Here is a 107,705-nt window from a genome sequence, read left to right as displayed (position 1 = left end):
ACTGGAAGGAATGGCGGCCAAAGGAGGTGTTGGCTTTGGGGATGACCAGTGAGATATACCTGCTGGAGCGCATACTACGGGTGGGTGTTGCTATGGTGACCAATGAGCTAAGATAAGGCAGAGATTTTCCTAGCAGTGATTTATAGATGGCCTGGAGCCAGTGGGTTTGGCGACGAATATGTAGTGAGGACCAGCCAACAAGCGCGTACAGGTCACAGTGGTGGGTAGTATATGGGGCTTTGGTGACAAAACGGATGGCACTGTGATAGACTACATCCAATTTGCTGAGTAGAGTGTTGGAGGCTATTCTGTAAATGACATCGTCGAAGTCAAGGATCGGTAGGATAGTCAGTTTTACGAGGGCATGTTTGGCAGCATGAGTGAAGGAAGCTTTGTTGCGAAATAGGAAGCCGATTCTAGATTTAACTTTGGTTTGGAGATGCTTAATGTGAGTCTGGAAGGAGAGTTTACAGTCTAACCAGACACCTAGGTATTTGTAGTTGTCCACATACTCTAGGTCAGACCCCTCGAGAGTAGTGATTCTAGTCGGGTGGGCGGGTGCCAGCAGCGTTCGATTGAAGAGCATGCATTTAGTTTTACTAGTGTTTAAGAGCAGTTGGAGGCTACGGAATGTTCAGAGAACATTCTAAGAATGCTATTTAAAAACATATACATGCCGTTCACAGCATTAACAAAACACTCTCTATCCTCTATCTTTAGGTATATATATTTTTCTATACTAACACCTTGTAATAAAGCATTTGTAATGGATTAGTAAATCATTTACTCATAATTGTATATTACTCTGACATTTGTAAATGTTAGTAATCTAGTTATTCACACATAAACAACTTTTAAAGTATGTAATAATGATTCATAAGATAATTTATAAGATGTTTAATATAGGTCCTTATAAACCAACCGTGGTCTCATCTGAAGTGAGGTCTATTTATACTTTATTAACATATCTACAAAAAATATTGGCCGATCCACCACCCCCGCCTTTGGAGGACAAAAATAACTTTGTTTTTACAGCTTTTTTGTTGTTGTTACATGTACATTATATACACATTTTAAACATACATGGCACTTTTTTGCACAATAGTGATTTAGCAAAAATCTAGTTATTTGATATACATTACATCTAGATAGATAGTACTTAAACATATCCGGTATACATTATACAGTGGGGAAAAAAGTATTTAGTCAGCCACCAATTGTGCAAGTTCTCCCACTTAAAAAGATGAGAGAGGCCTGTAATTTTCATCATAGGTACACGTCAACTATGACAGACAAATTGAGCATTTTTTTTCCAGAAAATCACATTGTAGGATTTTTTATGAATTTATTTGCAAATTATGTTGGAAAATAAGTATTTGGTCACCTACAAACAAGCAAGATTTCTGGCTCTCACAGACCTGTAACTTCTTCTTTAAGAGGCTCCTCTGTCCTCCACTCGTTACCTGTATTAATGGCACCTGTTTGAACTTGTTATCAGTATAAAAGACACCTGTCCACAACCTCAAACAGTCACACTCCAAACTCCACTATGGCCAAGACCAAAGAGCTGTCAAAGGACACCAGAAACAAAATTGTAGACCTGCACCAGGCTGGGAAGACTGAATCTGCAATAGGTAAGCAGCTTGGTTTGAAGAAATCAACTGTGGAAGCAATTATTAGGAAATGGAAGACATACAAGACCACTGATAATCTCCCTCGATCTGGGGTTCCACGCAAGATCTCACCCCGTGGGGTCAAAATGATCACAAGAACGGTGAGCAAAAATCCCAGAACCACACGGGGGACCTAGTGAATGACCTGCAGAGAGCTGGGACCAAAGTAACAAAGCCTACCATCAGTAACACACTATGCCGCCAGGGACTCAAATCCTGCAGTGCCAGACGTGTCCCCCTGCTTAAGCCAGTACATGTCCAGGCCCGTCTGAAGTTTGCTAGAGTGCATTTGGATGATCCAGAAGAGGATTGGGAGAATGTCATATGGTCAGATGAAACCAAAATATAACTTTTTGGTAAAAACTCAACTCGTCATGTTTGGAGGACAAAGAATGCTGAGTTGCATCCAAAGAACACCATACCTACTGTGAAGCATGGGGGTGGAAACATCATGCTTTGGGGCTGTTTTTCTGCAAAGGGACCAGGACGACTGATCCGTGTAAAGGAAAGAATGAATGGGGCCATGTATCGTGAGATTTTGAGTGAAAACCTCCTTCCATCAGCAAGGGCATTGAAGATGAAACGTGGCTGGGTCATTCAGCATGGCAATGATCCCAAACACACCGCCCAGGCAACGAAGGAGTGGCTTCGTAAGAAGCATTTCAAGGTCCTGGAGTGGCCTAGCCAGTCTCCAGATCTCAACCCCATAGAAAATCTTTGGAGGGAGTTGAAAGTCTGTGTTGCCCAGCGACAGCCCCAAAACATCACTGCTCTAGAGGAGATCTGCATGGAGGAATGGGCCAAAATACCAGCAACAGTGTGTGAAAACCTTGTGAAGACTTACAGAAAACGTTTGACCTGTGTCATTGCCAACAAAGGGTATATAACAAAGTATTGAGAATCTTTTGTTATTGACCAAATTCTTATTTTCCACCATAATTTGCAAATAAATTCTTTAAAAATCCTACAATGTGATTTTCTGGAGAGAAAAAAATCTAATTTTGTCTGTCATAGTTGACGTGTACCTATGATGAAAATTACAGGCCTCTCTCATCTTTTTAAGTGGGAGAACTTGCACAATTGGTGGCTGACTAAATACTTTTTTCCCCCACTGTATATAGTGATTTCAGTCATAACTATAGATCATGAGCTTTTAATCACACCCTTCTCTATGCTCTATCTTGATGAGTGTGTTCAGGTGTGTTGGCCGTGCCCACTAATTGTTCACACCTGATCTTAATGAGTACTTGTCTCCTTTGAAATGGGGTCTGTTTGAATAGACTAAAATGAACAGCTTTGTATGAGTAAAACAAATATGGCATGCTAGCTCCATCCTGGTGGCACAGTGGACTAATTCCATGAAAACAGAAGATTATAGGTTTGAATCATACTGAGGCTGTGTCACAATAAAAAATAAATGTGTTTGCGTGATTAATGCCTAGGAAATGAATTTCCATGTGTCCTATATTTACATTTTAGTCATTTAGCAGACGCTCTTATCCAGAGCAACTTACAGTTAGTGAATACATATTTTTTTTTATACTGGCCCCCCGTGGGAATCGAACCCACAACCCTGGCGTTGCAAACGCCATGCTCTATCAACTGAGCTACATCCCTGCCGGCCATTCCCTCCCCTACCCTGGGCCAATTGTGCGCCGCCCATGAGTCTCCCGGTCGCGGCCGGCGGCGACAGAGCCTGGATTCGAACCAGGATCTCTAGTGGCACAGTTAGCACTGCGATGCAGTGCCTTAGACCACTGCGCCACTCAGGAGTACTATATGTGCTTGGAGTTCAAAAAAGTTAACCCAAAATAAGCTAGCAGTGTTATTAAAAATCTTATTGAAACATTCAGTGAACATTTTAAGGAAGTTATTCAAAAACCTCAAAATAACCTATCATTTCCATTCTCAGAGCATTAATAAAACCTTACAGGAAAACATTCAAGGAACCAGAGTAAAACATTCTCAGAACCTCCCTGCAACCTAAAAATAAACATTCCCAGAAGAGGCAAAATTTCAGTTTTACCGGTCAGGAAATTTGGCTTCATTCCCATAACCAATGTGAAACCAAAAACATCCGTTCCCACAACTTCCAAGGAACCAAATGTTCTAACTGGGTCTCGAAGGGAAGTCATTAAGGTGAGTGTCAGTGTAAATGCCAATATTTGTATGAATGTTTAGACAAGATATGTATCTAAATTAAGTGTAATGTGCTCTACCTGTCTAATGGAATTGATTTTAGAATTGTCAAAACTCAGCAGTTTGCCCTGGTGACTGAAAGGCTCAGACTGATAATTGCCATTCTGACAGGTCTTTTACAGATGGAACTTGACAAGATGCACACACAGACAGACAGAGAGAGGTGGTGGAAAGGGAGGGAAAGAGATACAATCTGTATTAGTAATAGTCTGCTGTTGTTCTAACATTTAGAGAAATCTCTCATCTCTAACCAAATGAATCTCATTTGGGCTCGGTAGCTCATAACACAATATACAGTAACTTGACCTATGTAGCACTGCATTTTTTATTTTATTTTTTTACATGTAATGATGTCTTTGATAATATAACATCAGTGAAATTAAATGGCAGATATGCAGGAAGGAAGGCTCAGACCAGATTTACTCTGCATGCAACCCAAATGTGCAACCCAAATGTTGTCATTGCGAAATATGTTTACTGTGGTTAACTACCATTGCTAGTCATTTTGAGTGGTGATTAACAACTAGGAGTTGTCATGGTGATGTAAGTGTTAGGAGGGGAAAGTGAATCTTCCCAAGGCAGTAGCAGCAGGTACTGAGAGGCGGTTCGTTGCTCATCTGCCAGGAGAAAGAGGATTCTCAAAGCTCTGCTATGAAAGCATCCTAAAGGCTTGGGTTGGTGTTGAATCTTTATGAGCTTGAAAACAAACAAGCTTTGAACAGTTTAATGAGAGAGAGAGAGAGAGAGAGAGAGAGAGAGAGAGAGAGAGAGAGAGAGAGAGAGAGAGAGAGGGAGAGGGAGAGAGCGAGAAAAGTGTTTGTTTGAGGCCCATAGGAGATAGGAGACCAATATTTTTTATCCACAACACATAAACATCTGCTTTGTTCTGCAGCTCTTCTAAAGAGTAAGCAAATGTCAAGGGAGATTATCATGCTTTGCCTTTTGCCATTAAGTGAATTGTGCAGCGAGTAAAATGACATTTACAAACTAATTGACCTGCAGGCATATTTATTTTAGCATTAAAAACTGTATTTATTATTTATGGACCCGCCACCTCAATAGTTTTGAGCTTAAAGTAACATAACTTTACACCAATTAATTAAGGAATAAACGACATATAGGCTCTCCAAATCTGTTTTAATATATTCCTAAATTTGATCATGTTATAATGAATCATACTTTTCTGGAAACCATGGAACATGGTTGTGCCAGCCCTGTTTATATTGCTGGGGAAATAAATAAATAAAATAAAATAAAATAAAAAGGGGGGTGATGGTAGCAATGACTAATTTCGTAGTCATCGTTTCAAGGAGTTAATGCTCTTATAATGTGGGATCCCAGGGCTTTCCATTATGAGCGCACTTGGCTATCTGCATTAATATCGGATACCTCACCTCGGTCAAGATAGTGGAGCACATCACAAAAGCCCGCAGTCATTCCACCCTGATTACACCTCATAATACCTATTTTTCATCGTTTCAAGGAGTTAATGCTATTATAATGCGGGATCCCAGGGCTTTCCATTATGAGCGCACTTGGCTATCTGCATTAATATCGGATACCTCACCTCGGTCAAGATAGTGGAGCACATCACAAAAGCCCGCAGTCATTCCACCCTGATTCCACCTCACAATACCTCTTTTTCATCTTTCTTTTTGCTTTACGGTATAGTTGACATTTGTTGATGTTCAAACCATCGGTACAAGGATAAAGAGTTGGGTGAGTAGCCTGCCGTCCGGTAACAATGTTTTATTGATTGCCTTTGTCAATAGGATCGAGTTTAAGTTTTTTGAAGAAGTAGGCTAACTCATTTATTGCAATATATTTTTTGTTGACTGTCAATAGATATGTTATTAACGTTGGCATGTATTGCATAGGCTACTTGTACGCTGGGCTGCATTGGAATAATAGGCTAAACAAATTAAATGTAGGATAGTCTAATTTTGGGGTAAAATTACATCCAATTATATTGAACACGGTTCCATTTATGAGAATCACAGTCAAGACCAAAATATCGAATATCTGCTCGACTTTTTCATTCTCTCATTCTTCTTATTTTGTACAGAATGAAAACGGTTCATTCTAGTGTCTACAGTTCATCATAAATATGTGCATTTTCATAAACTTTGTCGTTTTCAATACTGGTCTAATAGCATAATCATCGTTAGATATCTGCTGATTTTGCAGAGCCTGGATTGTGTAGTTCAAATGTGTACAATGACAGTATACTACAGTAGGCTAGTAATGATACCTGAAATAATGTGTTTTAATTGTTTATTGCATTGCACTTTACATTAACCTTGAAGAGCAGTAAGGAGAAACAGTTAATTGTTAGGCTGTGGCTTCTATGTCTTCCTTTCTTTCTTTCTTACTATCTTTATTTCTATGCAGAGGAAATGGTATGTTCTTAGAAATTGGGTATTTGTATTTCTTTGATGTATTTTTTCACACATACTGTATTAATTTGCTTCCTTCAGTTTTTCATTTCATAGAATTGAGCTAAAATAGTTATAGTCCAATAATGTATGTGAAAAACAAACAGTGTGACTACTGAGCATTAGAGCTATTGGTAAGAGACAGTGAATACGACCATTCTACTGCAATAATAATAATAATTTGGTGGGTGCTTATATTTGTCCTATTTGACACATGTGAATTGGAAGTGTGTTTTATTGCATATCCCAACTCCCCTCGAGCCACCCTCAGAGAGAGTGGGGTCACAGCCAGGGTCTGCTATGATCAACAGTGACCTTGGAGCAATTAGGGTTAAGTGCCTTGCTCAAGCACATATCAACATATTTCTCACCTTATTAGCTTGGGGATTCAAACTAGCAGCCTTTCAGTTACTGGCCCAATGCTCTAACCATTAGGCTACCTGCCACCCATGCCATGTGATAGCTGTTCAGCCCCATACTATGTGATGGCTGTTCATTAAAGCGTACCAGTAATTGTGATGTAATCTTGGACAGTATGGATGTTGCTTTAAGGGCAGTCATGACTGCAGTTATGTGGACACACTGTTTCAGGCTTATTGTAATGCTTGCCTTTAACCATCCATGACTTATCTCGACTGTCTGTGCAGCTTGCTAGACTCAAACAACCCCTGTTTTCCTGATTTTAGTATAATGTGTTTGCGGCTTGGGTTTGTGGTAATTTATTGAGGCATTTCAGGAGACCTGTGTACCTGAGTCTGGTATGCACCTCATTTCTAACATCCAGATGATGCCTACAAGGCACTAGGCTGAGGATAACTGAGCTTTCATGGGTGACGACGATGCAACTGTCATTGTTGATTATTCTGGAGAAATGAACTAACAAATATCATAACTTTGCCATGGGTTGTTTTTATTTTGTTCCACACACTTCAGTGGCTGATAATCAGATACAGTCTTAGCACCCTAGACTGCCCTCAAAGCAAATTAGCACTCTCTTATCCTGCTAGAACACTACGCATGTGATGTAACAGTCTTAGCACTCTATATTGCCCTTTTTAGCAAATGAGCACTCTCGTCCTGCTACAGATGTAGTATCTTAATTTGAGCCAGTTTCCTACACCAGTAAAATAATCCTGCAGCAACAGGACATTTAAATTATTTTGTGGATTGTAATTCATGGACATTTTTGTAGGGGTTGATACATTTTTCGTAAATACAAATCAAGTCTGGAATTTCAAAGTGGAAATTACAAACTTTAGAAGCTTTTTAAACCTCAAATACACAACAAGTTTTACATTTCCTGTGTTGCTGGACAGTTCTTCTGCGACAGGGTGATCAAATTAAGATTATACATCTGTAGGACACAAGCCAAGTGCTGTTGTGTGTTATAACCCACACTGTGAGTAATATGGCTGCACCATCCCAGTGTTAGCTCCAGCAGCACAGCATAGGCAGGAGCTGGTTAGAGGTGTGAATGTGGATGGCAGCTGACTGCACACAGGAGTCCACCAGGCTGCTTCAGCAGCTGCTCAGCCTGTGTGGAAAGGTCACGCTGTGGTTAATAATGTGACAGAGGAGATATCGAGGGAGGACAGTAGCGGACTAAGTAACACTTTATACCCATCACTACCCATTTGCGGTTTTTCCACCCATTGTTTCTACTCTCACCTACAGGGGTGAACTGGGACCAGAAATCAGCCCTGGCATTTCTAACACAACGGCCCATTTTTTTCTATGAGGCACCCATTATTAGCCAAATAATTATCACATTGCACAAAAAAAATACAAGTTAGACAGGCCCACTGGCCTAAAAATGGACCAGCCCATCTGGCATTTGCCCGAAATGCCACATGGCTAATCCGCCCCTGCTCACCTATTCTGCATGGTAGGTCTAATGGATGGGGTGCTGCAAAGTGCAAGAGAGGGGGTTTGGTTAGAATACATAAACCTTGACACTGATGGACATATAGTCTAAGAGCTACACTCAGATTAACTTCTAATGTCATCATCTCAGTCAAAGCTGCTTATCATAAACCAATATAAATCCACTAGGGCTGTTTCCCTCCACTTTTAGTATTCTACTCTGTTGTCAACGTCAGGTATTTTATCAAAACTATATTCCATAGATGATGTCCATGTACCAATTGCCATTGAGCAGCAGAGACAGTGGGCATGAAAGTTTGTTTTGAAACAGAGGAGAGACAGCCAGAAAGATTTATGTATGGCGGGAATGCAACAAAGTCAAGATTAATTATATGAAAGGATCTAGCACTGCATGTCAACAATCATATCCAATTTGATCTTCTATTCTTAGGCTACACAAATAAATTGAGACAAAGGGACAGATTTGCTAAGCATTTGCAGCAGGTGCAAAGTCTGCATCTTTTTGTCTTTCAACAGATAATTAAATTCAGGATGAAAGAACAAAAATGTAAAAGAAAGGTTAGAAGAAAGATTAAGGTTGTTATTATGACGGAACAGTTTTATGTTTTAGCTTTGTCTTTGGTCTTTTATCCCTTCCCACTGGGCACACACTGATTGAATCAACAAGGTTTTCACATCATTTCAATGAAATTATGTTGAACCAACGTGGAATAGACGTTGAATTGGCGTCTGTGACGAAAGCTTAGTAAATCTGGACAAAAATATACTTTTTCTAAATACTGTATATTTCGCATGGACTGGCATTATTTAACAGTGCATTCTGGCTATTATAAAAGACAAGAGCGAGTAAAACCAAAAGCAAGTAAATTGATGTGGCTTACAGTTGTCACAATGTGATGTATTGATTATCCCACATTGATTTACATGGACATGGGATAGAGATTGATGAAGTCAAGGATAAAAGCATTTCAAAGATAGTGTTTATAAAAGATTGTCACTGACATTGAAATACACTATACACTATATATACAAATGTATGTGGACACCCCTTCAAATTAGTGGATTCAGCTAGTTCAGCCATACCTGTTGCTGACAGGTGTATCAAGCACACAGCCATGCTATCTCCATAGACAAACATTGGCAGTAGAATGGCCTTACTGAAGAGCTCAGTGACTTTCAACGTGGCACCGTCATAGGATGCCACCTTTCCAACAAGTCAGTTTGTCCAATTTCTGCCCTGCTAGAGCTGCCCCGGTCAACTGTAAGTGCTGTTAATGTGAAGTGGAAATGTCTAGGAGCAACAATGGCTCTGCCACGAAGTGGTAGGCCACACAAGCTCACAGTGTGTAGCGTGTAAAAATAATCTGTCCTCGGTTGCAACACACTACCGAGTTCCAAACTGCCTCTGGAAGCAACGTCAGCACAAGAACTGTTCGTCGGGAGCTTCATGAAATGGGTTCCCATGGCTGAGCAGCCACACACAAGCCTAAGATCACCATGCGCAATGCCAAGCGTCGGCTAGAGTGGTGTAAAGCTCGCCACCATTGGACTTTGGAGCAGTGGAAACGCGTTCTCTGGAGTGATGAAACACGTTTCACCATCTGGCAGTCCGATGGATGAATCTGGGTTTGGCAGATGCCAGGAGAACACTACCTGCCCCAATGCATAGTGCCATCTGTAAAGTTTGGTGGAGGAGGAATAATGATCTGGGGCTGTTTTTCATGGTTCGGGCTAGGCCCCTTAGTTCCAGTGAAGGAAAATCTTAATGCCACAGCATACAATGACATTCTAAACGATTCTGTGCTTCCAACTTTGTGGCAACAGTTTGGGGAAGGCCCTTTCCTTATTCCGCATGACAATGCCCCCGTGCACAAAGCGAGGTCCATACAGAAATGGTTTGTCGAGATCGGTGTGGAAGAACTTGACTGGCCTGCACAGAGCCCTGACCTCAACCCCATCAAACACCTTTGGGATGAATTGGAACGCCGACTGTGAGCCAGGCCTAATTGCCCAACATCAGTGCCCAACCTCTCTAATGCTCTTGTGGCTGAATGGAAGCAATTCCCCACAGCAATGTTACAACATCAAGTGGAAAGCCTTCCCAGAAGAGTGGAGGCTGTTATAACAGCAAAGGGGGGACCAACTCCATATTAATGCCCATGATTTTGGAATGAGATGTTCGACGAGCATATCCACATACTTTTGGTCATATAGTGTATTGTGAACATATATGCTCAATACAAGGCCAATTACACATTGCCATCTACACTGAGTGTACAAAACATTAGAAACACCTGCTCTTTCCATGACAGAGACTGACCAGGTGATTCCAGGTGAACGCTATGATCCCTTATTGATGTCACTTGTTAAATCCATTTCAATCCATTTTTTTTTCAATGACCTGAAACAGCGTTTTCCTGCAATCTAGAGCCATAATCATTATGCTTAATTCTATTTCAAAAATATGTATATTTTTCTGCATATCTAAGCCTACCTCTTGATCTGTCTCTATCCTCCTGACTGGTGTTTCTTTTTTTAAAGAAATGAAATATGCTTCTCTGCATAGCTGCTAAAATCTGGGTAAAAGATTGAAAGGAATGTGAGTCTTATTCAGTACATTTAGTTATTGCTTGCTTTTCTACCAACCTTGCTAGCAGGCTTGCCAGCTAAGATAGACAAGCTAGCTACTCTAACTTGATTGATAGCCTGAAATGGCTTCTTGGTAGCTAATTATGAGGTTGGGAGATTGGGAACCTATCTGGGCTAATTAAAGCCAACTTCATAAAATTGCTGGGTGGCTAGTAGTATTACAGAGAAACAAAAACAAAAAATTAAACAAAATAATATTTTTCAAACAGGACAAATCTGAGGGGGCACGTGCCCCTGTGCCCCCTGTGGGCATGACGCCTCTGCACTCCATTGATCAGCCAGAGGAGAGGGCTTTCCAGAGACATGCTCTCGCTCCCATACAATGGCGATGGATAGGAGCCAGATAGGTCCTTTTGTACAGCTAATGATATTGAAACATGCTGCAGAATGCAAATTGTGGCTGTCTGAACATTTTTTAAAGATGCACTTGTCTGATGAGAGTTTATTTTGCATGAGATCTGTTGTGGAGGTTGGATGTCATACCAGCTTACACTTTGCCTTACTCGAGTAAAGCATCATTGTGGCTGTATCTCTTTTTTACAGGGGGAGTCACGCCACAGACACACAGTGACTACTGAACTCATCCACATCCAGACTGAGGCTGTTCCAACATTCAGAAGACTTGGACAGACTTGCCCTGGGTCTGGCCTGTGTTTTCACCTGTAATAACCCTCCTACCTCCTACCTCCTACCCTGGCAAGGGGTCTGGTCTAGAGCTCAAGCTTTAACAGTGAGGACATCATTCAGTATTCACTTCCAGTTGGATTGGACCAAACTAAAACCAAACTACTCAGATTGACACTTTTACAGATTGCATATGCTTCACTTCCTCTTCCCTCTATTCAACATTTCTTTATATGATACAGACTTGCACTTGTTCACTTTGGTCTAGCTATTGGGAAGATCAGAAAGAGAGGGACCCCAGAACCTATGCCTATGATCATGATCCTCAGTAACCAAGTACTACTCTGATAGGTCAGACTGTCAGAGTCGACTCCACACTCAATCAAATATATTTTAGGTCTCCAGCTGTATTATAACTTGTGGCTTAACATCAAGGACAATCTCAAGATGGAATATCTTTTGTTTGTTAAATAGCATTCCTCTGCATACACAATGTTTGTCTCTCTCAGTGTTTTAAACAAGCCCATGACGTTCTATTTTTTGATTAATCATAATTGCACATTAGATTAAGATATCATGAGTCAAATTATGCTTTGACATGACAGACTTAATGTGATCATTATTTTAATGGCTCTCAGGAAAGTGCTCTGATGTCCTTGTCTTCTCTCAGTGAACTTAACTGTCTGCAGTTTGTCTATCAGTCTACTGTTCAGTACAGGGCAGGACAGTGTATCAGTACTGTAAAGAGAACAGATGGTTCCTATAGCAGACAACATGAACATGACCCCAGAGCATCCAACACATAACTGCTCCAACTGCAGCCAGGCGTTTGTCCCAGAGCTCAATGTGGTCAAGGCCGTGGTACTGGGACTGATATTTGGGACAATTATTGTATGTGGGGTTTTTGGGAACATCCTGGTTATCTTGTCGGTGGTCTGTCATCGACACCTACGAACAGTCACACACTACTTCATCGTCAACCTAGCGGTGGCAGACCTCCTGCTGAGCTCCATCGTTCTGCCCTTCTCTGCCACCTTTGAGATCCTAGGGTACTGGGTGTTCGGACGCCCCTTCTGCAATGTGTGGGCAGCAGTGGACGTGCTGTGCTGCACAGCCTCCATCATGAGCCTGTGTGTGATCTCAGTGGACCGCTACATCGGAGTCAGCTACCCGCTGCGCTACCCAGCCATCGTGACAGAGCGCAGGGCACTGCTGGCCCTGGTTGGCCTGTGGGCTCTGTCTGTCACCATCTCCATTGGCCCTCTGTTTGGCTGGAAGGAGCCGGCGCCAGAAGACGAGTCTATCTGTAAGATCACAGAGGAGCCTGCCTACGCCATCTTCTCTGCTGTGGGCTCCTTCTACCTCCCGCTGGCCATCATACTGTCTATGTACTGCAGGGTGTATGTGGTGGCCCGCCAGGAGAGCCAGGGCCTGAGAGAGGGGCACAAAACAGACAAGTCAGATTCAGAGAGCGTAACGCTGAGGATCCACCGCGGCAACACAGCCGTGTCTGAGGACGAGGCCCTGCACAGCCGCACACACTTCGCCCTGTGTCTCCTGAAGTTCTCCCGAGAAAAGAAGGCTGCCAAGACCCTGGGCATTGTGGTTGGCTGCTTTGTGCTCTGCTGGCTGCCTTTCTTCCTGGTGCTGCCCATAGGTGAGTGTTAACCATTGTACCCATGCTCCTTACCTTGTAGGCTGTGCTCCACAGCTACCATGTCATGCTGTTAAAACCACCCCCTCTTGTATCTATACTTGGCAAAGGAACTTATAAGGTTTTGTAATTAAATTGCATTGCAGAGATGGCTGTTGGTGGGATGGAGGGTGAGGGGGGGGAGTGTTGGATGACTCCCAAAATAGATTTTCACAACAGTCTCTGGTGCCATATCATGCATGCCTTTCTCGTGTGATACGGTACCAACCATAGAAGCAGAACAACTTTATTTACATGTGTAATAAATAAGTTATTTTATGTTATGTAAGGTTGTTGGATGTGGATGATGTAAAAAAAATTCTCTGGCTATGTGCTATTCTTCCATTAATCAGTAATGGGCTACATCTGCAAAAATGTCCTTTCATTGATGACAAATTAAAACCATCTGAAATAACTACAATTTTGCATCAAAAGAGTTTACACATGCAAAATGTATATTTCCTCCCCATCCTGTTATTATTTTACCTTCCACACACGACTGCTTTGAAGTCTAATTTAACTACCAGACTATTATTTTATTAGTATATGAATATAACGTGGTATTTCATGTGGTATTTCATGAAATAGTTTCAGTAGCTTTTATTTCAGACCACACAAAATGTTCAAAGAAAAGTATAGTTGCCATAAGCGTTTTCTGATGTTAACACAAGCTTTGAATAGTTATTTTAAAATTAAACTGATTGATGAAAGTTTCAGATTAGCCAAAATTATCCTCACTATTTCATGTTTACATAACACTTGATTTTCAGGCAAGCCAAAATACCAGTCTAAAGAAATTATCCTACATTAGAGACTTGAACTACACGCACACATGCATGCACACACACACACACACACACACACACACACACACACACACACGTGTGCATCACAGGAGGCTGCTGAGGAGAGAACAGCTCATAATAATGGCTGGAACGGAGCGTATGGAAGGGCATCAAACACCTGGAAACCATGTGTTTGATGTATTTGATACCATTCCACTGATTCCGCTCCAGTCATTACCATGAGCCTGTTCTCCCCAATGAAGATACCACCAACCTCCTGTGGTGTGAACACACACACACACACACACACACACACACATTAAAGAGTGAGAGTGATAGAGAGCTACTGAGAGACCTAGAGTACGTTTGGAAAAAACAAAAATATAAACGCAACATGTAAAGTGTTGGTCCCATGTTTCATGAGCTGAAATAAAAGATCCCAGACATTTTCCATACGCACAAAAAGCTTATTTCTCTCAAATGTTGTGCACAAATTTGTTTTCATCCCTGTTAGTGAGCATTTCTCTTTTGCCAACATAATCAATCCATCCACCTGACAGGTGTGGCATATCAAGAAGCTGATTAAACAGCATGATCATTACACAGGTGCACCTTGTGCTGGGGACAATAAAAGGCCACTCTAAAATGTGCAGTTTTTTTCACACAACACAATGCCACAGATTTATCAGGTTTTGATGGAGCGTGCAATTGGCATGCTGACTGCAGGAAATGCCCACCAGAGCTGTTGCCAGAGAATTTAATGTTCATTTCTCTACCATAAACCGCCTCATTTTAGAGAATTTGGCAGTACCTCCAACCAGTCTCACAACCGCACTGGCGTTGTGTGGGTGAGCAGTATGCTGATGTGAACAGAGTGCCCCATGGTAGTGGTGGGGTTATGGTATGGGCAGGTATAAACTACGGACAACGAACACAATTGCAATTTGAATGCACAGAAATACCTTGACGAGATCCTGAAGTCCAGTGTGAGGCCCATTTTTTAAAAAGGTATCTGTGACCAACAAATGCATATCTCTATTCCCAGTCATGTGAAATCCTTAGATTAGGGCATAATTAATTTATTTCAATTGACTGATTTCCTCATATGAACTGTAACTCAGTAAATCTTAGAAATTGTTTAATGTTGTGTTTATATTTTTGTTCATTGACATTATTAATTAATTTCCAAGACACTCTTATCGATTAGTTATCCAGCCACAGCCTTAAGTGCTTGTCAAATTAATAGTTTGGATGTTATTTGAATTGGTTTTCAGAAGGCCACTGATGGGTTACAGTGGCTTGCGAAATTATTCACCCCCCTTGGCATTTTTCCTATTTTGTTGCCTTACAACCTGGAATTAAAATGGATTTGTTGGGGGGGGTTGTATCATTTGATTTACACAATATGCCTACCACTTTGAAGATGCAAAATATTTTTTCTTGTGAAACAAACAAGAAATAAGACAAAAAAACAGAACGAGCGTGCATAACATTTCACCCCCCCCCCCCAAAGTCAATACTTTGTAGAGCCACCTTTTGCAGTAATTACAGCTGCAAGTCTCTTTGGGTATGTCTCTATAAGCTTGGCACATCTAGCCACTGGGATTTTTGCCCATTCTTCAAGGCAAAACTGCTCCAGCTCCTTCAAGTTGGATGGGTTCCACTGGTGTACAGCAATCTTTAAGTCATACCACAGATTCTCAATTGGATTGAGGTGTGGGCTTTGACTAGGCCATTCCAAGACATTTAAATGTTTCCCCTTAAACCACTCAAGTGTTGCTTTAGCAGTATGCTTAGGATCATTGTCCTGCTGGAAGGTGAACCTCCGTCCCAGTCTCAAATCTCTGGAAGACTGAAACAGGTTTCCATCAAGAATTTCCCTGTATTTAACGCCATCCATCATTCCTTCAATTCTGACCAGTTTCCCAGTCCCTGCCGATGAAAAACATCCCCACAGCATGATGCTGCCACCACCATGCTTCACTGTGGGGATGGTGTTCTCGGGGTGATGAGAGGTGTTGGGTTTGCACCAGACATAGCGTTTTCCTTGATGGCCAAAAAGCTCAATTTTAGTCTCATCTGACCAGAGTACCTTCTTCCATATGTTTGGGGAGTCTCCCACATGCCTTTGCTTATTTTTTTCTTTAAGCAATGGCTTTTTTCTGGCCACTCTTCCGTAAAGCCCAGCTCTGTGGAGTGTACAGCTTAAAGTGGTGCTATGGACAGATACTCCAATCTCCGCTGTGGAGCTTTGCAGCTCCTTCAGGGTTATCTTTGGTCTCTTTGTTGCCTCTCTGATTAACGCCCTCCTTGCCTGGTCTGTGAGCTTTGGTGGGTGGCCCTCTCTTGGCAGGTTTGTTGTGGTGCCATATTCTTTCCATTTTTTAATAATGGATTTAATGGTGCTCTGTGGGATGTTCAAAGTTTCGGATATGTTTTTCTAACCCAACCCTGATCTGTACTTCTCCACAACTTTGTCCCTGACCTGTTTGGAGAGCTCCTTGGTCTTCATGGTGCCGCTTGCTTGGTGTTGCCCCTTGCTTAGTGGTGTTGCAGACTCTGGGGCCTTTCAGAACAGGTGTATATATACTGAGATCATGTGACACTTAGATTGCACACAGGTGGACTTTAATTAACTAATGATGTGACTTCTGAAGGTAATTGGTTGCACCAGATCTTATTTAGGGGCTTCATAGCAAAGGGGGTGAATAGATATGCACGCACCACTTTTCCGTTATTTATTTTTTCGAATATTTGTAATTTCACTTCACCAATTTGGACTATTTTGTGTATGTCCATTACATGAAATCCAAAATAAAAATCCATTTAAATTACAGGTTGTAATGCAACAAAATAGGAAAAACGCCAAGGGGGATGAATACTGTATAAACAAGAGAAAGGAGAATGGAATATATTTGAAAAGCCTAAAATTGAAAAATACGTTGAGATGAAGCCTCCCCATGTGTGTGTAAGGTTCTGTATTTATTTACTTTTGCAAGGCATGGGTGGGTAGTCCCCTTCTTTTCAATGTTTTTATAAATGTTTTTATAGTCCCTACCAGAGTGCCTCTGTCCCAGTCATCTTCTCAGTGTGATCAAAGAGCTGCTGTGGTAATGCTGCTGCTGAGAGCTGAGCACATGCTGCCGGACCTGTTAGCTGCTCATATTTCAATAACACACTTGAGCCCCCACTGAGCCAATAAGTCTTCCTGGCATTTGACAAGATAACAGTTTCTCTCTCTCTCTCTCTCTCTCTCTCTCTCTCTCTCTCTCTCTCTGCTTTTTTTTTTTCTCTCTCTCCCTTCTTCCCCACCTCTCTCTCTCCATGTCTCTGTCTCTCTCTCTCTCTCTCTCTCTCTCTCTCTCTCTCTCTCTTTCTCCCCAGGATTGTCATCTATTGCTCTTGCTTGCAACTCACTTATCACATAGAGGCATTCTCAACAATGTGACCACAGCAGGAAGGACAGATAAAGTCATCCCATCATTGCTTTTGTTGAAGGACAACCTCGGGTCCCCTTTGTGGTTGTTTTAGAGAACAATCTGGAGTTCAGCAAAAGCTCAAATGTCTACTACACTCACTGCTTGTTAGTTTCATAATTTTAGTATAGGATGAATGTGTGAAGGAAATACAAATCAAGTGTTGTTTTTTTTATCGGTCCAACTCCAGACTTCCTAAACCCTCAGGGTTCTGATTTATTATACGCTCTCATGCTCATAAATATAGCAATCGCAATAGAGAGCTGGGTCTTCTTGGTGGTTATTCTACTCCCTTACCATGGCTGGCTGCCCTTTCTAACAAAACCATGAAGGCATCAAGGACAACATGTCACAATGTTATCTATTATTATCCTGTTAAATATAATGATTTTCCATTTAAGATTGATTGTGTTAGAATGGGGATGGTTATTTTTGTTTGCTTTTTTTATTGGGACAGGCTTTATAAACTAACCCTTGTGGGGATTTGAGTGGGTCAAAAGGTTAAGGAGGGCTATCCCTGTCTTGGCAGTGTGCTTATTTTGAGACTGGTTTGTTCCTGTTTCTTCTTGACATTCCAGGAGCCGTTTCTGAAGGCATGACCAAGAGCTAAGCAACTGTTTACTCACATGTTCACAAGGGTAGTGGTATTTTGCACCCTTCCTGCTGGTGCTGTGGTTGTTAGTCAGTAGTTGCTATGGTGCCAGCCATGTATCTTTGATATTGTTATCTTAAATCATTATCAACAATATTAATTATATTTGGTGGTGGTGGTGGTAGTGATTCTGATAATGATCCCAGACATTTTCCATACACACAAAAAGCTTATTTCTCTCATTTGGCAAATCTGACCATAACTCTATCCTCCTGATTCCTGCTTATAAGCAAAAACTCAGTGACTCTGTTAATAAGGAAGTGGTCAGATGACGTAGATGCTAAGCTACAGGACTGTTTTGCTAGCACAGACTGGAATATGTTCCGGGATTCTTCCGATAGCATTGAGGAGTACACCACATCAGTCACTGGCTTCATCAATAAGTGCATATGACGTCATTCCCACAGTGACCATACGTACATACCCCAACCAGAAGCCATGGATTACAGGCAACATCCACACTGAGCTAAAGGGTAAAGCTGCCGCTTTCAATGAGCGGGACTAACCCGGATGCTTATAAGTAATCCCGCAATGCCCTCCGACGAACCATCAAACAGGCAAAGAGTCAATACAGGACTAAGATTGAATCGTACTACACCGGCTCCGACGCTCTACGGATTTGCAAGGGCTTGCAAACTATTACAGACTACAAAGGGAAGCAAATGCCCAGTGACACAAGCCTACCAAATGAGCTAAATCACTTCTATGCTCGCTTCGAGGCAAGCAACACTGAAGCATGCATGAGAGCATCAGCTGTTCCGGATGACTATGTGATCACTCTCTCCGTAGCCGATGTGAGTAAGACTTTTAAGCAGGTCAACATTCACAAGGCCTCAGGGCTAGACGGATTACCAGGACGTGTACTCCGAGCATGTGCTGACCAACTGGCAAGTGTCTTCACTGACATTTTCAACATGTCCCTGACTAAGACACTAAGATAACCTGTCAAATGACTACCGACCCGTAGCACTCACGTCTGTAGCCATGAAGTGCTTTGAAAGGCTGGACATGGCTCACATCAACACCATTATCCCAGAAACCCTAGACCCACTCCAATTTGCATACCGCCCCAACAGATCCACAGATTATGCAATCTCTATTGCACTCCACACTGCCCTTACCCACCTGGACAAGAGGAACACCTACGTGAGAATGCTATTCATTGACTACAGCTCAGCGTTCAACACCATAGTGCCCTCAAAGATCATCACTAAGCTAAGGACCCTGGGACTAAACACCTCCCTCTGCAACTGGATCCTGGACTTCCTGACGGGTCGCCCCCAGGTGGTAAGGGTAGGTAACAACACATCTGCCACACTGATCCTCAACAAGGGGCCCCCTCAGGGGTGCGTGCTCAGTCCCCTCCTGTACTCCTGTTCACCCATGATTGCATGGCCAGGCACGACTCCAACACCATCATTAAGTTTGCCGACAATACAACAGTGGGCCTGATCACTGACAACGATGAGACAGCCTATAGGGAGGAGGTCAGAGACATGGCTGTGTGGTGCCAGGATAACAACCTCTCACTCAACGTGATCAAGACAAAGGAGATGATTGTGGACTACAGGAAAAAAAAGAGGACTGATCACGTCCCTATTCTCATCGACGGGGCTGTAGTGGAACAGGTTGAGAGCTTCAAGTTCCTTGGTGTCCACATCACCAACAAACTATCATGGTCCAAACACACCAAGACAGTCGTGAAGAGGGCATGACAAAGCCTATTCCCCCTCAAGAGACTGAAAAGATTTGGCATGGGTCCTCAGATCCTCAAAAAGTTCTACAGCTGCACCATCGAGAGCATCCTGACTGGTTGCATCACCGGCTGGTATGGCAACTGCTCGGCCTCCGACCGCAAGGCACTACAGAGGGTAGTGTGTACGGCCCAGTACATCACTGGGGCCAAGCTTCCTGCCATCCAGGACCTCTATACCAGGTGGTGTCAGAGGAAGGCCCTAAAAATTGTCAAAGACTCCAGCCACCCTAGTCATAGACTGTTCTCTCTGCTACCGCACAGCAAGCGGTACCGGAGTGCCAAGTCTAGGTTCAAAAGGCTTCTTAACAGTTTCTACCCCCAAGCCATAAGACTACTGAACACCTAATCATGGCTACCCAAACTATTTGCATTGCCCCCCCACCCCCACCCCCTATTTTACGCTGCTGCTACTCTGCTTATTATCTATGCACAGTCACTTTAACTCTACCCACATGTACATATTACCTCAATTACCTCGACTAACCGGTGCCCCCGCACATTGACTCTGTACCGGTACCCCCTGTATATAGCCTCCCTACTGTTATTTTATTTTACTGCTGTTGTATTCGGCGCATGTGGCAAATAAAATTTGATTTGATTTGATCTACAGCACTATAGCAGTAGTATGTATCCTTGTCTTCCTGGATGTACAGTATGACAATGTCTCTCTTGGGAAGTAAGCACATATCTATTGGTCATCCATTATTTATTGCTCAATCTATCTTGTTTTCCTTTGCAATACATCACTATATACCCTTTGTTTGGTGCAGTAGAGGGAGAGAATGAGACCAGATGATTTGTTCAGCTTTCTTAAAAAAGTATGTTTTGCGTCACTGTCTTTTTATGGATTCAAGATTTTATAGACAAATGAGGCTACCTGAGTAATGACAATCTTAAATGTATGTAGTTCTGTCCTCGAGCTGTTCTTTGCCATTAATGTTCTGTATTATTTCATGTTTTATGTTTTGTGTGGACCCCAGGAAGAATAGCTGCTGTTATTGTAACAGCTAATGGGGATCCTAATAAAATACCAAATACCAATGAAGTTCCCCCTTAGGGGGTTTTAGGCTCCAAAATGTATGAATTCAGTCATAAGCAGAGTAATATAATTATTGTTGCTCGTTGCACAGTAGGAGTCATCTGAGATGTACTTGGCACGGAATCATATCACTCAAACTTGACCTCCTCTCTCTCCTCTCTTTCTCTCTCCCTCTCTATCCATCTCCACATCACTCTGTCATTTTTCAAAAGCCCCATTTAAACTGTCTCCGACAGCCTCTCCAATAAAGAATTTCACAAGACAGCTCGCCCCATCCTGCCTTTGAAGATAGATGCTCAATTTCAAGGCTATCCAAGACCTCAGCCATTTAATTATTTTAATGTGTCAAGCATTTGGTGTGAAAAGTCCAGTGGTGTAAAAAGTACCCAATTGTCATACTTGAGTAAAAGTAAAGATCCCATAACAGAAAATTACTCAAGTAAAAGTGAAAGTCACCTAGTAAAATACTACTTGAGTAAAAGTCTAAAATTATTTGATTTTAAATATACTTAAATATTAAATAGTAGATGCTATTTTTTAAAAGTATTAAAAGTAAAAGTATAAATCATTTCACATTCCTTATATTAAGAAAACCAGATGGCACAATTAAAGAGGCACACTCCAACACTCAGACATAATTTACAAACAAAGCATTTATGTAGGGCTGACCAGGGATGTTCTCTTGATAAGTGCGTGAATTGGACCATTTTCCTGTCCTGCTAAGCACTCTAAATGTAATACTTTTGGGTGTCAGGGAAAATGTACAGAGTAAAAAGTACATTATTTTCTTTAGGAATGTAGTGAAGTAAAAGTAAAAGTTGTCAAAAATATAAATAGTAAAGTGCCGATACCCCCAAAAATGACTTAAGTACTAGTAGTACTTTAAAATACTTTAAAGTATTTTTACTTAAGTACTTTACACAACTGGAAAGGTTAGCATGTAATGTGCATGTTAAACCATTTCCTCTACTGCACTATTAAGTGTGCAGCTCACACACTCTCACACTCTCTCCCATTAGTCCCTATAATCAGAAGCAGCAGGATTTAAGAAGGCAATTTTAATACAACTAATACCTTGATGTCAATACCTTGACATTGTTAGCTATAGAAATCTGATAAAACTATCAAGTGAACCCAAGCAGAAATAAATGTGTGATGACACTGTGTTTTTCTCAACACAGTCTTTGGTTCTTCTGTAGAGTGTGTACAAAGTATCTGCTTCTTTCACACGTGATCAACATTAACCCTGATTGGATTTAGATTTACTATGAATGTTATAAAGTATGTCACAAAATCTTTATGGAAATATGTTCCTCTATTTGTTTCTTCTTATATCATGTTGATATTGTGATTTACGTAGTCATATCATCAACAAAGACCCTGAAATAACAATCTGGGTTAAACACTTGTTGTTGTGCATTGTGTTGTGATAAAGAGGTCAAGTATGTTAATCAGTTTTCTTCCCTTTGTCTGTGTGTGTGTGTGTTTGTGTATGTGTGTGTGGCCTATTATAGGTTCCATATTCCCGGAATACAGACCTTCGGACACAGTTTTCAAGATCACCTTCTGGCTAGGCTACTTCAACAGCTGCATCAACCCTATCATCTACCCCTGTTCCAACCAGGAGTTTAAGAAGGCCTTCCAGAGTATTCTGGGAGTGCGCTGTCTGAGAGCCCAGCCCAGAGCCACTCATCACCTGGGTCCAGCCCAGCTTCAGGGTCATTCTCTCACTCTAAGACTAGAGGGCCGAGGGGACCCCTCCCGCCACAGCCCCTCCTCCTCCATAGCCCTGTCCCGCACACCCTCCTCTAGGGATGGCAGGGAGTGGAGGGTATTCTCTGGAAGCTCCGCGGCAGGGTCTGGGACAGCGGTAGAGACAGGACGGGCTAAAGTGGCCCAACTGTGCAGTAAGAATCTGCTGAAGACCTGCTGCTGCATCAGAGACAGGAGCCTCAGCAAGGGGCCCAGCCATCCCCAGCCCCCTCCACACGGGACCCTGCCCATCATTAAGATCCACCAGCTGTCTTCGAGTGAAAATGGAGAGGCTGTATAACCAGAGATAATGATGGAGTAAATGATTTGGATCGTCTCTGGTATGAATACTGTAGCTCCTTTACTCTTAAACCAAACGATGATCCACCCTCAAGGTCCAGCGCTATTAAAGGAAACTGAAGTGAATAGTGAATAAATGTCTATGCCCAGTGGAGTTTACAAGGATGGAATAATAATAATAGCTGGAGATGGTGGAAATATTTGAATATTCTGACTGCAGTTACACAATGCCAGTGGATTTGAATTAATGACTGAAGAAACGTTTTTGTACACTAAACCAAGGTTTTACCTTGAGATGTTTATACTTTTTAAGACTTGAACATGAATTCCCCCTGTGCACATTCTCTCGGGCAGTCTTTGCCACTCTTCACACTTTATTATTCAGTTTATTTAAATAGTAAAGAAGAACAGTCCAAATTACTATGCTAAAGTCCCTAAGAGCTAAATATTGCCCCCTCCCGGTTTTTCACAGGGAGATCCGTCATTTTACTGGGATCTACACTTTAGCTATGTCAATATATGTATTATTTATTCCAGATATTCCTGAGAAGATATTGTGGTTTGTGAAGGTATTTCCAAAGAAGGGCCAAATTGTTTGCTCCTTGTGTAATGTTTACAAGTTTTAATAGGTCAAGTCTGTACATAGGTTATTGATGGTAACCTCATATATTGTTCAAAATGATTACCTTTCTCCCAGTGTCTTACCATTTACCAAGCTCTTGTCCTGTTGTGAGAATAGTGTATATGACTGTGTCTACAGCAGGCAGGAACCCAGGAGGATACTGTCCTTCCATGTCACGTATTCCAATAAAATGAATGAGATATTCTCCTTTTTTTTGTTGCATTCTCAGTAATTTCATGAACACATGTTTCATAAACACGCATGGACAATAATACTTTGTACTCCAACATTCCCCTGATACCCCTTTCCTCTACCAGATAGAAGATGAACTTCTGCCTGTGGAATTCTGAGGGATCGTTTCATGGGTTTTGAACTCATAACTGCTCCCTAAACCTCTAAATCCACCATGAATCAGTAAGAAATGAGCTATTGTATATGCACTTACACGCACAAGCGCACACATATAAGTGATTGCATGGATATGCATTGGCCACAGTGTGGGCATAATAATCTTTGCATTGGCTTATCTGTGATTTACGTCAAGGCAAAACAAAGAGTAGTGAACAGGATATGGAGAGCAGATAGTATTGACTGACTTTCCTGAGGTTATTTTCTCTGGGGTGATACAACGTATCTCCAGCAAGTCCTGGTAGCCAAGTGGACAGGCTTTCCTGAGGGGAGTGGCCATAAATACTTGACATTGACTGACATGACTGTGCCCCTCTGTGAGTCATACTGTCTCAGTACTGACGTCATTGAGAGGTTATTGGCTCTGGTCATCAAACCACAGGTAGTATTGATGAGCGATCGGGAGTATGGTGGGGGGAGAGGAAGTGAATAAGAGAGCGAGTTAGAGAGAGACGGAGAGAGAGACAGCGATACAAGAGATACAAAGGGAAGTCCAATTCAATTAAACCTGCATTACTATTATTAAAAGCACACAGTAGCTTTTTTCAGATAATGTAATAACATCATAGAAAAAGTGTGGGTACTGTAAAAATGTACTACCAGAACCGAGTAGATACCCTTCCCAGGTAGATGCTTCCAGTTTCCTGTATAAGAAGTGTGTGGCTGCGTGAGCTGTAGTTATTAAAGAAAGATAAGTTAGTCATGCAGGTTTTTAAAAAGAACAACTGAGAAAGATACTGCATCTTTAAGTCTCTCCACGCTATACCCCCCTGCTGCTCTTTTTTAATGTTCTAATCTACAGTCTTTGAAATGCAACCCCTCTAATGAATTCCACTAATAGAGCTTTGGCTGAAAAGGGATCAGAGTGGAAAAATACAAGTATCCATCTTCTGTTGCAATGACGGACTTTGTTCTTGACTCAGCCCAATGTGACGTGCTGGTGACATATGAAGGCTAGACTTCCATAGAAATACGTCGATACAAAGTTTCCACAAGGGAAAAGATGCTATTCATTAATTTATTCTCAGAGAGAGACTCCGAGAGAGTGAGCGGAATGGGAACATAATAATAATAATAGCTCCCTAATAGTGACTGTCAAATTCTCACTGTTTTCTAGGAACACTTTTAGAAAAAAGGGTTCCAAAAGGGTTCTGCGGCTGTCCCCATAGGAGAACCCTTTTTGGTTCCAGGTAGAACCCTTTCCACAGAGGAAAGGGTTCTACATGGAACCAAAATGGGTTCTACCTGGAACCAAAAGAGGTTCTACAAAGGGTTCTCCTGTGGGGACAGCTGAACAACCATTTTTGGTTCTAGATAGCACGTTTTTTCTAAGAGTGAAGACACTGATGATGACTCAACATGCTCATGTAAAGGATTCCCCTGGAGCTTCTTCTAGAGTTTGTCTACACTGTTTGTTTTCAGAAGCTCTCATGAATAGGGGTGGATTGATCGACCCAATGCTCTCCCTTCTCCTCTCCACTATCAATTAGTGTGCCCTCACATAACTAGATTCAGTCATAATTGGACAACTGCTTGGATACCACTGCTGCAATGGGGCATGGTCCAGGAAAATCATGAAGCTTCTGGTGGACTAATTAGCCCATGTTGTTGCCAGGATTCAGTACCCCTGTCTTTCTCACCAATGTGCGTCTCTCATTGGAGATGAGCCTGGAGAAAGGGAGAAAGAGCCTACTCTGACCACACAAAGCGGACTGTCTCCACCTAGTGTACTTGCCTGTAGCCTACAATAAAAAAAAAATCTACATAATTTCTGCAACTCCAAGATCTCAGAGGTTATTAGCAAGTAAATGCACTGAGTGTACAAAATATTAGGAACACCTTGCTAATATTGAGTTGCACCCCCTTTTGCCCTCAGAACAGCCTCAATTCGTCGGGGCATTGAGTCTACAAGGTGTCGAAAGCGTTCCACAGGGATGCTGGCCCATGTTGACTCCAATGCTTCCCACAGTTGTGTCAAGTTGGCTGGATGTCCTTTGGGTGGTGGACCATTCTTGATACACATGGGAAACCCAGCAGCGTTGCAGTTCTTGACATACTCAAACCGGTGCGCCTGGCACCTACTACCATACCCCGTTCAAAGGCACTTCAATATTTTGTCCCCTTCATCTACGCTGATTGAAGTGGATTCAACAAGTGACATCAATAAGGGATCATAGCTTTCACCTGGATTCACCTAGTCAGTTTATGTCATGGAACGAGCAGGTGTTCCTAATGTTTTGTACACTCAGTGTATAATTCAAGTACATTAATTATCAGAAGAATGGTCAAGGTGCATAAAGATGGAGGAAATCAGATATGACGTCTTCGTTTGAACACTATCCATAGTCTTTTTAAACTCCGGCGTGCGACATGGTTCAATGTGCCTATAAATCAGCACAATCTACTTTTACGTATTTTTTTAATTGCCGCCGTCTTGGAGCTCAAATTGGGATCATGTATACTGTGTTAATGCCAATACAAAAAATTAGTAACGGAGAGCACTGTACAATACGGTGAACTTAGCAAATGAGGTGTTTGTGGTAAGTACATGGGGGTCGTCATCTTAATGCACCTTCACCATTCAAGACAAATCTCATGAACAGCAAACTACTACAGTGAACAACATTGACTATTCGCCTTTAGATTGAAAACAGTGATTTATACTTACTGGATTATATGTATCATTGAAAATACAATTGAAATATTAATCATTACAATTGGAACGAGATTCCTGACATTACTTTAATTTATACATATTTATTAATGTGTTTATTTACCGGTATGTATGTACAGTATTTTATGACTACCAAAACTAAAACAGTTTCTGCTAGCACAATAATTGTTATTAGAGATACACATCAATTTGTATAATTTTTTTAATGTTTAAAACCATTTAAGTCAACACTGATAGTATTCAATGCCGTCAGGAATAAGCATCCCAAAATCCCAAAACATACATGGTCAACAGTTTATCACTAGATGGGAGGGAGGGCAACGACAGTGCTAAAAGTCAGAAATAAAAAAACAAACACTATAGGAAACCTCCCCATCGGCAATTTCCGTACAACACATAGCTTGGCATAACAACCTATACCTGACAAGGCAAGGAGGAGGAAAGAATACAATGCTTGTACAGTATACAGAGAACTGGTCAGATTAATTAGGCGCCTACTGTAAATGTCCCTACTGTACCGTTCACACAGTGCCGAGTGAGTGGTTAATAAACATTGTTCATACTCTGATGCGTGGCACTAACAGTAAGGTCTAATGTGAATAGGTAAGAGGGTAAAGAGAGTGATGATGGAGCACCTGTTAAAAGTGGCTCCCATCGTCAACACTCACAGGGCTAAGAGGAGGTGCTATTCTAATGACTCCAACAATAAGGACAGGAGTCAAACCACATCATCAGTGTAAATAATGGATTTCATTAACATAGCTTTTTCCATTGGATCTCAAAGCACTACTTGTAGTAGCTTATTCACTGACAGTGCTTAACAGGTAATTTTCATAAATACATGGTTCTTAAAGTGTACTATCAATTAATACTTTATAGAATAGGCAGGCAAGTGATATTGAAAAAACAATAAAAACAAACATATCAAATACAAATCAACATTGCATTTCCACAGATTCACCTTTTGCACTTTAGTAGATAGAAAACGAAGACCTGTGTCATGTAATAGCTGACTCCGCTCCCCCCGTGAAGGAGTTTTCACAAATCTGGAATTGCTGTGGTTGAGTGGAAAAAGTAGGCACCACCATCTGCACATACACAGCATTGATTAAATAGCACCTGGTGCAGAGAGGTTGTTAGGGGCAACCTTCTATCCAGCATGGCTGTCAGTGTCATAACAAAATAAACAGCAGTGTGATTATAGGAAGCCTGGTGTCTTGGCGACCTTTAACTTTGGACAGTTCATGAAAAGAGAGAAGAAAAAAGATGAAATAAGAGGCAAAATGTCTCGTCAGTTTTTTGGGGGGGTGAAGGTTCTCCCTGCTGCCATGTACTGTGCATGCTTTGTGTCAAAGGTGTTCCGACTGAGGGGAGTGAGGAGATGAATGGTTTAACCCTCTCCTTTGTCTTCTATGCATTCCATCAGCAGACAAGCTAAGAGCTCAGAGATTACAGTAGTGTTTTAGCTCTAGACACGATTTAACATTTATAATATTAACAACAAAAACAATACAACAATACAAAAAGTGCAGCAATGAGTCAAAGGAAGATAGAAGTGAATTTGTTCAGTTGAAAGTTCTGTGGTAATACTGACCAGAAAGACAGGCTGTGGAAGGAAAATAACTAGAATTCACAGCTGTTTAAAATCATACAAATACTGCAAACTGACTTAGAGAGGTAAAAAGGTAATCCGAGTTCCTTCAACAACACTATTTTACAGCCTCAAAAATATACAAACATTTGTGAAACCTTCCATTCAACAATAAACAATGTACTATAGTTAAAAATGCCATGTGTCTTTGACAGTGATCTAATGCAATGCCTCACTTCTTGGAATCAGAAGTGATTCTTCTGGTCTAGTGTCAAACCAAGAATGCCCTTAAATAGTACACTGTTAGAAAAAAAGGTGCTATCTAGAACCTAAAAGGGTTATTTAGCTGGTCCCATAGGATAAGTATTTTTGGTTCCAAGTAGAACCCTTTCGGTTTTAGGTAGAACCTTTTTGGGTTCCATGTAGAACCCTATCCTCAGATGGTTCTACATGGAACCCAAAATGGTTCTACCTGGAACCAAAATGGGTTCTCCTATGGGGACAAACGAAGAATCCTTTTGGAAACCTTTTTTCTAAGAGTGTAGATACATCAAATGCCACAAGACAGCAATCCAGAGCTCCGCTTGTACAATTAAAAGCCAAAATGTAATCAAAGACTAAACTTAAACTTTGATTACATTTAGGCTTTTAATTGTACAAGAGGAGCTGTGGATTGCGGTCTTGTGGCATTTGATGTATCTAGGTGTGTACAAACCTTTGACTGGTACTGTATATACAGTGGGGAGAACAAGTATTTGATACACTGCTGATTTTGCAGGTTTTCCTACTTACAAAGCATGTAGAGGTCTGTAATTTTTATCATAGGTACACTTCAACTGTGAGAGACGGAATCGAAAACAAAAATCCAAAAAATCACATTGTATGATTTTTAAGTAATTAATTTGCATTTTATTGCATGACATAAGTATTTGATACATCAGAAAAGCAGAACTTAATATTTGGTACAGAAACCTTTGTTTGCAATTACAGAGATCATACGTTTCCTGTAGGCTTGACCAGGTTTGCACACACTGCAGCAGGGATTTTGTCCCACTCCTCCACACAGATCTTCTCCAGATCCTTCAGGTTTCGGGCTGTCGCTGGGCAATACGGACTTTCAGCTCCCTCCAAAGATGTTCTATTGGGTTCAGGTCTGGAGACTGGCTAGGCCACTCCTTAGTTGCCCTGGCTGTGTGTTTCGGGTCGTTGTCATGCTGGAAGACCCAGCTACGACCCATCTTCAATGCTCTTACTGAGGGAAGGAGGTTGTTGGCCAAGATCTCGCGATACATGGCCCCATCCATCCTCCCCCTCAATACGGTGCAGTCGTCCTGTCCCCTTTGCAGAAAAGCACCCCCAAAGAATGATGTTTCCACCTCCATGCTTCACGGTTGGGATGGTGTTCTTGGGGTTGTACTCATCCTTCTTCTTCCTCCAAACACGGCGAGTGGAGTTTAGACCAAAAAGCTCTATTTTTGTCTCATCAGACCACATGACCTTCTCCCATTCCTCCTCTGGATCATCCAGATGGTCATTGGCAAACTTCAGATGGGCCTGGACATGCGCTGGCTTGAGCAGGGGGACCTTGCGTGCGCTGCAGGATTTTAATCCATGACGGCGTAGTGTGTTACTAATGGTTTTCTTTGAGACTGTGGTCCCAGCTCTCTTCAGGTCATTCACCAGGTCCTGCCGTGTAGTTCTGGGCTGATCCCTCACCTTCCTCATGATCATTGATGCCCCACGAGGTGAGATCTTGCATGGAGCTCCAGACCGAGGGTGATTGACCGTCATCTTGAACTTCTTCCATTTTCTAATAATTGCGCCAACAGTTGTTGCCTTCTCACCAAGCTGCTTGCCTATTGTCCTGTAGCCCATCCCAGCCTTGTGCAGGTCTACAATTTTATCCCTGATGTCCTTACACAGCTCTCTGGTCTTGGCCATTGTGGAGAGGTTGGAGTCTGTTTGATTGAGTGTGTGGACAGGTGTCTTTTATACAGGTAACGAGTTCAAACAGGTGCAGTTAATACAGGTAATGAGTGGAGAACAGGAGGGCTTCTTAAAGAAAAACTAACAGGTCTGTGAGAGTCTGAATTCTTACTGGTTGGTAGGTGATCAAATACTTATGTCATGCAATAAAATGCAAATGAATTACTTAAAAATCATACAATGTGATTTTCTGGATTTTTGTTTTAGATTCCGTCTCTCACAGTTGAAGTGTACCTATGATAACAATTACAGACCTCTACATGCTTTGTAAGTAGGAAAACCTGCAAAATCGGCAGTGTATCAAATACTTGTTCTCCCCACTGTATATATATATATATTACCAGTCAAAAGTTTGGACACACCTACTCATTCAAGGGTTTTTCTTAATTTTTACTATTTTCTACATTGTAGAATAATAGTTAAGACATCAAAACTATGAAATAACACATATGGAATCATGTAGTAACCCAAAAAGTGTTAAACAAATCAAAATATATTATATATGAGATTCTTCCAAGTAGCCACCCTTTGCATTGATGACAGCGTTGCACACTCTTGGCATTCTCTCAACCAGCTTCATGAGGTAGTCACCTGGAATACATTTCAATTAACAGGTGTTCCTTGTTAAAAGTTAATTTGTGGAATTTATTTCCTTCTTAATGCGTTTGAGCCAATCAGTTGTGATGTGACAAGGTAGGGGTGGTATACAGAAGATAGCCCTATTTTGTAAAAGACCAAGTCCATATTATGGCAAGAACAGCTCAAATAAGCAAAGAGAAACGACAGTCCATCATTACTTTAAGACATGAAGGTCAGTCAATCCTGAACATTTCAAGAACTTTGAACGTTTCTTCAAGTGCAGTCGCAAAAACCATCAAGCGCTATGATGAAACTGCCTCTCATGAGGACTGCCACAGGAAAGCAAGATCCAGAGTTACCTCTGCTGCAGAGGATAAGTTCATTATAATATAATAATAATAATATGCCATTTAGCAGACGCTTTTATCCAAAGCGACTTACAGTCATGTGTGCATAAATTTTTACGTATGGGTGGTCCCGGGGATCGAACCCACTACCCTGGCGTTACAAGCGCCATGCTCTACCAATTGAGCTACAGAGGACCACCATTAGAGTTAGAGCCTCAGAAATTGCAGCCCAAATAAACGCTTCACAGAGTTCAAGTAACAGACTCATCTCAACAGCAACTGTTCAGAGCAGACTGCGTGAATCAGGCCTTCATGGTCGAATTGCTGCAAAGAAACCACTACTAAAGGACACCAATAAGAAGAAGAGATTTGCTTGGGCCAAGAAACACGAGCAATGGACATTAGACCGGTAGAAATCTGTCGTTTGGTCTGATGAGTCTAAATTTGAGATTTTTGGTTCCAACCTCCATGTCTTTGTGAGACACAAAGTAGGTGAACGGATGATCTCCGCATCTGTGGTTCCCACCGTTAAGCATGGAGGAGGAGGTGTGATGGTGTGGGGGTGCTTTGCTGGTGACACCGTCTGTGATTTTATTTAGAATTCAAGGCACACTTAACCAGCATGGCTACCAAAGCATTCTGCAGCGATATACGCCATGCCCATCTGGTTTGCGCTTAGTGGGACTATAATTTCTTTTTCAACTGGACAATGATGAAAAACACACCTCCAGGCTGTGTAAGGGCTATTTGACCAAGAAGGAGAGTGATGGAGTGCTGCATCAGATGACCTGGCCTCCACAATCACCCAACCTCAACCCAATTGAGATGGTTTGGGATGAGTTGGACCGCAGAGTGAAGGAAAAGCAGCCAACAAGTGCTCAGCATATGTGGGAACCCCTTCAAGACTGCTGGAAAAGCATTCCAGGTGAAGCTGGTTGAGAGAATGCCAAGAGTGTGCAAAGCTGTCATCAAGGCAAAGGGTGGCTACTTTAAAGAATCTAAAATCTAAAATATATTTTGATTTGTTTAACACTTTTTTGGTTACTACATGATTCCATATGTGTTATTTCATAGTTTTGATGTCTTCACTATTATTCTACAATGTAGAAAATAGTAAAAATAAAGAAAAACCCTTGAATGAATAGGTGTGTCCAAACTTTTGACTGGTACTGTATATATATATATATATATATATATATATATATATATATATACTGAGTTTACAATACATTAGGAACACCTGCTTTTTCCATGACATAGACTGACAAGGTGAATCCAGGTGAAAGCTGTGATCCCTTATCGATGTCACTTGTTAAATCCACTTCAATCAGTGTAGATGAAGGGGAGTAGACAGGTTAAAGAAGGAATTTTAAGCCTTCAGACAATTGAGACATGGATTGTTTATGTTTGCCATTCAGAGGGTGAATTGCCAAGACAAAATATTTAAGTGCCTTTGAACTGGGTATGGTAGTAAGTTCCAGGCACACTGGTTTGAGTGTGTCAAGAACTGCAACGCTAATGAGTTTTTCATGCTCAACAGTTTCCTGTGTGTATCAAGAATGGTCCACCACCAAAAGGACATCCAGCCAACTTGACACAACTGAGGGAAGCATTAGAGTCAACATGGGCCAGCATCCCTGTGGAACGCTTTTGACACCTTGTAGAGTCCATGCCCGATGAATTGAGGCTGTTCTGAGGGCAAAGGGGGATGCAACTCAATATTAGGAAGGTGTTCCTAATGTTTTGTACACTCAGTGTATATACAGCAAAACATCAAGAACTGTCTAAATTCACTTGACTCTTCCTTAAAAAAAATGAAAAGATTGCATATAGGTACAAAACAAAACATTGAGTGCCATCTTTTTTTTCCTCTTTGAATGAGGTGACAGAGCTGTTACGGATGGATGAAGATGGATGGAGTGTTTTTGACCAGGGTGCAGTTAAGTCAGTGAGACGGGACCACAATAGATGAAGCTCTGTTGGTTGTGATGGTTAGCCTGGGAGCTGAGGTGGATCCTCCTGCTCAGCTGACAGTAGAGCTTAACCCAGGCTGGTGATGTTGGACCTCCCACCAGGGGGCGCAGCAATGCGCTGGGTGTTGCGGCGAGGAATGTTATCATCAACTTGTGCACCTGGGCATGAGAGATACAGAGAAAAGAAAGTAAGTTACACTACATGACGAAAAGGATGTAGACACCTGCTCGTCGAACATCTCATTCCAAAATCATGGACATTAATATGGAGCTGGTCCCCTCTTTGCTGCTATAACAGCCTCCACTCTTCTGGGAAGGCTTTCCACTAGATGTTGGAACATTGCTGCGGGGACTTGCTTCCATTCAGCCACAAGAGCATTAGTGAGATCGGGCACTGATGTTGGGCAGTTAGGCCTAGCTCGCAGTCGGCGTTCCAATTCATCCCAAAGGTGTTCGATGAGGTTGAGGTCAGGGCTCTGTGCAGGCCAGTCAAGTTCTTCCACACCAATCTCAACAAACCATTTCTATATGGACCTCGCTTTGTGCACAGGGGCATTGTCATGCTGAAACGGGAAAGGGCCTTCCCCAAACTGTTGCCACAAAGTTGGAAGCACAGAATCATTTAGAATGTAATTGTATGCTGTAACATTAAAGGGCCTAGCCCGAACCATGAAAAACAGCCCCAGACCATTATTCCTCCTCCACCAAACTTTACAGTTGGCACTATGCATCGGGGCCCAAATTCATCCGTTGGACTGCCAGATGGTGAGGTGTGATTCATCACTCCAGAGAACGTGTTTCCACTGCTCCAGAGTCCAATGGCGGCGAGCTTTACACCATTCGGCAGTCCCGTTCTGTGAGCTTGTGTGGCCAACCACTTCGCGGGTGAACCGTTGTTGCTCCTATACGTTTCCACTTCACAATAACATCACTTACAGTTGACCAGTGCATCTCTAGCAGGGCAGAAATTTGACGAACTGACTTGTTGGAAAGGTGGCATCCTATGACGGTGCCACGTTGAAAGTCACTGAGCTCTTCAGTAAGGCCATTCTACTGCCAATGTTTGTCTATGGAGATAGCATGGCTGTGTGCTCGATACACCTGTCAGCAACAGGTACAGTTGAAGTCGGAAGTTTACATACACTTAGGTTGGAGTCATTAAAACTCGTTTTTCAACCACTCCACAAATTTCTTGTTAAAAAACTATAGTTTTGGCAAGTCGGTTAGGACATCTACTTTGTGCATGACACAAGTAATTTTTCCAACAATTGTTTACAGACAGATTATTTCACTTACAATTCACTGTATCACTATTCCAGTGGGTCAGAAGTTTACATACACTAAGTTGACTATGCTTTAAACAGCTTGGAAAATTCCAGAAAATGAATAATAATAATAATAATATGCCATTTAGCAGACGCTTTTATCCAAAGCGACTTACAGTCATGTGTGCATACATTTTTACGTATGGGTGGTCCAGGGGATCGAACCCAGTACCCTGGCGTTACAAGCACCATGCTCTATCAATTGAGCTACAGAGGAAGAAGCCAGGAAGAAGCCACTGCTCCAAAACCGCTATAAAAAAGCCAGGCTATGGTTTGCAACTGCACATGGGGACAAAGATCCTACTTTTTGGAGAAATGTCCTCTGGTCTGATGTAACAAAAATAGAACTGTTTGGCCATAATGACCATCATTAAGTTTGGAGGAAAAAGGGGGTACCTTGCAAGCCGAAGAACACCATCCCAACCGTGAAGCACGGGGGTGGCAGCATCATGCTGTGGGGGTGCTTTGCTGCAGGAGGGACCGGTGCACTTCACAAAATAGATGGCATCATGAGGAAGGAAAATTATGTGGATATATTGAAGCAACATCTCAAGACATCAGTCAGGAAGTTAAAGCTTAGTCGCAAATGGGTCTTCCAAATGGACAATGACCCCAAGCATACTTCCAAAGTTGTGGCAAAATGGCTTAAGGACAACAAAGTCAAGGTATTGACTTGTCATCTCCCGTCTGGATTACTGCAACTCGCTGTTGGCTGGGCTCCCTGCCTGTGCCATTAAACCCCTACAACTCATCCAGAATGCCGCAGCCCGTCTGGTGTTCAACCTTCCCAAGTTCTCTCACGTCACCCCGCTCCTCCGCACACTCCATTGGCTTCCAGTTAAAGCTTGCATCTGCTACAAGACCATGGTGCTTGCCTACGGAGCTGTGAGGGGAACGGCACCTCCGTACCTTCAGGCTCTGATCAGTCCCTACACCCAAACGAGGGCATTGCGTTCATCCACCTCTGGCCTGCTGGCCCCCCTACCTCTGCGGAAGCACAGTTCCCACTCAGCCCAGTCAAAACTGTTCGCTGCTCTGGCACCCCAATGGTGGAACAAGCTCCCTCACGACACCAGGACAGCGGAGTCACTGACCACCTTCCGGAGACACTTGAAACCCCACCTCTTTAAGGAATACCTGGGATAGGATAAAGTAATCATTCTACCCCCCCTTACCCCACCCCCACAAATAAAAAAATAAATAAAAAAACATATTGTAAAGTGGTTATCCCACTGGCTATAAGGTGAATGCACCAATTTGTAAGTCGCTCTGGATAAGAGCGTCTGCTAAATGACGTAAATGTAAATGTAATGTATTGGAGTGGCCATCACAAAGCCCTGACCTCAATCCTATAGAACATTTGTGGGCAGAACTGAAAGAGCGTGTGTGTGCAAGGAGGCCTACAAACCTGACTCAGTTACACCAGCTCTGTCAGGAGGAATGGGCCAAAATTCACCCAACTTATTGTGGGAAGCTTGTGGAAGGCTACCCAAAACGTTTGACCCAAGTTTAACAATTTAAAGGCAATGCTACCAAAAACGAATTGAGTGTATATAAACTTCTGACCCACTGGGAATGTGGGAATGTATTCTGACATTTCACATTCTTAAAATAAAGTGGTGATCCTAACTGACCTAAGACAGGGAATTTTTACTAGGATTAAATGTCAGGAATTGTGAAAAACTGAGTTTAAATGTATTTGGCTTAGGTGTATGTAAACTTCCGACTTCAACTGTATATATTGTATCGTAAGGGAGATTCGAATGAGACATCTCTCTGATTTACCAGACTTTTGTTTTTGTAACAGATTAAATATAAAAGCAATATGGTACAATTGCAGGCCAAATGATAATACTTGTGTGCCTACATGTCTTAGTATTATGCTATTCCTACTGATGTGAGAGCTGTGAGAGAAACGTTGAGCTGTACTGACCAGACAGGCTGAAGCCAGACTGGTGCAGGTTACGGACAGGCTGGGGAGCCTGCTGCTGCTGCTGCTGTTGCTGCAGCTTGGCTGGAGAGGTCTTCACCGAGGTGACCGGTGTCATGACCTTAGACGTCACATTCTCACACACCGGCCCGTCATAGAGACCCCTGGGGACCCCCCTCAGCTCCGTCAGCTGGGAGGACAGACATACAGACAGACGAGATAACAGCATCAGTTTGGCTGTTCAAGTTCATCACTGTCAGTGAGAATGGTAATTAACAATCAACAATCTATTCTATTCAATGTCAGTTTCACTGCACTATAGACTCACCCTGCTGCGAGCCTTTATCCTCCTGTAGACATGGTCAGGGAAGGACTTGCGGCTCACATAGCGCCCGCAGCCCTCAGTGGTATGGAGGTTGCCCTCTTCCAACACTATTTTGCCCTGGCTGATCACCACCAGGGGAGCTCCACGCACCTCGGTTCCCTCGAAGATATTATACTCCACAGCCTGCAAAAGAAGAGCTCTGATGAGTTTCAAATAGACTGACAAAGTACAAGAGGGCAAATAACAGAGAAAGACAGCACTTAGCCTACTTTCACATGCACATTGCAAACCCAAAAAACATGGCCTTTTTCCATTTGAACTTTAGTCTGGGCCCTTAGTCATTCAATGAATTGTGCCAGCATGGTAACTGTGACATTCAGCTGACATCATCATGAGAAACTAGTGCTGATGTAGCCAGCTAGCTCCTCTAAATGAAGAAAAGTGGTGACTCAGGCCCTGTCTGCATGAGCTGTTCTCTAACAAGTCATTTCATGTCAGTAGATTTTACTTAATGGTTTGCCTCAAAGCTTTGTAGGAAAAAGGGCTTCAATGTTTCATATGAAAATGTGGAAGAATTTTCTGATCCGAACTGAGTCCTACATACAGTAGCTGGGACTAAAACCATGTATAAACACCATGGTTATGACATGGTTAGTACAGTGTGGGTTGGCCAGGCTCTCACCAGGTTGTGACTCTTGGCAGAGATTATCTTGCTGACATCTGGGTCCCACAAGACCAGATCGGCATCAGAGCCCACTGCAATGCGGCCCTTACGGGGGTACAGGTTGAAGATCTTAGCTGCGTTGGTGCTGGTCACAGCCACAAACTGGTTCTCGTCCATTTTTCCAGTCACCTAAGGGAATCAGAAGACAAGGCGTTGTCACTTCCTGACAAACAAAACAGCTGCAAACGTTCACTTGACCAACTGAGACAACCCCTTGATGACATGAATGACTGTGGCACAAACAGGGAAAGTAAATTGATTGTTAATTCCACAACATCTATATCCATTTACAAAGACAGGATCAATTTGAAAGAGTGTATTTTTTATTGTAGGAAACCCGGCAGAAAAAGGTCAGTAGAGTGTGCCTCACCACACACTTGTCCCAGATGAGGGAGAGTCTCTCCTCAGTGCCGTTGGTGCCCTCTGGGATGAGGGTGAAGTTGTCTTTGCCCACAGCACGCTGGGAGGTGTGGAATGTGCAATGAGCACTACCAGTCACCTGCAGGTCACCACTGGAGAGGAACAATGGATGGAGGGATAGAAATAGAGATGGAGAGAGAGAGAATGAGACACTCCATTCTTATGTTTGCATGTTTTGTCTTGAGTGATATGACTTTCCAGGGGCCTCATTTATTTTTTACATTTCTTACAAAATTCTGGCGTACGTGGAGATTCTAGGATTTGCGTGCGCCACAAATTATTGGGATTTATAAAACTGTCGCAGGCAACATATACACATGTTTTCATTGATAAATCAGAGCCATATTATATTTGTTCGGTTGTAAACGAGCTGGAACTGGGCCGCACATCCTGCAAGATTGATGGTCCTTTCTAACAATCTATAAGTAAATGCTACAGCCCATACTTCTATGCAAATGAAGAATTGTTTTTCAATATTTTGTTTTGTGAAGGAACATTTTATTTGTGCTTTTCCAATAACCAATTCGACTGGGTTCATGCAAGTGACTGATTGATCGTGCCTGGGAGGAATCCTCGCTATCAGTATAAAGGATTTGGCAGTATGCCCAGAACATTGTTTTGAGAACCGAAAGGGGTGTCTCAGTTTCAAGGGCTCAGCTTGGAGAGAAGAAGCCTCGTGAGGTATTGGTCGGTCACATGCATGAACCAAAAGTTATTGATGAATTAATTATGAATAATGAATAAGCTAAATCATGCAAATATAAATATAAATGTTGCTTTCTTTTGGGTGATTATTAGTGAGCTGGACACAGTCAAGAAACTGTATGAATGTAGGTCCATTATCATTTTCTACACAGTTTTGATTTAATTATAGTCATTTTAAAGTATACTGAGTTCGCCCCCCCCCCCAAAGAACATGTATAAAACGTTATTATAATTTGTTTTACTCAAACCACCCGCGGGCCGTATGTTTGACACCCCTGGTATAGGCTCTGAAATTAAATAGGCTAGGCTACGATGTCATGCTCCTAATCCTGTCGCACAGCAATACTGTAGCCTACCTATACTGCCACATACTGTACGAGCATCTCCTGAGTGGCGCAGTGATCTAAGGCACTGCATCGCAGTGCTAACTGTGCCACTAGAGATCCTGGTTCGAATCCAGTCTCTGTCGCAGCCGGCCGCGACCGGGAGACTCATGGGCGGCGCACAATTGGCCCAGCGTCGTCCAGGGTAGGGGAGGGAATGGCCGGCAGGGATGTAGCTCAGTTGATAGAGCATGGCGTTTGCAACGCCAGGGTTGTGGGTTCGATTCCCACGGGGGGCCAGTATAAAAAAAAATATATATATATGTATTCACTAGCTGTAAGTCGCTCTGGATAAGAGCGTCTGCTAAATGACTAAAAATGTTTTTAAAAAAAATGTAAATACTGTCGAGGCTACCGGCCTATTTACTTTCGAGCATGTTTGGCTATTGAATGATCAATTGATAAATGGTAGCCTACTATTTGTTGTGTAGCGGGAATAATTTAAACCAGTTATGATTTAGGCCTATATAATAAAATAAAAATACCAACAGCAAATTCATCTGTTTTATCATTAGGCCTATGTTTTACTGTTTTTATTAGCCTACCATTATTATAATTCCATTGCATCAAACACCTCCCATTTCCCCCAAACGAACAATAAGCCTATTTGCGTACAGTACAGTTGATCAACCTTCTAGAAGTTGTGCGAACGCATGGTTTGGGATTTGCGTGGAGATACACACACTTTCCCGTCAAGTTCAAAATGGATAAATAACAACCTTTGCGGGAAAACTGGCGCACGCAAGGTTAGAGTATTTTTTGTGCGCACTCACATTTGATAAATGAATCCCCAGGAGGCTAGGATGACATACCACATTCTGGTGGAAGATGTGTGTAAGTAACACATGATTACTGCATAGCTCTGTGTTGAGTAGAGGTGCATAGTGTAAATGGAGCACCTACCAGGAGAGGAGTGAGTTGAGATAGTCAGGGGTGGTGGGGTCAGGGCTGAGGGGTGGGGAGGTGATGAAGGCAGCTGCCTTGGCCCAGTTCTTACTCCAGTAGTGGGTGCCGTCCGTGCCCAGGCTGGCAGAGATAGGCTCTCCATACACCACAGCACCTAGAGTACCACAGAACACAGCAAAACACCAGGTCAACATGGCAGGGAGAGTGAGTGTTCTATTTACCTCAGAGGGCTTGTGCCCTGTCTCCAAAGCAGGACTGATTTACAAGTGGAATCATTTATGTGGGATTTGACATTTAGTGTACCTTAAAACGGACGGCGAGCCTAGCGGTTAAGAGAGCCAGGGCCAGTAACCGAAAGGTTGCTGGTTTAAATCCCAGAGCCGACTAGGTGTTCCCACTTAACCCTTATTGCTTCAGGATCACCATCAACCATGTCTGATCCTTGGATCTGACACCACTCTCTGGGGTTTCTCAGGGGGAGTGCGGTATGCAGAAAAAACTAATTTCCAATTCGCACATGTGTGAAATAGGACAATTGTAAGCACTCACATTATTATTAAACAGTAGTTACGATACACAAACCACAGAGAGCAATCAATACAAAACGTGTTGCAGTAGTCCATCACAACACTTTCTCTTTACTATTACCCTTTTTCCTGGCCAGGGCGATGACGTCAGCAGCACTCTTGCTCATGACCTTGGTGATGTAGAGGGGGCAGTTGGTCTGATTGGCCACAGTGACTGACCGGTTGACTGCTTCTGCCTCCACCTACACAATAGTGACAGACACAGACACAGAGTGAGAGAGTTCAGACCAGACTCAGTGACCTTCATGTTGAGTTACAGACTACCTTCACTGCTGCAGTATTTACCAAAATGCTGACTAGGCATTCTGGAAGAAGCAAGCATAGGAGAAGAACACTCAGAGACTTGACTCTCACATTCACTTTTAAGTTACTTATGTAGTGAGTTCTGGTAAAGGAGAAGTTTGCTTTTCAACAACCAAATCTCTAAATAGCACTTCTCCATTTTGATTCGACTCGAGCTGTTCCCCCTATCCAGCATTTCCATTCACTGTGTAGCCTGCTGCTAGAATGGACGGAGCGGTATCGCTCGAGTCGCAACAAAATGGAATATAACGTTGCGGATAAAGTTCGGAATGACACAATTTCATGTGCACAACATCTAAAGACCTGCATTACTATACTGGGAGCTTTTCAGTTTCTAAAAGGACGTATTTGGGTGTTTTTAGAGCCTTTGTTCATGTTTTTTCGGAGCCCCTGTACTGCACAACGAGGAAGAGAAAGTGAATCACTGGTTGTGGTAAACACATTTTTTAACTAGCTAGATCACAAAAAAATGGCCAATGCAATTTTTTTAAACTTAGACTCTTGGAATTATCTAGTTTCAACGACTTAGTATCTCGTTTGAATGACTTAGTATCTGGTTCAAACAACTTTTTTTTACTAAGAGATACTAAGTCATTCAAACGAGATACTAAGTCGTTTTAACGACTTATCTTGTTTGAACAACTTAATTGTTATTTTGTCTAATTAGGCCTCATTTGTTACTGTCACGGACGTTGAAGGACGGGTCAGACCAAGGCGCAGCGTGAAATGCATACATGTTTATTTCAACGATAAACACACAAACAAAACAACGTAACGTGAAGTCCTCAGGCTAAACACAAAACAAGCCTCTACACGGAACAAGATCCCACAACTAATGATAACAAACAGGCAACTTAAGTATGATCCCCAATCATAGACAACGAGCGACAGCTGCCTCTGATTGGGAATCACACCCGGCCAAACATAGAAACACACAACCTAGAATGAGAACATAGAAATAACAACATAGAACTCCACACCCTGACTCAACATACTAGAGTCCCATAAGTCAGGGCGTGACAGTACCCCCCCCAAAGGTGCGGACTCCGACCGCACAAACCTGACATAACAGGGTAGGGTCCGGGTGGGCATTCCGCCTTGGAGTGGGCATCCCGGATCCGGCTCCGGGCGTGACGACCACATTCTCTCAGCCTCCCCGTTGCGCCTCTGGTCTGGTCTGGACCTCGGCGCGCTGCTTCCCCTCTCCTTCCTCCCACGATGTACCAAGCCCTGTCTGGACCCTGGTGTGGGAGACCCCGAACCTGGAGAGGGGCTGACGTCTGGGTCTGGACTATGGCCGCTGACCGGAGCTGGACTGGGCACCGGTGGAGCGGCCTGCTCTGGCTCCGGACTGGAGCCGCTGACCGGAGCTGGTCTGGGCACCGGTGGAGCAGACTTCTCTGGCTCCGGAGTGGAGCTGCTGACCTGAGCTGGACTGTGCACTGGTGGAGCGGACTGCTCTGGCTCCGGAGTGGAGCTGCTGACCGGAGCTGGACTAGACCCCGGTGGAGCGGACTGCTCTGGTTCCGGAGTGGATCCGCTGACCGGAGCTGGACTAGGCACCGGTGGAGCGGACTGCTCTGGCTCCGGAGTGGAGCCGCTGACCGGAGCTGGACTAGGCACCGATGAAGCGGACTGCTCTGGCTCCGGAGTGGAGCAGCTGACCGGAGCTGGACTGGACCCCAGTGGAGCGGACTGCTCTGGCTCCGGAGTGGAGCAGCTGACCGGAGCTGGATTGGGCACCGGTGGAGCGGACTGCTCTAGCTCCGGAGTGGAGCAGCTGACCGGAGCTGGACTGAACCCCGGTGGAGCAGACTGCTCTGGCTCCGGAGTGGAGCAACCGACTGGAGCTGGATCAGGCACCGGTGGAGCGGACTGCTCTAGCTCCGGAGTGGAGCCGCTGACCGGTGCCGAACCAGGCACCGGTGGAACGGGCACAGGCCGTGCCGGACTGGACACACGCACCACTGGTCTGGTGTGAGGAGCAGGCACGGGCCGGACCGGACTAGGAACACGCACCACTGTCTTGGTGCGAGGAGCAGGCACGGGCCGGGCCGGACTGGCGACACGCACCACTGGCTTGGTGCGGGGAGCAGGTACAGGTCGTACCGGGCTGGCGACACGCACCACTGGCTTGGTGCGAGAAACAGGAACGGGTCGTACCGGACTGGGGACACGCACCACTGGCTTGGTGCGAGCAGCAGGAACAGGCCGGGCCGGACTGGCGACACGCACCACTGGCTTGGTGCGGGGAGCAGGCACGGGCCGTACCGGACTGAGAACACGCACCACTGGCTTGGTGCGAGGAACAGGAACGGGCCGGGCTGGACTGGGAACACGCATCACTGGTCTGGTGCGAGGAGCAGGTACGGGCCGGGCCGGACTGGGGACACACACCACTGGCTTGGTGCGGGGAGCAGGTACAGGCCGTACAGGACTGGTGAGGTGCACTGGTGACACAGTGCGTAGAACCGGAGCAGGATATACTGGACCTTGGAGGCGCACTGGAGACCAGGAGCGTTGAGCCGGCACAACCCGTCCTGGCTGGCTGCCCACTTTCGCACGACACGTGCGGGGCGCTGGCACAGAACACACTGGGCTGTGCATGCGCACTGGCGATACAGTGCGTATCTCTGCATAGATGGGTTCCTCAATTAACCCACGCTCCTTATGTTGCCTAACCAGCTCCTCTCTCCGTGCATCTACTTCCTCCTTCTCCCGACGAGCCTCCTGCAGTGCCTCCTCTTGAATGGAGCTTTCCTGCAGTGCCTCCTCTATTCTCGCTATCAGCCCCCGTAATGTGGTGGCCTCCTCTCTTACCCTGCAGATCCGATCCTTCTCTCTCTCTCGGCAATCCTCCTCCAGTGAGGACTCCTCCGGGAGCCCCCACGAGTTAGGGAACAGAAACTCATCGTTGTCGTCATCCTCCGACTCCTCAGTATAAAACTGTTCCCACTCTTGTTCCCATGGTCGTAGGGACTCAACCTGGAAACCCACTGGGTGCAGTGGTCGGGGCTCTTCTCTCTCGCTCCCCGACCACCCCTTTAGCCCCCCCCAAAAAATGTTTATTGGGGCTGCCTCTCGGGCTTCCTCCTCTGCCGGAGCCTTCTGTGTTGCCGTTGCTCCTCTCCTGCCTGGGCTTCCACCTTCGCCCAGGGTCCTTTCCCCGCAAATATCTCCTCCCAAGACCAAATCTTCCCCACCTGTGTCCAGGGTGTTTGCTCCTGGGCACGCTGCTTGGTCCGTGTTTGGTGGGATCTTCTGTCATGGACGTTGAAGGACGGGTCAGACCAAGGCGCAGCGTGAAATGCATACATATTTATTTCAACGATAAACACACCAACAAAACAACGTAACGTGAAGTCCTCAGGCTAAACACAAAACAAGCCTCTACACGGAACAAGATCCCACAACTAATGATAACAAACAGGCAACTTAAGTATGATCCCCAATCAGAGACAACGAGCGACAGCTGCCTCTGATTGGGAATCACACCCGGCCAAACATAGAAACACACAACCTAGAATGAGAACATAGAAATAACAACATAGAACTCCACACACTGACTCAACATACTAGAGTCCCATTAGTCAGGGCGTGACAGTTACGCAGCTTTTCAGACCGTCTAATGGTTGCTGCAGTCATTCATGCACTGATTCCATCCTTTGATATGATTATTAATTGACAGTTATTTGATAGCCTAAAGCAGGGCTGCTTTTGAATGCCAGAGCATGTAAGTGGGCAAGTGTGGAGCGTAATTTGAGCAGATTTTTAAAAATGGTGCTGGCCTTCTCTCCCGCTGCAATGCCGCTGTCGGCCTTCTCTCACGCTCCAATTTCGCTCTGGTACTGCTCAGCCACAAGCTCTGCGCATGCTCTGCCTAGCATTTTTTGTTTCCTTTATCACAATTATTTTATTTAGGCCTATTCGGTTGTAATTATTTAGCCTACCCCACCCACAGTAGCCTATATCTAGTTTATATTCTACTTTCTGTAATTTATATTTTGAAGGACTTGAATGTATTAAAGGATGTTTTAGGTGGGCAATACATAGGCTACTGTAAAATGTATTTTTGTTTTTCTTGGAATAGAAACTCCATAATATAAATCAATTTAACTAAGCTAAAATATCAGAAATAAATCAGAAATAATAAAGGCCAGTACCAGCTTCTTTTCATAAATAAAAGGGAATAAATAATATCAAACTGCAGCGGTCAAATGATTTGCGCACAGAAGCAAGCACCAATAAGCTTCACATGTGCATTGAGCATTGGAAATGCGCTCTACAAATTCAATATAATTATTATAAAGACAGAGAAATACACATGTAAAAGCTTAATTACTGTAAGGGTTGGTGTGAGGTGTGACCCAGATGCGGTGCAGGATATACAGTAGGCAGTGGTGGTGAAACAAGGATCTTAACTGGTGGTCCCGAAGCTAAAATACAAAATAACGGACTTATCATGATAAAAGAAAGGCGGAGCAAATAAGTCTCTAAAAACCGGCTGACAGCCAAAATACGAAATACTACCTACGACTGAAACAAATAACGAAACAGGGAGAACACTTCTCAAGTACCTGTACATAGGTCTCCGATCAGACACTGAGTAGTACTGCTGTACATACAGAAACTTACAGAAAAAAACTGAGCAAGGGAACACAGGGAAGTGAGGGCATAAATACACAGGTGAACAGGTAGACACAGGTGACACCAATAGGATAATGATTAGTCCAGACTGAGTGAGGAGGTGCCTAAGGTTGTTGGAGGTTGACACCTAGTGGGAAACTGCGACCCCCTCCTGTAACAAATTACATAAAGGAATATTAGTGGGAATATATACATAATACAGTGGCTTGTGAAAGTATTCACCCACCTTGGCATTTTTCCTATTTTGTTGCCTTACAACCTGGAATTAAAATGGATTTTTTGGGGGTTTGTATCATTTGATTTACACAACATGCCTACCACTTTGAAGATGCAAAATATTTTTTGGGGTGAAACAAACAAGAAATAAGACAAAAAAACAGAAAACATGAGCGTGCATAACTATTCACCCCTCCAAAGTCAATACTTTGTAGAGCCACCTTTTGCAGCAGTTACAGCTGCAAGTCTCTTGGGGTATGTCTCTATAAGCTTGGCACATCTAGCCACTGGGATTTTTGCCCATTCTTCAAGGCAAAACTGCTCCAGCTCCTTCAAGTTGGATGAGTTCCGCTGGTGTACAGCAATCTTTAAGTCATACCACAGATTCTCAATTGGATTGAGGTGTGGGCTTTGACTAGGCCATTCCAAGACATTTAAATGTTTCCCCTTAAACCACTTGAGTGTTGCTTTAGCAGTATGCTTAGGGTCATTGTCCTGCTGGAAGGTGAACCGCCATCCCAGTCTCAAATCTCTGGAAGACTGAAACAGGTTTCCCTCAAGAATTTCCCTGTATTTAGCGCTGTCCATCATTCCTTCAATTCTGACCAGTTTCCCAGTCCCTGTCGATGAAAAACATCCCCACAGCATGATGTTGCCACCACCATGCTTCACTGTGGGGATGGTGTTCTCGGGCTGATGAGAGGTGTTGGGTTTGCGCCAGACATAGCGTTTTCCTTGATGGCCAAAAAGCTCAATTTTAGTCTCATCTGACCGGAGTACCTTCTTCTATATGTTTGGGGAGTCTCCCACATGCCTTTTGGCGAATACCAAATGTGTTTGCTTATTTTTTTCTTTAAGCAATGGATTTTGTTCTGGACACTCTTCCAGCTCTGTGGAGTGTACGGCTTAAAGTGGTCCTATGGACAGATACTCCAATCTCCGCTGTGGAGCTTTGCAGCTCCTTCAGGGTTATCTTTGGTCTCTTTGTTGCCTCTCTGATGAATGCCCTCCTTGCCTGGTCTGTGAGCTTTGGTGGGTGGCCCTCTCTTGGCAGGTTTGTTGTGGTGCCATATTCTTTCCATTTTTTAATAATGGATTTAATGGTGCTCTGTGGGATGTTCAAAGTTTCTGACATTTTATTATAACCCAACCCTGATCTGTACTTCTCCACAATTTTGTCCCTGACCTGTTTGGAGAGCTCCTTTGTCTTCATGGTGCTGCTTGCTTGGTGGTGCCGCTTGCTTGGTGGTATTGCAGATTCTGGGGCCTTTCAGAACAGGTGTGTATATATACTGAGATCATGTGACACTTACATTGCACACAGGTGGACTTTATTTAACTAATTATGTGACTTCTGTAATTGGTTGCACCAGATCTTATTTAGGGGCTTCATAGCAAAGGGGGGTGAATACATATGCATGTACCACTTTTCCGTTATTAATTTTTTAGAATGATTTGAAACAAGTTCTTTTTTTCATTTCACTTCACCAATTTGGACTATTTTGTGTATGTCCATTACATGAAATCCAAATAAAAATCAATTTAAATTACAGGTTGTAATGCAACAAAATAGAAAAAAACGCCAAGAGGGATGAATACTGTATAAACAAGAGAAAGGAGAATGGAATATATTTGAAAAGCCTAAAATTTAAAAATACGTTGAGATGAAGCCTCCCCATGTGTGTAAGGTTCTGTATTTATTTTCTTAGTTCACCTTGTGTTTTTGAACGTAGCCCTGTTTCTTTGTGTTCTTGAATGTAGCCGTCTTTTATTTTTGTTCATTGATTTCACCTGTGTTAGTTACTCACCTGGTCTCATCAGCTCCTTATTTAGTTCAGTTCTTTCTGTTTGTGCCTTGTGAGGTATTGTTCATTTTGACTCTACTAAGCAACCATTGAGGACTCTGCCTCTACAGTGCCACCCACCATACCATCTGAATACGCCCAGTACAGCAATGTCTTCAGCAAAATCAAGACCTCCACTCTGCCACCACATCGCCCAGGGGACTGTGCTATTGACTTACTCCCTGGAGTGTCCCCACCGAAGGGCCGTGTTTACCCCCTATCTATCCCGGAAAATGAGGCAATGGAGAACTACATTGATGAAGCACTCAAATGGTTTCATTCGTCCTTCTTCTTCCCCGGCTGCGTCCAGCTTCTTCTTCGTTGGAAAAAATTATGGTGTTCTTCGTCCATGTATAGATTACCGTTCCCTGAATGACGTTACGGTCAAGAACCGTTTCCCTCTTCCTCTGATCCCAGCGACCCTTGAATAAGTGGGCCACGCCAACATCTATACAAAACTCGACCTGCGGAGTGCTTATAACCTTGTCCTTATACGTGAAGGCGACGAATGGAAGACGGCCTTTATCACCGCATGAGGGCACTACGAATACCTGGTCATGCCCTATGGCCTTACTAACGCCCCCGCCGTCTTCCAATCCTTTATGAACGAGGTTTTCCAGGATATCAAATCAAATCAAATTGTATTGGTCACATGCGCCGAATACAACAGGTGCAGACATTACAGTGAAATGCTTACTTACAGCCCTTAACCAACAGTGCATTTATTTTTTACAAAAAAAGTAAAAATAAAACAACAACAAAAAGTGTTGAGAAAAAAAGAGCAGAAGTAAAATTAAATAACACGTAATATGTACATGTGGGTAGAGTTAAAGTGACTATGCATAAATAATTAACAGAGTAGCACCAGCGTAAAAAGGATGGGGGGGCAGTGCAAATAGTCCGGGTAGCCATGATTAGCTGTTCAGGAGTCTTATGGCTTGGGGGTAGAAGCTGTTGAGAAGTCTTTTGGACCTAGACTTGGCACTCCGGTACCGCTTGCCGTGCGGTAGCAGGGAGAACAGTCTATGACTAGGGTGGCTGGAGTCTTTGACAATTTTGAGGGACTTCCTCTGACACCGCCTGGTATAGAGGTCCTGGATGGCAGGAAGCTTGGCCCCAGTGATGTACTGGGCCGTACGCACTACCCTCTGTAGTGCCTTGTGGTCGGAGGCCAAGCAGTTGCCATACCAGGCGGTGATGCAACCAGTCAGGATGCTCTCGATGGTGCAGCTGTATAATTTTTTGAGGATCTGAGGACCCATGCCAAATCTTTTCAGTCTCCTGAGGGGGAATAGGCTATGTCGTGCCCTCTTCACGACTGTCTTGGTGTGTTTGGACCATGATAGTTCGTTGGTGATGTGGACACCAAGGAACTTGAAGCTCTCAACCTGTTCCACTACAGCCCCGTCGATGAGAATGGGGCGTGCTCAGTCCTCTTTTTTTCCTGTAGTCCACAATCATCTCCTTTGTCTTGGTCACGTTGAGGGAGAGGTTGTTGTCCTGGCACCACACGGCCAGGTCTCTGACCTCCTCCCTATAGGCTGTCTCATCGTTGTCGGTGATCAGGCCTACCACTGTTGTGTCGTCAGCTAACTTAATGATGGTGTTGGAGTCGTGCCTGGCCATGCAGTCATGGGTGAACAGAGAGTACAGGAGGGGACTGAGCACGCACCCTGAGGGGCCCCCGTGTTGAGGATCAGTGTGGCAGATGTGTTGTTACCTACCCTTACCACCTGGGGGCGGCCCGTCCAGGAAGTCCAGGATCCAGTTGCAGAGGGAGGTGTTTAGTCCCAGGATCCTTAGCTTAGTGATGAGCTTAGAGGGCACTATGGTGTTGAATGCTGAGCTGTAGTCAATGAATAGCATTCTCACGTAGGTGTTCCTCTTGTCCAGGTGGGAAAGGGCAGTGTGGAGTGCAATAGAGATTGCATCATCTGTGGATCTGTTGGGGCGGTATGCAAATTGGAGTGGGTCTAGGGTTTCTGGGATAATGCTGTTGATGTGAGCCATGACCAGCCTTTCAAAGCACTTCATGGCTACAGACGTCAGTGCTATGGGTCGGTAGTCATTTAGGCAGGTTATCTTAGAGTCCTTGGGCACGGGGACTATGGTGGTCTGCTTGAAACATGTTGCTATTACAGACTCAGTCAGGGACATGTTGAAAATGTCAGTGAAGACACTTGCAAGTTGGTCAGCACATGCTCGGAGTACACGTCCTGGTAATCCGTCTGGCCCTGCGGCCTTGTGAATGTTGACCTGCTTAAAAGTCTTACTCACATCGGCTACGGAGAGCGTGATCACATAGTCATCCGGAACAGCTGGTGCTCTCATGCATGCTTCAGTGTTGCTTGCCTCGAAGCGAGCATAGAAGTGGTTTAGCTCGTCTGGTAGGCTTGTGTCACTGGGCAGCTCGCGGCTGTATTTCCCTTTGTAGTCTGTAATAGTTTTCAAGCCCTGCCACATCCGACGAGCGTCAGAGCCAGTGTAGTACGATTCAATCTTAGCCCTGTATTGACTCTTTGCCTGTTTGATGGTTCGTCAGAGGGCATAGCGGGATTTCTTATAAGTGTCCGGGTTAGAGTCCCGTTCCTTGAAAGCGGCAGCTCTACCCTTTAGCTCAGTGCGGATGTTTCCTGTAATCCATGGCTTCTGGTTGGGGTATGTACGTACGGTCACTGTGGGGACGACATCATCGATGCACTTATTGATGAAGCCAGTGACTGATGTGGTGTACTCCTCAATGCTGTCTGAAGAATCCCGGAACATGTTCCAGTCTGTGCTAGCAAAACAGTCCTGTAGCTTAGCATCTGCGTCATCTGACCACTTTTTTATTAACCAAGTCACTGGTGCTTCCTGCTTTAGTTTTTGCTTATAAGCAGGAATCAGGAGGATAGAGTTATGGTCAGATTTGCCAAATGGAGGGCGAGGGAGAGCTTTGTATGCGTCTCTGTGTGTGGAGTAAAGGTGGTCTAGAGTTTTTTTTTCCTCTGGTTGCACATTTAACATGCTGGTAGAAATGAGGTAGACCGGATTTAAGTTTCCCTGCATTAAAGTCCCCGGCCACTAGGAGCGCTGCATCTGGATGAGCGTTTTACTGTTGATTTATGGCCTTGTACAACTCATTCAGTGCAATCTTAATGCCAGCATTGGTTTGTGGTGGTAAATAGACAGCTATGAAAAATATAGATGAAAACTCTCTTGGTAAATAGTGTGGTCTACAGCTTATCATAAGATACTCTACCTCAGGCGAGCAAAACCTCGAGACTTCCTTAGTATTTGATTTTGTGCACCAGCTGTTGTTTACAAATATACACAGACCGCCACCCCTTGTCTTACCGAGTCAGCCGTTCTATCCTGCCGATGTAGCGTATAGCCCGCTAGCTGTATGTTATCATTGTCGATCGTTCAGCCACGACTCGGTGAAACATAGGATATTACAGTTTTTAATGTCCCGTTAGTAGGATAACCGTAATCTTAGGTCATCCAATTTGTTATCCAATGATTGAAGATTGGCTAATAGGATTGATGGAAGAGGCAGTTTACTCGCTCGCCGTTGGATCCTTACAAGGCACCCCGATCTACGTCCACGATATCTCCGTCTCTTCCTCACGCGAATGACGGGGATTTGGGCCTTGTCGGGTGTCTGTATGATATCCTTCGCGGCCGCCTCGTTGAAGAAAAAATCTTCGTCCAATACGAGGTGAGTAATCGCTGTCCTGATATCCAGAAACTCTTTTTGGTTATAAGAGACGATGGCAGAAACATTATGTACAAAATAAATGACAAATAACGCGGAAAAACACACATAATAGTACAAATGGTTAGAGGGCTGTAAAACGGCAGCCATCTTCTCCGGCGCTGTTCACCACTGATCAACCGCTTTCTCATCGTCTACATTGATGACATCCTGATTTACTCCCACTCCCTGAAGGAACACATACAGCATGTACAAAGGGTTCTTCAACGGCTCCTTGACCATAATCTTTATGTGAAGACTGAAAAGAGCACCTTCCATGTAACCTCAGTAAACTTCCTCGGTTTCGTACTGACACCTGGAGGGGTCAGCATAGATGAGAACAAAGTCACCGCCGTCAGTAACTGGCCCAAACCCACCACCGTTAAGGAATGCCAACGTTTCATTGGGTTCTCCAACTTCTATCGCCGGTTCATTCGGAACTTCAGTTCTACTGCTGCTCTCCTCACTGCCCTTACCAGCCAAAAGACCCGGACCCTTCAATGGACTGATACCGCACTGACTGCTTTCAACACCTTTCAACACCTCTTCACCTCAGCTCCTGTCCTTCGCCAACCTGATCCGACCCTTCCTTTCACCCTGGAGGTGGATGCCTCCGAAGTAGGAGTAGGAGCCATACTCTGTCAGCGGGTGGGAACACCTCCAAAATCACATCCTTGTGCCTTCTTCTCCAGGAAGTTATCCCCCGCTGAGAGGAATTACAATGTGGGGAAGAGAACTCCTCGCCATCAAGCTGGCCCTCGAGGAGTGGTGCCACTGGTTGGAGGGCGCACAACATCCCTTTCTCGTCCTAACAGATCATCGTAATCTGGAATATATCAGAGGGGCCAAGAGGTTAAACTCCAGACAAGCCCACTGGGCTCTCTTCTTCACACGCTTCCATTTTCATGTTACTTACATCCCTGGAAATAAACCGTAAAAGCTGATGCTCTCTCCCGCCAGTTTGACCTTCCGACCAGTAACTCAGACCCTACACCCATTCTTCCTTCATCTTGCATTATGGGACCGGTACAGTGGGAGGTTCACTCTGCCATACAAGAAGCCCTAACCTCAGACCCGGCTCCTGAGACACCAGCTGGGAAGAGTTACGTACCAGCAGCTGTTAGACCCCAACTGATGCAATGGTGTCACACGTCCTTGGGGTCAGGACATCCGGGCATTACACAAACCACCAAACTTCTAGCCCGTAAATTCTGGTGGTCCTCACTGGCATCCGACGTCAGGGATTACGTACTCTCCTGTCCAGTCTGCGCCCAAACCAAAAGCCCTCGTCATCTCCCTTCCGGTAAGCTTCAACTTTTGCCAATCCCTCACAGATCCTGGTCCCACATAGCTGTTGACTTCATCACAGACCTTCCTGAATCCTCTGGTAACACCACCATCCTTGTCATAGTAGACAGTTTTTCAAAAATGTGTCGTCTGGTTCCTCTTCCTCATTTACCTAACGCCATGGAATTGGCTGAGTGTATGTTCCAACAGGTGTTCCGTCTGTATGGGATTCTGGAGGACATCGTCTCTGACCACGGGCCCCAGTTTGTCTCCCGGCTGTGGCGAACCTTCTGTGACCGACTGGGGGTCGCCCTCAGCCTCTCCTCTGGGTACCATCCCCAGACCAACGGGCAGATGGAACGACTGAACCAAGAAATAGGGAAGTACCTCCGCCAACAATGTTCTGCCTCTCCACACGATTGGAGTCGGTATATGGCCTGGGCCGAATATGCTCAGAACTCACTCATGCATTCATCCCTCCGACTTACTCCGTTTCAGTGTGTCCTTGGTTACCAACCCTCCATGTTTCCCTGGGAGGCGGAGCCTGGTACTGTCCCAGCTGTCGACGACTGGTTTCGGCATAGTGAGCGGGTATGGGAGACCACTCACCGGCATCTTCAGGAAGCCTCTAATACCCAGAAACGTTTTGCCGACAGACGTCGCCGACCTACGCCACTCTTTCACACCGGACAGCGTGTGTGGCTCTCTACCAGAGACATCCTGCTCCACCTCCCCTGCAAAAAGTCGCTTCATTGGTCCCTTCAAGATAACCCATCGCATCCTCCCTGTCACGTACCGCCTCCAGTTACCCCGTCAGTATAACATCTCCTCGTCCTTCCATGTGTCTCTGTTAAAACCGGTCACCTACAGTCCTCTTCATCCTGCAGTCTCAACCCGCAGTGCGCTCCCACCGTTGGACGTCGGAGGGTAACCTGCCTACGCCATTCAGGCCATCCTTGATTCCAAACGCCTGAGAGGTCGCATCCACTCTCTAGTGGACTGGGAAGGTTATGGGCCTGAAGACCGGTCCTGGGTCCCCGACCAGGACATCCTCGACCCAGAGATGATTCAGGCATTCCACCGTAACCGTCCGGATCGTCCCGCTCCCCGACCTCGGGGTCGACCCCCGAACAGAACCACTGGACATCAGCCTCAACGCAGTACGTCGTGTCAGTCCACGACCATGTCGAACCAGCCTGCTGGACCTCGCCCCCGAATGTAGCCCTGTTTCTTTGTGTTCTTGAACGTAGCCCTGTCTTTCATTTTTGATCATTGATTTCACCTGTGTTAGTTACTCGTCTCATCAGCTCCTTATTTAGTTCAGTTCTTTCTGTTTGTGCCTTGTAAGGTATTGTTCGTTTTGACTCTACTAAGCCTTTTCCTAGCTCGTTTGTGAGAACCAGTTTTAGCCATCAGTTCTAGTTGTTTCACCTGCCTGTTTGCCTACCTGTGTATAACCATTGCCTGCCTGTGACCACGATTCCTGCCTTCTGCAAAGGCGTAATAAACACCTGCCGTGCTCTGCGCGTGAATCTACACCTTTTTCTCCCTGAGTATTCATTACAGTGTGGATGCTATTTCAATTTTTCTTAGTGTCTATTGTGCACCTTTTTTTTTTGTGATTGGAGAAAGAAAACAAGTAGGTGGCCAGTATGGTGCAATAAACTTTAGTGAACTATTTACAGAAAATATATACAAAATACATATAGGCCTCCCGAGTGGTGCACCGGTCTAAGGCACTGCATCGCAGTGTTGCGGCGTCACTACAGCCTGGGGTTCGCACAACTGGCTGTGACCGGGAGTCCCATAGGGCGGCGCACAATTGGCCCAGCATCATCCGGGTTAGGGAAGGGTTTGGCCGGGTGGGCTTTACTTGGCTCATCGTGCTCTAGCGACTCCTTGTGGCTCCTTCGGTGGTCAGTTGAATGGTGTTTCCTCCGACACATTGGTGCAGCTGGCTTCCAGGTTAAGCGAGCGGGTGTTAAGAAGCGCAGCTTGGCGGATCATGTTTCGGAGGACGCATGACTCGACCTTCGCCTCTCCCGAGCCCGTTGCAGTGATGAGACAAGATCGTAATCACGAAATTGGGGAGAAAAAGGGGGTAAAAATTACAACAACGAAATACATATCAGAAGTCTGAATATCAGGAGGCACAACTGAAAAGTGTTTTGACTACTAATTTATACGCACATTGCATCTGAAAGTGTTCTTTAAAGATTGCAACCCCTCTGTCTCCACAAAAAGTGTGTTTAGGGGTCTAGCTACATTCATTCCACCTGGGCCTATTGACCCAGCTGTGGATATGTACTACAGACTGGTGCATAAAGACATATCCAAGCTAGAGGCCTCTATCCCCTATGTCAGAAATATCTTTACCCACTCTGAGAAGAAAGCCCTTAAATGTCTAGAATGCCACCTCTATAGTCATCCTCCCAGCGGACAAGGGAGGTGTTGTTACTTTTCAAGACTACACTGTCTATACGACTGTAGTACTCAGGCAACTGAATGATCAGACATTCTATAAGAGACTCACTACAAACTCCACAAAACGGCCAGAAGAGAACAGAGATTATCAGTGCGTAAAAACAGGTCCACGCCGGTAATCTGCAGTCCCTAAAATACTGTTAAATAATTTTAATCCCCAAAGGGACAGGATGAATCTTCTTTGGCATGAAGATCTCTGCTAGGCTTCAAATGCCCTGATTGATAAATATGCCCCTATGCATTCTGATACTTTTGTTTACCAAAGACAACACAATTAGACATTAGTTAAACTTCTTCCAGTAATAAAAACGACTCCACACAAAATAATTGTCCATATGATCCGTGCGCACCTCAGACATATTTTGGCTTTTTTTTGGCTTTTGACTCCTGGTAGCTTAAAGTGTTTGAAATAGCCTAATCTGTCTGCAAATAGTAAGGTAGTAATGATTTATTATTATTATTACTGCTACTACTGCATGAGGCTATAAAACTGCCACAGCAAGTTAAACACTGCAATACAAGGATTTATTTTGCAACCCGTCCGCCAAATCTATCCATTACGCACGGTTCTCCCTCTCAAGTGCTCCTTCTCGAGGAGCTTTGCCTTATCATCAAATGAATAGGTTGTTGTCATCGGTGCTATTGAAAATCGGATAGCTTCCTTATGTTTCAGTAAACCATTAGCCAACATATCAAAGATTAAACGAAGAGTCATCATGAAAGTGTATTATCTCTTCAATTTACTTTGGCGATTCAATTATTTTTTTCCTGTTATTGTGAACTGTAGGCTATAACAAGTTAACCCATTCAATTGAAGGCCTATCACAAACCTCTTTTTGTAGGTGATTCTGGTAGGCTAATAAAAGCATGTTGTTTGCAGCATAAACCAGCCTATTATCTCTGAAGTTCATTCATTTATTGGTGATGACTACTGCGCCACTCGGGCAGACAGAGGCTGATGAAATACGCCAACAAAATACGCAGGTATTTGGTGTTCTATGTGTTTATGTATGTAGAATGCTGGACTGACTGTTCTCAATGTGTGTGATGTAAATGTGGATGTGTAAGGTGATGCCAAAACAAACATTTTCATCTTGGATGGACAATTACATATTCTCTTCTATTGTAGGTTTCGGCACCCAGGGGAAACAATCCCACTACTGGGGAAGAGGTGGTGGGAAATGTTCAGGAGGAGGCACAAGAACCTGAGCATGAGGAGGCCGGACACCCTGGACAGGGGGAGAGCTGAGTGTGCCACACGTCCGATGATGGACACCTTCTTCACTTCTTATGAGAAGCACTTGGAGGAGAATGGGTTGAGGGAGAAACCCAGACAAATCTATAACTGCGATGAGTCTGGGGGCCAAGGAGCACATTACAGTGCTGGCCTGCTTCAACGCAGCTGGGGAGGATGTCCCCCCATTTATCATCTACCCCAAGTGTTAACCTGGTGGCCACTACACACTGGGAGGCCCCCCCCAAGCCTTGTATGGACGGTCAAACAGTGGCTACATTGACAGGGACCTGTTCAGGAAGTGGTTTCAGCACTTCATTAAGCATGCAGTGAAAGAGCGCCCTCTCCTTCTCCTCTTCGATGGGCACAAGAGCCACATGGACCCGGAGGTGCTCGCGGCGGCACTAAGGGAAGGGGTTATACTTCTTTCTCTTACACTTTCTATTCCGCTACCCGTACCAGCGCTGCAAGGACATGCACTATGTGGTAGAAGGGTTTAAGAAGTGTGGCTTCTTCCCTTTTGACCCTTCAGCCATTGAAGGGTCCCGTTTAATGCCGTCTCAGTCCCTACCGGGTCACCCCACCGCCTCTCCTGGAACCAGCAGCACTGTGCCATCCATCAGCACCTCCTCCCCAGTGACCACAGGAGGACCCACAGCCCCTGCTCCAGTCCAAGCCCCTGCTCCAGTCCCAGCCCTAGCTCTAGAAGAGCACCCCCTAATAGAGGGGGGGCTGATAGCGAAGGACCTGGGGCACATCCTTACTGTCCTTAAGTATCGGCTAGATCGATACAGAAGACTCCCTGTGGTCGCCACATGCCTCACCGTGGAGGAATACACGCGCCAGTGGCAGGAGAGGGGTGAGAAGGAGAGGGCCGAGGCAGAGGAGAAAGAGCGTTGGGCAGCCCTCAGAACACAGAGGGCACAGGAGAGGGCTGCCATGGATGTGACCATTGACGCCATTGCCCTGCTGGAACCACTCCTGACAGCTGCATCACCACTGCCAGTGCCTCCCAGTGTGCAACACCTGTAGGATCCGCCGGAGTCCCCAGCTGCAGAAGAAGGCTACGTGCCTACTCTCCCGGCCACACCATTGTCGGCCCTTCAACCCCACCATTACAAACACCAGCTCCTCCAACCCATCGTCGGTGGTTTTGTCCACCACCACCACGATGCACACCACCCCCCCTGTCTGTCACCACCAACACGGCCTCCTCTGGACCAACTGCCTCCTCCGTCTCCCATGGTCACACCACCATAGCAGCCTCATCTGGTGTCCCTGCCCCCTGCAATTTGAATACAGCCACCTCCACAGGTAAACACATGTTAAATTACAAAAAAATTACTGTTATCTGTTTTATAAAACAGCAATGTAAAAAAAAAAATCTCTCTTTACATATCTACAGTCCATAGCACCAGCCCTCAAGTCATCTTCACCTTCTCCAAAACCTCTGCAGCTTCCTCCAGAGGTATTGATGTAAAAAAGTTGAAAAGGGTTTTGATGAAACATGCTCAGTCTAACACTACTTTTTCTCAAACTGCAGCACAGAAAAGGAAGAGAAAAGCTCCACCGGTCACGTCTGTCACCCATGGCACTACTATCAGGTACTTCATAATCAGTTTTTCTCTCTCTCAGTTGTATCAATTACTATTGTTGTTGAAGAACTTCTACATTTTGCAAAACCACATTAATCAATTTGTATTATTATTATATTTTTTATAAAAGAAGACACCACCTGCTGTGCTCGCTGCGGGGAGCATGATCCGCCTGCAAGCTCCCCTCAGGAGTGTAGATCCGAGGTGCCATGGGTGTGCTGTGACTTCTGCCAGCACTGGTTCCACTGCAGGTGTGTGCAGTGGGATCAAGAGGAAGCGGTGGAGCTGGATTTTTAATGTGATTTTTGTGACAATATAGGGATGGAGGTCGAGATTTAATTGTTTGTTTTGTTTGTGTTCGTATGAAATTATTTATTTGTACAAAAAATGTCTAAAATATAATATATATATTTATTGAACCCATCTTGTGTATTTCTTCCTTTACTTTCCAAGTGCATCTCTGCAACAAACGCCAACAGTGTTTTCATTGTTTATGTCAATGCACATTACTGAAATTAAAGTTGTATTATTATGAATACTCATATTTTAGTATTCAACTGTTATCTACTTTCTCAAAACATAAGATTAATCTGTAAAACAAATGATGAGACATTATTTGGTTACAACACTGAATATGTTGGTGAATAACCATTTTTTAAGAGTCCACAGAAGGGCGCACCGGGCTACGCAATGAAAAGTTGACAGGCAAGTCATTATTTTTTTACCGGAAGGCTAGCCAACTAGTAAACTATCTAGTAAACACTTTGGGTACGTGGTTGGTGTCTTTTTTGAACGAAATTAAACAGATATATCTTGTAATTGAACAAAATAGTAAGGTGGCCAATAACTGGGGGCCGTATGCCGATAATACGGGACGTATTTTTTTACAAAAAAATAAATGTCTAAAATATAATATATTTATTGAACCCATCTTGTGTATTTCTTCCTTTACTTTCCAAGTGCATCTCTGCAACACAAACGCCAACAGTGTTTTCATTGTTTATGTCAATGCACATTACTGAAATTAAAGTTTTATTTGATGTAAATTATGAATACTCATATTTTAGTATTCAACTGTTATCTACTTTCTCAAAACATAAGATTAATCTGTAAAACAAATGAGACATTATTTGGTTACAACACTGAATATGTTGGTGAAGAACCATTTTTTAAGAGTCCACAGAAGGGCGCACCGGGCTACGCAATGAAAAGTTGACAGGCAAGTCATTATTTTTTTACCGGAAGGCTAGCCAACTAGTAAACTATCTAGTAAACACTTTGGGTACGTGGTTGGTGTCTTTTTTGAACGAAATTAAACGGATATATCTTGTAATTGAACAAAATAGTAAGGTGGCCAATAACTGGGGGCCGTATGCCGATAATACGGGACGTATTTTTTTACAAAAAAATAAATGTCTAAAATATAATATATTTATTGAACCCATCTTGTGTATTTCTTCCTTTACTTTCCAAGTGCATCTCTGCAACACAAACGCCAACAGTGTTTTCATTGTTTATGTCAATGCACATTACTGAAATTAAAGTTTTATTTGATGTAAATTATGAATACTCATATTTTAGTATTCAACTGTTATCTACTTTCTCAAAACATAAGATTAATCTGTAAAACAAATGAGACATTATTTGGTTACAACACTGAATATGTTGGTGAAGAACCATTTTATTAAGAGTCCACAGGAGGGCGCACCGGGCTACGCAATGAAAAGTTGACAGGCAAGTCATTATTTTTTACCGGAAGGCTAGCCAACTATCTAGTAAACACTTCGGGTACGTAGTTGGTGTCTCTTTTTTTAACAAAATTAAACGGATATATCTTGTAATTGAACAAAATAGTAAGGTGGCCAATAACTAGGGGCCGTAAGCCGATAATATGGGACGTATTTTTTTGCTAAACCGCTTATCAAAAAGCTGATAATAGTAGTATTTCCACTGAAATGTCAAACTTGCTAATTGCTAACCCGTTAGCTAACATTTCTACGACACCAATAATCACATAACATTGATGGCTTGATCACAAGATAACACTGTTGAAGGTAATATATTTCTTAAACGCTGTTGAATATGCCGATAATACGGGGTTCCACGCTAGAGATGCTGATTGAAGAAACATTTGCAGTGGTCTCTTAATTTTTTCCAGAGCTGTATGTGACCTGTTAGCAAAGATTACGATAACTAACACTTTCATCTGTGGTGTTAGCTAGCTAGCTATATTAGCTACTATGCTAGCTAGCTGGCTAGATAAACATGGTGCTAAGATATCAGATAGGAGCTAATAGCCAACGTAGCTAGCTAACATTAGCTGATTATTTTGAACATGCACCATTTTCGGCAACGAGCCATCTGACTTGCAGTGTAAAGTTAGCTATTTACTGGTGTGCTGATCTGACCAGCCGCAATCGCATCCATAAATTGACAGTTGATAGCCGGATTAGATGATTGTCATAATAGGGAAAGAAATAAGTGTTTTAAAATGCCCAAATAAAGGTTGGCAATAGGTTTAGCTACCTAAGAATCTTGCTGCATGTTTATGGAAAGCTATAGATCAGCGCACGTATGTGTGCGTTCTCACTTCTCAAACTATGGGCAGATATGAGTCATTCAAACAGAACATGCATTGTCATTTCATATTTTTTCCTACACTTGCTCTCCTTGTTAAATATTACGCATTTATGGCTTGGTAGCAAATGTCATCGCCATTGAGCTTGTTCTCATAGTAGCAGTAAACAGCACCAAGTGATATGAGCGATGGAGGGAGATGTGAGCAGTCGCTCTATCCAATCGTAGCAGTAGGATCAAGTTACAAACTGTCCATTTCTTGACAGATAGCTGAACTAGACAATTGAGTTGTTTCGAGTTTCGTCCTGGCAGCTGAGTTGTTTAGAGAGGCGTCCTGACAGCTGAAAAAAAAACAATGTTTTCCCGATCACGGAAAATGACAAAAATTATAGTTTCATAAACATCCGTGATCACAAATCATGACGTTGCACCCATTTGCATTGAATAGATGTTATTTTATATTCTCAAACTAACAGCAGTGCTAATATGATGCATCACCACCTGGTATGGCAACTGCTCGGCATCCGACTGTAAGGTGCTACAGAGGGTAGTGCGTACGGCCCAGTACATCACTGGGGCCAAGCTTCCTGCAATCCAGGACCTACAGTGAGGGAAAAAAGTATTTGATCCCCTGCTGATTTTGTACATTTGCCCACTGACAAAGACATGATCAGTCTTTAATTTTAATGGTAGGTTTATTTGAACAGTGAGAGACAGAATAACAACAAAAAAATCCAGAAAAACGCATGTCAAAAATGTTATGAATTGATTTGCATTTTAATGAGGGAAATAAGTATTTGACCCCTCTGCAAAACATGACTTAGTACTTGGTGGCAAAACCCTTGTTGGCAATCACAGAGGTCAGACGTTTCTTGTAGTTGGCCACCAGGTTTGCACACATCTCAGGAGGGATTTTGTTCCACTCCTCTTTGCAGATCTTCTCCAAGTCATTAAGGTTTCGATGCTGACGTTTGGCAACTCGAACCTTCAGCTCCCTCCACAGATATTCTATGGGATTAAGGTCTGGAGACTGGCTAGGCCACTCCAGGACCTTAATGTGCTTCTTCTTGAGCCACTCCTTTGTTGCCTTGGCCGTGTGTTTTGGGTCATTGTCATGCTGGAATAACCATCCACTACCCATTTTCAATGCCCTGGCTGAGGGAAGGAGGTTCTCACCCAAGATTTGACGACGGTACATGTCCCCGTCCATCGTCCCTTTGATGCGGTGAAGTTGTCCTGTCCCCTTAGCAGAAAAACACCCCCAAAGCATAATGTTTCCACCTCCATGTTTGACGGTGGGGATGGTGTTCTTGGGGTCATAGGCAGCATTCCTCCTCCTCCAAACACGGCGAGTTGAGTTGATGCCAAAGAGCTCCATTTTGGTCTCATCTGACCACAACACTTTCACCCAGTTCTCCTCTGAATCATTCAGATGTTCATTGGCAAACTTCAGACGGCCCTGTATATGTGCTTTCTTGAGCAGGGGGACCTTGCGGGCGCCGCAGGATTTCAGTCCTTCACGGCGTAGTGTGTTACCAATTGTTTTCTTGGTGACTATGGTCCCAGCCACCTTGAGATCATTGACAAGATCCTCCCGTGTAGTTCTGGGCTGATTCCTCACCGTTCTCATGATCATTGCAACTCCATGAGGTGAGATCTTGCATGGAGCCCCAGGCCGAGGGAGACTGACAGTTCTTTTGTGTTTCTTCCATTTGCGAATAATCGCACCAACTGTAGTCACCTTCTCACCAAGCTGCTTGGCGGTGGTCTTGTAGCCCATTCCAGCCTTGTGTAGGTCTACAATCTTGTCCCTGACATCCTTGGAGAGCTCTTTGGTCTTGGCCATGGTGGAGAGTTTGGAATCTGATTGATTGATTGCTTCTGTGGACAGGTGTCTTTTATACAGGTAACAAACTGAGATTAGGAGCACTCCCTTTAAGAGTGTGCTCCTAATCTCAGCTCGTTACCTGTATAAAAGACACCTGGGAGCCAGAAATCTTTCTGATTGAGAGGGGGTCAAATACTTATTTCCCTCATTAAAATGCAAATTAATTTATAACATTTTTGACATGCGTTTTTCTGGATTTTTTTGTTGTTATTCTGTCTCTCACTGTTCAAATAAACCTACCATTAAAATTATAGACTGGTCATTTCTTTGTCAGTGGGCAAACGTACAAAATCAGCAGGGGATCAAATACTTTTTTCCCTCACTGTATATACTAGGCGGTGTCAGAGGAAGGCCCCAAAAATTGTCAAAGACTCCAGTCACAAAAGTCATAGACTGTTCTCTCTGCTACCGCATGGCAGGCAGTACAGGAGCGCCAAGTCTAGGTCCAAAAGGCTGCTTAACAGCTTCTACCTCCAAGCCATAAGACTGCTGAACAATAAATCAAATGGCCACCTACATTGACACACTGCTGCTACTCACTGTTCATTATCTATGCATAGTCACTTTAGCCCTACCTACATGTACAAATTACCTCGACTAACCTGTACCCCCACACATTGACTCAGTACCGGTACCCCCTGTATATAGCCTCGTTATTGTTATTTTATTGTGTTACTTTATATTTTTTACTTTAGTTTATTTAGTAAATATTTTCTTAACTCTATTTCTTGAACTGCATTGTTTGTTAAGGGCTTGTAAGTAAGCATTTCACGGTAAGGTTGTATTCGGCAGGATGTGACAAATAAAATTAGATGTGATGTCCTTCCATACAGGCGTGACATGCTGGAGTGATGCTTCTATGCAAATGTTGTTGATCAGTAGGATAATATAAGTCCCAAATGGAAGGCAAATTATTTTTTGTCATCTGAAGCATCATAGACTCCACTGATCAGTCAAAACAAGCTCAATAACTCAATACATGTACACACTCCTATTGAATATGCATTCACCTGTATTGTAAGTCTATGCCATCTTCATTTACCGAGTTTATCAAGAGATTTACCTTTCAAATAAAATTATTTAGTCATCAACATTTTCAAACGTAATGATATTGAATATCGGCCTAAAATATTGGCCATCGGCCTCCTTTACCGACAAAAATTGGTATCGGAATCAGCCCTAAAAAAAAATCCACATTCTGTATTCTCTCCAGCAGTGGTGAAGTGTAGGCCTATTACTAAATTATGTAGCCTTGTGACACTGTCCTACTGGACTCTGTGCCGGTCCTTACTTAAACGTAATAGAGTACTATGGTATGTTGGGATCTTGTTATCTTCCTGCAGATGACAGTATTGAGTCATGACCTGAGGGCCTACTTGTTTTCTTTCTCCAACCAAATCTAAATCTAGGCTTTTCAAATATATTCCATTGTCCTTTCTCTTGTTTGTATTATGGCTATATTCCCACTAATATTCCTTTCTGTAACTAAGCTTTTACATGTGTATTTTTCGGTCTTTATAATAATAATAATTTTTAATTTGTAAAGCGCATTTCCCGTGCTCAATTCACATGTGAAGCTTATTGGTGCTTGCTTTGTGCGCAAATCATTTGACCGCTGCAGCTTGAGATTATTTATTCCCTTTTATTTATGAAAAGAAGCTGGTACTGGCCTTTATTATTTCTGATTTATTTCTGATATTTTAGCTTAGTTAAATTGATTTATATTATGGTGTTTCTATTCCAAGAAAAATCAAAAATACATTTTACAGTAGCCTATGTATTACCTACCTAAACATCCCTTAATACATTTAAAGTAATTCAAAATAGAAACGACATATCCTAATGTTAGAAAGTAGAATATAAACTAGATATAGGCTACTGTGGGTGGGGTAGGCTAAATAATTACAACCGAATAGACCTAATTAAAAGAATACTGATAAAGGAAACAAAAAATGCTAGGCAGAGCAGGCCCAGAGCTTGTGGCTGAGCAGTACCAGAGCGAAATTGGAGCGGGAGAAGAAGGTTGACACCATTTTTTAAATCTGCTCAAATTACGCTCTGCTCCTCGCTCAACACTCGCCCACTTACATTCAACAGCAGCCCTGCTTTAGGCCGTCAAAAAACTGTCAATGAATAATCATATCAATGGATGGAATCAGTGAATGAATGGCTGCAGCAACCATTACATGGTCTGACACGCTGCATAACAACTTAGGCCTAATTAGACAAAGGAACATTTTACTAAGTCGTTCAAACAAGATAATTACAAGAGTCTAAGTTCTTATTTTATTTTGCCTTGGGCTTCAGGGCTTCCATATTGACCCATCTATAACATGAGATTTACATCAAAAATAGAGATTTGGTTGTAAAAAAGCAACATTCTCCTTTAATATCATACAGCCTCTTTCTTGCTTTCCATGTAAAACAACCAAAGGCACACTTCAAGTTCAAGTAGAAGACTAATAGAAGCACAGCACTTGGCCAAAGGTCGTAGTTACCTCCTCCGGGCGGCTCAGCACGTGACCCTCAGGGCCAGTGATGCCCAGCTCCAGGATCTTACGCTGCTCCTGCAAATCCATCAGAAAACAGCTTTAGTGGCTTGGCCAGTGGAGAAGGCAAGCTGGGACAAGGTGATAGGGTTTATTAGACACTCTGTTACCTCAGCAATGATGTCCCCGTTCTCTGCGTGCACTTGAGCGATGGCTCCCAGGTCTCTGATGACATTGAACACCTCGTACATCTACAGGAAGAGGAAAGCAGCTGGTCAACACACAGGCCAGGGAACCAGGGGCTTTAGCAATGAGGACATTTACAATGTGATTTTTGGTGGTCCAAGCTTTAGTGGAGATCTCTTTGTCAGAGCAACACATGCTGGATGAGAATGTTAAATGCATAGATTCAATCATTTATTCCACTTCTTTAGGTTGACCACATGTTTCAATTCAGAATTCACATGACAATCAACTAGGAATTCACAGCTGCAATAGGCCACAGGAAACGGTCAGGCAATCTTTCAGCACGTGTTACAAGAGTCCTCCCCAGTGGCAGTCCTAACCACTAACCAGCCTGTGCTGAGTGGGAAAACTCAATACAGTGCCATTAACAAAGCTCTCCCAGAAATACATGAGGCACATGGGCGAGATCATTCACCCCACAGAAAGATAATCCTTTATCTAGCAGTCAGACAGCAGTAGATATTCCAGAGGAGGTGAGGAAGGCTTCAATAATCTCATAATTGTTGGAGCAGTGATGTGCTGTCGTCACCAAACTTGAGATATGCACACATAAATCCATGCAAATCTCCCATTGACATCAACTACTTTTTACACTTACTAATCTCAAATTAGGATTCAGCCTTCAAAGAGTTTATAAACAATGGCTAACACTTTACTTGACACCCAGTGCCATAACACGTTATGACACGGTCATAACCATGAACTAATATGCCATAACAGCTGACATAACTTGTCATAACCTGTCATAATAGGGTCATAACACTGTCATGACCCATATATTTACACCTGTTGTGACATATATTGTGTTATTTTATGGCTGGTTATGACACCTACATAAGAGTGTCAAAACCCACATTTATTCAAATTCGTTGTTTCCCTGCCAAGAAGTTTCCTTTCGTTTGAAAGTTTGTTTCTTAAATTATTTGTTAGTTGTTTACAGTCGTGTATTTCATCATATTTTAAATAACTTGTAGAAAATACACTTTATGACACTGTCATGAAGCATTATGACCATATTGTGTCACTTTACTTGGACTAAGGAAATACACTTTATTACATTGTCAAAAAGCATTATGACCTTCATAATCATATAAGCCAGATAGGCCTATCTCGTACATGCCCTTCTATCAGTCATCAGTCAAAAAGAGGGTGTCTTGTCCGGCTCCTGTAATCTTCTCTTGCATTCGTCCCAGTCATCAGCAACAGAGCACAGTTAGAAAGATATGGCATATAGAAGCAAACTGGATGGACATCATGAAAATGATCGGAGAGGTTGAGGGTAGAGGAAGTTCAGGTGTAAAAACAAACAAAATATAATTATTGTAAAATTGACTGTGTCCATAAAATGTATATAGTATGTATACACTGGAAGTAGAGGCCTAAGCGTTGTTGTTCACTAGTTTTCTCCAATTAGGGAAGGGGTGGTGGGGTTGGAAAGTAATGAAAGGAAATATATTTTTAAAGGATATGTATATATATATATATATATATATATATGTATTTATATGTATGTATGTGTATATGTATGTGTATGTATGTATACAGTTGAAGTCGGAAGTTCACCATAGCCATACATACACCATAGCCAAATACATTTAAACTCATTTTTTCACAATTCCTGACATTTTATCCTAGTAAAGATTCCCTGTCTTAGGTCAGTTAGGATCACCACTTTATTTTAAGAATGTGAAATGTCAGAATAATAGTAGAGAGAATTATTTATTTCAGCTTTTATTTATTTCATCACATTCCCAGTGGGTCAGAAATGTACATACACTCAATTAGTTTTTGGTAGCATTGCCTTTAAATTGTTTAACTTGGGTCAAACGTTTCGGGTAGCCTTCCACAAGCTTCCCACAATAAGTTGGGTGAAATTTGGCCCATTCCTCCTGACAGAGCTGGTGTAACTGAGTCAGGTTTGTAGGCCTCCTTGCTCGCACACGCTTTTTCAGTTCTGCCCACAAATGTTCTATAGGATTGAGGTCAGGGCTTTGTGATGGCCACTCCAATACCTTGACTATGTTGTCCTTAAGCCATTTTGCCACAACTTTGGAAGTATGCTTGGGGTCATTGTCCATTTGGAAGACCCATTTGCGACCAAGCTTTAACTTCATGATTGATGTCTTGAGATGTTGCTTCAATATATCCACATAATTTTCCTTCCTCATGATACCATCTATTTTGTGAAGTGCACCAGTCCCTCCTGCAGCAAAGCACCCCCACAGCATGATGCTGCCACCCCCGTGCTTCTCGGTTGGGATGGTGTTCTTCGGCTTGCAAGGAACCCCCTTTTTCCTCCAAACATAACGATGATCATTATGGCCAAACAGTTCTATTTTTGTTTCATCAGACCAGAGGACATTTCTCCAAAAAGTACGATCTTTGTCCCCATGTGCAGTTGCAAACCGTAGTCTGGCTTTTTTATGGCGGTTTTGGAGCAGTGGCTTCTTCCTTGCTGAGCGGCCTTTCAGGTTATGTCGATATAGGACTCGTTTTACTGTGGATATACAGTGAGGGAAAAAAGTATTTGATCCCCTGATTATTTTGTACGTTTGCCCACTGACAAAGACATGATCAGTCTATAATTTTAATGGTAGGTTTATTTCAACAGTGAGAGACAGAATAACAACAAAAAAATCCAGAAAAACGCATGTCAAAAATGTTTTAAATTGATTTGCATTTTAATGAGGGAAATAAGTATTTGACCCCTCTACAAAACATGACTTATTACTTGGTGGCAAAACCCTTGTTGACAATCACAGAGGTCAGACGTTTCTTGTAGTTGGCCACAAGGTTTGCACACATCTCAGGAGGGGTTTTGTACCACTCCTCTTTGCAGATCTTCTCCAAGTCATTAAAGTTTTGAGCCTGACGTTAGGCAACTCGAACCTTGAGCTCCCTCCACAGATTTTATATGGGATTAAGGTCTGGAGACTGGCTAGGCCACTCCAGGACCTTCATGTGCTTCTTCTTGAGCCACTCCTTTGTTGCCTTGGCCGTGTGTTTTGGGTCATTGTCATGATGGAATACCCATCCACGACCAATTTTCAATGCCCTGGCTGAGGGAAGGAGGTTCTCACCCAAGATTTGACGGTACATGGCGCCGTCCATCGTCCCCTTTGATGCAGTGAAGTTGTTCTGTCCCCTTAGCAGAAAAACACGCCCAAAGCATAATGTTTCCACCTCCATATTTGACGGTGGGGATGGTGTTCTTGGGGTCATAGGCAGCATTCCTCCTCCTCCAAACACGGCGAGTTGAGTTGATGCCAAAGAGCTCGATTTTGGTCTCATCTGACCACAACACTGTCACCCAGTACTCCTCTGAATCATTCAAATGTTCATTGGCAAACTTCAGATGGGCCTGTATATGTGCTTTCTTGAGCAGGGGGGACCTTGTAGGCGCTGCAGGATTTCAGCCCTTCACGGCGTAGTGTGTTACCAATTGTTTTCTTAGTGACTATGGTCCCAGCTGCCTTGAGATCATTGACAAGATCCTCCCGTGTAGTTCTGGGCTGATTCCTCACCGTTCTCATGATCATTGCAACTCCCCGAGGTGAGATCTTGCATGGAGCCCCAGGCCGAGGGAGATTGACAGTTCTTTTGTGTTTCTTCCATTTGCGAATAATCGCACCAACTGTTGTCACCTTCTCACCAAGCTGCTTGGCGATGGTCTTGTAGCCCATTCCAGCCTTGTGTAGGTCTACAATCTTGTCCCTGACATCCTTGGAGAGCTCTTTGGTCTTGGCCATGGTGGAGAGTTTGGAATCTGATTGATTGATTGCTTCTGTGGACAGGTGACTTTTATACAGGTAACAAACTGAGATTAGGAGCACTCCTTTTAAGAGTGTGCTCCTAATCTCAGCTCGTTACCTGCATAAAAGACACCTGGGAGCCAGAAATCTTTCTGATTGAGAGGGGGTCAAATACTTATTTCCCTAATTAAAATGCAAATCAATTTATACCATTTTTGACATGCGTTTTTCAGGATTTTTTTGTTGTTATTCTGTCTCTCACTGTTCAAATAAACCTACCATTAAAATTATAGACTGATCATTTCTTTGTCAATGGGCAAACGTACAAAATCAGCAGGGGATCAAATACTTTTTTCCCTCACTGTAGATACTTTTGTACCTGTTTCCTCCAGCATCTTCACAAGGTCCTTTGCTGTTGTTCTGGGATTGATTTGCACTTTTCGCACCAAAGTACGTTCATCTCTAGGAGACAGAATGCGTCTCCTTCCTGAGCAGTATGACGGCTGCGTGTTCCCATGGTGTTTATACTTGCGTACTATTGTTTGTACAGATGAACGTGGTACCTTCAGGCGTTTGGAAATTGCTCCCAAGGATGAACCAGACTTGTGGAGGTCTACAATATATTTTCTGAGGTCTTGGCTGATTTCTTTTGATTTTCCCATGATGTCAAGCAAAGAGGCACTGAGTTTGAAGGTAGGCCTTGAAATACATCCACAGGTACACCTCCAATTGACTCAAATTATGTCAATTAGCCTATCAGAAGCTTCTAAAGCCATGACATCATTTTCTGGGATTTTCCAAGCTGTTTAAAGGCACAGTCAACTTAGTGTATGTAAACTTCTGACCCACTGGAATTGTGATACAGTGAATTATAAGTGAAATAATCTGTAAGTAAACAAATGTTGGAAAAATTACTTGTGTCATGCACAAAGTAGATGTCCTAACCGACTTGCCAAAACTATAGTTTGTTAACAAGAAATGTGTGGAGTGGTTGAAAAACAAGTTTTAATGACTCCAACCTAAGTGTATGTAAACTTCCGACTTCAACTGTACATATATATATACACTGCTCAAAAAAATAAAGGGAACACTTAACAACACAATGTAACTCTAAGTCAATCACACTTCTGTGAAATCAAACTGTCCACTTAGGAAGCAACACTAATTGTCAATAAATTTCACATGCTGTTGTGCAAATGGAATAGACAACAAGTGGAAATTATAGGCAATTAGCAAGACACCCCCAATAAAGGACTGGTTTTGCAGGTGGTGACAACAGACCACTTCTCAGTTCCTATGCTTCCTGGCTGATGTTTTGGTCACTTTTGAATGCTGGCGGTGCTTTCACTCTAGTGGTAGCATGAGACAGAGTCTACAACCCACACTAGTGGCTCAGGTAGTGCAGCTCATCCAGGATGGTACATCAATGCGAGCTGTGGCAAGAAGGTTTGCTGTGTCTGTCAGCGTAGTGTCCAGAGCATGGAGGCGCTACCAGGAGACAGGCCAGTACATCAGGAGACGTGGAGGAGGCCGTAGGAGGGCAACAACCCAGCAGCAGGACTGCTACCTCCGCCTTTGTGCAAGTAGGAGCAGGAGGAGCACTGCCAGAGCCCTGCAAAATGACCTCCAGCAGGCCACAAATGTGCATGTGTCTGCTCAAACGGTCAGAAACAGACGCCATGAGGGTGGTATGAGGGCCCGACGTCCACAGGTGGGGGTTGTGCTTACAGCCCAACACCGTGCAGGACGTTTGGCATTTGCCAGAGAACACCAAGATTGGCAAATTCGCCACTGGCGCCCTGTGCTCTTCACAGATGAAAGCAGGTTCACACTGAGCACATGTGACAGACGTGACAGAGTCTGGAGACGCCGTGGAGAACGTTCTGCTGCCTGCAACATCCTCCAGCATGACCGGTTTGGCGGTGGGTCAGTCATGGTGTGAGGTGGCATTTCTTTGGGGGGCTGCACAGCCCTCCATGTGCTCGCCAGAGGTAGCCTGACTGCCATTAGGTACCGAGATGAGATCCTCAGACCCCTTGTGAGACCATATGCTGGTGCGGTTGGCCCTGGGTTCCTCCTAATGCAAGACAATGCTAGACCTCATGTGGCTGGAGTGTGTCAGCAGTTCCTGCAAGAGGAAGGCATTGATGCTATGGACTGGCCCGCCCGTTCCCCAGACCTGAATCCAATTGAGCACATCTGGGACATCATGTCTCGCTCCATCCACCAACGCCACGTTGCACCACAGACTGTCCAGTTGGCGGATGCTTTAGTCCAGGTCTGGGAGGAGATCCCTCAGGAGACCATCCGCCACCTCATCAGGAGCATGCCCAGGCGTTGTAGGGAGGTCATACAGGCACGTGGAGGCCACACACACTACTGAGCCTCATTTTGACTTGTTTTAAGGACATTACATCAAAGTTGGATCAGCCTGTAGTGTGGTTTTCCACTTTAATTTTGAGGGTGACTCCAAATCCAGACCGCCATGTGTTGTTAAATTTGATTTCCATTTATTATTTTTGTGTGATTTTGTTGTCAGCACATTCAACTATGTAAAGAAAAAAGTACTTAAGATTATTTCATTCATTCAGATCTAGGATGTTTTATTTTAGTGTTCCCTTTATTTTTTTTTGCAGTGTATATATATATATATATATATATATATATATATATATATATATATATATATGCAAGGGAAAAACATATGTGGGATTGGAAGTGATACAGACAATTACATTGATGGAAGTTACAGTCTATCTGCAATATTAAAGCTGATCTACTCCCAATAAAAATAAATAAAAATGACCAAAAATAATAATACAATTTAAAAAACAGAGCATTGGGGTAGGTGCATGTCTGACATCAATGTGTGCGCAATTACAATGATAATTTTAAATGGTACATTTCAAATATATATATATAACATAAACATACTGTTGACACGTAGGCTATGGTGTAATGGAATGTTTTGCCTTGTGTGGAAGGTTTTGTGGGTTTGGAAACTCTTATTTAGGGTGTCATAACCAGCCATAAAATAACACAATATATGTCACAACAGGTCTAAATAAATGTGTCATGACAGCGTTTCTGACCATATTATAACAGGTTATGACATATTATGTCATGGTTATGACGCTGGGTGTCCAAGTAAAGTGTTACCAAGCAAGATAATACAGAATATAATTATGTCATGCAATGCATTTATGCAAAGTGCAATGCAATCATGACTTCAAAGGCATGCACAAGCCTCCACAAATGTTGACTACTCCATCCGTCGCCAGTAAATCATTCCAATCTGAAATGCTTCAAATCGTACCTGGGAGTCGGAAAGTTGGAAAACATCCTTATAAGCCAAATAGACCAGGAAAGAGTTGACACCTAAAGATAGAAAACTTATGAGCAATAGTAGAAATAGACAAAGGGATAGCAAAGGGAGAGGAAAGGACAGTCACAGGGAGGAAATAGACCATAAGGAGAGTCTTAGTAGAAGTCATAGCTCCCCCACCCCAACTGACATGAGTGAATGGGTGACAATGGTTTGTGCAATTGTGTTAGTTGCGTACCGTGGTCCTTCACCAGGCTCTCCATCTCCTCCTGCATGCCCTTGTGCCAGTTAGTGATGTCCACATGCAGGGTGTAGTCACAGCAGGACTTGCTGTCGGCCCATTCCCTCCACTGGTTGAACGCTGCCACCAGGCTCACACCAGGTTCCGGAACCACATGATCAACTACACACACACACACCATTGTCATTGAAACCACCCTAGCAGTAACATTATCGCGTTTTACAGAGGCCAGACATAATATTCAAAACCATGAGACAACATGAACATCTGCAAAGGGTAAATTAGTCACAAACGTGTCGGCTGGTATCAGTATGTCAGAATCTAGGGGTTTCTGTAAAATGGATCATTGGGGATGAAGCATTTCATTAGTACATACTGATCATGGTGGTTCCCCCAGCCAGAGCAGCACGGGTGCCCTGGTAGAAGTCATCTGCTGACACCATGCCCCTGTCTGGCATCTGGAAGCGTGTGTGCACATCTATGCCCCCGGGCATCACCATGCGTCCATGGGCATCAATGATCTTCACCCCACCAGGAACTATCAGGTTCTCTCCAATTTGCCTGAGAGGAGAATAAATGTATTAAGAGAGGGAGAGGGAGACACCAGAAATTATCAAAGGCATTACAAAAAATATACTCTGATTTTTAAAATATATATAGCCAACAAAAGTGCCAACAATAGAGAACAATGGCGCTCTAACTAATAAGACTTACTTGATGACTCCATCCTCCATATAGATGTCAGCAAGGAAAGACTGGTCATCATTCGTAATCTTCCCACATTTGATAAGGAGACGATCACTCTGTGAGAAGAGACAGAATTTAATTTATGTGACTTCATTGTGCTAATAGCAGTAAGCACCACAACCCATTGTTGATAGATTTAAAAAGCATATTTCATATTGAACAAATTTGGCATGAAAGGTAACCTAGCCAATACTCAACCCCAGCACATCCATCCATCCAGGAGAGCTTCAACAGAACCTAACTGAATAGAAGCACATCAGAGGCATACCATAAGGGACTAAAAAGCTCCATACTCCACACAAGGATAGAGTCCTTAGTACACATTCCTGTATAAAACAGCACTAGGGCAACTCAATATTAGGAAGGTGTTCCTAATAGTACGAATCAAGGCTGGAATGGGCTTAAAAATTTAATTACTTAAAATTACTAAAAACTTTAATTACTTAAAAATCATACAATGTGATTTTCTGGATTTTTGTTTTAGATTCCTTCTCTCACAGTTGAAGTGTACCTATGATACAAATTACAGACCTCTATATGCTTTGTAAGTAGGAAAACCTGCAAAATCGGCAGTGTATCAAATACTTGTTCTCCCCACTGTATACAGGCCCGTCTGAAGTTTGCCAATGAACATCTGAATGATTCAGAGGAGAACTGGGTGAAAGTGCTGTGGTCAGATGAGACCAAAATCGAGCTCTTTGGCATCAACTCAACTCGCCGTGTTTGGAGGAGGAGGAATGCTGCCTATGACCCCAAAAACACCATCCCCACCGTCAAACATGGAGGTGGAAACATTATGCTTTGGGGGTGTTTTTCTGCTAAGGGGACAGGACAACTTCACTGCATCAAAGGGACGATGGATGGGGCCATGTACCGTCAAATCTTGGGCGAGAACCTCCTTCCCTCAGCCAGGGCATTGAAAATGGGCCGTGGATGGGTATTCCAGCATGACAATGACCCAAAACACACAGTCAAGACAACAAAGGGTTTTGCCACTAAGTCATGTTTTGCAGAGGGGTCAAATACTTGTTTCCCTCATTAAAATGCAAATCAATTTATAACATTTTTGACATGCGTTTTTCTGGATTTTTTTGTTGTTATTCTGTCTCTCACTGTTCAAATAAACCTACCATTAAAATTATAGACTGATCATGTCTTTGTCAGTGGGCAAACGTACAAAATCATCAGGGGATCAAATACTTTTTTCCCCTCACTGTAAGAGTAGAACAAATAATCCCATTTCCATCTGAGGAGAGCATTCTATTGTAGGCTCGGGCTGGCCTACTTCTCATCAGGCCTTCCTCAGGGAGTGTGGGAATAATAAGGCCGATAGAGGCTCTCTCCTCTCTCCAGACCGCACAGCAGTCCACAAGATGTAGGATGTTAGTATCCCCTTGCTAGCACACTGACCTGAGTGCTTTCACATTCAGAGAGTGACCTATAGCCTACCACTGAACAGGCCTCACAAAACTGCATTCTTCCAGCATGATCTAACAGACTATTATCTTCAAATGGGTCAATTGACTTCAGATTAGACTACATTTCTGCACTCAACCAGAAAAATGAAAATAACAGGCCTGAGTGCAGGGAATAAGGCAAATTGGTTCCAATATTCTCTTTCATATGTCTTTAATAAATCATGAGTGATCTTGTCTTACTTATCTTCATCTGTTCAACATCCATAGTCATATCTTTATTATAGGCCTATTAGGAAATAAGATGTAATCAGCAAATAAAACAAGGATGCAATCAATGCAACCATTCATTATAGTGGTTGATTCCACTGGGTATTTACAAGATGGAAACATTGAGTACAGAACATAAATCGGTAATGTGTTATGTAATGAGATTTACGCTACTATGCAAAACACTGACTTACTGTGTTTTGGTGCGTTTGATGTCTTGCCACTGCATCTCTTTATAAATACCTCACAAACAGAATGACTTCATGAGTCTCTGTCCCACCTAAAAGCACCAGTGGAGGTTAAATGAACTAGGCCTATTTCTATACATAAAGTATCTCTGAGACGGACAGCCTCAAGGGCAAGCATATCATTTATTTATTTAATAGACAAGATGTTAACAATAAGGCTATGCTATATTTGTGGAAAATCGGAGCAACTCCATGCTGTGCAAATGCTTGACAGTGATGAAGTGAAAGGGAAATGAAATGCAACTTTTGCACTGAATGGCATTTATAACAGGCCACACTAATGCATTATGACTAGTTAGGTAATGAAAATCCATATCGTCACTTAAAAGGCATCCTCCTGCCTCGTTTACAGTGAGCCCAGCCCAGTAAAATGCTGAACTGGATGGGCTAATCTTTGTGATAGATAGATGGGTAATCTTTGTGACACGGAAATGATTCTGGACCAAACACTCTCCTGGATATATTTAGGCTACACCACAAACATTGGTCAATAGGTCTAAGTCAGGGGTGGACAACTTTGATGGGGTTGGGGGCCACAAAAAAATCTGAACTAAGGGGCCGCAGTGTCTCGCGGGTCTGCATACCCACATACATACCCACACATGCAGTTAGAGCCAGCCCTAACCTTTTGGGGGCCCTAAGTTAAATTTTGTAAGACATTTTAGAATTAATTTCCTGCAATTATACACATTTGGCCATGGGGCATGGAGAAAATGTTGCCATTTTAAAGCACGTTTGCTGCAATGCTACACATTTTGCCATGGGGTGGAGATCTTTTTTTTTTTTTTTTACAGCTAATTTCCTGCAATTCTACATGGCGGTGGCACGGGCCGCCAGTTGCCCATCCCTGGTCTAGGTCATTATAATAGCAGGTCTATTACTAATTTCCATGGGGTTTCATGGGAAAACTGGGCCTTGCTCTGTCCCCCTTTTAAAGCCACAACACGCTGTCATCTGAGGGCCCGGGGTGCTGCTGGGATTGAGCCAACTGTATGCAATGCCTGAGATGCTTAGATAAGCCTCCTCCAGTTGTGAGGGAGATCCGACAGCCCAGTTCCCCCCAGTTCCCCTTCATGCTTCATTCCCTGGCAGAAACAAAAGGAACAGATACCTGTTAACGCACGCAAATGTGTGGTTTGTGTTATTTGATTCAAGACATTAAATGCCTAAATTTCATTACTGTGTGTACACGAAGTATGTCAGCATACAGACAAAAGCTAGGCCTTCACAGCTTACAGCAACCAGCAAGGATGGCTTTCATCCAATGACCTACTTTTTAGAAGAAAAAATTGCCCTTTGAACTATTAATGTTATGCCCCCATCCCCAAATGTCATCATTGCAAATCAACCATTTGCTGTCTAGGGTTGATAAGACTAAATGTTGTGACAAATACATATGTATTTAATAAATGAATACATTTATTTTAATTTTATTTTATTGTTGGTGGGATTTTCCTATTTTCCTCACATTTTAATTTATATTGTGGTATACCCATAGTCTATAGCTACAGTATTACCAATTCGGCATTAAAAGTATATTAGAATCCATCTGAATATAAGGATGGAAAAGATAAAAGATTTGTCCCAATCATCCATTCTTGTTCCTGATCCTGTCGGCTAAACTGGGCGGCAGGTAGCTTAGTGGTTAAGAGCATAGTGCCAGTAACCGAAAGGTCGCTGGTTCTAATCCCCGAGCCGACTAGGTGAAAAATCTGTCGATGTGCCCTTGAGCAAGGCACTTAACCCTAATTGCTCCTGTAAGTCGCTCTGGATAAGAGCGTCTGCTAAATGACTAAAAAAAAATAAAAAAAATAAACTAAATCGTCTAACATGGTAGGATATGGAATGGACAAAAAAATTGCATGCACACAATAAAATGCGCGTGCCAACGAGTATTCCAATGACATGAGCGTATGAACTGGCGTTCCATTTATGACCAATTACCCTGCCTTTGTTTATTATAGCAGTGCAAGTGGTGACATTGCATTGGTATGAATGGGCACCCCTCCTCTTCCTCCTCCTCAGCGTGATAGCTACAGCTAGCATAGTCTGTCTAATCCCTACTGCTAGTTTGTTCAGCCATGCATTGGTGAATGTATAGATTTTACACACAATTTTGTAAAATTATGAACATTTAAAACACTATACTCACTGTAATGCGTGGTATATTTTTCTTTCCTTGGTACCCGGACATCTTAGCGGCGCGTTGTCAGCGTCCTCGATTATGGCTGTCACCTCACTGATGTTAGCTAGACCGCTAGCAATGAAACGGTTGGATGCTCGGATGCGTTAAGACCAGTCGACGCCCAGACAAAATTGTGTCTCCGGCTATCGCCTGACTAAATTCGTGAAATAGCTCTATCCGTTCCAACGAGGTTTGCTGAATGAACTTAAAACAGGTCTGACAGCTTTTCCTCACGTTCTAATGCTGCGCCAAGCCTGTCCAGCAGTCACCAACAGGGAGCGAGAAGATAAACGGTGATGAGGGCCACGGCCAGCGTCCATGCGCAATGCCCCACCCTTCTCCCCATCGTGGCTCATCGTGGCTCTCCACTCACCTGCTGCAGGCCAAGTCTGGAGGATGGATGGGAAACTAGGAGTGACACTGATGCTCATTTGACTTGTCTGAAACAATGCAACGTCCTTTAATTAGAAAGGACAAGCAAAGTTCAATGACATGAGCGCATGAACTGGCGTTCCATGTATGACTAACTACCCTGCATTTGTTTATTATAGCAGTGCAAGTGGTGACATTGCATTGGTATGAATGGAATGAATTGGTAATAAACCTGAAATAAGCCAGATCTTTTCTCAGATGTCAACATTTTGAGAAAAATAACTGACTGCACACACACACTGCATTATAATTATCTTTTGAACAAATAATTGTTACAAATACAACCACTGTATCCCAGTCTGTAGACTGAGTAGGTGTGGAAATTATCCTTTCACCTATCAGTGGTGACTAATGAGAGTAATGAGGAAAAGGCCCACACACTAATATCCCTATACCACCTACAAGGTACTGTCAGGTTTAAATGTGTTACACCTTTGATGATTGAAACCAATTATGTGTATTTAGTAATATACATAATGTGGAAGCCTTATGGATTAAATGCTGTTATTTTTCATCAAACAATGTCAGTCGGGTGTGCATGTTGAATTAATTAATTATTTACTTCATTCAGGGATGTATTTTGTGCATCTTTTGTTTAATGTTAAAGAAATTTAATTAGATTGCTTTCTTGCTAATAAAATGACACAAGGAAAGGAAGCCATTCACTCCTATAGCACAGCCATGTGGCCAAGCAGCAGTTTGTCCATGCAAGCAGAGATTTCAACACATACAGTGCATTCGGAAAGATTTCAGACACTTCCCTTTTCCAAAAATGTTTACGTTAAAGCCTTATTCAAAAAAGGATACAATTATTTCCCCCCCCTCAATCTACACACAATACCCCATTATGACAAAGCAAAAACAGGTTTTTAGACATTTTTGCACATTTCTTTAAAATAAAAACACCTTTGCTATGACTCGAAATTGAGCTCAGGTCCATCCTGTTTCCATTGATCATCCTTGAGATGTTTCTACAACTTGACTGGAGTCCACCTGTGGTAAATTCAATTGATTGGACATGATTTGGAAAGGCACACACCTATCTATATAAAGGTCCCACAGTTGACCGTGCATGTCAGAGCAAAAACCAAGCCATGACGTCGAAGGAATTGTCTGTAGAGCTCCGAGACAGGATTGTGTCGAGGCACAGATCTGTGCAAGGGTACCAAAAACTTTCTGCAGCATTGAAGGTCCCCAAGAACACACTGGCCTCCATCATTCTTAAATTGAAGAAGTTTGGAACCACCAAGTCTCTTCCTAGAGCTGGCCGCCGGCCAAACTGAGCAATCGGGGGAGAAGGGCCTTGGTTAGGGAGGTGAACAAGAACCCGATGGTCACTCTGACAGAGCTCCAGAGTTCTTCTGTGGAGATGGGAGAACCTTGCAGAAGGACAACCATCTCTGCAGCACTCAACCAATCAGGCCTTTATGGTAGAGTGGCCAGACGGAAGCCACTCCTCAGTAAAAGGCACATGACAGCCCGCTTGGAGTTTGCCAAAAGGCACCTAAAGGACTCTCAGACCATGAGAAACAAGATTCTCTGGTCTGATGAAACCAAGACTGAACTCTTTGACCTGAATGCCAAGCGTCATGTCTGGAGGAAACCTGGAACGGTGAAGCATGGTGGTGGCAGCATCAATCTGTGGGGATGTTTTTCAGCGGCAGGGACTGGGAGACCAGTCAGGATCGAGGGAAAGATGAACGGAGCAAAGTACAGAGAGATCCTTGATGACAACCTGCTCCAGAGCGCACATGACCTCAGACTGGGGTGAAGGTTCACCTTCCAACAGGACAACGACCCTAAGCACACAGCCAAGACAACGCAGGAATGGCTTCGGGACAAGTCTCTGAATGTCCTTGAGTGGCCCAGCGAGAGCCCGGACTTAAACGATCGAACATCTCTGGAGAGACCTGAAAATAGCTGTGCAGTGACGCTCCCCATCCAACCTGACTGAGCTTGAAAGGATCTGCAGAGAATGGGAGAAACTCCCCAAACACAGGTGTGCCAAGCTTGTAGCATCATACCCAAGAAGACTCAAGGCTGTAATCGCTGCCAAAGGTGCTTTCAACAAAGTACAGAGTAAAGGGTCTGAATACTTATGTAAATGTGATCAGTTTTCTATTTTTAATAAATGTGCAAAACATTCTAAAAACCAGTTTTTGCTTTGTCATTATGGGGTATTGTGTGTAGATTGGGGGGGGGGGCAATTTAATCCATTTTAGAATAAGGCTGTAACGTAACAAAATGTGGAAAATGTCAATGGGTCTGAATACTTTCCGAATGCACTGTACCACTTCTTTCAACCTCAGAAATGTCTGAAATCCCCAAACCTCTCCTCTGTTGCCATGGGTTACGAAGAGGTATTCATCCCTCATGGAGTATAATAGAAACATGAATTACTGGGATGAACCAAGAGGGATCTGTTCCTTACAAAACAGTGTTTCGGCATACACAGACTTAAAGATAAGTATTCATTTAGAGACAGCATGCTGAGGCTAAGAGGACAGACCTCTTAATACACAATATTTCCTCTAAGCCTCAACATGAACTGCTCCGTAACTTGTTAAAAGGGGTGACTTGACATTGTTCAAATGTCTCAAGTCAGAGATGACAGCAATAAACCTTGCTTGCAACAATAACAATCTATAACCTTTCACTGATATTCTGAACAATGGAAAGTGGTCCATTTGACCTTATTATTGATTTAGTGCATCACTGTTTGAAAATATGGAGAGAAGGTACTGTTACATCTACCCAGTCCATGCTGTCTAGGTTCAATAAACATCTGCCAATTCATGTGAAAGGCCACTGCCTATTCTTTGTACTTTTCATGCATCAAGATACAGAGCACTTGACACGTATCCATCACCCACCTTCCTCTTCTGTTGACAATGTTTATTGTTTTACAATACATTTCTGTTATATTCATTTTCACCATTCAAAAACACATTGAGAGTATTGCAGTTAATTTCTCATTTAATGTCAGTTTTTCCAATTTGATAAAAATCTATCAAACTACAAGGTTGAAACTTCTTGCTACTAGAATCAATATCACAAACAAAACATGTTTAAGGAACAAGCAAAGCATCTTTCAGCTTGTATTTTGGATTATCAAAAAATAAATGAAACCAATTATAATGCGCATACTTCTTCTGCCTTAGATACAAGGATGGACTTGACAATTTTTATGAAAGCTATGACAGCCTTTGGCATCTCATGAATGATAATAAGTTAATCAATGCCAATTACAAGCTAAAGGCATGCATGCAATGGGAGTTACTTTGAGTTGGTACAAACCAAGAAAAGAGGCACAAAAAAAACAATCCCACTCAGAAAGAAAAAGAACCCTACTCATGTCATCACACCTATCCCTATTGTCCAGTCACCCTTACCCCTAAAGATAAAAATCCAAAACCCTAAATAACCAAGCAGCGGAGTGCTGGTTCTGTATAGTTACTTTCCCAGGAGTTCCTATTGCACGCTATGTGAGAATAATTACTTACTGTTTCAAAAAAACATTTTTACTTTTGCCAAAAAAAGGCTCCTATATCAGATTCCATAAAATATTTTCTTATCAGATTCCATAAAATAATTTCAGTACCTAATTGTTAAACATGTATCCAAAAATCATTACTTACATTTCCATAAAGCAGACCATATGTAACTCTGTGTTGTTGTTTTTAATCACACTGCTTTGCTTTATCTTGGCCAGGTCGCAGTTGTAAATGAGAACTTGTTCTCAACTGGCTTACCTGGTTAAATAAAGGTGAAATAAATAAAAATGTATGCCTATGGGGAATGGCTGAACATATTTCATGCATAAACAAAATGTTCACCATAAGGATTATGAAAAACCTCAAATTGGATCACCAAAGGACATGTCAAAATCAGGTAGGTGACTTATCAGGACTGGAGATAGGAGGGCATGTCACTGTTTGTGTTAGTCTAACCCTATAGTTAAACTTGTCCAATAGTTGAGAAATCAGTGTCCGTGTTACCTTTACAATGAAAGCACTGAGATGAAAATAAATCTATAATTGGCACTATGCAGTAGTCATTTTGTGTACCAAAAGCAAACTAAACTGAATCATTTGTGGCCAGTTATAACATCATTCCACCAATACATCCTACTCAGTATGGTGGCTGGACCTATACACTGTATAAACTGAGGGCATGTTAACACTGGAAAACTTAAATTCAAAGGTTTATAGAATCAGCATGGAGAAAATAAATAAGATATGACAAACAAAAGGAAGAATGTGTGGCAGACACATTTGAGTTGCTAAACAGCAGGCAGGTTGTGTATATTTGTATCAACTACTGTACATTAAAAATTGTCTTCATTCAAACTTTCCCTTTACTACTATAGTACTTCACCCTGTACTACAGAGCATTTAGATTTACTACTCTTTCTGCATCGGCATAACTATCTGCTGGGATGTTTTCCTGTTAATCAATGGAAACCTGCAGTAGCTACTAGAATCACTATTCACACCCTTTCACCAAGAGACCACCTCCTTTAGAGAAAATTACTTGGGGCTACTAAATATAACAAAAATTAGGTATAACTAGAGTAGGCTGGAATACAAGCAAACTTCTCCTGAATTTATATTTTCTAAGTCTGGGCTGAAAATTATTCCAAACTCCATGTAATAAAAATAAAAAATCTGAACAACAGGACCACTTGATTCACAGTCACTGCAACTCTCAATGCCAATTGAAAGATGTACTGCAGATATGTAGCTTATTTTGGTTCAGGTACAAGTCACCATGAAATTAACTGACTGACTTGGAGTAGAGAACAGTAGAGAAACTCTTCATTTCTCAAAGCACAATCTCTCAGTCTAAGCTAAGGCATTTATATAGAAATCTAAGAGATTCCAAACCCTCAGGCCTTGTGCCACTCCAATACCAGCCACCTCAGTGTTTGTGCAGTACAGGTTATCAACAGCTTTTTAAGAATAATTTATTTCGGAAGTACAACACTCAGAATCATTACTGTTCGAAGCCAATCTGTGTCAAAAGGTTAAAGGTTCACAATAATTTATGAATTATGAACCCTCCAAAAGCACGCTACTTGGGTGAGTCAGTGTCAAGATAAAGTGGTACAAATAACTAAAGGGAAAAAAACAGTTGAAAGGAGATAGCGAGGCATACAATGGATGCAGAGGAAAAGAGGGCATTATAGCACATGAAGACATTGTAACAAGTAGTCAATAGGATCATTTAGATGCAACTTCCAGGCACTGGGTTTAGAAAGAGCTGGTGGAAGGCGTGGTGAGTCTCTTCCCAATGTAGACCCTAAGGAGACAATAAGTATAGCATGACAGTGCTGAGCGATTAACTGACATTTTGGTTATTTTTTGGTTTTTAAAATAACTTATTGAGCGATGATGTTTAAATTATTTTAATTCCATTTCATTCTGTTTTTTTCTGTGAGCTCAATGCACACATTGAACAGTTTCTCTAGAGTTCACACAGTTCAGGATGGATCTGATTTATGTAGTAGGGAGTTGTAGTTTCCAACTGGCCAATATTCTACATAGTTTAGCGCATAAAAACGTGGTAATCAACTACAATGACCATAATCCATTGTGCATCTATTACATTTACATTTTAGTCATTTAGCAGACGCTCTTATCCAGAGCGACTTACATGAGCAACTAGGGTTAAGTGCCTTGCTTAAGGGCACATCGACAGATTTTCCACCTAGTCGGCTCAGGGATTAGAACCAGCGACCTTTCGGTTACTGGCACAACGCTCTTACCCACTAAGCTACCTGCCGCCCATCTATCTACCTTGTTCGGTCTGTTTCTTTTATGCCTGCTATGGAAGAGGCAGAAGAATGCGCGATCGTGAGGGGATATATAGAGAGCAGCTGTTGCTTTGCAAAGGTATCTCTACCTGAAAAGCCATGATCTAAGTGATTGATAGTTTGGTATTCAGCAGTCATAAAAGTATGCCTTATTTAAGAAATACAAAATAGTGATTTTGTCAGACAGCATATGCAGCAGCTCTACAGAAATGAAATGACTTGGAATTATATAATAAAGTCATCAAATAAAACAAATGTAATATACACAACTTAAATATGTTATGTGAAAAAAGTATGGTTAATAAGTAATAAGCAGTAACGGGCAGTCACTACCATCATGGGACTTTTATTAATTGTTTTATTCTGTGTTGTTACAGCTAAATATATTTTTTTTAATCGCTCAGCACTAATGACAATGATTCAACAGCAGACAATCTACAAATACTCACATATATCCATTTGATTTGCTAGTTGTGTAAGATGGTACAGTCACTCACCCGATGCCGAGGGCAAGGATGTGAGATAGGAGTAAGGAAGGGATGAAGACTTTGAGGAAGTCAGCAGAGAAGACACCCCCTTTCTTCATGGCTCCACTATTTCTCATGCTGAGGGATACTGAGCGTCTGGGGTGCCGGAAGTGGAACTCCCTACAAAAAAAATACATCACTGAACATGTTCACCATTTTTAAACAAATTGCATTGGGTTCCCACAGAAAATTGCCATTTGTATTATACACATTCGTCGTCTGCCTGGGCAGATATGGAATTTACTATGTTGTCTATTTTTGCTATGATTTAGGTTAGCAGTTTTTTTGTGTTAGAGCAGGGGAGTGAAAAATCTTTTTGGCTCGAGGGCCACATTGGGATTTTGAAAGGGCCACACAGATTTGTTTGACAAAATCAATTTGCTGGGGAAGAAAAAGGGCAGTTATTAAAAAAATATATTAGGTCCATTATAATTTCTACATTTTTACTTAAAACTCCCTCGGGCCGGATTGAATGTGCTCGCAGGCCGGATCGTAGTTTGCCCACTCCTGTGTTAGTGTCTGCAGTGTGTCTCCTTACTTGGGTGGAACGTTTTCGGGCCGACTGGACCAATCTGCAACCCAGTCTGCACCCTTGTTCATCAGGATATCATCTTCTCTGTCTTTCTCTGGGCCTTCCTCCTCTGACTGCAGATGGGGGGAGAGAGAGAGCACACATGAACAGAGAGGTGCTGTAGGCCTATACTGTAACAGTGTAGACAGGGGCATGGATGGAGGAAGAGAGACATAAGGGCAGACTAGGTTGTTGTACCTGACTCCCTCTCCGACTGGACATCTCCACATCAAAGGTGATTTGGCCGTCATCCTGATCCGGACTGGGAGGTCGGTGAGGACTGAGGAGCAACACAGAAGGAAATAAACACACAAATTATACAAACACCCCAACATTGAGGACAGAGTTCAGGGAGTACACCAAAAACATGACACTCCCTTCCTACCTGTCGCAGGAGGAGCTGCTCTGGCTGGACTCGTGCTGGGCGTCCAGCAGGATCTTCTCCATGTCTCCATTGTGGATAGAGGAGGATGAGGGCACATGCTCCAGCACCCCTGTCAGACTCTCCTCCACCTCCTCTGGCACCACCTCCAGGGCCTGAGGGGCCTGACTCTGCCCCTCATTCCCGTTCCCAGGGGCAGGAGAGGGTGTGGTGGAGTTTGGCAGCAGGGCCTGGTTCCCGTTGTTTCCATTCATCTCCAGCTCCACCCATGACCCTGAAAACATAATAACGGCAGTGGGGTTTAGAGGAAGTGTGTGTATTAGGACAAATGTTGATAATAGTGACATAAGTCTACGGTAAAGATGCAGTGACAAGTTCTCAAATTCGATGCATGGCTTACTGCACAGTCACCAAAAAACATTGCATTTTGAAAAGAGAACTTGCAGCTACTATTGGGATTCAAATGAGCAAGCTGGAGAATGAAGGCAGTGGTACTTTTGAAAAGTCCAAATAGCTGCTGTAAGTCCTTGCAATTAGCTACACGGTCAACAAAGAGAGGAGTAATCATGACACAAAAATACTCACTGAGCCCGAACAGAGATCCAGACATTTACATTTCATGTTGGTCTACAGCAGAGAGTCCCTGGCAGAGGAATACATCCCTTCTGCCATTTAAGACCCTTTATCTCAGATGCATGAGACATGTCTGTGCTTTGTCTGGCACTCAGCCACTCACAGTATGTGTAAAGAAGTCACTGTATGGAACATACAGCAGTGCATGTTAATAAGGAGAGTCTTGGTGGATGGCTGCCGAGGATTAGGCCTAACTCCATATACATGAAAGCAGACTCATTTTGTAAAACTAAAAATAGACATGCATGCAAGGGTTTTAGATGTCAAGGACACCAGAAGAGGATTGTTGTACACCTAAGGCTACATGTGCATGTTACTGGAATGATTGCCTTCATTAACAAAAACAAACATACACTACATGACCAAAAGTATGTGGACACCTGCTCATCGAACATCTAATTCCAAAATCATGCGCATTAATATGGAGTTGGTCCCCCCTTTGCTGCTATAACAGCCTTCACTCTTCTGGGAAGGCTTTACACTAGATGTTGGAACATTGCTGCGGGGACTTGCTTCCATTCAGCCACAAGAGCATTAGTGAGGTCGGGCACTGATGTTGGGCGATTAGGCCTGGCTCACAGTCGGCGTTTCAATTCATCCCAAAGGTGTTCGATGGGGTTGAGGTCAGGGCTCTGTGCAGGCCAGTCATGTTCTTAAAAACTGATCTCGACAAACCATTTCTGTATGGACCTCGTTTTGTGCACGGGGGCATTGTCATGCTGAAATAGGAAAGGGCCTTCGCCAAACTTTACAGTTGGCACTATGCAGTCGGGCAGGTAGCGTTCTCTTGGCATCCGCCAAACCCAGATTCGTCCTTCGGACTGCCAGATGGTGAAGCGTGATTCATCACCCCAGAGAATGCGTTTCCACTACTCCAGAGTCCAATAGCAGCGAGCTTCACGCCACTCCAGCTGACGCTTGGCATTGCGCATGGTGATCTTAGGCTTGTGTGCGGCTGCTTGGCCATGGAAACCAATTTCATAAGCTCCCGACGAACAGTTATTGTGCTGACGTTGCTTCCAGAGGCAGTGTGGAACTCTGTAGTGAGTGTTGCAACCGAGGACAGACGATTTAGCCAAATCCACTCATTTGAAGGGGTGTCCACATAATTTTGTATATATAGTGTAGCAGACTTCAGGAGAGTTTAGTTTAGAAAATGGCCATGGACTCAAAGTCTAGCCTGCTTTAAGCCACAATTGGAACAAAGCATGCTCTCAGTCTTTGCTCACAGTCATAAACAAGCACCCACGCCTATTATGCAAAACATTCCTGACTTCCTCTCTTGGGGACATCAATTGGACTTGTAATGGGGTAATCTCATCCACCAACCGGCTCCCTCTCTAATTCGAGCCTGGGGACAAGGTTAGTAGGGGTGGCCTGAATGCCACTGTGTCAGTGAGGTTATGTGGTTCCATTTCCAATCTAGGCCCTTACATAATGTGCATATTCTATCAAACGTAGACCTAGCATAGAGATGTTATGTCTATCCATTATCTGGAATAGTAGTATGCCTCTTATACATCATTCATCATTACCATTATCTGTTTGCTTCTCTATAAATAAACACACTGTCCAGATGATAGCCTACATTTCATAATGATAGTGCTACTGCCTCTCACAGCAGGCTACCTGAATGGAATCCAGACTGCTCCCATGCGCGGGCAGGAGGGGAGTTATGCAATCTCTGCAATCTAAGCTAAGCATTGAATCCAGGGCCATCGAACCCAGGGCCTGACTATTTAGCCAGTTACACCTGAGCAACATTCAACTAACTAAACCTCTTCTAGGACTTTCCCTGTGCATTCTACTAGAAACCCACTCTGCATCTCCATACTGTATAAAGGGCCAGAAAGGAACAAAGTACTATACAAGGTCACCGATAATACCAACCTATACCATCTTAATCTTGTGCTTTTTCCTCCAACGTGGACTGTGTGGGCAGTTGAGACTGCATCTGATGGTCATATTAATATTAAGACTGTTCAGCATACAGTAATGGTCATTGGGGGTGGAAGTAGGCAATATGCCTATTGCTTTATCTGCAAGGTTAACTTTTGACAGTTCCTACCCAAACATTGATTTACCACCCCTACTGAAAAAATTATAATATTTGTATTACTGATTAGATTTTTTTTATTTTACATTTATTTAACTAGGCAAGTCAGTTAAGAACAAATTCTTATTTACAATGACGGCCTACACCGGCCAAACCCGGACGATGCTGGGCCAATTGTGCGCCGCCCTATGGGACTCCCAATCACGGCCGGTTGTGATACAGCCTGGAATCAAACTAGGGGGTCTGTAGTGACGCCTCAAGCACTGAGATGCAGTGCCTTAGGCTACTTAATGTCTCAAGTGGCACAGCGGTCTATCTAGTATCAATCTTATTATGAGAAAGTATGGATACCGGTATGATGTTACTCAGTAGCTTATCACTGAGTATTATGGGCAATTGATAGGCCTAGACAGAGGTGTGGACTCAAGTCACAAATTTGATGACTTGAGACTCGACTTGATAGAAAATAAAATAACTTGAGACTTGACTTGGAGCCTTAAGACTCCGGACTCTACTTTGACTGGAGACTGATGACTTGAAATTCTGTCCAGGTTTTATAATGTTTTGTCACTTATTTTGTGGCACAGAATCTCTGTGAATTACTCTCCACGCAGCCAGAGACAGTATCGCACTTGCAAGAAAAAAAAGAAAAAGGATTGGCTAGTGAAACGCACACTTGGCCCTCTAATTGGAGCAGCAAACTGTCAATCAACACAGATCGGGTAGGCTAGCGCAGTGAGAAGGTTTTGAGGGGAGTTGCGAGTGTAGCCCACCATTTGTATTTTATATTTATACCTTTGCTAATTCAACCTGGTCACTAACATAATAGGCCTACGGCAATGCACCAAACTCTTGTTTTAAAAACATCTTATCTGTGCTTCAGAACCAAAAAAAATTGGTCCTGTGCAAATGTCATCAGTTTGACTGGTTTTAAGGAAATTAAAAGCTGAGAAACACGTTTCTGATAAAACTTCAGTTCGTATTGGGTGCATATTTTATGAAGTTGAAATACTGGTTGCATAAGTGTCAAAGATAATACATTACACACACATTCACATTTTCTCAAGAGATGCAGCAATAGGATCGGGTTTTGTCCTCCCGATTGGCGCAGTGGTTTAAGGCACTGCATCGCAGTGCTAGCTGTGCCACTAGAGATCCTGGTTTGAATCCAGGCTCTGTTGTAGCCGGCCACGACCAGGAGACCCATGGGGCGGCGCACAATTGGTCCAGCGTCGTCCAGGGTAGGGGAGGGAATGGCCGGCAGGGATGTAGCTCAGTTGGTAGAGCATGGCGATTGCAACGGCAGGGTTGTGGGTTCGATTCCCACGGGGGGCCAGTATGAAAAAAAAAAAAAATGTATGCACTCACTTGTAAGTCGCTCTGGATAAGAGCGTCTGCTAAATGACTAAAATGTAAATGGGTGCAGCGTAAACATCAAATTGTAGGGAGAGAGGATTGCCATAAATTAATATGTAGCTCCAAAAATTGTTTGGTGATCAAGAATATGAACAATTTACCTTGCAAACTCACGAGCTATGGGGCATCAAGAAACAATTACTAGCATAGGCCTACTGGTCTTTTGTTATGTCAAAATTGCTTGAAATGTATCGTTTACTTATGAAGCTTGCATTTGAATGTTAAAATTAACAACAATCAAAAATGTGTTGTAGACAGAATAATGAAAATGGCTGTATGGTAGACTCAAATAGACAGAGATTTGTAGTTGAACAAGTCATTGCTTGTATAGATTATTTTTTATTGACTTGAGAATATAAATGTTTTTTTGACTCAAATGGACTTGCTCTTAGAATGCACGACTTGTACTTGATTCGAACCGTTCTAATTGGTACTCGACTTCTGACTTGTTTGTGACTCGAATAACAGCGACTTGGTCCCACCTCTGGAATTTTCAAATAATTATATATGCAAATGTTCTCTGCAGGAAAACGCACATATCTAGAAATGTTGTATGCAAACGTCTAGAAATGTATGTTTCGCATGGCAAAAACATTGTCTAGTGAGTGCGTTCCACAGCAGACATGCATTTCTGAAGCATTCCGTTCGCCTTTGTTGTGGATTCAGAAAATCGACAATGCACTGAATGCAGGCAAAATGTAACAAACCATAAATGCTTATGAATAGCTGGAGTTAAGTAAACAGATTTTACGACATAAAAACGGGGCATTGGCTCGGATTCGACACATTTAATTTATTTTCATTTCTAATTTTCAGACATGTTTTGATTAGGGTTAAACCCGCCTCAAGGCAAACTAGCGTTTAGTGGTATCCATCCATGGTTGGTTGAAATCCTGTCACTCAAATATTCAAAGTAAATCCATTGGAGCAATAAGGGTGACGTTTAATTAATATTAAGCCCTCCTCCCCGCTCTGTGGAAGCTGATGAAATTCCAACCTAGAGTCAACTTTTGCGATATCCTTTTGCTATAAACACTTACCACGAAAAGCAAGCACATTTGTTGCACACGTATTCAAAACTCTTGATTGTTCTAAAAGGTTCACGGTGATACTTACCGTTGAGACCAGGCTCCTCGTTATTGTTTTGCTGAGCAGCAGCAGTGGCGGACATGTTGCCAGCTCCGTTTTTAGTATTCGTCAACATGACATGCAAGCAGAGTGTTGCCAACTCCTCAGTAAGAAAAGTAGCTATTGGCTGTCCTAAAAGTCGCTTAATGACGTCATCGCAAAATTTGCATAATTGACCATGTGTATGTAATTGTGATGGACGCTGTAGGAGTGAGTAAAAAACTCCCTAAATATGTTTAGAACTACAAATGAACGTTCTTCTGTCGATTCTTCTTTTTAAAAATGTTTTACATTTACATCCCGCCCTGAATGTAAGCCAGGGCGGAATCAGCCAGCGGCGGCTTCCCGCATGCGCGATTCATTTGCAGTCTGGACGCGGAGGGGTGAACATCTCCTACTCTGACTGCAGCTGGGAGGGACTGCTGCGCGAAGACTGGGCCGCCTGTGAGTGCTTTGGGACGGGGGTAACAAAGCACCCGCTGCTCGTTGAGAAGAGTAAGAACGATACGCGCTTTCAAGTCACTAGATTTGTCGCTAGTCGCTTTTTTGAAAATGTGTCGCTAGAGGGGTCTGAATACTCGCTAAATATAGCGACAAAGTCGCTAAATTGGCAACACTGCCAAGCGAACGCAGGCGTATCATATATGATTGGCCCACCTGAGAGACGTCACAATTATTTCACTACTAACTTTAATTTGTTTTGCAAAATATAAGTCAAATAAACAGATGTTTGCGATGCATATTCCTTGTATTTCGAATTTCAATTTTCTGATCTCTTGCTTTATTTTCTCTATTTTCAAATGTTGCTTGTGTATGTAATGAAAATACACTTTCCTGTAGGAGAACATTATACATTATAATGGGGACATTCAAATACAAGGCATCTCATGTGTCTCAAAGAAGTCAAAAACGTATTACACAATTATTGTATTCATTCTTTATTACTCATTAATCTAAACTGTATTTTATTCCATTTGACAAAGGCAAACAGACCTATACTGTGAACCTTTAAAACTCCTGTTTTCATTTTTTTTTTTATCACCCAAAATTTCCCACAATCTTTATCAAGAGCCCTCAAACAAAACATACAAAATCAAAGAAATTCACAAAAATAAAAAGTGCATTCTGTTGTGAGTCCTGTGAATACATTATATTTAAGTTCCCCTGAGCATTCTCCTGCCTGACAAGCTGCCAGTCACTTCAGGAAACATACTTGATTATCTTGTTTCCTCTGCTATGAAAAAGGCAATTTGGTCCTTCTGAACGACATTTGGTGGCTTTGCACAAGAGCTGTGAAGACAGGAGTGTGTGGGGGGAAGTATTCATTTATTTTGTTCCGGTGTCGCCAAGTATTGATGTTTTAGTCTAACTGACAGCATATATATATATCAGAGCCAATCTGTGACAACAATTACATTTGTACCTTAACTGAGCCGTGATGTTCTGATGCCAAGAGTGTGATGGTGGTATGGGGTTAGGGGTATAACGTGTTGCTTCTATGGAGCATTTTACATCTTAACCATGACTAAACATTAGGCTAGTAGTAGGCTACTCTTGTTCCTCATGTCATGACACATTTTCACAACAGCTATTATAAGTGACAGCCGTTATAAACTGTCCACAAAACAAACATAAGAAAATCAAAGTATTCAACAAGGACATACGCTGAGTCTTGAGGAAGTGACCCTCACAAAACCAGTAGAGCTAATGACCTTTATTGCATGGTGCTTATTGGTAGCATTACTAGTAAATGAGACTCAATTGATAAGCTTAATGCTAACTTATTACGATCCAATGGCGCACAATCAAGTATTCGCATAGCCATGTGCTGCAGCCAGAACAAAAAATAATTTACCTCCCAAAATATCATCAACAAAGAATGCCACATTAACTAAACACAGTACAAACGCTGGAAATACCGTACATTTGAAATACTGTCTCCAATGCCCTGAGCTGACATTAACCAGTAATTCCATCCAATGATACCCACGAACACATGCCTCACTTAACAGTTGAGTTTGTTTCCTGCATAAAGAACTTATGCACAATCAAAGAGAGAGAACATTGTGTTTCATAAAATATTTCAAGTCAGTAACCCTGTCTAGTCAATAAACCTGACACAGTGAACGCGCGGTTAAGAGCATTTCTTCAGTCAAACTGAAGCGAACAGATAATGCCTTTCCCATACGTACAATGGCCTATTTATTATTAAATGATATTTTACTCAGTGCAAATGTTTAGAAAACACAGCCATGGCACAAACAAACAAATCCACACTGGAGTTAAAACAATTAGCGCAAATGAACTAGCTTAATAAACTCAGAAGCACCCGAATCCATTCCAGTCAATATCGGTTAAAGTAACCCTATTACAAAAACGAATGACCACTATGAGTCCGCAGTGGCACATACCTGAAAATACTTATTGGACATTCAACATGCATAAAGCCCTTCTTAAATGGCACATTCATATGCACTCCATCTTTAAACCCACTTGAATTTAACACAATGCTCATACAATAAGTCACATTAACTATCACCAGTCCAAGTAATCCTTCAGTCCACAGATCAGTCAAAAACCTACAGCTTAACAGACAACAGTGATCAGACTACACCAAGTAGTGTGAGGGGGTTAAAGGTTATCAATATTTCTGTCTTCTTAATTCATACAAAAATAAACTAATTATAGTGATTATTCTTTATCTGAAGTACAAAACATCATTAAAAAACATACAAACAAAAAACTTGATCCAGAGGGAAAACTTAAATTTTACAAGAAACATAAGCATAAGTCAAGACGCATGCATGGAACTTAGCAGCAGAGGTTCAAATGGGTGCCGCTCACATTTAAAAACTGACAAGTCATGCAGGTCAGCCAAGGCAGGCCTGTCTTTCTCCTGCAATAACTGCACTGGAGCCTCTGTGCTGAGCTGTACATGGTGGCACTCTAAGTGCAAGAGGGAGATTAGGCTGCAACGCCTCTGCCCACTACCATTTACTTGGAAAAGCAACGGCTTCATACTGTAGGTTACCTCTGGAGAAGGGCACTGTGCTTACCAGACTGTTAACCCTTGTCTGTAGTCTCAGACTGGCTAACTGTATATTTTACATAGTCGTCTCAAAATTACCCCCAGACCCCAACCCAGCCCACCAACTGTGTTGAGCTTTTGTGTGTGTATGTGTGTGTCTACATCAAACTTGGCAACTTGACAAATGGCCTGGGACAAAAATGGAGAGCTGACAGCTTGCCAATTTGGTCAGTGAAGAATAGCAATGTTGTGATCTGTGTCAACAATGGAGGGGTGGGAGGGAACCCAGTTGAAATAACTTCCTATCAAAAGAAAAAAATTCTTGTATATACAAAACCGTTAAATGAGCAACATAGTAAATTAACAAAATAAACAATATCCCAAAGACTAGTGTTATAAAAGTGTTCCCTTTGGGATGTAGTGGACAACAGTTGCAATGTGGCAGGAGAAGTGTGGTACTGTTGGAGCCCCCTGAACAGAAAATAAGATGAAGAAAGACATCAAAACAGAGGCGTTATGCTGCACTTCTCCAGTTGAGGTTTTGGGGACTAGAATAGTGGGGCTAAAGTGGGATCTGGGATATGAAGGGTTCATTGAATATTTGTTACAGTTTGTCCTGAAATATATAGAGGTTGTTAGTGGTGGCCACTGCGATGATGTTGTCCTGAGGGTGCCAGGCCGTGTGGAGGATCTTCTTGTTAAAGTCCAGGCTGTCTACACTGATCTCGTCCTTCTTGCGCTTCCCACCTGTGCACACCTTGCGGGGCTTGAGCACAGAGCGAGGCTTACTGCTCTCCCGAGACGCCTCCAGGGTCACATCCTGCCGGTAGCCTCGGTCAAACATCCTGAAGAAGTTGTTGTACGAGCCCGTCATCACAACACTGAGGAGGACAAGGGTTGGGTATCAAACAGGGGTAGTGGCAGACTGACAGTGGTTTCACGTCCGAGTCTTTCGATCACAGAATCAAACCAAAACGTTCATTTATCTCAGGCATATTAAGCCTTACAAAATTCAACTGTATTGTGGCATGTAAAGTCAGGTCCATCATTATTGGCACCCTTGATAAAGATAAGCAAAAATACTGTATTAAATAAAATACAAATACTGAACTATATGATATGCAAAAAATAAGATGGGAAATTATATTATTTTATACTAATACAATAGCTCAGAGAAATAGATTTCGTTTAACAAGTAATACAAAAAAAATCTCAAAAAGATAAGGGTCCAAATTATTGGCACCCCTGTTTTCAATACTCTAGCACCCTCCCGTGCGAGGATAATGACACTGAGCCTTTTTCTAAAATGTTGAGATTGGAGAACACGTTGGGAGGGATCTTAAACCATTATTCCATACAAAATCTTTTCAGATCATTGATATACTTCATCTGCTGTTATGGACTGCCCTCTTCAATTCAAAGCACAGTTTTTCCAAAGGGGTTCAAGTCCGGAGACTGAGATGGCCATTGCAAATATGTTGATTTTGTGGTCAATTAACCATTTCCACCACCATATTTTGCTGTAGGTATGAGGTACTTTTCTGCATATGCTTCTGTTTTTCAACGCCAAACCCTCCACTGGTGTGCTTCGCCAAAGAGCTCTATTTTAATGTAATCTGACCATAGCACCGGTTCCAATCCAAGTGCCAATACCGTTTATCAAACTCTAGGCGGATTCAGATGACATGAAAATGCAAGGATGAGCCTTGAGTTCTGTTTGACAGCGATAAAGGCAGCCTTTGATAAGGCCTGTGCCACTCAGTTCAGATGAGGGGATATCCCCACGTACTGTATCTTACAGTAGCTACAGCCTTTCTTCTGTAGGCCTAATGGAACATAAAATTACTATGTACAACTTATAAATAAATAAAACTATTACTTTGAGGAGTCTTTAACGTGTTCTCAATGTCAAACATTGATCTAATGCAGGGATGGGCAACTCCAGTCCTCGGGGGCCTGATTGATTGCCCCAGCTAACACACCGGACTCCTTTAAACAACTAATCATGATCTTCAGTTTAGAATGTAATTTGTTTAAATCAGCTGTGTTTGCTAGGGATGGGGGGGAAATTGTGACACCACTCCGGCCCCAGAGGACTGGAGTTGCCCATCCCTGATCTAATGCATCATACAGCATCAACTTCCTGATCAATGTCAGACAGCTATTCATAATTCATGAATTCTAAACTTGATGCTAAATCTAATGCTAAACTTGACTCTCACCTGTCGTTTCCATTCCAGCAGCACTCAAACTTATCAAAGATGCAGTCGTTCTCATAGAGTGAGCACAGTTTACTCCTGAGGTATTCATGAACCTGTTGGGAGGAAAATTATAGTTAAATCAAGACACTGAAAACAGTACATTATATTTGCACAAAAAAAATACATTGGTTCAGTCTAATATATGCATACCTTCAAATTATACAACAATCAAGCAATTGTATCCTTGCTTGAAAACAGTGAAATACAACAGGGGCCAATACAGGACAGGTGAACATTATAAAAATAGATCAGCTTTAATATTGCAGATAGATTGTAACTTCCATCAATGTAATTGTCTGCATCACTTCCAATCCCCCATATGTTTTTTTGTTTTTTTTCTCGCATATACAGTGGGGAGAACAAGTATTTGATACACTGCAGATTTTGCAGGTTTTCCTACTTACAAAGCATGTAGAGGTCTGTAATTTTTTATCATAGGTACACTTCAACTGTGAGAGACGGAATCTAAAACAGAAAATCCAGAAAATCACATTGTATGATTTTTATGTAATTAATTTGCATTTTATTGCATGACATAAGTATTTGATACATCAGAAAAGCAAAACTTAATATTTGGTACAGAAACCTTTGTTTGCAATTACAGAGATCATACGTTTCCTGTAGGTCTTGACCAGGTTTGCACACACTGCAGCAGGGATTTTGGCCCACTCCTCCATACAGACCTTCTCCAGATCTTTCAGGTTTCGGGGCTGTCGCTGGGCAATACGGACTTTCAGCTCCCTCCAAAGATTTTCTATTGGGTTCAGGTCTGGAGACTGGCTAGGCCACTCCAGGACCTTGAGATGCTTCTTACGGAGCCACTCCTTAGTTGCCCTGGCTGTGTGTTTGGGTCGTTGTCATGTTGGAAGACCCAGCCACGACCCATCTTCAATGCTCTTACTGAGGGAAGGAGGTTGTTGGCCAAGATCTCGCGATACATGGCCCCATCCATCCTCCCCTCAATACGGTGCAGTCGTCCTGTCCCCTTTGCAGAAAAGCATCCCCAAAGACTGAGGTTTCCACCTCCATGCTTCACGGTTGGGATGGTGTTCTTGTGGTTGTACTCATCCTTCTTCTTCCTCCAAACACGGCGGGTGGAGTTTAGACCAAAAAGCTCTATTTTTGTCTCTTCAGACCACATGAAATTCTCCCATTCCTCCTCTGGATCATCCAGATGGTCATTGGCAAACTTCAGACGGGCCTGGACATGCACTGGCTTGAGCAGGGGGACCTTGCGTGCGCTGCAGGATTTTAATCCATGGCGGCGTAGTGTGTTACTAATGCTTTTCTTTGAGACTGTGGTCCCAGCTCTCTTCAGGTCATTGACCAGGTCCTGCCGTGTAGTTCTGGGCTGATCCCTCACCTTCCTCATGATCATTGATGCCCCACAAGGTGAGATCTTGCATGGAGCCCCAGACCGAGGGTGATTGACCGTCATCTTCAACTTCTTCCATTTTCTAATAATTGCGCCAACAGTTGTTGCCTTCTCACCAAGCTGCTTGCCTATTGTCCTGTAGCCCATCCCAGCCTTGTGCAGGTCTACAATTTTATCCCTGATGTCCTTACACAGCTCTCTGGTCTTGGCCATTGTGGAGAGGTTGGAGTCTGTTTGATTGAGTGTGTGGACAGGTGTCTTTTATACAGGTAACGAGTTCAAATAGGTGCAGTTAATACAAGTAATGAGTGGAGAACAGGAGGGGTTCTTAAAGAAAAACTAACAGGTCTGTGAGAGCCGGAATTCTTACTGGTTGGTAGGTGATCAAATACTTATGTCATGCAATAAAATGCAAATTAATTACTTAAAAATCATACAATGTGATTTTCTGGAAATTACAGACCTCTACATGCTTTGTAAGTAGGAAAACCTGCAAAATCGGCAGTGTATCAAATACTTGTTCTCCCCACTGTACATACATACATACATACATACATACTCCTTTAAAAATATATTCTCCTTTATTACTTTCCAACCACACCATCCCCTCCCTAATTGGAGTAAACTAGTGAACAACAACGCTTTAGGCCTCTACTTCATGCTTATACATACTATATACATTTTATGGACACAGTCACTAATTATATTTTGTTTGTTTTTACTCCTGAACTTCCTCCAATCATTTTCATGATGTCCATCTGGTATGCTTCTATATGCCATATCTTTCTAACTGTGCTCTTTCACAAAAGCTCACAATATATAACCTATATACTTATTATGGACACAGCATGTCTTACACTAGTTATCTTGTTGTTATTAGTCCCATCCTTCAGCTCCATTCAACACCTCCCATCTATCTCTTAACACCATCCATATTGGATTTCTATTTGCCATATATTTTTCAACTGTACTGTGATGTTTTATAAAAGTTCTCAACCTTTCTATTCTCATTGTTTCTACAGTTTGTGAATTGAAAATAAACATCTTTGCTAAAAGTATTATTATATTATTGATCAGTTGACTATGACTTTTCAGATCACCCAGTAGTGCTATCTGCAGGGTCAGCTCCATGCAAATATTGCAATCCTTCAGTCATTCTTGGACCTGTGTCCAGAAACAAGCTACAAATGGACAGTACCAAAACAAATGATCTAATGATTCTGTCTCTTCACAGCCAAATCTGCAGAGCTGGGAAGATTGTATCCCCCATACAAATAACATTCTATTGGTAGCAAGAATTGTATATAATAATTTAAATTGAAAAACTAAGTTTTGAATCCGGCGTCGTTTTGCGTATCAGTTCATAAACACTATGCCATGGAATCGGTACGTCAAATCTCTTCCCAACTATTTTGCAATCTATATGGGACGGCTGTCAATCTTTTGGTCCTTAAATGAAACTGGTAAACTTTTTAATTTATCACAATTTTCTTTAACCAATTATGTTCTTTAATGCAAGGCCGACAGACAAGTTCCTTCCTTTTTCCTCCTTCCACTTTCCTCTTCCATTTTTGCGGTAATGCTGCAATTATTTAGTTGTAATTTTGGGTAGAGCAGACATTTCCATATGTTTTTGTTAGCTGCATGTGCGACATAACTCCACCATTCCTATCGATAATATTGTTTACGAAGATTATACCTTTTTTAAACATTCTCAAAAAAGAACGGTTTATCATCAATTAGTATATTTGAGTTTAACCACAATATTTGTTGCAATATTTGTTCTGTCATTTCTGGAGGATTAAATTGAAATTGCAAACAACTTTCTATGGCTTGTTTTAGAAATAGTGATATTTAGGAGATTATTTCCTTTTCAAATACCTGAAAGTGAGGGGTTGTAATCTGAATAAAGGGAAAAAGTCCCTTCTTGAACATTGGGTGAGACAATCTTACTAATTTGCTAGAGAACCAGTTTGGATTTAAGTATAACTTTTGTATGACTGAAGCTTTAAGTGATAGGTCTAATGCTTTAATATTTAATAATTTCTGTCCTCCTAATTCATATTCATTATATAAATAGGCCCGTTTAATTTTGTCTGGCTTGCCGTTCCAAATAAAATTGAATATTTTTCTCTCATATAATTTCAAAAACTGTTCGCTAGGCGTAGCAAGACCATAAGCAAATAGGTAAACTGGGATAATACTAAAGAGTTAATCAGTGTGATTTTTCCACAAATTGTCAGGTACTTACCTTTCCATGGTAGCAAGATCTTATCTATTTTTGCTAACTTTCTATTAAACATTTTTGGAGTGAGATCATTTATTTCATTTGGGATACAGTGGGGGGAAAAAAGTATTTAGTCAGCCACCAATTTTGCAAGTTCTCCCACTTAAAAAGATGAGAGGCCTGTAATTTTCATCATAGGTACACATCAACTATGACAGACAAAATGAGAAGAAAAAAAATCCAGAAAAATCACATTGTAGGATTTTTAATGAATTTATTTGCAAATTATGGTGGAAAATAAGTATTTGGTCAATAACAAAAGTTTCTCAATACTTTGTTATATACCCTTTGTTGGCAATGACACAGGTCAAATGTTTTCTGTAAGACTTCACAAGGTTTGCACACACTGTTGCTGGTATTTTGGCCCATTCCTCCATGCAGATCTCCTCTAGAGCAGTGATGTTTTGGGGCTGTCGCTGGGCAACAGAGTTTCAACTCCCTCCAAAGATTTTCTATGGGGTTGAGATCTGGAGACTGGCTAGGCCACTCCAGGACCTTGAAATGCTTCTTACGAAGCCACTCCTTCGTTGCCCGGGCGGTGTGTTTGGGATCATTGTCATGCTGAAAGACCCAGCCACGTTTCATCTTCAATGCCCTTGCTGATGGAAGGAGGTTTTCACTCAAAATCTCACGATACATGGCCCCATTCATTCTTTCCTTTACACGGATCAGTCGTCCTGGTCCCTTTGCAGAAAAACTGCCCCAAAGCATGATGTTTCCACCCCCATGCTTTACAGTAGGTATGGTGTTCTTTGGATGCAACTAAGCATTCTTTGTCCTCCAAACACGACGAGTTGAGTTTTTACCAAAAAGTTCTATTTTGGTTTCATCTGACCATATGACATTCTCCCAATCCTCTTCTGGATCATCCAAATGCACTCTAGCAAACTTCAGACGGGCCTGGACATGTACTGGCTTAAGCAGGGGGACACGTCTGGCACTGCAGGATTTGAGTCCCTGGCGGCGTAGTGTGTTACTGATGGTAGGCTTTGTTACTTTGGTCCCAGCTCTCTGCAGGTCATTCACTAGGTCCCCCCGTGTAGTTCTGGGATTTTTGCTCACCGTTCTTGTGATCATTTTGACCCCACGGGGTGAGATCTTGCGTGGAGCCCCAGATCGAGGGAGATTATCAGTGGTCTTGTATGTCTTCCATTTCCTAATAATTGCTCCCACAGTTGATTTCTTCAAACCAAGGTGCTTACCTGTTGCAGATTCAGTCTTCCCATCCTGGTGCAGGTCTACAATTTTGTTTCTGGTGTCCTTTGACAGCTCTTTGGTCTTGGCCATAGTGGAGTTTGGAGTGTGACTGTTTGAGGTTGTGGACAGGTGTCTTTTATACTGATAACAAGTTCAAACAGGTGCCATTAATACAGGTAACGAGTGGAGGACAGAGGAGCCTCTTAAAGAAGAAGTTACAGGTCTGTGAGAGCCAGAAATCTTGCTTGTTTGTAGGTGACCAAATACTTATTTTCCACCATAATTTGCAAATAAATTCATTAAAAATCCTAAAATTTGATTTTCTGGATTTTTTTTCTCTCAATTTGTCTGTCATAGTTGACGTGTACCTATGATGAAAATTACAGGCCTCATCTTTTTAAGTGGGAGAACTTGCACAATTGGTGGCTGACTAAATACTTTTTTTCCCCACTGTATGTATTCCGAGTATATCCACATCACCATCAGACCATTTTATTGGTAAACTACATGGTAATGTAAAAATGTATTTGTTTGTTTTAGTGATCCAATACGTAATATAGTACATTTATCATAATTTGGTTGTAATCCAGAGAGGTTAGAAAATGTATCTAGATCCTCTATGAGGCTGTGGAGGGATTCAAGTTGTGGATTTAAAAAGAAAACATGAATCATCAGTGTACAATGACACCTTTGTTTTTAAGCCCTGGATTTCTAATCCCTTGATATTATTGTTGGATCTGATTTTAATAGCTAACATCTCGATGGCAATAATAAATAGATATGCTGATAGTGGACAACCTTGTTTCACTCCTCTTGACAGTTTAAAACATTCTGAGAAATAGCCATTATTTACTATTTTACACCTAGGGTTACTATACATGATTTTAACCCAATTTATAAGAGATTCTCCAAAATTGAAATGCTCCAGGCATTTATATATAAACCCCAGTCGTACTTTATCAAATGCCTTTTCGAAGTCTGCTATGAATAGTATGCCTGGCTTCCCAGATTTTTCAGTGTTCCATTGTTTCCAGTACTTGCCTTATATTATCTCCAACGTATCGCCCATGTAAAAAACCTGTCTGATTAGAATGAATAATGTCCGACAATACCTTTTTAATTCTATGCGCTATACATTTTTGCTAGAATTTTTGCATCACAACACTGAAGTGTAAGGGGCCGCCAATTTTTAAAATGGACTGGATCTTTATATTTTCCACTTGTATCCTGTTTCAGTAATAATGAAATCAGGCCTTCTTCTTGAGTGTCTTGAGGTGCACATTTGTAAAGGACACATTTATACACAATATCTCCCCCTAGTGGAGGATTTATGTATCAAACTAAAGTTTAGAGATTGGACAAGCAAATATAATTTTGGACGCAACATCCATGATGTCACTATCTCCCACCACACAGACACCAGCTGACCTGATAAGTCTCTACTGGACGGGACTCCATGTTGAGGTCCCAGATTTTGACGGATAGGTAGTCCCGGGTCATCATGTAGCGCCCACTGTGGCTGAACTTGACATCAGAGATGGAGGAGATAATCTCAGAGAAGAATGAGCGGTTGCTTGGATCCTCAGGCTCTTCAAACACTGAATGAGACAAGGAGAAGTGTGCTCGCTTAGTCAGTTCATTGGAGTAATCAATGACAGGAATGGACTCTTGAAACATCTGCTTCCAAGGTCTCTGAAATTGCTGGGCTTTTCAGTACTTTTAATCTGTCTCCGAAAAACTGGGTACATGTAGTCATTTCAATCAATATGCCATTTTAGTCACTTTACCTGGTCGTCTCCACAGGGCACAGCATTCTGTCTGAAACTAAAATCATGGACTCCACTGTCACATGCCACTTACGTTTGGAGTGCTGGTCACAGAGAGCTGATGCTCTCATGTCACAGAGGCGGATGGTGCCCTTGCTGCTGCTGTAGACAAAGGTGTTGCACTGGTTAGGATGGAACTCTGCTGCTGTAATCACCTCTGTCAGCTCCTCCATGTTGGCTGGCTTGATGTCCACAATGTCTGAGGAGGTCAGTGAGGTCAAGGGCAAACATAACAGCTCTGACACCACCACAAATAAGGGGGCTCCTTAACTACCCTGACCCACAAATTACTTGAATTGTGCTGTCTCAGTCAAATTGGTTTCAGTGCTATCCAAGACAAACTCAATGTAGAATTTAAAAAATCTGACAGCATGAAATCGAGACGGATCAAGATCACCTTCATCAGAAAGACTGAAAGGAACAGTGATGGGGACCAAACAGAGGATACTAAAGCTGCGGTCAGTGATCTCCAGGTTCCAGAGGTTGATGCGAAGGTCATCGGCAGACAGGTAGGTCTCACAGTCGCTGTTGACTGAGATGGAGTTGATGTGGTAGGTGTGTGCGTTAGAAAACACTCGCCTGGGGCTGGCCTCCACCATCAGGTCCATGGGCTGAAACACTGGGACCTATGGTGAAGAGGAGGAGATTTAGCAGGTTCTGTAGTATGAGTTGTGTGTGTATAGGATTAGGTATATTGGATGAGTCTACACACACTTAGTGTTGTGTCAGTGTTGGGGTCTCTGAGTGTGTAGGGTATAGGTAGTGGGTACGTGAAGGTCTACACACCCGTAGTGTTGTGACGGTAGTGGGGTCTCTGTAGCGCCCATCCTCTTCCTTCAGGTTGTACCCCTCTGGTCGCTTGTCCCGTTCACTGATTTTCCACAGCTTTATAGTTTTATCTGCAAGACAACACACATGTATGTCACACTGCTTATGCACCAGCAATATATTTATGTTGCTCCCCTCTCCTATTCAAAACATACAAATGAGTCAATGTAATGAACAGCTTATCTAGAGTTTTCCCCATCTTCAACAGAGGAAAGGGCTGGGGAGGGTAAGGCTACATGCACACACTGCTCTACTGACCATTTGTGGACAAGAGGAACTGTGCAGCGTTCTTCTGAGGCAGCCACCGGATCTTGTTGATCTTCTCCTCAATCTCAAGGCTCTTCAGGTAGTCGAACTCAGGCTCGTGGCTCTGGAAGGTGCTGTAAACATTGTACTCTCCACTGCATTGTGGCTGGTTCTTGCTCTGCTCAATTACATAACAGATTCTGATTCCAATCATGTAAAAAATAAATGTACTACTGAGACAAGATTCTGTCAAGTAATTGATTTTAGTGGACTGTGTTGAGCAGGAACCTTCACTTACCTCTAGCTCCTGCTGAAAGATGACAACGCGGCCCCCCTTGTCCCCAGTGGCTAGTAGCTCCCCAGAGTGATTGAATTCCACAGTGGATATGATGTCAGCTGTCACAAATAACATGACAATTAGTATGTTAAATTGCTTATTGCAAGATGTATCAACATTTGCAATGTTTTGGGGGGTAACTATCCATTTTGCAATGCATCTAGCGCCCTACAGTGGTGCACTGATTTCACTACTTAGCATAGTACTACTAGCCTACATCTGATTTTGTGAAGCTGTGGAAAGCAAGATATAGGCCTACTTAACCACCCCAGAGGGAAAATGTAAAACAAACGTAGCATCTGCAGCTAACCACTTCCATAGAATTCTCATCCCGCTGCCTTTAGCTCAACTCAACAATCTCTCCCTTATGACTGAGGTTGGCACAAGCCTGAGTGTAGGGTAGTGCTATCACCAACATAATAGGAGTTCTATGGAGAAGTGCTTGACTCAGCTCCTGCCACAGCCACACACTGCCTCCCCACAGTTCCAATAGGAACAGACAAAGGGGAAAGGAAACAAGCAGAAAGAAACTATCATTTGCAGCAGCATGAAAACTCTTGCATATCCCACATTGTCACTGTATGAGTCTTGCATCCTTTTGCATGTCTGAAAGTCTGTTCAGATTAACTTAAAAAAGGGCCAGGCACACAGTAACTAGGTTTCCATCCAACCTTTTTATGCGAGTAAAGTACATGTCGGTTAAAAATGTAATGACAGGCCTGATGGAAACTGCAAATGTCAGTAAACGTTCCAAATGTTGACAAAACAAAGTACGCTAGACAAGGTGGGATATTTTTGTGTTGGTAAAATTAATTATGCAAGAAGTGGTGGTAGAAACATTTATGCGCAAATGTTGATATAATAACTATCATATCGAAGTAAACTTTTAGTCACGTGATGATATATTGTGTGGTCCTCCCAATACGACTTGGAAAAGCATGCAGTTTATTAGGCTACAGATGAAATAAATTATGAACTTCACAGGGTGGTGAAAGTACACGGTGATGAGCTTGATGCTCCTTTACAATAAATATTGAGGGTTTTATTCTGGTGACACGAGGATCAATGCTTGGCTGCCGTTTGACAAATAAAAATACTGTTGCTCTTTTGTCCATAATAATCTCATCATTTAGGCTAAACCTGTACTGTATCTGCGAGCTGTTGGCTAGAGCGCACGTGCCAAGGCCAGAGTGGGCACATTTGATATTTAATGCAAAAAAAATTGTGACAAAACCATCAGTAGAGTTGAAAATGCAATGGAAACCCATTTAACTTGTTGTTTTAAATTAGGTACATGGGAATTTAACCGTAAAAGTTATATTTATGTTCACTACATCATCACGCAGAGCCTTTTATCCACAACAAGTACATTTGATGGAAACATCTCTGGTGGGAAAATGCGCATATTGTTTTTATGCAGATTTTTTCATATTCACATGAAAATCTGTCGCCAATTGGATGGAAATCTAGCTACAGACATACACAGATCCTGACCTACTCTGCTTTGTTACGCTTCTTATAAGGCAAAGCTTGTACTGTAAACAGAACCTTGTAATGTGCACACATGATCAAGCATATTCGGCTCCTAGCCATTCATACACTTCAACGGAGGAGGTGAGCCAAAGGCACCCAATAGCCTTATACCTTTCCCTATATCTTATGTGCAACTAAGAACACTGTCTATGCAGCCTAGAAACCCAATTAGGCTACTAGCTCTCAAATTAAAAAGCAAAAGTGTCATGGTGGTCCCAGCATCTTAATGAGTTTAAGTGGAAAAGTACAACAGTTACCATTGGCTCTTTACCAATGCTTTATTTGCCTACAGACCAAAACTGCATGTCATGACAGACTATAGCTCCTTCATGAGAATCACCCAACATCATCTTACCTTTCCATTTGGGTCACAGACAATTTCCAGACAATCAATTATGCATCATCACTAGCACCACACATCTGATCACAAAAGTGCCATGCCCCTTTATTATTTGACATGTTTTGTGGGTACCTTAAAACTTCAATTAAACTGAGTCTCAAATAGCCACCTGTCCCTTTTAATAGCCAGGCAACGGCACACATTTTAGCAAATAAACACCTGTTTCAAATAAACAATTCTAAATTAATTGTTTATGAGGTTATCATGAATTTCCATGAATAGTTTACAAGGTTTAATGTTTGATGTGTTACCTAAAATAATTCAATAATGACTTGAAAAAATTATGGCAATCATCCGTTTTTATCGCCAGTAAAAAACGGCTAGCCATTGGCTGATAACAGCTGAGAACTGCTAGCTAACTGGCAAACACAAAAACAGTCAACAACTTCGAAATAGAGGCATACTAAGACAAAAGAAACGTGACACAATGTGTAAATGATAACACAGTGCAGGAAATGAATGCATTGATTAAAATGCTTGAAGTGAACGCTGGAATTAAACAATCAACTAACTGTGCAAATGAGCCAGATCTGTGTGCATTAATAGACACATGGCTCAAAAAGACGCTTTAAACACCCAGGCTATTATTAATTGAAGTTTTACGGTATATTATGTTTTATGAGGAGAAGTTAAAGTGAGTCAGTGACTGTGATTGTTAGTCTGAACAATGCTTACTGCACCCTACATCAACTAGCTAGCTAGCAGTCTAGAGACGTCCGAATCATCAGTCTCTTACCTTCAGCCACATCGTCATCAATCGCTCCTTTGACTTGAGAAAAGCACCACTGCACATCATTGCCTCCGCCGCCAGCTCCTGGAACCCCACAAACAGAGCAATGCTTTAAACATCAAGCTGCATCGTAATGGCTCTGATGTCAAAGATAAATATGAATCTTCTAGATCAGCATGCTTTGCTTATAATCTCCTGAATACTGTAGCTACTTTCCATAAAACATAATCAAGAGAAGACAACTATTGAGCAACTTATAGAAATCTTTGCTTGGTAAAGTTAGCTTCAATACAGAGTGGAAGTGATAACTAGCAAAGTTAGTTAACATTACGGTAGCTAACTAATGTTGTTGATGGCGGTGCAGTTAGCTAACTAGCTAACTTAGCCGAAGCATCCGCTAAAGCTGGACAACACATGCAGAGTAACGTTTACACTCCCAACTCGTAGTACGCTAACCTTAGCTAGTTTCTCTCCAAATGGCAAGAAAGCTGACAATCTAACGTTACATCAAAACAATTTGTAGAATTTATGTGCGATTAACTTGACCATTCTATTCATGCATCATAGCTAGCTAACGACAGTAGCCTGCTAGTTAACTTTACCTGCCATGGTGGTGAGAGGGAATCTCTGTCGAGGAGGGCTTGCTTGGGGCCCTTGCTTATCTTTCCACTTTGCCGTGCTAGGGTGTGTACAAGGAGAATCTCGCTGAGTGCAGGGGAATCGTAAAGCTATAGAGTGTGTGGCTGTTTTCCCCTACTATTCTTCAACTTCTCATGTCACTTATCTTGCTTAGCAGTACTTTGACAATCAGCAATGCTCCCTTGGAACACTTTGCAACGCTTCTGGTTTAGCTGGCTGCTTGCTAGCAAAATTTCCCTCTCCCTGCTCCTACTTTCAAAATGGCGCAACCTAGTCCTGCACTGACGTCAGTGACAGACTTCTTCTTGTGAATTTCCGGTAGACTAGACGCTTTTAGGCGTATTGCTGCCTTTCTCAGTTCGGAATTTGCATTCCACATTGTGACGAAACAAAAAATAAAGGGAAAACCTTAAATTGCACCACCATCTAACCCTGCACCTAGTATTCATTTACATTTCAGCCATTTAGCAGACACACTTATCCAGAGCAAATAGGGTTAAGTGCCTTGCTCAAAGAAACATCAACAGATTTGATACCTACCTGCCGTCCTGTATACTTGCCCCCAAAACCCACCACCCCATCCCAACACTTGGGCCTAAATGATCCTACACCAGGCAGTTGGCTTGGGAGGATGGAACCCCTTCTCTCAAAACTTTCTGTAGATCTTCTGCACTAAAATCTCTCACACCCAAATATTTATCAGCTGCTGCAACTACTACATATATCTTCTGTGATTTCCGCTCCATCAGTGCAGTGCAGTTGATCACCATGGCAATAAACACTTGAAATCCAACCTTACTAAAACTCATTGTCTCTGGCTCTCTCTCTACAGGTCTATTCACTGGGGGGGCTCCTAGTCGACTCACTCACCCTTGGCCTATCCTCTATTCTCTTCACTGCCTCAGCATAGGAAACTTTCTGCCCCAC

The 107,705-nt window shown here is 42.7% G+C and overlaps 4 protein-coding genes across 5 annotated transcripts; 1 reads left to right on the top strand and 3 right to left on the bottom strand.

Moving 5' to 3' along the window:
- The first annotated feature begins 11,390 nt into the window (after positions 1 to 11,390).
- On the top strand, positions 11,391 to 23,911 carry LOC121584160 (alpha-1A adrenergic receptor-like). Its single transcript, XM_041899997.2, has 2 exons — positions 11,391 to 13,121; positions 22,380 to 23,911. The coding sequence occupies exons 1-2, from the start codon at positions 12,218 to 12,220 to the stop codon at positions 22,916 to 22,918; spliced, it is 1,443 nt and encodes a 480-aa protein (XP_041755931.1). The 5' UTR covers positions 11,391 to 12,217; the 3' UTR covers positions 22,919 to 23,911.
- A 9,082-nt stretch (positions 23,912 to 32,993) lies between these two features.
- Positions 32,994 to 77,594, bottom strand: LOC121584802 (dihydropyrimidinase-related protein 2-like). Its single transcript, XM_041900933.2, has 14 exons — positions 77,099 to 77,594; positions 72,981 to 73,069; positions 72,643 to 72,827; positions 72,264 to 72,428; positions 72,017 to 72,078; positions 64,873 to 64,953; positions 64,712 to 64,780; positions 40,464 to 40,584; positions 39,813 to 39,969; positions 37,772 to 37,913; positions 37,360 to 37,530; positions 36,681 to 36,860; positions 36,356 to 36,542; positions 32,994 to 33,256 (listed from the first exon to the last, which is right to left on the bottom strand). Exons 1-14 carry the CDS (start codon positions 77,138 to 77,140, stop codon positions 33,165 to 33,167), a joined length of 1,743 nt encoding a protein of 580 aa, XP_041756867.1. The 5' UTR covers positions 77,141 to 77,594; the 3' UTR covers positions 32,994 to 33,164.
- Positions 77,595 to 80,443: 2,849 nt separating this feature from the next.
- Positions 80,444 to 90,300, bottom strand: bnip3la (BCL2 interacting protein 3 like a). Of its 2 annotated transcripts, none has more exons than XM_041900936.2 (6): positions 90,080 to 90,300; positions 84,862 to 85,132; positions 84,675 to 84,756; positions 84,444 to 84,550; positions 83,828 to 84,025; positions 80,444 to 82,864 (listed from the first exon to the last, which is right to left on the bottom strand). In XM_041900936.2, exons 1-5 carry the CDS (start codon positions 90,165 to 90,167, stop codon positions 83,872 to 83,874), a joined length of 702 nt encoding a protein of 233 aa, XP_041756870.1. In that variant the 5' UTR covers positions 90,168 to 90,300; the 3' UTR covers positions 80,444 to 82,864; positions 83,828 to 83,871. The 2 variants fall into 2 exon arrangements, with proteins under 2 accessions (XP_041756870.1, XP_041756869.1); XM_041900935.2 differs by having other exon boundaries at positions 83,876 to 84,025; positions 90,080 to 90,295.
- Positions 90,301 to 91,790: 1,490 nt separating this feature from the next.
- LOC121584804 (serine/threonine-protein phosphatase 2A 55 kDa regulatory subunit B alpha isoform) lies at positions 91,791 to 107,072 on the bottom strand. The gene is made up of 10 exons (XM_041900937.2): positions 106,742 to 107,072; positions 106,146 to 106,223; positions 103,438 to 103,535; positions 103,152 to 103,317; positions 102,852 to 102,964; positions 102,514 to 102,691; positions 102,100 to 102,264; positions 101,668 to 101,837; positions 95,342 to 95,433; positions 91,791 to 94,000 (listed from the first exon to the last, which is right to left on the bottom strand). The coding sequence occupies exons 1-10, from the start codon at positions 106,746 to 106,748 to the stop codon at positions 93,724 to 93,726; spliced, it is 1,344 nt and encodes a 447-aa protein (XP_041756871.2). The 5' UTR covers positions 106,749 to 107,072; the 3' UTR covers positions 91,791 to 93,723.
- Positions 107,073 to 107,705: the final 633 nt, after the last annotated feature.

The sequence above is a fragment of the Coregonus clupeaformis genome, chromosome 16 (genome assembly GCF_020615455.1).
Source record: "Coregonus clupeaformis isolate EN_2021a chromosome 16, ASM2061545v1, whole genome shotgun sequence".
NCBI lineage: Eukaryota > Metazoa > Chordata > Actinopteri > Salmoniformes > Salmonidae > Coregonus > Coregonus clupeaformis.
This window is presented reverse-complemented; position numbering and strand designations above follow the sequence as displayed.

Coding starts and splice junctions, on each gene's coding strand:
- LOC121584160 (XM_041899997.2), top strand. CDS start 12,218: ATGGTTCCTATAGCAGACAACATGAACATGACCCCAGAGCATCCAACA. Junction 13,122..22,379: donor CTTCCTGGTGCTGCCCATAG/GTGAGTGTTAAC, acceptor GGCCTATTATAG/GTTCCATATTCCCGGAATAC.
- LOC121584802 (XM_041900933.2), bottom strand. CDS start 77,140: ATGTCCGGGTACCAAGGAAAGAAAAATATACCACGCATTACA. Junction 64,954..72,016: donor TCCAACTTTCCGACTCCCAG/GTACGATTTGAA, acceptor CTCTTCCTGTAG/ATGTACGAGGTGTTCAATGT. Junction 37,914..39,812: donor CTCAACTCACTCCTCTCCTG/GTAGGTGCTCCA, acceptor GTTCCTCTCCAG/TGGTGACCTGCAGGTGACTG.
- bnip3la (XM_041900935.2), bottom strand. CDS start 90,167: ATGTTGACGAATACTAAAAACGGAGCTGGCAACATGTCCGCCACTGCT. Junction 84,757..84,861: donor AGCAGCTCCTCCTGCGACAG/GTAGGAAGGGAG, acceptor GTTGCTCCTCAG/TCCTCACCGACCTCCCAGTC. Junction 84,551..84,674: donor CCAGTCGGAGAGGGAGTCAG/GTACAACAACCT, acceptor CCCCATCTGCAG/TCAGAGGAGGAAGGCCCAGA.
- LOC121584804 (XM_041900937.2), bottom strand. Junction 102,265..102,513: donor GATCACTGACCGCAGCTTTA/GTATCCTCTGTT, acceptor TGACCTCCTCAG/ACATTGTGGACATCAAGCCA. Junction 94,001..95,341: donor TGCTGGAATGGAAACGACAG/GTGAGAGTCAAG, acceptor TGTCCTCCTCAG/TGTTGTGATGACGGGCTCGT.